This window comes from Somniosus microcephalus, chromosome 23 (genome assembly GCF_052327205.1).
Source record: "Somniosus microcephalus isolate GS21.2 chromosome 23, FLI_Smic_1.0, whole genome shotgun sequence".
Lineage (NCBI taxonomy): Eukaryota > Metazoa > Chordata > Chondrichthyes > Squaliformes > Somniosidae > Somniosus > Somniosus microcephalus.
Genome location: NC_141009.1, coordinates 64687973 through 64832151, shown reverse-complemented (window position 1 = coordinate 64832151; position 144179 = coordinate 64687973). Strand labels below are relative to the sequence as shown.

Below are 144179 nucleotides of genomic sequence, written 5' to 3'. Positions count from 1 at the left end.
AGGGCTCAGACGCCAAGAGAGTGCCAATATTGGCCGGACGGAGAAGGGCCAACAGGCGTCGGCAGAGGAGGCCTTACCCTCCCAGGGTAATCCGCCAACAGTTCTCATACCTCAACGTGTCTGAGGAGCAGTGCATTTGGTGGCTTCGATTCAGAAGGGAGGTGGTCACTGAGATCTGCCACCTGCTTCAGAGCGATCTGCAGCCTCAGCTGAGGAGCAGTAAGTCTGTCGGTGGCGGTGAAGGTGACAGTGGCTCTCAACTTTTATGCCACCGGCTCCTTCCAATCCGCTACTGGGGACATTGCCAATATCTCCCAGTTCGCGGTGCATTGCTGCATCCGCCAGGTTACGAATGCCCTCTTCAGAAGGAGACGTCAGTACATTTCCTTCCCCATGACAAGCAGCAAGAGCGCGCAATGGGATTTGCAAGAATAGCGGGCTTCCCCATGGTCCAGGGTGCCATTGACTGCACGCATGTGGCTTTGCGGGCACCTCTACAGAATGCAGAGGATTACCGCAACCGGAAGGGCTACCATTCGCTCAACGTCCAGTTGGTGTGTGACCACAGGCAGCTCATACTAGCTGTCAATGCCCGCTTTCCAGGCAGCAGCCACGACGCCTTCATCCTGCGCCAGACTTCTGTGGCAGACATTTTTGAAGCCCCGGCACACCCAGTAGGCTGGCTCCTCGGGGACAAGGGCTATCCTTTGTGCACCTGGCTGATGACCCCGCTGAATGCGCCCACCACCCCTGTTGAAGAACGACACAGACAGCCATCAAGCGACCAGGAACATCATTGAGCACACAATCGGTGTGCTGAAGCAACGGTTCCGCTGTCTGGACCATTCCGGGGGAGCCCGACAGTAGTACCCCATTTCATTGTAGTGTGCTGCATGCTGCACAACCTGGCTATCCTCAGGACTCAGCCACTGCCAGCAGACATTGGAGCACCAGCAGAGGAGGAGGAGGAGGAACACCAAGACGAGAGGGAGGCACAAAGTGCAAGGGCCGTCCGTCAGCAGCTTATTGCAACTCGGTTCTAGGCCCCCTCTCAGGGAATGGCTTGTGCCATTGAAAGAACATGAATGGAGCCGCTCCGCAAACCCTCAGCAGGTCAAGGCAACAAATAGTTCAAAGTGCAAACATGGACAATCTGAATAAAGAAAATTTTTTATTTTACAAACTCTGTGCCCTTCCCACAAGACAAAGAAATACAGAGAAACCCCCCCCCCCGCCGAAAAACAGTCAGACACATAACTGGCTCTCACATCATGGAGAAAATGACCATGATCCTCCGCCTCCATAAAAAACATTTTGCCAGACCTTTTTGGCCTGCGAGGGTGATCCGCCTCACTTGCGCGATTGGCCCCTTCCCGCCCTGCAGCTCCTCCTGGACCCCAGTGGCTGCAGCAAGGCTGGGGGAAGGCTGCTGAGGGTCAGATGGTGAGTCGGCAGATGCCCTTGGGGGACAGCCTGGACCAGCTCTGGGCCTGGAGGGCCCGGCTGCTGACTGCTCCAACTCTGCTTGGGCGGCAGCAGTCTGTCCTACGGGTGCTGCAGCTGCAGTGGAGGAGTGACAGTGTTGGCAGCAGGAATGCTGCCAACCTGACAGAGCACAGGCACTCCCTGGTCGGCTGATACACTGGCACTCGCACGGGCCAGCACGCGCAGCAATCTGAAGCACACTGCTGGGCTGCTGCGGCGCGGGCCCCGGCGATTCCTGGCCGATCCAGCGAGGATGGCAGCAGTTAGGGCCTGTGTGGCCCTGATCTGTGTCTGCATCAGACCAGCCAGTGAATGCATGGCACGACTAAGCACTTGACTGGAAGCCGCATGTGCTGCAGCGAAGTCCTGCAGACTCCTGGCCTGTGCTGCCCCGAATTTCTGCAGACTCCTGGCCTGTGCTGCCCCGAATTCCTGAACACTCCTTACCAGTGACTCTATGGAGTCAGGCATCCTTACCACTGCAGCCATGAGCTCATTGTGCCTGCGCTCAGCCTGGGTGCCCATTTCACCAAGGAGCCGCACCTCCTCTGCGCTCACCGTAGGACTGGAGGCCGCACTCACCCTCCGGGGAGAAGGCCGCCTAGCTTCCCACCCCTCCCGCGTTGCTACAGCCCGCTGGGCCCCAGAGCTTCACCCTCATCAGACCCTTACCCCCCTGCTCCCCTCCAGGGAAGACGTGTCCCCATCATGGCCATGGGCTTCCTCGGCTGAGGGTGGCACTGTTGGTCCGGCTTCCTCTTCGACTTCTGATTCACTCAGTGCCAGCTTGAGGGCCCACCTCCTCACCTGGCGAATCAGCATCTGAAAGCAGGGAGGCACAAGAGTTGCTTTAGTGCGAGGACAGGGCGGCAGCGAGGGAGGCATGAGTGCTGCTATGCACTGCATTGGTTTGAGAGTGGCAAAGGATGCTGGTGTGAGGCACAAGTGGAAAAAGAGGCCAAAAAGGTGATGACCTTACCATTGCTGTCCAGGACAGGGTCGGCATCTCCAGTGGCGACGGGGCCAATCAGCCAGTCCCCCATAATCCGCTCCAGTTCCAGGTCGCTGAGGTCTTTAAGGCCAGGACGGTCTGTAGCTGCTGCCTCCTATTGTGGGCCAGCTTGCCCTGCAAGAGAAAGGACGGGCTCTGAGTACAGTGTCAAGCCCTGGTCTTGCCTGCACTGCCTCCCATGGTGGAATAGCCCTGACTGTGTAAAGTTGTGAATGTGCATGTGATTTTCATGAGTCCCATAGGTGTTGCATGAGGGCTGGGCATTGGGGCTTTCAGGACTCTTTGGCCGTAAAGAGGTGCATATGCAGGGATGAAGAGGATACTGGAAAGGGTACTCACCCTGACAACCCTAGTGAGGTCGTTGAACTTTTTTCTGCATTGCGTGGGTGTCCTGGGGACCACGCTGCTGGAGGTCACTGTTTGCCACCTCCCTCCAGGCTTTTCTGTACGTGCTGGGCAGCGGCCTCCTGCCACTATCAGGGAACAGGATAGGTCGCCTGCGCTCCACTGCACCAACCAGAAGCTTCAGGGCACCCTCGCTGAAGCGCTGCGCTCCCTGGCCTTCTCCATAGTCGTGGGGGTTGCATTCTCGAGGCAGGTCTGCAGGCCTAGATTCATGGCTCCAGTGTCCAGGGCGTGGCAGCAAACCAATTCGACCCTCCCCCTTTAACAGCTGACCGGCACCAGCATGTCTGCCTGCAATTGATAACTTGCCACACCTGCGCTGCACCCGCCCTCTGTGGTAGCGCCCCGGCTCGCCGGCTTAGCGCCTTATGATAGTCGTGCGCCACCTGCTTTAGCGCAGCAGCAACCTCTTGGGGCGATGTAAGTCAATTTCGGCGACGGTGGCGCTAAGTTGCGCCGGGCACTAAATTTAGCGAACGCCCAGCTGTAGCGCCCCAAACGTGGTGATACTGAATTTCTAGGCCATAAACCTTTAGGGACTAGTGATAGATGTAAGTACTATGGTTACAGGTTAGGGTTCAGGATCAGGGTTACAGTTAGGATGTTAGGTTAGGGTTGGGGGCATACCGAGGCTAGAAGACATGGTGTGGAGATGCCGGTGTTGGACTAGGGTGGACAAATGCAAGAAGTCACACAACATTAGGTTATAGTCCAACAGTTTTATTTGCAATCACAAGCTTTCGGAGCGCTGCTCCTTCATCAGGTGAAGTGGAGAGATGCATAAAGACACAGCTTATATAGTCAGAGAATAATGCCAGATGATTACAGGTAATCTTTCTAACTGCCATTTATCACACCTCAGCAGAGAGATAATCACAGCGATCAAAGGTGTGAATGGTGTCCAAACAGGTTAGTCAGGAAAACATTACATCAAAGAACAATGAGGTGGGGTCACAAGGGGTAAAATGTTGCAGATGCTGGGGTCTGTATGAAAAACAGAAAAAATATTTTTTTTTGCTGGAAATCACAGCAGGTCCAGCCACATCTGTGTAGAGAGAACAAGCCAACGACGACTCGAGTCTGGGTGTCCCTACGTCAGGTGGGGTTACATGTAGCGTGGCATGAACCCAAGATCCTGGTTGAGGCCGTCCTCATGAGTGTGGAACTTGGCTATCAGTTTCTGCGCGACGATTTTGCGTTGTCGTGTGTCTCGAAGGCCGCCTTGGAGAATGCTTACCCGAAGATCGGAGGCTGAATGTCCTTGACTGCTGAAGTGTTCCCCGACTGGGAGGGAACACTCCTGCCTGGCGATTGTTGCGCGGTGTCTGTTCATCCGTTGTCGCAGTGTCTGCATGGTCTCGCCGATGTACCATGCTTCAGGGCATCCTTTCCTGCAACGTATGAGGTAGACAACGTTGGCCAAGTCACATGAGTATGTACCATGTACCTGGTGGGTGGTGTCCTCACGTGTGATGATGGTATCTGTGTTGATGATCTGGCATGTCTTGCAGAGGTTGCCATGGCAGGGTTGTGTGGTGTCGTGGTCGCTGTTCTCCTGAAAGCTGGGTAATTTGCTGCGAACGATGGTCTGTTTGAGGTTAGGCGGCTGTTTAAAGGCGAGTAGTGGAGGCGTGGGGATGGCCTTAGCGAGGTGTTCGTCATCATCGATGACATGTTGAAGGCTACGAAGAACATGGCGTAGTTTCTCCGCTCCGGGGAAGTACTGGACGACAAAGGGTACTCTGTTGGTTGTGTCCCGTGTTTGTCTTCTGAGGAGGTCTATGCGATTTTTCGCTGTGGCCCGTTGGAACTGTCGATCGACGAGTCGAACGTCATATCCCGTTCTTACTAGGGCGTCTTTCAGTGTCTGTAGGTGTCCATCGCGTTCCTCCTCGTCTGAGCAGACTCTGGAAGGTGTGGAGAAGCTGGGCCTGGCCAGTCACCGTTTCTCCTCACACAGAAACACACAGAAACCCCACAGTGCAGATAGAGGCCATTTCGGCCCATCGAGCCTGCACCGACACATATCCCACCCGATCCCCGTAACCCCTACTCCAACACATATCCCACCCTATCCCCGTAACCCCACGTATTTAATCCCCCTAACACTAAGGGTCAATTTATCATAGCCAATCAACCTATACCCGCACATCTTTGGACTGTGGGAGGAAACCGGAGCACCCGGAGGAAACCCAGGCAACAGTGCTAACCACTATGCCACCGTGCTGCCATTTACAGCCACTCCCTGACCAGTCACCGTTGCTCCATTTACAGACACTCCCTGACCAGTCACACTTGCTCCATTTACAGACACTCTCTGACCAGTCACACTTGCTCCATTTACAGACACTCTCTGACCAGTCACCCTTGCTCCATTTACAGACACTCTCTGACCAGTCACCCTTGCTCCATTTACAGACACTCTCTGACCAGTCACACTTGCTCCATTTACAGACACACTCTGACCAGTCACACTTGCTCCATTTACAGACACTCCGAGAGCTTCCGGAGTTTGGTGGGACGTTGTGTGGAACCTGGCGGTCCGGGGGGGCCGCCAAGCCCCGGCTGAGAAGCTCTGCTCCATCATTGTCCCGCCCCTCTGCTGCCGGCAGGGTGGAGATTTGCCACAACATCGAGACTCGACACATTTCGGCCAAACCTTGAGGCGGCTGCAGATTCCAAACATGCCGCGGGCTGGATAGAAAACTGGTCGGTGTTGCGACTCGGCCACCCAGTATACACAAGAGGGCCAGATTTTAACCACTGAAACCAGTGCAAATAAAAAGCGGTTTTTTTTTTAAAGAACGTCCGCGCCGCCGGGCTGAGGCTGGCTGTGGGGGGGCGGTGAACGGTCCGGGCGGGGGGCGGGCTGAGCCGCGGGCTGTGGGGGAGGGGGCGGCGGGCGGGGCCTCACTGGGCAGTGCGCGTGCGCCTCAGCGCGCAGTCAAAGCCCCGCCCCCCCAGACTCGCGCGTGCGCCCCCAGCCTTTGCCAGCGCGCGCTTTCCAACCGCCGCTCAGCCCAACTCTCCCGCCATTGGCTGGTCGGAAATTCAAGCGGCAAACCGCCCAGCCAGCGTCCACTCGGTAACGGTCCTCAGCCCAGACCTCGCCCCAGTGCCGCAAACCCACCGCCACACCGTCAAGGGAAGAACTTGGTGACATCGCGGTGAGCAGCGCTCTCCGCCTCGCGTAACGGCGGGGTCTTCGCCCTGGGAGAGCCTCCCGGCGCTCGGCCTATTGCGGACCCCGCTGGCCTCACTCCCTGCACGACGACAGCACAGACCTTGGCTCCAATCTGGTTACCACACTGGCCCGCCTGAAGGTGCACGATCTCTCTCATCTTATCAACTTGCGCTTATCTACCGTGACAATGGCAAACAACCAACGACGAAACTGAGCAGCGGGCGCTTGCGCCGCGCTTTATATACCCCTGTGTCATCGCCACGCTTTCCAGTGGGCGTTCCGCCTCATCTTCAGCCCATTGGTTAATCCCCATGTCAATCAAAGCCAACACCCGCCCATCACGCGGAAAGTGTGCTCCCATTGGCTCACTCCGATACTCGCCTTTGATTGGTTCGGTGCAGAGTCAGCGCGCGGAGTCCTAGCCGGCCCACGTGGTGAGGAAGGTGCGGCACGTGGCCGGTATGGGCGGTCACGTGGTTGTTAAAGGGGCACCGCCTTTATATAATGGCGTGTCACAAACCTTTATCCATATATATTCAAAACCAGACGAGATGGTACTTCACACCTAATCTGAGCCGTCTTTTGTCTCCACTGTCCTATTACCATCTCATCTGGTTTTGAATACCTCTTAATGTCTCTACTTCTTTTGTTCTATCGCAGCCCTGCCCTCGATCTATTTAATTTCATTTCCAGTTTTGAAAAAGGGTTCACCCGAAACGTCGACTCTAATTTCTCTCCACGGATTTTGCCTGGCCTGCTGAATTTTTCCAGCATTTTTTGTTGTTATTTAAAAATAGAACATGTTGGAAATACTCAGGGTCAGGCAGAATCTGGGCAGAGTTAACGGGCTGGATTTTAATGCACAAGACACGCTGGGAGCGGGAGGGCCTGATAGCACGCAGGAAACCTGGAGATATGTGCAGCGCGTCTGTCAGTGGCTTTTTAACACAGCCAATTCATTAACAGCCATTCCAAGCGCACTGTGCACCATTGCAGAGACAATGGAGGAGTCCTCCTCGAGCATGAGTGGCGTGCTGTCACAGGCCTTTGCAATGATGTCGTCTTCCATGGAAAGAGTGGATAACTGCATGGAGCATCAAATGCGGCAATCAAACGAGTACATGCAGACCTTCAACCATGGCTTGCACACTCTGGATGTCATTTTAAATCGGATGAATGATACCCTAGCCTTGGCCTTTCAGCGACCCACTGATCTGCAGCAAAGCGTTCACCAGCACAATGGTAGCAGGGAAGTGTGGCTGGGCCATGAGAGGGAGGTGGGGTAGCATTGCTGGTTAAAGAGGAGAGTAACACAATTGTAAGGAAGGATATTAGCTCTGATGATGTAGAATCTGTATGGGTAGAGCTGAGAAATACCAAGGGGCAGAAAACGTTAGTGGGAGCTGTATACATACCCCCAAACGGCAATGCTGAGGTTGGGGATGGCATTACATGGGAAATTAGAGACGCGTGCAATAAGGGCACAAGTTATCATGGGTGACTTTAATCTACATATAGATTGGGCTAACCAAATTAGTAACAATACTGTGGAGGAGGAATTCGTACAGTGTATGCGGGATGGTTTCCTGGACCAATATGTCGAGGAACCAACTCGAGATCAGGCCATCTTAGACTGGGTATTATGTAATAAGAAAGGATTAATTAGCAATCTTGTTGTGCGAGGTCCCTTGGGGAGGAGCGATCATAATATGATAGAATTCTTCATTAAGATGGAGAGAGAAGTAGTTGACTCAGGGACTAGGGTCCTGAATTTAAATAAAGGAAACTACGATGGTATGAGGCGCGAGTTGGCTAGGATGGATTGGGGAACGTTACTTAAAGGGTTGACAGTGGATAGGCAATGGCAAACATTTAAAGATCACATGGATGAACTACAGAATTTGTTCATCCCTGTTTGGCATAAAAATAAAACAAAAAAGGTGACTCAACTGTGGCTAACAAGGGAAATTAGGGATGACATAAGATCCAAGGAGAGGACATATAAATTGGCCATAAAAAGCAGCAAACCTGAGGATTGGGAGCAGTTTAGGATTCAGCAAAGAAGGACAAAGGGATTAATTAAGAGGGGGAAAATAGAATGAGAGTAAGCTTTCAGGGAACATAAAAGCTGACTGTAAAAGCTTCTATAGATATGTGAAGAGAAAAAGATTGGTGAAGTCAAGCGTAGATCCCGTGAAGTCAAGCATAGGTCCCTTGCCATCAGAATGAGGGGAATTTATAATGGGGAACAAAAGAAATGGCAGACCAATTAAATACATACTTTGGTTCTGTCTTCATAAAGGAGGACACAAATAACCTTCCAGAAATGTCGGGGAACATAGGGTCTAATGAGAGGGAGGAATTGAATGAAATCAGTATTTGTAGGGAAATGGTGTTAGGGAAATTGATGGGATTGAGGGCCGATAAATCCCCAGGGCCTGATAATCTACATCCTAGGGTACTTAAGGAAGTGGCCCTAGAAATAGTAGATGCATTGCTGGTCATCTTCCAAAATTCTATAGACTCTGGAATAGTTCCCATGGATTGGAGGGTAGCTAATGTTACCCCACTATTTAAAAAAGGTGGTAGAGAGAAATCGGGGAATTATAGACCGGTAAGTCTGACATCGGTAGTGGGGAAAATGCTAGAGTCCATTATAAAAGATGTAATAGCAGAGCACTTGGAAAACAGTGACAGGATCAGACAAAGTCAACATGGATTTACAAAAGGCAAATCATGCTTGACTAATCTACTGGAATTTTTTGAGGATGTAACTGGTAGAATAGATAAGGGAGAACCAGTGGATGTGGTGTATTTGGACTTTCAGAAGGCTTTCGATAAGGTCCCGCATAAGAGATTGGCGTGCAAAGTTAAAGCACATGGGATTGGGGGTAAGGTACTGACTTGGATAGAGAACTGGTTGGCAGACAGGAAGCAAAGAGTTGGAATAAATGGGTCTTTTTCCGAGTGGCAGGCAGTGACTAGTGGGATACCGCAGGAATCGGTGCTAGGACCCCAGCTGTTCACAATATATATTAATGATCTAGACGAGGGCACTAGATGTAATATCTCCAAGTTTGCAGACGACACAAAGCTGGGTGGGCGTGTGTGCTGTGAGGAGGATGCAGAGAAACTCCAGTGTGATTTGGACAGGTTGGGTGATTTGGCAGATGCATGGCAGATGCAGTATAATGTGGATAAATGCGAGGTTATCCACTTTGGTGGCAAAAACAGGAAGACAGATTATTATCTGAACGGCAATAGATTGGGAAAAGGGGAAGTGCAACGAAACCTGGGTGTTCTTGTGCACCAGTCGCTGAAGGTAAGCATGCAGGTGCAGCAGGTGGTTAAGAAGACAAATGGTATGCTGGCCTTCATAGCGAGAGAATTCGAGTACAGGAGCAAGGATGTCTTGCTGCAGTTGTACTGGGCCTTGGTGAGGCCACACCTTGAGTATTGTGTGCAGTTTTGGTCGCCTTATCTGAGGAAGGATGTTATTGCCATGGAGGGAGTGCAGCGAAGATACACCAGACTGATACCTGGGATGGCAGGAATGACGTATGAAGAGAGATTGGGTCGATTGGGCTTATATTCGCTAGAGTTTAGAAGAATGAGAGGGGATCTCATTGAAACTTATAAAATTCTAACAGGACTAGACAGACTAGATGCAGGAAGGATGTTCCCGATGGCGGGGGAGTCCATAACCAGGGGTCACAGTCTAAGGATAAGGGGTAAGCCATTTAGGACTGAGATGAGGAGGAATTTCTTCACCCAGAGAGTGGTGAACTTGTGGAATTCTCTAAGACAGAAGGCAGTTGAGGCCAACTCATTAAATATATTCAAGAAGGAGTTAGATATATTTCTTAAGGCTTAAGGGATCAAGGGATATGGGGAGCAAGCAGGGACAGGGTACTGAATTTGGACGATCAGCCATGATCTCATTAAATGGCGGAACAGGCTCGAGGGGCCGAATGGCCTACTCCTGCTCCTATCTTCTATGTTTTATGTAATATATTTGGATTTCCGCAAGACATTCGATAAGGTGCCACATAAAGCGCTACGCAGGATGGGGTTGGGGGTAATGTATTAGCATGGAAAGAGGATTGGTTAATGGACAGAACTGAGAGTAGGAATAAACGGGTCATTTTCCGGTTGGCGGACTGTAACTAGCGAGTTGCCGCAAGGATCAGTGCTGGGGCCTCAGCTATTTACAATCTATGTTAATAACTTAGATGAAGGTACCAAGTGTAATGTATGCAAGTTTGCTGACGATACACAGCTAGGTGGGAAAGTAAACTGTGAGGAGGACACAAAGAGCCTGCAAAGGGAGAGAGACAGGTTAAGTGAATGGGCAATAATGTGGCAGATGGAGTAAAATGTGGAGAAATGTGACTGATCCTTGCAGCACCCCACTAGTTACTGTCCGCTAAACGGAAAATGACCCGTCTATCCCTACTCTCTGTGTTCTGTCCATTAACGAATCCTCTTTCCATGCTAATACATTACCCCCACAAATGGCATGTTGGCCTTTATTGCAAGGGGGTTGGAGTAGAAGACTAAGGAAGCCTTGCTGCAATTGTACAGGACCTTTGCAAGACCACACCTGGAGTACTATGCACAGTTTTAGTCTCCTTATGTAAGGAAGGATTTACTTGCCTCATAGGCGGTGCAACGGAGGTTCACTTGATTGATTCCTGGGATAAGAGTGTTGTCCTATGAGGAGAGATTGAGTAGATTGGGCCTATACTCTCTGGAGTCTTATATTCAAGGCTGAGATAGATAGATTTTTGGACTCTAGAGGAATCAAGTGATATGGAGATCGGGCGGGAAAGTGGAATTGAGGTCGATGATCAGCCATGATCTTATTGAATGCTGGAGCAGGCTCGAGGGGCCGTATGGCCTACTCCTGCTCCTAATTCTTATGTTCTTATGATGGCAAAAGGGGACCTGAAAGTGGTTCCACTTCTCACCCATTGCCCCCACCTCCTCAGTCAGTACCCAATATGCTGCCTCGTGTCCCGAGTTTGCTGAGTCTGCCCCTACACAGGTGCAGGTGGAGAAGTCTTTGGCGGGGTCCTCACGGGCTCCAAAACCCAGAGGACATCGGCCAATAGCAACTCAACAGTCAGCACAGGGATGTGAGCAGCCTGCCTCTACCTCTGCTGAAGCCACAGGGCTTGCACCTCGTAGAAGTGCCCGGAAAAGGAAGAGTAAAGATTTGTGCTGCACAAGTGTATGCACATGGGTGTGTTAGACGTTGTTAGATTGTTAAGCTTCTGTTGTTTATTTGAAGCACATAAATATTATTGTTTTCCACCACTTTACCATCTTGCCCATTCTTGGTTGCTGGCTGGCAAGTGGCCTTTTCTGTTGTTTGATGATGAATGGGAAGACATGAATTGATGGCGACCAATGCGGTTTGTGAAAGGGACGTTTGGTTGTTTGACTGTTTTGTGTTAGTGGCATTGGGGGTGAGGGCAACAGTGGTTTTTGCATATGGTTGTTAGATAGGTGCATTGGTGGAACCTAAGTGGACCTCACAATAATGAGGGCATCCCGGGCAGCAAATTGCACCACCTTCATTACTTTCCGCCTCCTCATCTTCCTCCTCTTCCTCGGAGTCTTCTGAAGAGGCTCTGTGCTCTGCGCCTTGTCCCTCCTACAGGTCCGAACCTCGCTGCTGCACAACTTTGTGCCGAGCACAGCACACCACAACCACTCTGGAGACCCTGGCTAGTGCGTATTGAAGGGTGCTTCCAAATCTGTCCAGGCACCTGAAGCACATCTTCAGCATGTCAATGGCTTGTTCAAAGATACATCTGGTGGTCATATGGTATTCATTATATCGCTCCTGGGCCTCGTTCCTCGGGTTTCTGAAAGGTGTCATCAGCCACGTTATAAGTGGGTATCCCTTGTCTCTAAGCAACCAGCCAGTAACTCTGATTCCAGGGTGTGGTAAACCACTGTTGTTAGTATTGTTGTTCACCACTGTTGTTAGTACTGTTGTTCACTGTTAGTACTGTTGTTCACTCTTGCATATTGTTGTACTTGTCTGTGCATGCCTCAGCTGACTCCGCCCCTGGCTCCACCCTCATGGCTGGGTATAAAGGTCGCTGCTCGGCAGCCCCCGGCCCTTTTGGATACCAGGCAACCACAAGAGGCATGCTCTGTTCTTTGGTAATAAAAGCCTGTTTATTACTTCCAGTCTTTTGTTGCAATTGATAGTGCATCACAGGGGCAAAGACATTTGGGAGGGTGGACTGCCGCAGGGCGAAAGCATCGTGGCAGTTGTCCAGGAATCTTGTGCACACCCGCATAAAGATCATTTTGTAGTTGAACACCAGCTGCACATTGATGGAGTGGAAGTCCTTGCGGTTGATGAACACTCCTGGGTGATCTATGGGTGCCTTATTTACCACATGCGTGTAGTCGATGTCACCCTGCACCTGTGGGAAGCCAGCCAGAGCTGCAAACCTGAGCGCCCGCTCATTCTGACTGGTGCCATTGCAGGCAAAGTTGACATAATTGGCGGCCCTGGCAAACAAGCCAGTCAACTGTCTTATGCATTTGTGCGCCACTGACTGCGAGATCCTACAAATATCTCCGGCAGAGCCCTGAAAGGATCTAGAGGCAAAATAGTTGAGGACGGTGGTGACTTTGACATCCACTGGTAAAGCATGGCCAGCTGGCAGCAGGCCTTGTTTCAGCAGGCTGCAAATGTCTGCCACCACCTCATGCGACACCCTGAGCCTCCTGAGACACTGGTGTTCCGACATGTCCAGGAAGCTTATCCTTTGCCTGTAGACCCTATGTGCCGGATATGGCCTCCTGTGAGCTGCCCCTCTCTGCTGATCCTCTGTCTCCTGTGGAGCTACAGGTCTGTGACCAGCAGGCTGCTGCTGCTGCTGTTGCTGGTCCTGCTGTTGCTGCGGTTGCTGCTGCTGTTGCTGCTGGTCATCTTGGTCCTCATGTGATGTCCAATCTAAGGCAGCATAAGTGGCACCCATGCTGATATGACAGATCAGACCGCCAAACCTCCAAAGTGTAGATGACACCTCCAAAGGTCATTATTACATTGCTGTCTGTGGGAGCTTGCTATGTGCAAATTGACTGCCATGTTTTCTACATTACAACAGTGACTACACTCCAAAAGTACTTCATTGGCTGTAAAGTGCTTTAGGACGTCCTGAGATCCTGAAAGGCACTATATTAATGCAAGTCATTCTTTCTTTCAAAATGTAGATGACACCTGCTTTTCACCATGAATGTCCAATCCCTCTCCACCTCCACCTCCTCCAGGACGGCCTGAGGGCGCTCCGCATCTTCCTTGAACGGAGGCCCAACCAGTCCACGTCCATCACCACCCTCCGCCACCTGGCTGAACTTGTTCTTACATTGAACAACTTCTCCTTTGATTCCACTCACTTCCTCCAAATAACAGGGGTTACTATGGGAACCCGTATATTCTCTTCTTCTTAGGCAGTCTCTCGGAACTGAGGATGACTTGCTTCCACACTAAAAATGAGTTCTCAGGTGACTGATGAGTCCAGTGCGGGACCTACAGTCTCTGTCACAGGTGGGGCAGACAGTGGCTGAAGGGGCAGGTGGGTGGGGTGCTTGGGTTGACGTGCGCTCCTTCCGCTGTTTGCACTTGGCTTCTGCTTGCTCCCGGCGAAGAGACTCGCGATGTTCGGCGCCTTCCTGGATACTTCTCCTCCACTTTGTGCGGTCTTGGGCCAGGGATTCCCAGGTGTCGGTGGGGATGTTGCACTTTTTCAAGGAAGCTTCGAGGGTGTCCTTGAAGCGTTTCCTCTGCCCACCTCGGGCTCTCGCCATGTCGGAGCTCCGAGTAGAGCGCTTGTTTTGGGAGTCTCGTATCGGGCATGCGGACGATGTGGCCCGTCCATCAGAGCTGATTGAGCGTGGTCAAAGCTTTGATGCTGGGGATGTTGGCCTGAGCGAGAACATTGACTTGGTGCGCCTATCCTGCCAATGGATTTGCAGGCTCTTGCGAAGGCAGCGTTGGTGGTACCTCTCCAGTGCTTTGAGGTGCCTGCTGTACATGATCCATGTCTCTGAGGCATACAGCAGGGCGGGTATCACTGCTGCTCTGTAGACCATAAGCTTGGTGCTGGGTTTGAGGTCCTGGTCTTCAAACACTCTCTTCCTCAGGCGACCGAAGGCTGCACTGGCACACTGAAGGCAGGGTTGGACTTCTCCTTTGACGCCACTCACTTCCTCCAAATAACAGGTGTCACTGTGGGAACCCGTATGGGTCTTAGCTGTGCCTGCCTTTTCGTGAAATATGTGGAACATTCTTTATTCCAGTCCTACTCAGGTCCCCTCCCTCACCTCTTTTTCTGATACATTGATGACTGTATTGGTGCCACTTCCTGCTCTCACCCTGAACTGGAAGATTTCATCAACTTTGCAATTTCCACCCTTCCCTACCTTCACATGGTCCATCTCCGACTCTTCCCTTCCCTTCCTCGGATTCTCTATCTCTATTTCTGGGGATAGAGTGTAGACCAACATCGACTGTAAGCCCATTGACTCCCACAGCTACCTTGATTATACTTCCTCCAACCTCACTTCCTGTAAGGACTCTATTCCTTTCTCCCAGTTTCTCTATCTCCATTGCATCTGCTCTGACGATGCCACTTCCGCACCAGTGCTTCCGATATGTCTTCCTTTTTCTTAAATTGAGGATTCCCCTCCACTGTGGTTGACAGAACCCTTGACCGTGTCCATCCCATTTCCCGCACTTCTGCTCTCGCCCCTTTCTCTCCCTCCCAGAACGATAGTGTTCCCCTTGTCCTCACCTTCCACCCCACCAGCCTCCACATTCAACGCCACCATTTCCGCCACCTCCAGTGTGATCCCACCACCAAACACATCTTCCCCTCCCCTTTTCAGCATTCCGAAGGTGCCATTCCCTTCGCGACACCCTGCTATGCTCTTCAATCACTCCCAACAGCCCCTCCCCTTCCCAGGGCACCTTCCTGTACAAGCACAGGAAATGCAACACCTGCTCTTTCACCTCCTACCTTCCCACTGTCCAGGGCTCCAAACACTCCAGCGATTTACTTGTACTTCTTTCAATTTAGTATCCTGTATTCGCTGCTCACGCTGTGGCCTCCTCCTCACTGGGGAGACCAAACGCAGATTGGGTGATCGCTTTGCTGAACACCTCCGTTCAGTCCGCAAGCGTGACCCCAAGCTCCCGGTCACCTGTCACTTTAATTCTCTGTCCCACTCCCACTCTGACCTCTCTGTCCTCTGCCTCCTACACTGTTCTAATGAAGCTCAACGGAAGCTCGAGGAACCTCACCTCATCCTTCTATTCGGCACTTTACAGCCTTCCAGACTCAACACTGAGTTCCACCATTTCAGATCAGAACCACTGCTCCCAATTTTTCAGACAGCAGGTGCTGTTAATGATTCTACTTTTGGCATTTACACCTTCTAGACCCATCTTTTGTTTCTTTACTTCATATCATAGAATCATAGAATGGTTACAGCACAGAAGGAGGCCATTCGGCCCGTTGAGCCCGTGCCGGCTCTCTGCAAGAGCACTTCAGCTAGTCCCACTCCCCCGCCCTTTCCCCGTAGCCCAGCAAATTTCTTTCCTTCAGATACTTATCCAATTCCCTTTTGAAAGCCGTGATTGAATCTGCCGCCACCACCCTTTCAGACAGTGCATTCCAGATCCTAAACACTCGCTGAGTAAAAAAGATTTTTCTTACGTTGCCTTTGGTTCTTTTGCCAATCACCTTAAATCTGTGTCCTCTGGTTCTCGACCCCTCTGCCAATGGGAACAGTTTCTCTCTCTCTACTCTGTCCAGACCCCTCATGATTTTGAACACCTCTATCAAATCTCCTCTCAATCTTCTCTGCTGTAAGGAGAACAGCCCCAGCTTCTCCAGTCTATCCACGTAACTGAAGTCCCTCATCCCTGGAATCATTCTCGTAAATCTTTTCTGCACCCTCTTTAAGGCCTTCACATCCTTCCTAAAGTGTGGTGCCCAGAATTGGGCACAATACTCCAGTTGGGGCAGAACCAGTGTTTTATACAGGTTCATCATAATTTCCACACTTTTGTACTCTGCCTCTACTTATGAAGCTCAGGATCCCGTAAGCCTTTTTAACTGCTTTCTCAACCTGCCCTGCCACCTTCAATGATTTATGCACACATACCCCCCAGGTCTCTCTGTTCGTGCACCCCCTTCAGGATTGTACCCTTTAGTTTATATTGCCTCTCCTCATTCTTTCTACCAAAATGTATCACTTCGCACTTTTCTGCATTAAATTTCATTTGCCACGTGTCCGCCCATTTCACCAGCCTGTCTATGTCTTCCTGAAGTCTATCACTCACCTCCTCACTGTTTACTATACTTCCAAGTTTTGTGTCATCTGCAAATTTTGAAATTGTGCCCTGTACACCCACGTCCAAGTCATTAATATATATCAAGAAAAGCAGTGGTCCTAGAACTGACCCCTGGGGAACACCACTGTATACCTTCCTCCAGTCCGAAAAACAACCATTCACCACTACTCTCTGTTTCCTGTCACTTAGCCAATTCCGTATCCATGCTGACACTGTCCCTTTTATTCCATGGGCCTCAACTTTGCTGGCAAGCCTATTATGTGGCACTTTGTCGAACACCTTTTGGAAATCCATGTACACAACTGCATTACCCTCATCAACCCTCTCTGTTACCTCATCAAAGAACTCAATCAAGTTAGTTAAACACAATGTGCCTTTAACAAATCCATGCTGGCTTTCCTTAATTAATCCACACTTGTCCAAGTGACTGTTAATTCTATCCCTGATTACTGTTTCTACTGAGGTTAAGCTGACTGGCCTGTAGTTGCTGGGTTTATCTTTATACCCTTTTTTGAACAATGGTGTAACATTTGCAATTCTCCAGTCCTCTGGCACCACCCCAGTATCTATGGAGGATTGGAAGATTATGGCCAGTACCTCCTCGATTTCCTCCCTCAATTCCCTCAGCGTCCTAGGATGCATCCCATCTGCTCCCGGTGATTTATCTACTTTAAGTACAGCCAGCCTTTCCAATATCTCTTTATCAATTTTTATCCTATCAAGTATCTCCACTACCTCCTCCATTACTATGTCTCTGGCAGCATCCTCTTCCTTGGTGAAGACAGATGCAAAGTACTCAGTTAATGCCTCAGCCATACCCTCTGCCTCCATGCATAGATCTCCTTTTTGGTCCCTAATCAGCCCCACCCCTCCTCTTACTACCCTTTTACAATTTATATGCCTATAGAAGACTTTTGGATTACCTTTTATGTTGGCTGCCATTCTATTCTCATACCCTCTCTTTGCCCCTCTTATTTTCTTTTTCACTTCTCCTCTGATCTTTCTATATATAGCTTGATTCTCAGATGTATTTGCAACCTGACATCTGTCATACTCGCTCTTTTTCTGCTTCATCTTACTCTCTATCTCTTTCGTCATCCAGGGAGCCCTGACTTTTGTTGCCCTACCTTTCTCCCTCATGGGAATGTACCTCAACTGTACCCGAACTACTTCCTCTTTAAAGGCAGCCCATTACAGTTTTGCCTGCCAATCTTTGATTCCAGTTTACTCGGGCCAGATCCATTCTCATCCCACTGAAATTGACCTTCCCCCAGTTAAACATTTTTACTCTAGATTGCTCCCTGTCCTTTTCCATAGCTAATCTAAACCTTATGATACTATGATCACTCTTCCCTAAATGTTCACCTACTGACACTTGCTCTACTTCACCCACCTCATTCCCCAGAACCAGATCCAGCAATGCCTCCTCCCTCGTCGGGCCTGAAACATACTGATCAAGAAAGTTCTTCTGAACATACTTCAGAAATTCTTCCCCTTTTCTGCCCTTAACACTATTACAATCCCAGCCTATATTAGGATAGTTGAAGTCCCCCATTATTAGTACTCTATAGTTCTTGCGCCTCTCTGTAATTTCTCTGCAAATTTGCTCCTCCATATCTTTCCCACTATTTGGTGGTCTATAGAACACACCTAGTAGTGTAATGGCACCTCGATTATTTCTTAACTCTAGCCATATCGATTCTGTCCTCGACCCCTCCAGGATATCCTCCCTCTCCAGCACTGTAACATTCTCCTTGACCAATACTGCCACACCACCTCCTATCTTTCCTTCCCTATCTTTCCTGAACACACTATATCCAGGAATATTTAATAACCAATGCTGCCCTTTTTTGAGCCAGGTCTCAGTTACTGCCACATCATATTCCCATGTGGCTATTTGTGCCTGCAGCTCACTTACCCTGTTTATTACGTTCATGCGTTCACAAACATACACTGTAAACCCATCTTAGACCATCTTGTGTTCTCTCTTAGTTTGACCCCCCGCCCCCCCTGCCTAATACAGTACTTTACCATTTCTTACTTTAGTGCTATCCGTCTCTCCCAATCCTTTGAGCACTTTATTTCCCCTTTCTAATGTTACATCCTGGTGGCCATCCCCCTGCCAAATTAGTTTAAACCCCCCACCTAACAGCACCAGCAAACCTCCCTGCGAGGATATTGGTTCCGGCTCTGTTGAGGTGCAACCCATCTGGCCTGTACAGGTCCCACCTCCCCCAGAACCAGTCCCAATGCCTCAGGAATCTAAAGCCCTCCCTCCTGCACCATCTCTCCAGCCACATATTCATCTGCTCTTTCCTCCTATTTCTGTACTCACTAGCACGTGGCATCGGGAGTAATCCGGAGATTACTACCTTTGAGGTCCTGATTTTTAATCTCTTTCCTAGCTCCCTAAATCTGCCTGCAGAACCTCATCCCTCTTTCTACCTATGTCATTGGTACTGATGTGGACTCCAAACTCTGGCTGTTCACCCTCCCACCTCAGAATGTTCTGCAGCCGCTTGGTGACATCCTTGACCCTGGCACCAGGGAGGCAACATACCATCCTGGAGTCACGTCTGCAGCCACAGAAATGCCTGTCTGCTCCCCTAACTATCGAATCCCCTGCCATTATTGATTTCCCACTCTTCTTCCTACCCCCCGTACAGCTGAGCCACCCATGGTGCCGTGGACTTGGCTCTGGCTATACACCCCAGAGGAACCATCGCCCTCACCAGTACTCAGAACCGAATACTGGTTGGAGAGTGAGATGCACTCCGGGGACTCCTGCACTACCTGCCTGGTCCTCCTCTTCTGTCTGGTGGTCACCCATTCCCTCTCTGCCTGCACACTCTTTATCTGCGGGGTGACCACCTCCAGAAACGTGCTATCCACGAAGCTCTCAGCCAGCTGCTGCTCAAGCTCCAAAACCCGGAGCTCGAGCTCCTCCCGCTGACGACACCTCCTGCACACGTGGTTGTCCAGGACACGGGAAGCATCCTGGAGTTCCCACATGGCACAGGTTGTGCATTCCACGGGACTGAGCTGCACTGCCATGACTCTATTTAATAGACTATTAACTAGAAACACTTACCAGCTACTCACCAATCAGCTGCTTTCCTGGTTGTGACGTCACATCAGCTGTTTTGCAGTTGTTGGTTTCGCTGGAGGTTCCCCGCCTCCTCGCTGCTCCAGTCTGCGCTCTCTCTGGGCCTACCGCTCGATTTATACTCCACCTCCTCGCTGCCCTCGCTGCTCCAGTCTGCGCTCTCACTGGGCCTCCCACTCGATTTATACTCCGCCTCCTCACTGCCCCCGCTGCTCCAGTCTGCGCTCTCTCTGGGCCTCCCACTCGATTTACACTCTGCCTCCTCGCTGCCCCCGCTGCTCCAGTCTGTGCTCTCGCTGGGCCTCCCGCTCGATTTATACTCCGTCTCCTCGCTGCCCCCGCTGCTCCAGTCTGCGCTCTCTCTGGGCCCCCCGCTCGATTTATACTCCGCCTCCTCGCTGCCCCCGCTGCTCCAGTCTGCGCTCTCTCTGGGCCTCCCACTCGATTTATACTCCGCCTCCTCACTGCCCCCGCTGCTCCAGTCTGCGCTCCTTCTGGGCCTCCCACTCGATTTATACTCGGCCTCCTCACTGCCGCCACTGCTCCGGTCTGTGCTCTCTCTGGCCCTCTCGCTCAATTTATACTCCGCCTCCTCACTGCCGCCGCTGCTCCAGTCTGTGCTCTCGCTGGGCACCCCGCTCGATTTACACTCTGCCTCCTCGCTGCCCCCGCTGCTCCAGTCTGCGCTTTCTCTGGGCCTCCCGCTCGATTTATACGCTGCCTCCTCGCTGCTCCAGTCTGCGCTTTCTCTGGGCCTCCCGCTCGATTTATACTCCGCCTCCTGCTCCCTGTGACGACACTCCTTGTTTCTTTTTAAATCTCCTCTCAGCTCCCTTTATGCCGCCGCTGCCTCTCCCGCTCAGGTCCTTGTCCCATTACCATCTCCTTTGCCTCGCACCATCATCCCTTTTGTCATTTAATCGCTCCATCCACCCGATCACAGACCTTCTCTTTTTTTCTTTCCTCCCCTCCCACCCTTTCGCTACCTCTGTACTTGCTTAAAAACTGTTACATCTCTAACTTTTTCCGGTTCTGACTAAAGGTCATCGACCTGAAACGTTAACCTTGTTTGTCTCTCCACAGATGCTGTCTGACCTGACTATTTCCAGCATTTTCTCTTTTTATTAAGGAGATATTAGGGCAGATAACCAAAAGCTTGGTCAAAGCAGTAGGTTTTAAGGAGCGTCTTAAAGGAGGAGAGCGGTAGAGAGGTGGAAATGTTTAAGGATGGAATTCCAGAGCTTAGGCCGAGGCAGCTGAAGGCACGGCCACCGATGGTGGAGTGAAGAACAGCTCCCTGATTTGGACACTAAATTGCCAAGTAATGACAGTATTGAATTGAACCGCTGAAACCCACTCACAAGCAGCGTTGACAAAGAGCATAGAAATGTTCTTTTATTTCATTGAACGGCTGCAGGGCATTCTGAAGGGGGAGGGTGAACAGTCAGAGGTCGTGGTTCACATTGGGACCAATGACATGGGTAGGAAGAGGGATGAGGTCCTGCAGCAAGAATTTAGGGAGCTAGGTAGCAGATTAAAGAGCAGGACCTCAAAGGTTGTAATCTCTGGATTACTCCCGGTGCCACGTGCTAGTGAGTATAGGAATAGGAGGATAGAGCAGATGAAAGCGTGGCTAAAGAGTTGGTGCAGGAGGGAGGGCTTTAGTTTCCTGGATCACTGGGCCTGCTTCTGGAGAAGGTGCGACTTGTACAAGTCGGACGGGTTGCACCTGAACCAGAGCAGGACAAATATCCTTGCGGGGAGGTTTGCTAGTGCTGTTCGGGGGGGTTTAAACTAAAATGGCAGGGGGTTGGGAACCTGAGCAGGGAGACAGAGGAAAGGGAAACAGGGATAAAAGCAACAGATAGGAAGGAGAAAAACAAAAGTGGCAGTCAGAGAAATCAACGGTTTAAATCAAACGTGGCCACAGTAAATATTAATTCTAATAGGTCTAAGAGCGTTAAAAAAACAAGCCTGAAGGCTTTGTGTCTTAATGCAAGCAGCATTTGTAATAAGGTGGACGAATTGGCTGCGCAAATAGAGGTAAACGAGTATAATTTGGTTGGGATTACGGAAACGTGGCTCAAGGATGGCCAAGACTGGGAACTCAACATCCAGGGGTATTCGATATTCAGGAAAGATAGGCAAAAAGGAAAGGGAGGTGGGGTAGCGGTAGCATTACTGGTTAAAGAAGGGATTAATACAATTGTAATGAAGGATATTAGCTCTGATGATGTGGAATCTGTATGGGTAGAATTGAGAAATACCAAAGGGCAGAAAACATTAGTGGGAGTGGTATATAGACCTCCAAACAGTAAGGCGGAGGTTGGGGATGGCATTAAAAGGGAAATTAAAGAAGCATGCAATAAGGGCACAGCAGTCATCATGGGTGACTTTAATCTACATATAGATTGGGCCAACCAAATTAGTAACAATACTGTGGAGGAGGAATTCCTGGAGTGTTTACGGGATGGTTTCCTGGACTAATATGTCGAGGAACCAACCAGAGGTCAGGCCATCTTAGACTGGGTATTATGTAACGAGAAAGGATTAATTAGCAATCTTGTTGTACGAGGCCCCTTGGGTCGGAGCGATCATAATATGATCGAATTCTTCATTAAGATGGAGAATGAAGTAGTTGGCTCGGAGACAAGGGTCCTCAATTTAAATAAAGGAAACTACGATGGTCTGAGGAGCGAATTGGGTAGGATTGATTGGGGAATGGCACTCATAGGGTTGACGGTGGATAGGCAATGGCAAACATTCAAAGACCGAATGGATGAGCTGCAGAATTTGTTCATCCCAGTTTGGCATAAAAATAAAACAGAAAAGCTAACTCAACCGTGGCTAACAAGAGAAATTAGGGATAGCATAAGATCCAAGGAGAGGACATATAAATTGGCCAGAAAAAGCAATAATCCTGAGGATTGGGAGCAGTATAGGATTCAACAAAGGAGGACAAAGGGATTAATTAAGAAAGGGAAAATAGAATATGAGAGTAAGCTTGCAGGGAACATAAAAACTGACTGTAAAAGCTTTTATAGATATGTGAAGAGAAAAAGATTGGCGAAGTCAAGCATAGGTCCCTTGCAGTCAGAATCGGGAATTTATAATGGGAAACAAAGAAATGGCAGACCAACTAAATACATATTTTGGTTCTGTCTTCACAAAGGAGGACACAAATAACCTTCCAGAGATGCCGGGGAGCATAGGGTCTGATGAAAGGGTGGAACTGAAAGAAATCAGTATTTGTAGAGAAATGGCGTTAGGAAAATTGATGGGACTGAAGACCGATAAATCCCCAGGGCCTGATAATCTACATCCCAGGGTACTTAAGGAAGTGGCCCTAGAAATAGTAGATGCATTGCTGGTCATCTTCCAGAACTCGATAGACTCTGGAACAGTACCCATGGATTGGAGGGTAGCTAATGTTACCCCACTATTCAAAAAAGGTGGTAGAGAAAAAGCGGGGAATTATAGACCGGTAAGCCTGACATCGGTAGTGGGGAAAATGCTAGAGTCTATTATAAAAGATGTAATAGCAGAGCACTTGGAAAGCAGTGACAGGATCGGACAAAGTCAACATGGATTTACAAAAGGTAAATCATGCTTGACTAATCTACTGGAATTTTTTGAGGATGTAACTGGTAAAATAGATAAGGGAGAACCAGTGGATGTGGTGTATTTGGACTTTCAGAAGGCTTTTGATAAGGTCCCACATAAGAGATTAGCGTGCAAAATTAAGGCACATGGGATTGGGGGCAAGGTATTGACTTGGATAGAGAACTGGTTGGCGGACAGAAAGCAAAGAGTTGGAATAAACGGGTCATTTTCCAAGTGGCAGGCAGTGACTAGTGGGGTACCGTAAGGATTGGTCCTAGGACCCCAGCTGTTCACAATATATATTAATGATCTGGACGAGGGAATTGGATGTAATATCTCCAAATTTGCAGACGACACAAAGCTGGGTGGGAGGGTAAGCTGTGAGGAGGATGTCGTGAAACTCCAGTACGATTTGGACAGGTTGGGTGATTGGGCAGAAACATGGTAAATGCACTATAATGTGTATAAATGTGAGGTTATCCACTTCAGTGGCAAAAACAGGAAGACAGATTATTATTTGAATGGCAATAGATTGGGAGAAGGGGAAGTGCAAAGAGACCTGGGTGTTCTTGTGCACCAGTCGCTGAAGGTAAGCATGCAGGTGCAGCAGGCGGTTAAGAAGGCAAATGGTATGTTGGCCTTCGTAGCAAGAGTGTTCGAGTACAGGAACAAGGATGTCTTGCTACAGTTGTACAGGGCCTTGGTGAGACCACACCTTGAGTATTGTCTGCAGTTTTGGTCACCTTACCTGAGGAAGGACGTTCTTGCCATGGAAGGAGTGCAGCGAAGATTCACCACGCAATACAGGGCTGGCACATGCAGGGACAGCTTGGCATGAAACTTAGTTGCACCACCACGCAGGGATGCTGCAATGCTGACCTATGGGGATGGTACCTTGGAGTGGCACAGAGGGCAGCCCATCTCGCAAGCACCTTATTGACTTCAGCAGCCATCGCAGACAGGGGCTGGGGCTGGGTTGCTCCCTCACTTGTCTGAAGACACATGCCCGACATTCTCCTTCCCTGTCATATGCCTTCTGAGGCTTTCCAAAGGGAGTGTGAATTTTTGCCCTCCTATTGTGACACTCCCCCATAATTATCCGCATCCTTTTAAATTTGGCTTACATTCAGATTTTTCACTCCCACTGCTAGTCTTCTCCCAAGACCTGCCCGAGTGTGCACCTGTTACTGTGAATAATTATACAAGTGAGAGAATTGAGTGCTATTAGCAGTTGACTGTTGACACTTTCTGTTACTGGCAATTGCCTATTAAAAGTCAAGCAGGTGCCCCCTTTTTAAACCAATAAAAACTGTAACTTAACAAAGAAGTTTAAAGGAACCTTAACAAATTAAATTTAAATGCTATACCCAGGGGTGATTATGCACTCCAGTCGCTCCGGTGCCCACCGGTCACGGAAGGCCTTGAGCGTGCCGGCGGACACCTCATGCTCCATCTTCAGGACCACCCGGGCACGAACGTGTCCACGGAAGAGAGGCAGGCAGTCAGGCCGAACGACCCCCTCAACCGCTGCCTGGACCAGTTTATGGCCACCTTGGCCAGGCCCAGGAGCAGTCTTATGAGGAGGTCCCCCGACCTGCCCACATCCCCGCACCGGGTGACCAAAGATCAGGAGCGTGGGGCTGAAGTGCAGCCAGAATTTGAGGAGCAGCCCCTTCAAATAGTGGAAGAGGGGCTGCAACCTCTCACATTCTACATACATGTGGAACACGGACTCCTCCAGGCCGCAGATAATACAGGCAGCCTGGGAGCCCGTGAACCGAGTTAAAACCTTATTGCACGGGACTGCCCCGTGCAACACCATCCAAGCCAAGTCCCCAATAGATAAAGGGAGGACTCCCGCGTAGAGAGCCCTCCATTGGGGACCCCCAGTTGACTGTTGAGGCAGGATTCACGTCAGTTTGTAATAATTTGCAGCTGACTTATACCAGCAGACTACACGGAGCAGTCCCGTGCAATAAGGTTTTAAGTAGGCTCACGGACTCCCAGGCCGCCTGCCTTTTCTGCGGCCTGGAGGAATCTGTTTTTCATGTATATACGGAATGTGAGAGGTTGCAGACCCTCTTCCATTATTTGAAGGGCTGCTCCTCGATTTTTTGGCTGCACTTCAGTCTCACGCTCCTGATCTTTGGTCAGCCGGTGCGGAGGGGAGCGGGGCGGGCAGATCGGAAGACCTTCTCGTAGGACTGCTCCTGGTCAAAGTGGTCATCAACTGGTCCAGGCAGCGGGCAGTCGAGGGTCGTTCGGCCCGACTGGCTGCCGCTCTTCCGCGGCTATGTTCGCGCCCGGGTGACCCTGGAGATGGAGCACGCGGTGTCCGCTGGCATGCTCGAGGCCTTCCGTGACCAGTGGGCGCCACGGGGACTGGAGTGCATCATCACCCCGGCCAACAAAATTTTAATTTAATTTGTTAAGTTTTATTTAAAGTTTTATTAGTTACAGATTATTTGTTTTAGCACCCAAACCAAAAGAGTACACCAGCAGACTAAAATCAGGCCTGTTGAATTCAGACATTCCAGTATCTAGGCTTCCAGTAGTTGAGGCAATCTCTCCCAGATTGGGAGCTAGTTTGTGAGCAAGCCTGATATGTTGAAATGGTCAGTAGGTGGAGTAATGAAGGAACTGGGGACCATCATTAGGGGATGTCAGTGACCGTCAAGGCACTGTGGCATTTGAAGAAAATTTTAAAGCACGGTTGGCAGCAAAATATTACAATGAAGAAGTTGAGACTCAGGATCCAGAACTTGTAGCCTAATGGTGCAATTAGGTATTTTATAAAGTTCAAAAATTCTCAATGAAATTGAGTTCACAGTCCAGAGCACCAGAAAATGAATACATGCTTCTTTTTGCTATGAACTGGCAAGCTATGAGTTACCCATGGAGGAAAAGCTGGGGATCCAGCTAAAGTGAGACACTGAGTGAGCAGAGCTGGGAGAACGTAAATGGGATGTTGAAAATGGGGCTGAGGAGATTAGAGAGATGAAGGTCAGCTGACCACTACAAAGGGAAGAGGTGATTTCTTAAAGCAACAATGACCCAGGTGTAGGCATGTCTAGTTCCTATCCAAAGACTGAGGTCCACTCAGGCGCTTAAACAAAACGAAGTTTAATGGAAACTAACAGGTTTAAACAAGTAACTGCAGGAGAACATCGAGTGTAGGTCTATTCAGTTCGGAGGCTCCATGAGGACTGCCCCGGAGGTCCCGTGGTTGACGTCATGACGTCATCACATTCTTCCCGCCAGTGGGGGATCACGTGATGTACAGCGTGACATCATCGCGTTTACCCGCGCTGTTAAAGTAATCACGCTCTATACAAGTAAACAGTATAAATAAAGATACAGACTCAGGCTGTAGCTAACATGTTGTTAAAGGGAATTATATACAAACGGTCTGAGTCCTTTAGTGGCTCCGCCACATGCGCCCCCCCAGAATTGTCTTTAACAGCAAAAGTGAGACGGCGAGGAGGCCGGACAAGCCTGTCCGAGCGACTTCTGTAACCCTGAAGTGGAAGCTGATGGCCGGTGGTCGAGCTGGCGAGCGGTTGTGGTGGATCTGGCACGGCGACTGTGGGTGGTCAGGACCGTTTTGGCGGTTGAGCGATTTCGACTGGGCTGTCCAGGTCTAAGTGCGCCGGCTTCAGTCGGTCAACCGATATGTGGTCCGGTTTTCCTCCGATATCGACCGAAAAGGATTTGTCTCCCGGCTCTATGACGCGGAAGGGACCAGTGTAAGGAGGCTTGAGCGGGTCCCGGTGAGCGTCGTGGCGGATAAACACGTACTCGGCGCTTTTCAGCTCAGTTGGGACGTGGGAGCTCTGTAAGCCGTGATGCGACGCAGGCACTGGAGCGAAACATCTGGCCGCTTCCTGGTGGCCTACGAGTTGCTGGGATGCAGACCATGGCTCTGTTGGAGACGGGAGGAAATCCCCTGGTACTCGTAGTGGTTGGCCATATACGAGTTCCGCCGAGGAGGATTTAAATCTTTTTTGGGCGCCGTACGAAGACCCAAAAGGACCCAGGGAAGTCTGTCCACCCATCCCGCGCCTTGAAGACTGGCCCGCAGAGCGGCTTTGAGGGACCTGTGGAATCGCTCGCACAGGCCATTCGCCTGTGGATGATAGGCGGTGGTGCGATGTAGTTTGGTGCCGAGCCCCTGAGCCACAGCGTTCCAGAGCTCAGAGGAAAACTGCGGTCCACGATCGGAAGAGATGTCCGCCGGTACGCCGAAACGAGCAACCCAAGAGGAGATGAAAGCTCTGGCCACGTCTGCCGAAGTGGTGGAAACCAAAGGAACTGCCTCTGGCCATCTAGTGGTGCGGTCTACCATTGTGAGGATGTGTGTAAAACCTTGAGAAGGTGGAAGCGGCCCCACGAGATCCACATTCACGTGGTCGAATCGACGCTCCGGAACAGCGAAGGTGGCCAATGGAGCTTTTACATGACGCTGTACCTTGGCCTTTTGGCAGGCCACGCAGGTGTTGGCTCAGTCGCGGACATCCAGGTGCATACCTCTCCAGACGAATTTTGACGACATCGGCCTTTGCGAGGCCCTCATGCCAGGGTGTGACAAACTGTGTATGGCGTCGAACACTTTTCGGTGCCAGGCGACTGGAACGATAGGGCGGGGAACTCCCATGGAGACGTCGCAAAGTAACGTGGTGTCTGCGGCATGGAACTTGATGTCGGCCGCTTGGAAGCTAGAGGGGCTGGTCCTGTATGCTTGGACCTCCGGGTCCGAGGCTTGATCTGCAGCCATGAGGGCATAGTCGATTCCGAGTTGGACTGCGTGCACAGTCGCGCGGGAGAGGCAATCCGCCACCAGGTTGTCTTTGCCGGACAAATGCTGAATGTCTGTGGTGAATTCTGAAATGAACGTCAGGTGACGTTGTTGCTGAGCTGACCACGGTTCTGCGGTCTTGGCCATAGCGTACGTTAGAGCTTGTGGTCCACATAAGCCGTGAACGGACGTCCCTCTAGTAAGAACCGGAAATGGCGGATGGCTAGAAAAAGGGCCAGCAACTCACGGTCGAAAGTGCTGTACTTTCTTTCGTTTCGCTGTAGTTGACGGCTGAAAAACGCAAGAGGTTGCCACGTCCCATTCACCCACTGTTCCTGCACTGCGCCGATTGCGTAGTCTGACGCGTCGGTGGTAAGGGCAATGGTGGCACCTGGAAGCGGGTGCGCCAACATGGTTGCGTTGGCCAGGGCGCCTTTGGTGTCGACGAACACCCGGTCCATCTCGGCCGTCCAGCTGATCGGATCCTTACCTGACTTGGCCTTGAGGGCCTCGTACAGGGGCTGCATAAGCAGAGCCGCCTTAAGGACGAACCGGTGATAGAAATTTACCATCCCGAGGAACTCCTGTAGGGCCCTGACAGGCTGCGGGCGCGGGAAAGATGTAACCGCCTCGACCTTCGACTGTAAGGGAATTGCGCCGTCTGATGTAATGCGGTGGCCCAAGAAATCAATCCGCTGCAGGCCGAACTGGCACTTGGCCGGGTTGATAATCAAACCGTGTTGACTGAGGCGTGTGAAGAGGGTATGCAAATGGCGGAAGTGCTCCTCTTTGCTAGGGCTGGCGATGAGGATGTCGTCGAGGTAGACGAAGAGGAATTTTAGATCCCGCAGCATGGAGTCCATTAAGCGCTGGAAAGCCTGTGCAGCGTTCTTTAAGCCAAACGGCATTCGCAGAAATTCGAACAGGCCGAATGGGGTGATGACTGCGGTTTTCGGGACGTCTTGCGGGTGCAAGGGGACCTGGTGGTAACCGCGGACGAGGTCGACTTTCGAAAAAAAAGTGTTTCCCGCCAAATGGGCTGAGAAATCTTGGATATGCGGGATCGGGTACCGATCAGGAGTAGTGGCGTCGTTCAGGCGTCGGTAGTCGCCGCATGGCCGCCATCCGCCACCGGGTTTCGGAACAATGTGGAGAGGCGAAGACCAGGGACTATTCGACCGGCGAATAATCCCCAGCCGCTCCATCATGTCAAACTCCGCTTTCGCAGCCGCGAGCTTGCCGGGTTCGAGACGTCGGGCCCTTGCGTAAACCGGGGGGCCAGTAGTGGTGATGTGATGTTCTACACCATGTTTCGTGGCCGAGGAGGAGAAAGTGGGCCTGGTCAGATCTGGGAAATCTCCGAGGAGCCGAGTGAAGTCGTCTGGAGGTGGGACCGCACAGAAGACAGTGCGCGGCACGGCGTTACCGCAGTGGCATGGGATGGAGTGGAACGTGGCCGCATTGATCAACCGGCGGTGCCTGACATCGACCAGGAGGCCGTTGGCGCACACAAAATCCGCCCCAAGGATGGCCTGCGTGACTTTGGCCGTGATGAATTCCCAGTGGAAACGCTGACCGCCAAAACACACCTGGACCCGCCGCCTTCCGAAGGTCCGAACGGCCGCGCCATTAACCGCCACAAGGGTGGGGCTCTGGCCGCCAGCTAGTATATCGAGATTTGACGCAGGTAGGATGCTACACTGTGCCCCGGTGTCACAAAGGAAACGTCGACCAGATAGGGAGTCGGTGATGAAGAGAAGCTGCCCTGAGTCTCCGATGGCCACTGCAGCCGTGGGGCGCTCGTTAGACCCGTTCCTCTTTCGCCAGGGTGTCTGAAGATGTCTTATTTTGTGCAAAAAGCTGCAGGGAGGGTGGCAGCATTTTGCTTTCGCGCCAAAACGGGCGTGGTAAAAGCACAACCCAGCTGATTGAGGAGCTGGAGCAGCATCTGTGGGGGATGGGCGCCTCGTGGCTGCGCAGTGCTGTTGTGTCACCGCGAAGATCTTGTCCGCTTCGGCAGCAAGCTCCGCACAGTCTGTGACTTCGGACCTGGCTAGGGCAGCCTAAACTTGCTCCAGGAGTAGGCTGAGGAATAGCTCCCTGAAGAGGAAGCATTCCGGTTCGGAACTGAGGAGCGTGAGCATTTGGCTCATGAGCTCGGACGGCTTGGCGTCCCCGAGGCCGGGCATAGCGAGCAGCCGGCGGGCGCGCTCCGACTTCGTGAGCCCGAAGACCTGCAGCAACCGCGCCTTTAAGGTGTCATACTTGCGATCAGTAGGCGGACTACCGAGTAGGCCGACGATCCGCGAGGGTGTGGCGCTGTCGAGGGCGGAGACCACGTAATAATAACGAGTCTGATCCGCAACGATGTCCCTGATGGCGAACTGGGCTTCAGCCTGGATGAACCACGTGGCTGGTTGTTGCTCCCAGAACTGCGGTAGCTTCAAGGTAACGGCGTTCGTTTCCTTGTTGATTATCTTCTGCGAAAATCGTTCACAAAAGTCGGGGTCACCAATGTAGGAATGTCTAGTTCCTATCCAAAGACTGAGGTCCACTCAGGCGCTTAAACAAAACGAAGTTTAATGGAAACTAACAGGTTTAAACAAGTAACTGCAGGAGAGCATCGAGTGTAGGTCTATTCAGTTCGGAGGCTCCACGAGGACTGCTGGCTGGTCCCGTGGTTGACGTCATGACGTCATCACGTTCTTCCTGCCAGTGGGGGATCACGTGATATACGGCGTGACGTCATCGCGTTTACCCGCGCTGTTAAAGTAATCACGCCCTGTACAAGTAAACAGTATAAATAAAGATACAGACTCAGGCTGTAGCTAACATGTTGTTAAAGGGAATTATATACAAACAATCTGAGTCCTTTAGTGGCTCCGCCACACAGGTAATTTTCCCATTGCAAATGCAGCAGTGGAGTGGGAAGGAATGAGAATTATTTTCTTTTGGTATGTTTATTTAACAACAGACAGCATCAATGGTGGGAAATCTAGACAGAATATGAGCTGGTAGCGCAGGATAATGCAGATGGGAAGTGGGGCTCTGTTTGCCTTCCCTGCCACTCCCACATAGAGTTGAGATTGGTTTTGATCAGGTCCTGAGGAAAGGTATCGTACTGCCTCTTCTTCTTGTGATTCTCACTTTTCCACTTCCATTTCCTGACGCCATTCCTTGTAGGATCCAAACCTCCAACAAATGAGGCTTTTCTGTACAGCTGTTGCCTGCTGTCATATATTGTTGGACTGTACAGATTTTTTACAGCATATTGATGTCACCCAATCCAGACCCTCTCTCGCTTTGGATATTGGGTACTTCACTCAGGCACGTATCATGTTTTGGGGTTTTTGACCAATTTTCCATAGAAAGGATTTGGGAAAAAATAGTTACTTTTAAATGCTGTCTTTAAAGCAATGTGTATTCATACAAGTTAAGATAAAAGGCACTGAGATGGTTAAAATGCTAATAAGTGAAGTTTTGATGTAACTCAAGGTGACTCACTGATGTGGGGAAGTATAGTGTACTGATTATTTTGTTTTATTATGTGAAAATAGGCTGCACTGATTGAATTAAATGAATTTTTGTGGCAGAGCCACTAAGGGACTCCGATCAATTGTATATAATTCCCTTTAATAACATGTTAGCTACAGCCTGAGTCTGTATCTTTGTTTTCACTGTTTACATGTACAGAGCGCGATCACTTTAATAGCACGGGTAAACGCGATGACGTCACGCCGTTCATCACGTGATCCCCCACCGGCGGGAAAAATGTGATGACGTCATGACGTCAGCCACGGGACCGCCCAAGCAGTCCTCGTGGAGCCTCCGAACTGGCTAGACCTATATTCGATGTTCTCCTTTAATTATCCGTTAAACTCTGTGGGGGAAAAATTGGGTGAGTAGCGCCACCTGTTAGCGCCTAAAGAGGCAGTCAGTGGCTGTAGCGCCACTGGCTGCGCCTCCCGCGATATTCAGCGCCGTTCGCTACCCCCGCCCGGTTCACGGGGCCTTGCTGTGCCGGCAGCGGCGCAAGTTAAGGTGGAGGTGCGGAGGCGGCCGCCTGCCAGCACCTCCGTCCCCGGCCTCCTGAAGCCCCCCCCCCACGGCATTGCCGGCTGTTTCCCGAGAGCCCGGCACTTCTCCTTGGTGCCGGGCTCGTTTGCCGGCACTCGCGAGCGGGGTGCGTGCTGTTGCAGGCCCCTCCCCCTTAACAATGGGAGGAAGGCCTGCAGTACCGCAGCATGCCGTGCCGCAGCGTGCCGTGCCGCAGCGTGTGGCGCTGCGGCACGTTGCACTGCGATATTCAGTTTCAGCGCCCTAAGAGGGACGCGGAGCGCCTCGAGCCTCGCCCCGTCTCCCTCTAGGGGCAATGAAACTGAATATCTGACGATCGCTAAAGCCTCGAACACTGCGCTAAATCCTGCGCTCAGGCGACTTTGGCGCCACTTTGGCGCCCCAACCCAATTTCTAGGCCAGTTAGATTTCATTAAACCTCGTTTATTTGATCGCCTGAGTGGACCTCATTCTTTTGGATAGGAACTAGACATTCCTACATTGGTGACCCCGACTTTTGCGAATGGTTTTCGCAGAAGTTACTGAACATGGAAACGAACACCGTTGCTTTGAAGCTACCACAGTTCTGGGAGCAACAGCCAGCCGCGTGGTTCATCCAGGCTGAAGCCCAGTTCGCAATCAGGAACATCGTTGCGGATCAGACCCGTTACTATTACGTGGTCTCCGCCCTCGACAGCGCCACAGCCTCGCGGATCATCAGCCTGCTTGGTAATCCACCAGAAGATCGCAAGTATGAAACGATAAAGGCGCGGTTGTTACAGGTCTTCGGGCTCACGAAGTCGGAGCGTGCCCGCCGGCTGCTCGCTATGCCCGGCCTCGGGGACTCCAAGCCGTCCGAACTCATGAGCCAAATGCTCACGCTCCTGGGCTCCGAACCGGAATGCTTCCTCTTCAGGGAGCTATTCCTCAGCCAGCTACCGGAGCAAATTCAGGCTACCCTAGCCAGGTCGGAAGTCACAGACTGCGCAGAGCTGGCTGCCGAAGCGGACAAGATTTTCGCGGTGACACAGCAGTACTGCGCTGCCACGAGGCGCCCATCCCCCACAGACGCCGCTCCAGCCCCTCAGCCTGCGGGGTTGTGCTCCTACCATGCCCGTTTTGGCGCGAAAGCAAGATGCTGCCGCCCTCCCTGCAGCTTTTCGCTCAAAAAAAAATCAACAGCAACCCTGTCGAAAGAGGACTGGTTATAACGAGCGCCCCGTGGCTGCGATGGCAATCGGTAATTCAGGGAAACTCCTCTTCATCACCGACTCCCTATCTGGTCGACGTTTCCTCTGCGACACCGGGGCGCAGTGTAGCATCCTACCCGTGTCAAATCTTGATATACAAGCCGGGGGGCACGGCCTCTCCCTCGAGGCTGCTAATGACGGGGCCATTCGGACCTTCGGAAGACGGCGAGTCCAGGTGTGCTTCGGCGGCCAGCGGTTTTACTGGGATTTCATCACGGCCAAAGTCTCTCAAGCCATCCTCGGGGTGGATTTTTTGTGCGCCAACGGCCTCCTGTTGGATGTAAGGCACCGCCGGTTGATCAATGCGGCCACTTTTCACTCCATCCCGTGCCACCGCGGTAACGCCGTGTCGCGCACTGTCTCCTGTGCGTTCCCACCTCCGGATGACTTCACTCGCCTCCTCGGAGATTTCCCAGACCTCACCAGACCCACTTTCTCTTCCATGGCCACGAAACATGTTGTCGAACATCACATCACCACTACTGGCTCCCTGGTCTACGCACGGGCCCGGCGCCTCGAACCTGGCAAGCTCGCGGCTGCGAAAGCGGAGTTCGACACGATGGAGCGGCTAGGGATTATTCGCCGGTCGAATAGTCCCTGGTCTTCGCCTCTCCACATTGTTCCGAAACCTGGCAGCGGATGGCGGCCTTGCGGCGACTACTGACGCCTGAACGACGCCACTACTCCTGATCGGTACCCGATCCCTCATATTCAGGATTTCTCTGCCCATTTGGCAGGAAATACCATTTTTTCAAAAGTCAATCTTGTCCATGGCTACCACCAGGTCCCCGTGCACCCGCAAGACGTCCCGAAAACTGCAGTCATCACCCCATTCGGCCTGTTTGAATTTCTGCGGATGCCGTTTGGATTGAAGAATGCTGCACAGGCTTTCCAGCGCTTGATGGACTCCGTGCTTCGGGACCTCCAGTTTCTATTCGTCTACCTCGATGACATTCTCATCGCCAGCCCTAGTAAAGAGGAGCACATCTGCCATTTACGCACCCTCTTTAGACGCCTCAGTCAACACAGCTTGATCATCAACCCGGCCAAGTGCCAGTTCGGCCTGCAGCAGATTGATTTCTTAGGCCATCGCATCACATCGGACGGCGCAATTTCCCTGCAAACAAAGATGGAGGCAGTTACTTCTTTCCCGCGCCCGCAGACCGTCAGGGCCCTGCAGGAGTTCCTCGGGATGGTAAATTTTTATCACCGGTTCGTCCCTAATGCAGCTCTGCTCATGCAGCCCCTGTACGAGGCCCTCAAGGGCAAGTCCGGCAAGGATCCGATCAGCTGGATGGTCGACATGGACCGGGCGTTCGTCGACACAAAAGGCGCCTTAGCCAACGCAACCATGCTGGCGCACCCGCTGCCAAGTGCCACAATTGCCCTTACCATTGACGCGTCAGATTACGCCATCGGCGCAGTGCAGGAACAGTGGGTCAATGGGACGTGGCAACCACTGGCGTTTTTCAGCCGTCAACTACGGCGAAACGAACGGAAGTACAGCACGTTCGATCAGGAGTTGCTGGCCCTTTTTCTGGCCATCCGCCATTTCCGGAGGGCCGTCCGTTCACGGCTTTTGTGGACCATAAGCCACTAACGTTCGCTATGGCCAAGACCGCCGAACCGTGGTCAGCTCGGCAACAACGTCAGTTGGCGTTTATCTCAGAATTCACCACTGACATTCAGCATGTGTCCGGTAAAGACAACCTGGTGGCGGATTGCCTCTCCCGCGCGACCGTTCATGCAGTCCAGCTCGGCATCGACCATGCCCTCATGGCTGCGGATCAAGCCTCGGATCCGAAAGTACAATCTTACAGAACCAACCCCTCTAGCCGCCAAGCAGCCGACGTCAAATTCCATGCTGTGGGCACTACGCTATTCTGTGACGTCTCCGTAGGAGATCCTCGCCCTATCATGCCGGTCGCCTGGTGCCGAAAAGTTTTTGACGCTATACACGGGTTGTCACACCCTGGCATGAAGGCCTCGCAACGGCTGATGTCGTCCAAATTCGTGTGGCGGGGCATGCACATGGATGTCCGTGACTGGGCCAACGCCTGCGTGGTCTGCCAAAAGGCCAAGGTGCAGCGTCACGTCAAGGCTCCGTTGGCCACTTTCGCTGTTCCGGAACGTAGGTTTGATCATGTGCATGTGGACCTGGTGGGGTCACTTCCACCTTCGCACGGGTTTACTCATCTTCTTACAATGGTGGACCGCACCACTAGATGGCCTGAGGCATTTCCTTTGGCATCCACCACTTCCGCAGACGTTGCCAGGGCATTCATCTCCGCTTGGGTCGCCCGTTTCGGGGTACCGGCGGACATCTCGTCTGATCGGGGCCGCAGTTTTCTTCTGAGCTCTGGAGCGCTGTGGCTCAGGGGCTCGGCATCAAGCTACATCGCACCACTGCCTACCATCCACAGGCGAACGGCCTGTGCGAACGATTCCACAGGTCGCTCAAAGCCGCACTGCGAGCCAGCCTTCAAGGCGCGGGCTGGGTGGACAGGCTACTATGGGTCCTTTTGGGTCTTCGTACGGCACCTAAAGATCTTCAATCGTCCTCGGCGGAGCTCGTATATGGCCAGCCGCTACGCGTACCAGGGGATTTCCTTCTGACTCCAACAGAGCCATGGTCCGCATCCCAGCAGCTCATCAGCCATCATGAGGCGGCCAGAAGTTTCGCTCCAGTGCCTATGTCGCATCACGGCTTGCAGAGTTCCCACGTCCCAGTTGAGCTGAAGAACGCCGACTATGTGTTTATCCGCCACGACGCTCATCGGGACCCGTTCAAACCCCCTTACACTGGTCCTTTCCGCATGATAGAGCCGGGAGACAAAACATTTTCGGTTGATATCGGAGGTAAACCGGACCACATTTCGGTTGACCGGTTGAAGCCGGCACACTTGGACCTTGACCGCCCAGTCGAGATCGCACAACCGCCGAAACATGGCCGACCACCCGCAGTCGCCGTGCCAGATCAAACGCAACCGCCCGCCAGCTCGCCCGCCGTCCATCAGCTTCCACTTCAAGGCTACAGAAGTCGATCTGACAGGCTTGTCAGGCCTCCTCGCCGTTTTACTTTTGCTGTTAAAGACAATTCTGGGGGGGCGCATGTGGCGGAGCCACTAAGGGACTCCGATCAATTGTATATAATTCCCTTTAATAATATGTTAGCTACAGCCTGAGTCTGTATCTTTGTTTTCACTGTTTACATGTACAGAGCGCGATCAATTTAATAGCGCGGGCAAACGTGATGACGTCACGCCGTTCATCACGTGATACCCCACCGGAGGGAAAAACGTGATGGCGTCATGACATCAGCCACGGGACCGCCCAAGCAGTCCTCGTGGAGCCTCCGAACTGACTAGACCAATATTCGATGTTCTCCTGTAATTATCCGTTAAACTCTGTTAGTTTTCATTAAACCTCGTTTATTTGATCGCCTGAGTGGACCTCAGTCTTTTGGATAGGAACTAGACATTCCTACATTTTGATCATAACTATTGCTCCTATGCTAATTCGCTGTGAAATAAAACAGCATAACAATTCATAATTTAGTCTTATCTCACCATGTCTGCCTTCAGAGATTTGAGAAGCACGAATATGAAAGACATAAATATCCAGTTCAATCACAATCACTAGATGCAATGGGGAATGGGCCACATCTGGTAGGTGATATTTAAGGAACACTAAATGTTTTGTGATGCAGTTGGTGGGGATAATGCCAGGCATGTGTACACCATTCTGGACATTATATTAAAATCTGTTGAGAGTGAAAGAGATCTGGAGTCTCTAAAGGTCAATGACCAGTGCAGAGAGGCTATAGCAAAAGCAAGTAGGGTTTTAGGATGTATAGCTAGAGCGATCCAATATAATCAAAGAGCATTATAGTGCCCTTGGTTAGGCCCCATCTCGATTACTGTGTCGAGTTCTAGTTCCATCACATGGTGAGAACGATAGAGCCCCTGGAAAAGGTTCAGAGGAGAGCCACTAGATTAATACCTAGTTTAAAAGCCCTCAGCTATCACGATAGGCTCAGGGGCCAATGTATCTACGTTAGGTTAGATGTCGGGCAGTCTTCCATCTCCTAGAGGGTTACTGACCATTGGAATAAGTTGCTGGCTGGTGCAGTGGGAGCGGATTCACTGCAAATGTTCAAAAGGGAGCTGGGCAGGTTTGTGGAGGAAGCTGATATCACTGGGTGCAAAAGATAGGTGGGACATTGGGTAATGTACCTTGTGGGTATTGTTATCTCCTGGAACTTGCTTTCGATTACATTTGAGGATCGAAGGATTTTCCAGAATTCTTTTTTTCTGAATTGACCTCGAGGGTTTTTATTTTTTTTGTCTGTCCCAGGAGATTACATGGTTACTGGAGGCCGTGTTGTTCAGTTGCAGCATGGCTGAATGAGACAGACTGGATAGGCCAGCTGGTCTTTTTCGCATGTTCGTATACACGATTTTTGAAGCTCTGATGATGTGCAAACTTCACCAATTCGAGGTAAGTGTCTGGTATTTAGCAATACTTGGTGGGAGAATGGGGTTTAGCTGCACTTGGGGAGAGCTCTACACTTTGGTAGCACTGGGGTTTGGCAAAACTGAGATGTGGGGATCGTGGAATTTGAAAGTACCGCAATGGGACTGGTAGAGTTTGGCATCAGTATGGAGGGGAAGTTTGTTTGGCACAATTGGGTTTGAATGTGAGGGTCAGCTGACTGATGGATTCCTGGTGAGGGGAGGGGTAGGGAATGGATCTGGCAGCACTGGGTGGTAGGGGGTGGGGGAGATCCCCAAATCTGGCTGCATTAGTTTGTGACTTTCTAAGGGGTCTCTGCAAACACTGAATTTGGTGTTTAGTGATTGATTACTGGATTGGATGAATGTGTGTCTGCCTCTCTGTGTCTCTCAGCTATAAGAAAATGTAAACATTCTGGGGGAGAAATTCAGTTGGTTGCGCCACCTGTTAGCGCCTTAAGAGGGCGCTAAGTGGGTTGCAAGCCAACTGGCGCCCGGGCGTGGCACTGTCCACGCCTCCCGCTAAATTCCGCGGGACGTTAGTGGTGGCGTTAACCGTAGCGCTGCGCCGCTGCCGATGACGTCATCAGTGTGCGCAGTGCCCCGCTGACGCCCCAGCCGCGATATTTGGCAGCGCCCCCTGATTTACCGCCGGACGCTATGTCCGACCGGTTCAGGGGAGCCTACCTGCGGCCGGGGAGGCGCAAATTAAAAGGTGAGATGCGGGGCAGCCATTTTTGTTGTTGGCCGCCTGCCAGCACCTGCCTGCGCCCCCGTCCCCGGCCTCCTGAACCCCCCCCCTCCCCGCGGAGTGCCGGCTGCGCTCCAAGAGCCTGGCACTTCTCGGTGCCGGGCTCTTTTGCCTGCACTCCTGATCCTCGGGGGCCCAGCTGGGCCCCAGATCACGCTGCACAAGGCCCCTCCCCTTTAAGAAGGGGAGGAAGGCCTGCAATACCGCAGCGCGATGTGTCGCAGCATGTGGCGCTGCGGCATGTAGCGCCACGATATTCACTCGCAGCGCCCCAAGAGGGATGCGGGGCGCCTCCAGTAGCGCCGCGCTTCCCTTTGGGGTGCAACAACTCAATTTCCGGTGCGCGGGCGCGAATGTTTCCGGGGCGCTACTTTTAGCGCCTTGGCGAGGCTGGCGCCCCAAACGGAGCTATACTCAATTTCTCCCCCTCTAACTATTATATACCAACAAAACACAGATGGTAATTATAGCTTTCAAAATTCAACTCGTTTGCTTTTTAATTTGGAAAGCTCAAATTAAGATGAGGAAAGATACTCTGGGGTCGATTTTACCCCACTGGCCAAGTGGTAACAGTGCTGGCGTGTGGCGCGGGGTGGTAAAGCTGGCATGGGGGTCGTGTTGCATTCCTGACATGTTCCCGCCCATGGCTAACTTCCCTCAGAACAGGCACTGGAGGGCTGGCTCACCACAGGCAGGTGGGGGCCGACTTTAAAATCTGAAGTCACGGCCCGATGATGTAATTGACCCCACGACGCAATTTCAGCTGCCGAAATGGGGAGGCCTCCGCGGGACCAACCCCCACAGCTACACCATGGCAGAGGCCAAGGTAAGTACTTCAATTACCTTTTCTGAGGATTCCTTGTGGGCCAGGAGGAGCAGGAGACCTTGGGACTCCTCACCCCCAGCCTTGCCTTTCCTTCCCAGTGCCGGCAGCCCTGGAGAACTCCCCTCCTTCTGCCCCAGCATAGGCCATGCTGGGGTCCCTGGCGCCCTCGGGCTCCCGACATGATTTCTGCTCCCGTCTTGACCAATTCTGTTTTGGTGCATCAACTAAAAAACTGTAACTTAACCAAAAATACAACAACTGAGACTTAACAAATTTAATTAAAATTTGTTTTCTGGGGGTGATGATGCACTCCAGTCCCTGCGGTGCCCACCGGTCGCGGAAGGCCTCGAGCGTGCCGGCAGACACCGCGTGCTCCATCTCCAGGGCCACCCGGGCACGAACGTGGCCACGGAACAGAGGCAGGCTATTGGGCCGAACGACCCCCTCGATCGCCTGCTGCCTAGACCTGTTAATGGGCACTTTGGCCAGGCCCAGGAGCAGTCCTACGAGGAGGTCCCCGACCTGCCCGCACCCCCGTCCTGACCAATGTTCCCGCTCATTTTCTTTTGTGCATGGTCCCTTTAACTGGCTGCGCGGTCTGTGCTGGCCTTCCGGCCTGTGAGGCGCCTCCGGACCGTGGGGCCTGTGAGGGGCCTCCGGCCTGTGATGTGACTCTGGACCACGGGGCTTGTGAGTGGGACATCGGCCTGTGAGGGGCCTGTGCAGGGACTCCGGACCGCGGGGCTTGTGCGGTGACTCCGGCCTGTGAGGGACCTGTGCGGTGACTCCGGACCACGGGGCTTGTGCAGTGACTCCGGCCTGTGAGGTGCCTTCGGACCGCAGGGCCTGTGAGTGGGACACCGGACCGCGGGGTCTGTGAGGTGACTCCGGGCCGCGGGGCCTGTGCAGTGACTCCGGCCTGTGAGGGACCTGTGAGGTGACTCCGGACCGCAGGGCCTGTGAGTGGGACACCGGACCGCGGGGCCTGTGAGTGACTCCGGCCTGTGAGGGACCTGTGCGGTGACTCCGGACTGCGAGGGACCTGTGCGGTGAATCCGGAATGCGGAGCCTGTGCAGTGACTCCGGCCTGTGAGGGACCTGTGCAGTGACTCCGGACCACGAGGGCCTGTGCGGTGAATCCGGAACGCGGAGCCTGTGCAGTGACTCCGGCCTGTGAGGGACCTGTGCAGTGAATCCGGAACGCGGAGCCTGTGCAGTGACTCCGGCCTGTGAGGGGCCTGTGAGGTGACTCCGGACCGTGGGGCCTGTGAGGGGGATTCGGGCGTGTGAGGGGCATTCGTGCCTGTGAGGGGCCTGTGCAGTGACTCCGGACCGCGGGGCTTTTGAGGGGCCTGTGTGGTGATCCGGACCGCAGGGCCCATGAGGTGATCTGGACCGTGGGGCCTGTGAGGGGCCTGTGCGGTGATCCGGACCGCAGGGCCTGTGAGGGGACTTCGGCCTGTGAGTGGGATTCTGGACCACGGGGCCTCGCAGCTCAGCAGGAACGTTGGTCCTGGAGTCACTCCTGTTGGGCCAGTGACGGATTATTCAAATGAAGCTTGGGAGTTAAAATGGCCTCACATTGAGCTCTCCCTGGGGATCCTCCTCCCGCCCCAAGTTACAACCGACCCCTCACTTGTCTTTCTCTGGGTGTCTGACAGCAGCTCATAATTAGAATGGTTACATTTTCTAACTCGAACTCCTCCTTTGTGACAGAAGGAATTTGAATAGCGGAGAACTGTGGGGGGGTGGGGTGGTTGTGTCTTATCATCAGGCTTTGATATCCCTGATAACCGGCTCTGCTTGTGTTTCATTCGGGACTGAGTAAATCAAATTAACACCAGGTATGTTTCCTATCTCTGTAAATGTTTCTCAGTAAACTTGTCGAGGGCTTCCTCCTGCCCAGCTCCCGGTAAGTAATTGTCAGTGTGCCATAGTGTATGTTTTCCATTTGCAATACCTGCATTCTGGAGCTGAACAAGTCCTTTCCGTGCACTTAAAAAAAAAATCAGTGCCAACAGGGGCGGCATATAAACAAGCCAGAGTGCGAGACCATCCGTACACAACACTGGCCTCAGATGCACGGCATGTAATCGGTTATTGATCATACAGAGACCATCTTTTGTAATAACTATACAAGTAGAATGCCGTGCGACCTATAACTTTAATGGATTTGTGGATTTTAATGAATTGTCCTGAGGCCAATATTTATCCCTCAACCAACATCACTAAAACAGATTATCTGCTCATTATCACAATGCTGTTTGTGGGATCTTGCTCTGCGCAAATTGGCTGCTGCGTTTCCTACATTTCAACAGTGACAACACTTCAAAAGTACTTCATTGGCTGTGAAGCGCTTTGGGACGTCTTGCGGTTGTAAAAGGTGCTACAGAAATGCAAGTCTTTCTTTCTTTAACATAACACAGGTGATATTAGAGACTATTCTGTCAACACAACACAGGTGATAATCAGTGGTAATGAGAAGCCGTTTGCTTCAAAATCCAACGTACGTTTTTGAAAAATGAACTCAAATTACAGAGGAAAGACACAGTATCTCCCTCAGCTAAACACACCGTCGGAAGTTTATAGAACACAAAACAGAAGTGAGAACATGTGTGATATGTTCATTAATAACTAGTCATTTTTTATTAAGAACAGCTAGCTTTTGCTAGACACTTTATTGAGCACATGTGGACTAGGTACAGTATCTGTAGAGGCATCCATCTTGACTGCTGCCTTGTAGGTAGCCTGGTGCATCGTGGGTAGCCCACTCTTATATACATACAGCACCACCTAGTGTACCATTCCAGAATGACAGGTTACTGATCATTACATCCCCCTTTCTTTGAGGTTAAACAAAATCAGTATCAATCAATATCAATCAATAACAACATAAACATCTTCAACAGTCAATACATTTTCAATGTAGTTTTCTTTGTACTCAAAGATTAAGTCTATCAGGCTTTTTTACTTCACGTGTGCATCTTCTCAGCACAGGTAAGTCTGATGTGTTTTCATGAGAGCCTGTATGTGTATTTGTGTTAGATTGTTCTGGTGGTGAGTGACAAGATTCAGTTGCGGCATTGTCATCGATTTGCTATTCGATAGTCTCTTGTGTTTTTAGGCGGTTCCTCCTGAGAATCTGTCCTTCCTCAGTTCTAACAGTGTATGACCTTGGTCCTACTTCCTCAAGAACTGTAGCTTTCCTGTTCCATGCATCTGGATCCTCAATCCTGACAACATCATCCCTTGTCAATGGTTTCAGAGTTTTGGATGACTTGTCATAGTATGATTTCTGTTTCAGCTTTAACAGTTGAAGTCTCTGTCTCAGTTCCTTACTCTGCTTTTCTTTTGCACAGCAGGGTAGCGTGGTACGCAACTTGTGACCCATTAGGAGTTCAGCAGGTGAAGAACCAGAGTCTAAAGGTGAGGCTCGGTAGCTCAGCAGGGCGAGATAAGGATCAGACTTGCTTTCTGTCGCTTTCTTCAGTATCTGCTTGAGAACTTGAACACCTTTCTCTGCCTTACCATTCGACTGAGCATACAAAGGACTGGATGTGATGTGTTGAAAGTCATAATGTGCTGCAAACTGTTGCCACTCCTTACAGTTGAAGCACGGACCATTGTCGCTAACGGCAATCCTGGGAATTCCATGTCTGGCGAAGATGGATTTCACATGCATTATGACACTGCTTACTGTGGTGCTTGAGAGCAGCGCCATCTCAGGATAGTTAGAATAGTAGTCAATCACTATTAGATAGTCTTTACCATTTAAATGAAAAAGGTCCATACCAACCTTTTGCCATGGTGCTGTTGGTATGTCAGCTACTATCATTGGTTCCTTTGCTTGTTTGTTTTGGTGTTTCTGACATGTCTCACATTTGCCTATCATGTTCTCAATGTCCTTATTTATGCCAGGCCAATAAACAGTGTCTCTTGCTCTCCTTTTGCATTTTTCAATTCCGAGGTGTCCCTCATGAATCCTTTTGAGCATGTCTTGACGTAGAGCCTGTGGAATGACTATTCTGTTCTGTTTTAGTAATAGTCCACTTGCGACACTCAATTCTGACCTTATGTGAAAATATTTTGGACAGGAACCTTTTGGCCAACCATGATGAATGTTCTCTATTACTGTTTGTAATACTGTATCTTTTACTGTTTCTTCTGCTATTTGCTTTGATTTTGTGTCTGACACGGGCAGCACAGCAGTGACCATACTCACATGAACATCCATGTCTTCTTCAGTAGAGCTCACATGACTCATTGTGGGTGCTCAGGATAGTGCATCTGCTAACACTATGTATTTGCCTGGTGTGTAGATCAGTTCAAAGTCATATCTTTGCAGCTTCATCATGAGTTGTTGAATCCTTGGAGACATCTCATTCAGGTTCTTTTTTATGATGGCAACCAGTGGGCTGTGGTCTGTCTCAACTGTGAAGGTGGGAAGTCCATATATGTAGCCATGAAACTTTTCTAGTCCAACTACCAAGCCTAGACATTCCTTTTCAATCTGGGCGTATCGACACTCAGTATCAGTCATAGACCTGGAGGCATAGGCAACAGGCTTCCAATCTGTAGGCAACAGGCTTCCAATTACAAAGGGTAAATCGTGTTTGACTAATCTGCTGGAATTTTTTGAGGAAGTAACTGGTAAAATAGATGGGGGAGAGCCAGTGGATGTGGTGTACCTTGACTTCCAGAAAGCCTTCGATAAGGTTCCACACAAAAGATTATCATGCAAAATTAAGGCTCATGGGATTGGGGGCAAAGTATTAACGTGGATAGAGAACTGGCTGGCGGATAGAAAACAGAGAGTTGGAATAAACGGCTCGTTTTCGGAGTGGCAGGCAGTGACCAGCGGGGTGCCGCAAGGATCTGTCCTGGGACCCCAGCTGTTCACAATATATATAAATGATCTGGATCAGGGAATTGGATGCAATATTTCCAAATTCGCTGACGACACTAAACTAGGAGGAGGGGTGGGCTCTGATGAGGATGTCAGGAGGCTACAGTGCGATTTGGACAGGTTGGGGGAATGGGCGGATGCGTGGCAGATGCACTATAATGTGGATAAATGCGAGGTTATCCACTTTGGGGGTAAAAACAGGAGGGTAGATTATTATCTAAATGGCAATAGATTGGGAGATGGGGAAGTGCAGAGGGACCTGGGTGTTCTTGTGCACCAGTCACTGAAGGAGAGCATGCAGGTGCAACAGGCGATTAAGAAGGCAAATGGTATGTTGGCCTTCATATCAAGGGGGTTCGAGTATAGGAATAGGGATACCTTACTACAGCTGTACAAGGTGCTGGTGAGACCGCATCTGGAGTATTGTGTACAGTTTTGGTCGCCCCATCTGCGGAAGGATGTTCTTGCCATGGAAAGAGTGCAACGGCGATTCACCAGGCTGATACCTGGAATGGCGGGAATGACCTACGAAGAGAGATTAAATAGTTTGGGCTTGTACTCACTGGAGTTTAGAAGATTGAGAGGGGATCTCATCGAAACATATAAAATTATGGCAGGCCTGGACAGGCTGAATTCAGAGAGAATGTTTCCAATGGCCGGGGAGCACAGAACCAGGGGCCACAGTCTAAAAATAGCGGGCAAATCATTTAAAACAGAGATGAGGAAGAATTTCTTCACTCAAAGAGTGGTGAGCCTGTGGAATTCCCTGCCACAGAGGGCTGTGAAGGCTAATTCAATAAATATTTTCAAGAGAGAATTGGATATATTTCTGAAGGCTAAGGGGATTAAGGGTTACGGAGAAAAGGCGGGGACGGGGTACTGAACTGGTAAGATCAGCTATGATCTCAGACGAAGATCAGCCATGATCTCATTGAATGGCGGAGCAGGCTCGAAGGGCCGAATGGCCTACTCCTGTTCCTATCTCTATGTTTCTATGTAATCTTCACCCTCTGCTTGTAGCAAGACCGCACCTAGGCCATCTTTTGATGCATCAGTTGACACTTTGATTCTTTTTGTTGGGTCAAAGAAGATGAGTACAGGTGTGGTTGTCAGCACTGTTTTGAGGTTTATCCACTCTTGTTCATGTCTTTCTGTCCATGCGAACTCATTTGCTTTACGTAGCAGGTCTCGCAGACAGGCTGTCTTAGCTGACAAGTTAGGAATGAACTTTCCAATGAAGTTTATCATCCCCATGATGCGTAGCACTCCTTTTTTGTCAGTGGGTCGGGGCATTTTGAGTATGGCGTTTACTTTTTCCATGTCTGGCTCTATTTCTTTACCAGATAGATTATCTCCTAGGAAAGTGACTTCCTGGACGCCAAACTGACACTTGGCTTTGTTGAGCTTCAGTCCATTCCGGCGTATGCTCTGTAGCACTTTAGTCAGTCTCTCATTGTGTTCTTTCAGTGTGGAGCCCCAGATGATGATGTCATCAACATAGACCCGAACTCCTTCCAGACCTTCAATTATGTGTTCCATCGCTCTATGAAAGATTTCAGATGCAGATATTATCCCGAAAGGCATTCTGAGGAAACAATACCTGCCAAATGGTGTGTTGAAGGTACAGTATTTGGTGCTCTCTTCATACAGTTTTAGTTGCCAAAATCCTTGTGAGGCATCGAGCTTTGTAAAGTATCTGGCACCTGACATTTCACTGGTGATTTCTTCTTGCTTGGGAATCTGGTAGTGTTCGCGTTTTATGTTTGCATTTAAGTCCTTTGGATCCATGCATATTCTTAGATCATTGTTCTTTTTCTTTACACATACCATGGAGTTAACCCAGTCTGTTGGCTCTTCGACTTTCCTGATGACTCCTAGTGTGGTCATTCTGTCCAGTTCATTCTTGAGCCGGTCACGCAGGGGTCCTGGAACTCTTCGTGGAGCATGTACCACTGGCTGAGCATTCTCCTTTAGCTGGATCTTATAAGTGAATGGTAGAACTCCAAATCCTTTGAACACATCCTGGAAATTGTTCACTACAGAATCCACTGAGTCATCTGGTCTGTTTATGGCACAGTTTATACGGTAGACTCTCTTGACCAGTTCTAAGTCCTCACAAGCTTTGTCACCCAGTAGTGAATCAAGTCCTTCAGCCACAACAGAAAACATGAGATGATGCACTTTGTCTTTGACTGTCACTTTAAGTCTGCATACACCTAAGCTATCTATTTTCTGTCCATTATAGTCCTTCAGTAGTACTGACTTTTTCTGTATTTTGGGCTTTTCTTTCATATTGTTAATGTCACTCATACTGATTAAGTTTGCTTTTGCCCCAGTGTCTACTTTCAATGTAACTAATGCTCCATTTACCTGCAGTGGGATCATCCATTTGTCCTCTTTTACTGCATTAACTTTTTGTTCAGCATTGTTAATTCCTGAGGGCTGCACATTTTCTGTATCCTTTTTGATATTGTCACATGACACCATTCCTACAAAACACATCTCACTTAAATCAGTGTCCTCAATTACATTAACTCGTTGCCCTTTCTTAGTTTTTACTTTTGAAAAGCATTGTTTGGCAAAGTGATTCTTTCCATGACACTTTGTGCACATTTTTCCAAATGCTGGGCATTGTCTTAACTGGTGTTTGTAACCACAGCATTTACAATTAAAAATGTCATCCTCCGATTGCTTTTCATTTCTGTTCTGCCCACGTTTCTTCCCCTTGTAGGACACAGCACCGACAGCAGCATTATCACTCATTACAATCGCATCATTATTGATTTCACTGAAAGTCTTCGCGTGCTTTCGAGCTAGCTCGCTGGCTTGGCATATTTTCACAGCAATTTCCAATGTTAGTTCGGTTTCTCTCAACAGACGTTCCCTGACTTTTTTTATCATGAATACCAAACACAATCTGGTCACGAATCATGGATGCTTTCAGCGCAGAGAAATTACATGTCTGTGCTTTCAGTTTCAGATCAGTCATAAAGCTATCAAGAGTTTCATTTTGCTGCTGTGTCCGAGAACAGAAGATGTACCTTTCATAGGTCTCATTCTTTTTGGGAGAACAATGTGTATCAAATTTCTTTAGCACATCTTCTAATTTTTCTCTGTTCTCCTCTGGATTAAATACAAATGTATTAAATACCTCTATCGCCTGTGGGCCTGCAACCGTGAGCAGCAACGCTATTTTTCTTGCATCTGGCTTCGTACCGAATCCGATGGCAGCAATGTAGAGTTCGAATTGTTGTTTAAAAGTCTGCCAATTGTAGTCGATATTTCCTGTGAGTTTCAAACGCTCTGGTGGCTTCAAATTCTCCATTTCGCGTTGCACAATATTCAGCAGATCTTACCAATCCTGGTACCATGTTATGTTCATTAATAACTAGTTTTTTTATTAAGAACAGCTAGCTTTTGCTAGACGCTTTATTGAGCACATGTGGACTAGGTACAGTATCTGTAGAGGCATCCATCTTGACTGCTGCCTTGTGGGTAGCCTGGTGCATCGTGGGTAGCCCACTCTTATATACATACAGCACCACCTAGTGTACCATTCCAGAATGACAGGTTACTGATCATTACAATGTGTGTAATTAGTCCTTTTGCTCACTCGCTCACACACACCCCTGTTTAAAAACCATTGGCCTAGAAATTGGAGAATGCTGGAAGCCTGCTGGTCACATGGGCGGCCAAGGTGAACGGCCGCCGGCCGAGAGAGCACAGGCAGTACTGGCATTTTGGTACTGCCTGCTCGTTAACAGCGTGGCATTGATTACATCGGATATACGGCACAGAAACAGGCCAATCGGCCCAACCAGTCCATGTCGGTGTTTATGCTCCACTCGAGCCTCCTCTCGTCTTTCCTCATCTAAATCTATCAGCATAACCCTCTATTCCCTTCTCCCTCATATGCTTGTCCAGCCTCCCCTTAAATGCATCTATACTATTCGCTTCAACCACTCCCTGTGGTAGCGAGTTCCACATTCTCACCACTCTCTGGGTAAAGAAGTTTCTTCTGAATTCCCTATTGGATTTCTTGGTGACTATCTTATATTGATGGCCTCTAGTTTTGCTCTTCCCCACAAGTGGAAACATTCTCTCTGTATCCACTCTATCAAAACCTTTCATAATTTTAAAGACCTCTATTAGGTCACCCCTCAGCCTTCCTTTTTCAAGAGAAAAGAGACCCAGCCTGTTCATCCTTTCCTGATATGTATACCCGGATTTTCTAGTGTAACACGCTCTTTGCAGTGCTAATCTCAGAAGGAGGCCAAAGGTCGTCTTTGTCTCCCACTTGCAGTGTAGAGGATCGGGGAAGAAAGGAGCAACCTGAACAGTTGCCGTACTTGCTCCAAAAATATTAGCTGCCACCCAATGTTTGTGCATTTTTTAATAGTTTATGAAATAAAAGCATCTGCGTCCTCCGTAACACTAATCTTTCCGCAATGGTTACTCTTGAAAGTGTTTAAATGTGTAGTCATCATGGCAGCATTTAGTGGGTCTTGCATACTCAACACAAAATAAAATTAGTTATAGAATTTTGAATAAATTATTTCTAATTCCTTAAACTTTTAAGCAGTTGAGTCCAGATTTTCTAGGGCTGACGTTCTGGTGACACTATCATAAAGATAAAAGAGATCTTATCAGAGATCATCTTCAATTGTTGCAATGGAGTTCACCCATTGATTTACTGACTCACAAACACTGTAGGCCTCCTGGAAAGCTGCCTGAAAAAGCAATCCCCCCGTCACTGATGAGCAAAAAATGAAAGTATTAAAGAAGAACCTTGGCAAAGGAGACGTTTGAAGTTCCGGCATCCCTCTGAGGTGTTTTCCACTTGTCAGCGTCCATCCTCATAAGTCCTGCCAGACTCCTCATGGCCGGTAATGTTGCTGAAACACCTCTTAGTGGCGTGATTTAGAGTGGGCGGCAATGGGAGCAGGGAACTCCAAAATGGATGAGCTGGCTTCAACTCGGTGTTGCACGCTGATTGATGTCATGCTTCAACTCATTAAAATGCTTTTGCCGCTGGCAGGCAACAGCAGCGCTGCCAACCTGCCAAAAATGGCAGCTGCCACAGGACCCGCCCGAAGAGCGATGGCCACCGTTTCATGGCGGTAACGGGTGACGCAAACCACCCGAATTTCTAGGCCATTAACTGTTTAAAAAACTCAGCATAAACTTTACCTAACGTTTTGAAATTTGTCCTGCAGCTTTTATTCAAATAATTTTGAAGAACAGCTGACCATAAACTGCTAGAAACTAAAGAAAAATATTCCATCAGTACAGCTGATACAATGGCACTGGTACATCCAAGAAAATGATATACACTGCACATGCTCAGACTGCACAATCTAATTCAGCTCTCAGTTCTGGTCAAAAATATCAAGTCCAAGTCCTGGGTTTTGGGAGAGATTAAAGCTTTCAAGTGAAAACTTTAATGAAGGCAATAAAAGACAATTAAATGGATACATTTGATCATGTTATTGTGAAATATAATTTTTTGATTTTTTAAAAATTTTGTTTCAACCCTATTTTGGACATCAGAAATTTCAGTGTGGAAAAAAAAGCAGCCAAAGATTTTCATACGAAAAGTATTAAGAACAATTTGTGGGGCCACTCAGTGGCCAGTTTGTGCAATTATAGAATTTACAGAAGGCAGTTATTAATTATATAAATGAGGACACAGGAATTTATAATGGAAAGATTGAGAAATGTGACAACAGGAAGTAGGGTTTTGTAGGCAGGAATTGCATGAAGACATAACATTTTTATTACGATACCAGTTGAACTCCCATAGCGATGCACATGGGAAGTCAAGACCAAGTGTAGTCTTTAGGTGATGCAAGGTTAGCGGGTGGGGATAATTGGACATGGTAGATAGATGTAATTCAGTTCTCAGTTTAGTCATACATTCTATCCTTATTTTTATATTTGTATTATAAACTCCTATGTCTAGACTTACAATGGAAACCACCTCTGCAAGCTTGTCCTGCTGTAACTCCACCCTCTGCTACCGTAAGGATGTAATTTAAAGAACTTGCATTTATATACCTTTTACGACCTTAAGGTGTCCTAAAGTGCTTTACAGCCAATGAGGTGCCTTTGAAGTGTTGTCACTGTAGAAATGTAGGGAATTAATTAACTGATGCATTATAAATGTAGATATTAGAATGTATAATGGTAAAAGTTGACGGAAATATAGGCATAAGATTTGTAATGTATTACTAGTCCTGTGGCATTGCACAAGGTTTAAGTCAGAGAATATGGTTTCTCTTACCTGTCTGTTGTCTTCGTGTTGCTATTTCTGTCTCTCCTCTTCTACTTCTCTTTTTCTCGTCTAACTTCTCTAACACTTTCTTCCTTTCCCCTTCCTTTTCTATTTCTTTTGCTTGTTTGCTTTCAGGTGGGAGGTTGAATGGTGTGGTCGTGAAAAGGGCCACCAACCGCTGAATTTGGAATGGGGCTGGGGGAAAATGTGGCCCCAAGTGATTCCATTCCCACCCTCACTCTCATTGCATCCTTTACCTCATTACCTTCCCTTCCAACCACCTTCATTTATTGCCATCACTACTCCTACATCTTCCCTTTTGAATTACCCACTCAGGCCCTGTATCCTCCCCTCTACCCTGCTGCCACTCACCTCACCCCTCCATCCACTCCCCCACATGGGCAACTGGAGAGGCCAGAGGCCCCCTCGCACGGTTTCCCTACTTTCTTCCTTTATCTGTTTCCCTCAGAGACTTAACTTAAATTGCAAAATTCAACTTTAAAAAAAATTCCAATTACAATGAGCTAAGACACTGTGCTTGTAACTATGTCTCTCCCTTCCTGTCGCATTGTGTTAGCAATGACCTTTTCTAAGTGTCTGCAAAACAGGTGAGATCATTAAATGGCTTCAAAATTCAACTGTTTTTGAAGATTGAACAGTAGCTTGAGAAAGACACTCACTCTCTGATTTCAGTGTTTCTCGGTTTAATACATTTTCTGAAGTTTAGCTGTGTGTAACCAGTACAGACATATTTTCCTCACTCTCACATTCTCTGTTTAAAAAACACTCAATATAAACTTTACTTCAATTAAGTTTTTGAAATTTGTCTTTCAACTTTTCTTCAAATAATTTGAAAAGCAGACTGTAAAGTGCTAGAAGCTAAAACATATTCCATCAGCGTGTATGACTAACGCGTCCTGTAAAATTAGGTACGTTGCATATGCTCAGACTGCACAACCCAAATTCAGCTCACAGCTCGGGGTAAAAATATGAAATTCAAACATAAGCTTCTGGGAGAGGGTGAGGGCTCCAAGTAAAAACTTTTATGAAGGCACTAAAAGACACAAAAGACAATTCAATGGATACATTTTAATCACAAATTATGTCATTAAAAAAAATATATATTTTGTATAAACTGTTATTTTGGACATAGAAATTTCAGCTATTGAGGAAAAAAAGTGGATCACACATGTTCATGACAAATGTTTAGAAAGTATTTTGAATGGCTTGTGGGGAAAGTCACCCAGTGGCCAGATTATGCAATTGCAGGTGATGAGTTTACATCCGCAATTTCCATTATAAATGTGGTTATGGGAATTTATAATGGAAACGTGTGACAACAGGGAGTAAGGTTTTGTAGACTGGAGAAACGCTTGCCGCTAATTTTTCTAATTATTCTGTATCTGTATATATCTCATTAAAATTTTTGGATTAATTTCAAGGTTCATCTATCTTGTTTCTCTATGCCTGTACCGATTGTTATATAACTAAAATATCTTCACTTAGCTACCGTACATTTTTTAGATGTTCAATTTGGCCACGGATCACTATCTGTCTGGGGGTTGAGGATCCCTCATTAGATAATATACTTTGGGTTCAAACTTTGAAAACAACACTCCAAACAAAACTGCATTGCAATTATTTTAATTTATTCCCTTAAAAAGTAGCATTTGATATCAAAACAAGAAAGTGCAGAATGGCAATAGAGGAAATGCACATCTGAAGCTTTGTAGATAATACATAATATATAGCTTAATTTTCTTCTCCGCCTAATTCTTCTTCCTCAGCCTCCTCTCCAGATGTGGCATCCTGGTATTGCTGGTACTCCGATACCAGGTCATTCATGTTACTCTCAGCCTCAGTAAATTCAGTCTCTTCCATACCCTCACCAGTGTACCAATGCAAGAAGGCTTTCCTCCGGAACATGGCAGTAAACTGCTCAGAGATGCGCTTAAACAGCTCCTGAATGGCTGTTGTATTGCCAATGAAGGTGGCAGACATTTTGAGGCCTCGAGGTGGGATGTCACAGACAGCTGTCTTAACATTGTTGGGAATCCATTCAACAAAATAGGTACTGTTTTTATTCTGTACATTCAGCATCTGCTCATCCACCTCTTTCATGGACATACGGCCTCTGAAAACAGCAGCAACGGTCAGGTAGCGGCCGTGCCGAGGGTCACAGGCAGCCATCATGTTCTTGGCGTCAAACATCTGTTGGGTGAGCTCGGGTACTGTGAGAGCGCGGTACTGCTGGCTACCACGGCTGGTCAGAGGAGTAAAACCTGGCACAAAAAAGTGCAGACGGGGGAAGGGGACCATGTTCACTGCCAATTTACGGAGGTCAGCATTCAGTTGACCAGGGAAACGCAGACAGGTTGTTACACCACTCATGGTGGCTGACACAAGGTGGTTCAGGTCACCATAAGTAGGAGTGGTCAGCTTGAGGGTACGGAAACAGATGTCATAAAGAGCCTCATTATCAATACAGTAGGTCTCATCAGTGTTCTCCACAAGCTGGTGGACAGACAGAGTGGCATTATAAGGCTCTACTACAGTGTCTGATACTTTTGGTGAGGGCACAATACTAAAAGTATTCATGATTCTGTCAGGGTATTCTTCACGGATCTTGCTGATGAGGAGTGTTCCCATGCCAGCACCAGTACCACCACCCAGTGAGTGGGTGAGCTGAAAGCCCTGGAGACAATCACAGCTCTCAGCCTCCTTCCTCACCACATCCAGAACAGAGTCAACCAGTTCAGCACCTTCAGTGTAGTGACCTTTGGCCCAGTTGTTACCAGCACCGCTCTGACCTGCAACAAACGAGAACAAATTAAATTCTTACAACTCTTGGGCAATACATCAATAGCCTGGATTTTGTTCTTTGGAATCCATAGCAGCATTACTACTATACTATTTTAAAGCTTGTACTTATCTTCATGAACTGCCTGAACAGCATTTACAAGAGCATCAATGACCAAGACTTTTGAATTACATAAGTGCAGAGGAGTAAAGTCCCCGACTATGAACAGCATTGTTGCTACCTCAGCAATGACCTCAAACATACCTCACAACAATCCACCATATGCCTATATCTCTGCATTGTATGATTTGTTTTGAGACTAATGGTGAGAGATTTTAGTACTGGAGCAAGGTACCCAGTGTCAGCATTAACTGATCCTCGGTCAGGTATATGATGGTCATATGCAGAGTAAAGCTCCCTCTCCCCGTGTTTGCGTGGGTTTCCTCCGGGTGCTCCGGTTTCCTCCCACAGTCCAAAGATGTGCGGGTTAGGTTGATTGGCTATGATAAATTGACCCTTAGTGTTAGGGGGATTAAATACATGGGGTTACAGAGATAGGGTGGGATATGTGTTGGTGTAGGGGTTACGGGGATCGGGTGGGATATGTGTCGGTGCAGGCTCGATGGGCCGAAATGGCCTCTATCTGCACTGTGGGGTTTCTGTGATTCTGTGATTCTGTGATACTCTGGCCCAACAACGTTCCTTACCTCTAATCACAGAAGTTACTATACCTGTGTATCACTAACATTTCCCAAACCCATCATCCTGTGCCTCCCTAAATGAGATTGCCAATTGTTGCTGAGTTTAAGGGGAGATTTTGTGCTGTAGGGCAATGCTCACTGGGAACTGGACTGAGGCTGCCAACACTTTCATGCAGAAAGCCATCATCAGTGGAGTTTCATCCAATAGACTGGGCTGAATCTAACCCCAAATCCTAGAAAAGCCAATGTCTAACCCACTGCACCACCCAGTCCCCACAACAAGTCTATCTCTACATTAATAAAAACGAATGGGACTTTTGAGTCAGCTTCGTCACGTGACCATTCTGATTGCTCTGTTTGATTGACAGCTATGGACAAATGCTAGTAAAGATAGCGCCTCGGCGGGGATTCCATCTGCTCCTGAGGCCTTGTTGTTCTTCAGTTGTCGGATGGCCTTTTCAATCTCATGCCAGGCTGGGGTTGTGCCGAGGTGGTGGCGGGTAGCATGCTGCGGGATGGAGCTGAGGACACTTGCGTCGAAGACAGAGTCTCGGTTAAGGAGATCTTTGGAGTGCTCCTTCCAGCGGGCACTGACTGCCTCTCTGTCCTTGATGAGTACCTCTCCATTCTTGGCCCGCAGTGGGGTAGGACCTTGGGTGCTTGGGCCGTAGGTGGTCTTGACTGCGCTAAAGAATCTATGCACGTCGTGGTTGTTGGCTAGCTGCTGGATCTCCTGTGCGTTCTCCACCCACCATCTGTTCTTTAGGTCGCGAGTTTTTTGTTGGACCTCGGCCTTCAGGCGTCTGTAGAGCTGCTTTCTTGCTCTCGAGTTCTGTTGCCGTTTCCAGATCAGGAATGCCTTGCGCTTGCGGCTTATTAGCTCCTGGATCTCCTGGTTGTTCTCATCGAACCAGTCTTGGTGTTTCCTGGTCTAGTGACCAAGCATCTCTTCACAGGTGCTGATTATGGAGGCCTTGAGTGCAGACCAGGCGCTGTGGACACTCTGTGTCTCTGACTCACTGGCGGCGTTCTTCTTCAGGTTGGAGAAGCATGGCGGAGAAGCACTATTGGCGCGAATACATGAACTCATTTCTCTTATTTGGAAGGAGGAGAGCATGCCAGGGGATCTCAGAGATGCCGTAATCGTGACCATCTTCAAGAAAGGTGACAAGTCTGAATGCGGTAATTACAGAGGAGTCTCCCTGCTGTCTGCCACAGGGAAAGTCATCGCAAGAATCCTCCTCGATCGCCTTCTCCCAGTGGCTGAAGAGCTCCTCCCTGAGTTGCAATGCAGATTCCACCCACTAAGGGACACAGTGGACATGATCTTCACCACGTGTCAACTGCAAGAAAATACAGGGAACAGCACCAGCCGCTGTACATGGCTTTCTTTGACCTCACAAAGGCCTTCGACACTGTCAACCATGAGGGATTATGGAATATCCTCCTCAAATTCGGCTGCCCTCAAAAGTTTGTTACCATCCTCCGCCTGCTTTACAACGACATGCAAGCCGTGATCCTGACCAACGGATCCACCACAGACCCAATTCACGTACAGACCGGGGTCAAGCAAGGCTGTGTCATCACACCAACGCTCTTCTCGATCTTCTTGACTGCAATGCTCCATCTCACCCTCAGTAAGCTCCCCGCTGGAGTGGAGCTAACCTACCGAACAAACGGGAAATTGTTCAACCTCTGTCACCTCCAATCCAGATCCAAGCTGATAAATCCCCAGGGTCTGATAATCTGCATCCCAGAGTACTAAAAGAGGTAGCCATGGAAATAGTGGATACATTGGTTGTCATCTTCCAAAATTCTATGAATTATGGAACAGTTCCTGCAGATTGGAGGGTGGCAAATGTAACCCCACTATCTAAAAAAGGAGGGGGAGAGAAAACAGGGAACTAACATCAGTAGTAGGGAAAATGCTAGAGTCTATTATAAACGATGTGATAACAGGACACTTAGAAAATATCAACGGGATTAGACAAAGTCAACATGGATTTATGAAAGGGAAATTGTGTTTGACAAACCTATTGGAGTTTTTTTGAGGATGTAACTGGTAGAATAGATAAGGGAGAACCAGTGGATGTGGTGTATTTGGATTTTCAGAAGGCCTTTGATAAAGTTCCACATAAGAGGTTAGTGTGCAAAATTAAAGCACATGGGATTGGGGGTAATATACTGGCATGGATTGAAAATTGGTTAACAGACAGAAAACAGAGAGTAGGAATAAATGGGTCTTTTTCGGGGTGGCAGGCGGTGACTAGTGGGGTACCGCAGGGATCAGTGCTTGGGCCCCAGCTATTCACAATATACATCAATGATTTGGATGAGGGAACCAAATGTAATATTTCCAAGTTTGCTGACGACACAAAACTAGGTGGGATTGTGAGTTGTGAGGAGGATGCAAAGAGGCTTCAAGGCGATTTAGACAAGTTGAGTGAGTGGGCAAATACATGGCAGATGCAGTATAACATGGATAAATGTGAAGTTATCCACTTCGGTAGGAAAAACAGAGTATTATTTAAATGGTGATAGATTGGGAAATGTTGATGTACAGAGGGACCTGGATGTCCTTGTACACCAGTCACTGAAAGCAAACATGCAGGTGCAGCAAGCAGTTAGGAAGGCAAATGGTATGTTGGCCTTCATTGCAAGAGGATTTGAGTACAGGAGCAAGGATGTCTTACAACAGTTATACAGGGCCTTGGTCAGACTACACCTGGAGTACTGTGTGCAGTTTTGGTCTCCTTACCTAAGAAAGGATATACTTGCCATGGAGGGAGTGCAGCGGAGGTTCACCAGACTGATTCCTGGGATGGCAGGACTGTTGTATGAGGAGAGATTGGGTCGACTAGGCCTGTATTCACTAGAGTTTAGAAGAATGAGAGGGGATCTCATTGAAACGTATAAAATTCTGACAGGACTAGACAGACTGGATGCAGGGAGGATGTTTCCCCTGGCTGGAGGGGTCGAAAACGAAGGGTCACAGTCTCAGGATACGGGGTAGGACGTTTAGGACTGAGATGAGGAGAAATTTCTTCAAAAAATCACTCAGAGGGTGGTGAATCTTTGGAATTCTCTACCACAGAAGGCTGTGGAGGCCAAGTCACTGAATATATTTAAGAAGGAGATAGATAGATTTCTAAACGCAAAAGGCATCAAGGGATATGGGGAGGGAGCGGGAATATGGTATTGAGATAGAGGATCAGCCATAATCAAATTGAATGGCGGAGCAGGCTTGAAGGACCGAATGGCCTACTCCTGCTCCTATTTTTCTATGTTCTATGTCACATCCTCTGTCATCGAATTACAGTATGCAGACGACGCTTGCGTCTGCGCACACTCTGAGGTTGAACTCAAAACCATTGTCAACACCTTCACTGAAGCATACGAGAGCATGGGCCTTACACTAAACATCCATAAGACAAAGGTCCTCTACCAACCTGCCCCCGCCACACAGTACTGCTCCCCGATGATCAAAATCCACGACAAGGCCTTGGACAACGTGGACCACTTTCCATACCTCGGGCGCCTACTGTCGACAAGGGCAGACGTTAATGACGAAGTCCAACACCGCCTTCAGTGTGCCAGTGCAGCCTTCGGTCGCCTGAGGAAGAGAGTGTTTGAAGACCAGGACCTCAAACCCAGCACCAAGCTCATGGTCTACAGAGCAGTAGTGATACCCGCCCTCGTGTATGCTTCAGAGACATGGACCATGTACAGCAGGCACCTCAAAGCACTGGAGAGGTACCACCAACACTGCCTCCGCAAGATCCTGCAAATCCATTGGCAGGATAGGCGCACCAAGTCAGTGTTCTTGTTCAGGCCAGCATCGAAGCTTTGACCACGCTCGATCAGCTCTGATGGGCGGCCCACATTGTCCACATGCCCGATACGAGACTCCCAAAGCAAGCGCTCTACTCGGAGCTCCGACACGGCAAGAGAGCCCCAGGTGGGCAGAGGAAACGCTTCAAGGACACTCTCAAAGCCTCCTTGAAAAAGTGCAACATCCCCACTGACACCTGGGAATCCCTGGCCCAAGACCGCACAAAGTGGAGGAGAAGCATCCAGGAAGGCACTGAATACCTCGAGTCTCTTTGCCGGGAAGCCAAGCGCAAGCAGCGGAAGGAGCGCACATCAACCCAAGCACCCCACCCACCTGCTCCTTCAACCACCGTCTGCCCCACCTGAGACTGTAAGTCCCGCATTGGTCTCATCAGTCACCTGAGAACTCATTTTAAGTGTGGAAGCAAGTCATCCTCGGTTCCGAGGGACTGCCTAAGAAGAAGTAAAGATAGGCAAGGTGGGAAATCAGCAGGCTTCAGTTTATATAAGAACCTGCACAAATACTAAGAAGTCCACAACTCAGTAGTGAGATTGGAGTCTATAATGATAATGACCATGTGTTAATGTTGTATGCCCCCCCCTTCCCTTTGCCAGAAACATCATCATTTGGCACTCGCCCGCCTGCGCCAGGGGTTTCTGGAGAACCAACTGCTCCTCCTGAATCATTATACTCTTACTGTGGCATCGCCGACTCTCTTGATAGTGTTGTAGTGAACACGTGCTGGCCGGGGACTTATAAAAGGTTTGTTTTGTTACACACGAAAAACAAGAAAGACAAAGCAACAGTAGCAGGGACTGTAGGAGAGCTGAGAGGAACACAGAAACAGCCTGGACAAAGAGGGTGTGTGGTATAGAACAGAGAAAACAGCAATCTCAAGAGCATAGTCGAGCTGAAACAGACACAGCAACATTGCAGACAGAGAGGGGGTGGGATATAGCAGAGAAAGCACATAACCTGCCTCACCCTGGGAACTGCAGTCATGCAGCAGAAGATGCACTAGCAGATTGCAGAAGCTTAAACCTACCCTCCCATACTGCTTGGACATACTGACCTGGAATTTCCTCGGGGGTTCTCCAGCAGGAGATTGGGAGAACCCCGCAGAAGTCCAGGGCCAATTTAGCCAGCTCGCTCTCCACATTTGTCTAAAGAAATGTAGTGCACTGTCAGGAGCACACAAACATTTAAATATTCACATGTGGGAGTTACTGTGAGAAGAGTAAAATAATAAAGAATCTGCAGCAATGGATTTACCACAAGCAATACTTTGCTACCTGTGTTCAGAGTAAAGTCCACCCTAAATCTCTGGGAGCCATACGTCACAGTAACCAGCAGCATTATAGAGGTCCCTGACAATGAATGTTGTTCGAGTATTGGCTGCACTTGCTTTCTCTCTCACGTTGCGTTGTGCACACAAATCAATTCTCTAACATCTCACTATGAATTGAGACTCTACAGATTTGCAGTTTAGTTAGCTTACCAACATGCACTTTAAAAAACATGCTTCTCAAATTCAGGTTTGGTACCTTACTCTCCTTGCAACCCCGTTACTAATTACTCCCCTCCTCATTCATGAAGGTCTTGACTCCTTCCTGGGATATGGTTCCACAAGTACCAGCTGCTCTTACAGTCAACCAAGCGGCCACTACTCATGTACAAATGTTGCCATAGTGTTGGCGAGCTATTCAACACCTGGGGCATCACAACAGAGCCTGATCTGATCCTCAGTTGCTGTTCATACATGCACATTTCCAGCAGGGACCACTGAATAGCAAACGCTCGTGGAAACCTATAGTGATTTCCCTCCCCCTCTACTGCCACTCTAGCACAGATCAGCACACACCGGGAAACCTTCTGGGATTTTTCTGGTGCGTCCTGTTCTGTTATACATTGGATGAACTCACTGAGACACTTTATTTTTAAATACACAGGTAGTCTTCCCTGTTTACTTTGAAAGAATTTCAATCTTCACATATAGATTGCTATTAGTCCAAGGTGGGGAAATAACCAGGGAAATTGCTCCTGAAGACAATTTACACCCTCACTATCAGGAGATCTTTTGCTTATTCTGCCGTATCACAGGAGGTTACTTTAACCCTGAAGGACAGGTGAGAAGATAAAATGTGAAAAATTTCAAACACAACCCCAACCCGCCCATTTCCGGTTTTAACGGAGGTGGGACAGGCAACCAATCCACTCTCAGTAGGAGGGTTTCCCAGGCCTCGGGAATCCCGGCAGGTAAAAGGAGGCGAACAGGGTTGGATCCATAAGGTAACTGCCTTTACAGTAATGCTTGTGGGCCAGGAGGAGCAGGAGTGATCCCCCCCGGACCAACAAGCTTACCTGCTTCCAGCTCCACGATCGTCGATGTCCTGCGATCTCCCCCCACCCCCCACGCTCTCTCCACCAGCACCCCCCACCCCACGATCCCTCCTTCCACTGACCCCGGTCTCTGCCCTTCCCCACCGTGATCTCTCCCTCCCTCCCTACCTGCTCTCTGCTGCTTGGCTGTGACCTTGTGCCATAGGCTTTCCCGCCTGGGAATACCAGTAAAAAAAAATTAAAAGATGTCCTGCAGTTAACATCCGTAGGACATCCAGGAAAACCCGTTCTTCTGGATTTCCTGTCCAGAACTCCTCCCCCCACCGCTCCCTCTCCGCCTCCCCTTAAATATTGGGGCCACATTCTCACTTTCAGGCAGGCTTCTTCGCCTGCAGAAGGTCATAGCAAGAACACTGAATTATAAAACTAATGCAATTTTATGATTAGCAATATAAAAACTATTTACTGTAAAACAGCTTCAACACACACCAGCCGAACGATAACAAGGTTGGGGAGCTTTATATGTGCAGGATAAACGTTTTTTCAGAGTACGACATACTAGACTTATTCAGAAAATAGATACACATGCGTTTAAAGGGATGGTGGTAACTTGGGTGCATAACTGACTAATGGGCAGGAGCAAAGAGCAGTGGTGAATGGATGTTTTTCTGACTAGTAGAGAAGTATGTAGTGGGGTCCCTCAAGGGTTGGTATTAGAACCATTGTTTTTCTTGTTCATAGACTCCTAGAACAGTACAGCACAGAAGGAGGCCATTCGACCCATCGAGTCTGCGCTGGCTCTGTCGAAGAGCAATCCAGTCAGTCCCACTCCCCCGCTCTTTCCCCATGTCCCTGCAATTTGTTCTCCTTCAAGTATTTATCCAATTCCCTTTTGAAGGATACTATTGAATCTGTATTCACCACCCTATCAAGTAGTGCATTCCAAAACATAAGAAATAAGAGCAGTAGTAGGCCATACGGCCCCTCGAGCCTGCTCCGCCATTCAATAAGATCATGGCTGATCATCGACCTCAACTCCACTTTCCCGCCTGATCTCCAAATTCCTTGATTCCCCATGAGTCCAAAAATCTATCGATCTCAGCCTTGAATATACTCAAAGACTCAGCATCCACAGCCCTCTGGGGCAGAGAATTCCAAAGATTCACAACCCTCTGAGTGAAGAAATTCCTCCTCATCTCAGTCTGAAATGGCCAACCCCTTCTCCTGAGACTATGACCCCTAGTTCTAGACACTCCAGCCAAGGGAAACAACCTCTCAGCATGCTGTACCTGCATGCTAGCTTTCTGTGTTTCTTGCACGAGGACACCCAAATCTATTTGAACACCAACATTTGAAAGTTTCTCACCATTTAAAAAATATTCTGTTTTTCTATTCTTCCTACCAAAGTGAATAACCTCACATTTCCCTACATTATACTCCATCTGCCACCTTACTGCCCACTCACTTAGTCTATCTATATCCCTTTGTGTCCTCCTCACAGCTTATTGCCCCACTTAGCTTTGTATCATCAGCAAACTTGGATACATTACACTCGGTCCCTTCATCATTAATATAGTTTGTAAATAACTGAGGCCCCAACACTGATCTTTGCGGCACCCCACTAGTTACAGCCTGCCAACCTGAAAAAGATCTGTTTATCCCTACTCTGTTTTCTGTCCATTAACCAATCCTTTGTCCATGCTACTGTATTACCCCCAACCCCATGAGCCCCAATCTTGTGTAATAACCTTTTATGTGGCACCTTATCGAATGCTTTTTGGAAATCCAAATATACTACATCCACTGGTTCCCCTTTATCTACCCTGCTAGTTCCATCCTCAAAAAACTCTAATAAATTTGTCAAACACGATGTCCCTTTCATAAAACCATGTTGACTCTGCCTAATCATGTTATGATTTTCTAAGTGCCTTGTTATCACTTTCTTAATATTGTATTCCAGCATTTTCCCGACGACTGATGTCAGGCTAACTGGCCTGTAGTTCCCTGTTTTTTCTCTCCCTCCTTTCTTGAATAGCGGCGTTGCATTTGCGACCTTCCAATCCACTGGGACCATTCTAGAATCTAGGGAATTTTGGCAGATCAAAACCAATGCATCCACTATCTCTTCAGCCACCTCTTTTAGAACCCTAGGATATAAGCCATCAGGTCATGGGAATTTGTCGGCTTTTAGTCCCATTAGTTTCTCTAGTACTTTTTCTCTACTTATCTTAATTACGTTAAGTTCCTCACCCTCATTAGACCCTTGGTTCCCCACCATTTTTGGTATGCTTTTTGTGTCTTCTACTGTGAAGACAGATACAAAATATTTGTTTAGCGTTTCTGCCATTTCCTTATTCCCCATAATAATTTCTCCTGTCTCAGCCTCTAAGGGACCAATGTTTACTTTTGCTATTCTCTTCCTTTTTACATACTTGTAGGAGCTCTTACAATCTGCTTTTATATTTCTTGCTAGTTTTCTCTCATATTCTATTTTTTCCCTTTTTATCAATTTTTTGGTCATCCTTTGCTGGATTCCGAAACTCTCCCAATCCTCAGGCTTACTATTATTCTTTGCAACATTATAAGCTTCTTTCAATCTAATGCTATCCTTAACTTCTTTAGTTAGCCACGGTTAATCACTTTTCCCATGGAGTTTTTGTTTCTCAATGGAATGTATTTTTGTTGAGAATTATGAAATATTTCTTTAAATGCTAGCCACTGCTTATCTACCGCCATACCTTTTAATCTATAGAAACATAGAAGATAGGAGCAGGAATAGGCCATTCGGCCCCTCGAGCCTGCTCCGCCATTCAATGAGATCATGGTTGATCATCCAAGTTCAGTACCCGGTCCCTGCTTTCTCCCCATACCCCTTGATCCCTTTAGCCTTAAGAAATATAGCCAACTCCTTCTTGAATATATTTAATGTATTGGCCTCTACTGCCTTCTGTGGTAGAGAATTCCACAGGTTCACCACTCTCTGGGTGAAGAAATTCCTCCTCATGTCTGTCCTAAAAGGCTTACCCCTTATCCTTAGACTGTGACCTCTGGTTCTGGACTCCCCGACCATCGGGAACATCCTCCCTGCATCTAGTCTGTCCAGTCCTGCCAGAATTTTATAAGTTTCAATGAGATCCCCTCTCATTTTTCTAAACTCCAGCGAGTACAAGCCCAATCGTCCCAATCTCTCCTCATACGTCATTCCTGCCATCCCAGGTATCAGCCTGGTGAATCTTCGCTGAATTCCTTCCATGGCAAGAATATCCTTCCTCAGATAAGGCGACCAAAACTGCAGACAATACTCAAGATGTGGTCTCACCAAGGCCCTGTACAACTGCAGCAAGACATCCTTGTTCCTGTACTCAAACCCTCTCGCTATGAAGGTCAACATACCATTTGCCTTCTTAACCGCCTGCTGCACCTGCATGCTTACCTTCAGCGACTGGTGCACAAGGACACCCAGGTCTCATTGCACTTCCCCTTCTCCCAATCTATTGCCATTCAGATAATAATCTGCCTTCCTGTTTTTGCCACCAAAGTGGATAACCTCACATTTATCCACGTTATATTGCATCTGCCATGCTTCTACCCAATCACCCAACCTGTCCAAATCATCCTGTAGTTTCTCGGCATCCTCCTCACAGCACACACGCCCACCCAGCTTTGTGTCGTCTGCAAATTTGGAGATATTACAACTAGTTCCCTTGTCTAGATCATTAATATATATTGTGAATAGCTGGGGTCCAAGGACCGATCCCTGCGGTACCCCACTAGTCACTGCCTGCCACTCGGAAAAAGACCTGTTTATTCCAACTCTTTGCTTTCTATCTGCCAACCAGTTCTCTATCCAAGTCAATACCTTGCCCCCAATCCCATGTGCCTTAACTTTACACACTAATCTCTTATGTGGGACCTTATCGAAAGCCTTCTGAAAGTCCAAATACACCACATCCACTGGCTCTCCCTTATCTATTTTACTAGTTACACCCTCAAAAAATTCCAGTAGGTTAGTCAAGCACGATTTACCTTTTGTAAATCCATGTTGACTTTGTCCGACCCTGTCACATCTTTTATAATGGACTCTAGCATTTTCCCCACTGCTGATGTCAGGCTTACCGGTCTATAATTCCCCGTTTTCTCTCTACCACCTTTTTTGAATAGTGGGGTAACACTAGCTACCCTCCAATCCATGGGTACTGTTCCAGATTCCATCGAATGTTGGAAGATGATCAGCAATGCATCTACTATTTCTAGGGCCACTTCCTTAAGTACCCTAGGATGTAGATTATCAGGCCCTGGGGATTTATCAGCCTTCAATCTCATCAATTTCCTTAACACCATTTCCCTACAAATACTGATTTCTTTCAGTTCCTCCCTTTCATCAGACCCTATGTTCCCCGACATCTCTGGGAGGTTATTGGTATCCTCCTTTGTGAAGACAGAACCAAAATATGTATGCCATTTGGTCTGCCATTTCTTTGTTCCCCATTATAAATTCCCCTGATTCTGACTGCAAGGGACCTACGCTTGACTTCACCAATCTTTTTCTCTTCACATATCTATAAAAGCTTTTACAGTCAGTTTTTATGTTCCCTGCAAGCTTACTCTCATATTCTATTTTCCCTTTCTTAATTAATCCCTTTGTCCTCCTTTGTTGAATCCTAAACTGCTCCCAATCCTCTGGATTACTGCTTTTTCTGGCCAATTTATATGTCCTCTCCTTGGATCTTATGCTATCCCTAATTTCCCTCGTTAGCCACGGGTGAGTCACTTTTGTTTTATTTTTATGCCAAACTATTTTTCCAATCTACCTTAGCCAACTCACCCCTCATACCTATGTAATTGGCTTTATTTAAGTTTAAGACTCTAGTTTCGGACTTAGGCAAGTCACTCTCAAAATTAACGTGAAATTCTATCATATTATGCCCCAGAGGATCCTTTACTATGAGATTGCTAATTAACCCTGTCTCATTACACAGTACAAGATCTAAAATAGCCTGTTCCCTGCTTAGTTCCATGACATATTGTTCTAGGAAACTGTCCCGAATGCATTCCATGAACTCGTCCTCCAGATTACCTTTGTCAATTTGATTTGTCCAGTTTATATGAAGATTAAAGTCCCCCAAGATTATTGCATTACCTTTGTTGAAAGCTCCTACTATTTCTTGATTAATATTCTGTCCAACGGTACAGCTACTGTTAGGGGGCCTATATACCAATCCTACCAGTGTTTTCTGCCCCTTGTTATTCCTCATCTCCACCTATACTGATTCTACTTCCTGATCTTCCGAGCCGAGATCCTTTCTTGCTACTGTCCTTATGTCATCCTTTATTATCAGGGCTACTCCTCCTCCTTTTCCAATCTGCCTGTCTTTTCGAAACGTCAAATACCTTGGAACATTTAGTTCCCAACCTTGGCCACCTTGCAACCATGTCTCTGTAATGGCTATTAGATCAAACCCATTTATCTCTATTTGTGCCACTGGTTCGTCTATCTTGTTACGAATGCTTCGTGCATTCAGATAAAGTGCCTTTAATTTAAAAATGTTTACCATTATTCCCTGCTTTGACCTTATTATCTTCTGCACTGCTACCGTTAAACTCTCTGGCCCTTCCTGTCACACTCTGCTTATTATTACCCAAATCGCTACACTGCTCTATTGCCTTGACATTTCTCTTTAGATTTCTAACTTTCCCCTCACCTGACCCCTCCCCCCCCCCTTTTTTAGTTTGAAGCCCTATCTACAGCCCTAGTTATTCGATTCGCCAGGACACTGGTCCCAGCCCAGTTTAAGTGGAGCCCGTCCTGACGGAACAGCTCCCTCTTTCCCCAGTACTGGTGTCAGTGCCCCATGAATTGAAACCCCTTTTTCCCACACCCCTCTGAGCCATGCATTTAACTCTCTAACGCTTGACCCTATGCCAATTTGCACGTAGCTCAGGTAGTAATCCAGAGATTATTACCCTTGTGGTTCTGCTTATTAATTTTGACCCTAGCTCCTCAAACTCCCTCAGCAGAACCTCATTGTTAGTTCTACCTATGTCGTTGGTTCCTACATGGACCACAACAACTGGATCCTCCCCCTCCCACTGCAAGTTCTTCTCCAGCCACGAGCAGATATCCTTAACCCTGGCACTGCAAGATTCCTTCCTTCTCCCGCCACTTGGATGGCCCCCTGTACCACAGTGCCATGGTCAGTTTGCCCATTCTCCCTGCAGTCCTTTTCCTCATCCATACAGGTAGAAAGTACCTCGTACCTGTTGGACAAGGTCCAGGGCTGAGGCTCCTCCATCACTACATCCTGGGTCCCCATACCTTCCTGACTTGCAGTCACACCCTCCTGTCCCTGACCACTGACGAATTCTAAAGTACTGCTTAACCTAAAGGGTGTGACTGCCTCCTGGAACAAAGTGTTCAGGTAACTCTCCCCCTCCCTGATGCATCACAATGTCTGCAGCTCGTACACCAGCTCAACAATTCTGAGCCAAAGTTCCTCGAGTTGCAGACACTTACTGCAGATGTGGTTGCTCGGGATCGCGATGCTCTCCACCTAGCCACTCGTTGCGTAAAAGTTTTTTCCCATGTCGCCTCTGGTTCTTTTTCCAATCACCTTAAATCTGTGCCATTCAGCCATTGCAAACAGTTTCTCTTTATTTACACTATCTAAACCCTTCATGATTTTAAACACCTCTATCAAATCTCCTCTTAGCCTTCTCTGCTCCAAGGAGAACAACCCCAGCTCCATCCACATAACTTTAATCCCTCATCCCTGGACCAATTCTAGTAAATCTTTTCTGCACCCTCTCCAAAGCCTTCACATCCTTCCTAAAGTGCGGTGCCCAGAATTGGACACAATATGCCAGCTGGGGCCGAACTAGTGTTCTATATCTTTTCTTCTTAGGCAGTCCCTCGGAACCGAGGATGACTTGCTTACACACTAAAAATGAGTTCTCAGGTGACTGATGAGTCCAGTGCGGGACCTACAGTCTCTGTCACAGGTGGGGCAGATGGTGGTTGAAGGGGTGGGGTGGGTGGGTGGGGTACTTGGGTTGACGTGTGCTCCTTCCACTGTTTGCGCTTGCTCCCGCTGAAGAGACTCGAGGTGTTCAGCGCCTTCCCGGATGCTTCTCCTCCACTATGTGTGGTCTTGGGCCAGGGATTCCCATGTGTCGGTGGGAATGTTGCACTTTTTCAAGGAGGCTTTGAGGGTGTCCTTGAAGCGTTTCCTCTGTCCACCTGGGGCTCTCTTGCCATGTCGGAGCTCCGAGTAGAGCGCTTGCTTTGGGAGACTCATATCGGGCATGTGGACGATGTGGCCCGTCCATCGGAGCTGATCGAGCATGGTCAAAGCTTCGATGCTGGGGATGTTGGCCTGAGCGAGAACACTGACATTGGTGTGCCTATCCTGTCAATGGATTTGCAGGATCTTGCGGAGGCAGTGTTGGTGGTACCTCTCCAGTGCTTTGAGGTGCCTGCTGTACATGGTCCATGTCTCTGAAGCATACAGGAGGGTGGGTATCACTACTGTTCTGTAGACCATAAGCTTGGTGCTGGGTTTGAGGTCCTGGTCTTCAAACACTCTCTTCCTCAGGCGACCGAAGGCTGCACTGGCACACTGAAGGCGGTGTTGGACTTCGTCATTGACGTCTGCCTTTGTTCTATATAGCTTTAGCATAACTTTCTGGCTTTGGTACTCTATGTCTCTATTTATAAAGCCCAGGATCCCATATGCTTTATAAACTGCTTTGTTAACCTGCCCTGCCACCTTCAAATATTTGTGCACAAGCGACCCCAGGTCTCTCTGTTCTTGCACCCCCTTTAAAATTGTACCATTTAGTGTGTCTGATCTCTCCTCATTCTTCCTACCAAAATGTATCACCTCACACTTCTCTGCATTGAATTTCATCTGCCGTGTGTCCGCCCATTCCATCAGCCTGTCTATAAATGACCTGTATTTGAGTATAGGAAGTCTAATTTTGAAGTTTGAGGATGATACAAAACTTGGCAACATAGTAAATAGTAAGGAGGATCATAGCAGACTTCAGGAGGACAGACAGACTGGTGAAATGGACAGACACACAGCAGATGCAATTTAATGCGGGTAAGTGGGAGCCACTCAGCTCCCGACCTCATTACAGCCTTGGTCCAAACACGGACAAAGGAGCTGAATTCCAGAGGTGAGGTGAGAGTGACTGCCCTTGACATCAAGGCATCATTTGACCGAGTGTGGCATCAAGGAGCCCCAGTAAAACTGAAGTCAATGGGAATCGGGGGAAAACTCTCCACTGGCTGGAGTCATACCTAGCACAAAGGAAGATGGTTGTGGTGGTTGGAGGTCAATCATCACAGCCCCAGGACGACGCTGCAGGAGTTCCTCAGGGCAGTGTCCTAGACCCAACCATCTTCAGCTGCTTCATCAATGACCTTCCCTCCAACATAAGGTCAGAAATGGGGATGTTTGCTGATGACTGCACAGTGCTCAGCGTCATTCACAACTCCTCAGATAATGAAGCAGTCCATCCCCGCATGCAACAAGACCTGGACGACGTTCCGGCTAGCGGCAGGTAACATTCGCGCCACAGAAGTGCCAGGGAATGACCATCTCCAACAAGCGAGAGTCTAACCACCACCCCTTGACATTCAATGGCATTACCATCACCGAATCCCCCACCATCAACATCCTGGGGGTCACTATTGACCAGAAACTTACCTGGACCAGCCACATAAATACTATGGCAACAAGAGCAGGTCAGAGGCTGGGAATTCTGCGGCGAGTGTCTCACCTCCTGACTCCCCAAAGCCTTTCCACCATCTACAAGGCACAAGTAAGGAGTGTGATGGAATACTCTCCACTTGCCTGGATGAGTGCAGCTCCAACAACACTTAAGAAGCTTGACACCATCCAGGACAAAGCAGCCTGCTTGATTGGCACCCCATCCACCACCAAGTGTGCACCATCTACAAGATGCACTGCAGCAACTCGCCAAGGCTGCTTTGACAGCACCTCCCAAACCCGCGACCTTTTCCACCTAGAAGGACAAGGGCTGCAGGCGCATGGGAGCACCACCACCTCCAAGTCACACACCATCCTGACTTAGAAGTAATGTAAAATATGTACACATGTATTGAAAATAGCACAAAAGGAACCCAGGAGAGCACACTAAACTCAAATTTCTCATCAGGTTCTGACATGATGGCAAGATACTCTTCATTACCAATTTGTCAATTGTTTGACATTTGGTTTTCCTAAAGTCTCGGTTCCAATGAAAACAAATAATTGTCTTGACTGAAGAGGCCCTCTGTCCCAACAGGCTACTGCCCTGAGCGCATCACCTTTCGACGGAACAAACTGAAGGCGGACATTCTAGTCACTCACTTGTAACCAGTATGGTCTGGCACTAAACTCACTGGAGAAGCAAGATTTAGCAGGTTTGTGACTTTGCTGGATGAGCTGCTCGGAGGTCCAACTTGCTGCAGAATGCTGCACAGTTGCTGCATCTTTCTCAAAGTGCTCATCACCCAATAGCCAAACATGGGCAACAAGCATTTCAATAATATTCCATTCAGCAAGGAATTCCCCTCTAGGTTGATGCTAAGGCCGAGATTTTCTGCTCAGTATTATTCTAACAGCGAGACCGTAACGCCATACTGCTATCATTGCCCGGGAGCTCAGACGTTTCGACATAGACATCGCCGCCCTAAGCGAGGCCCGGCATGCAGGGGAAGGCCAGCTCAAGGAGCAAGGCGGTGGTTACATCTTCTTCTGGAAAGGCAAACCTGAAGAAGAACGCCGCCTCCATGGGGTCGGCTTCGCCATAAAAAATGAGCCAGTTGAACGTCTCAGAGACTCCCCTTGTGGAATAAACGAACGCCTCGTGACGCTACGGCTCACCCTAGCCCGGAACCAGTGCGCTACGGTCATCAGTGCGTACGCCCCAACACTGGAAGCCACAGGGGAGACCAAAGGGGAATTCTACTCCAGCCTCGAACAATCCCCGTCCCGAGTCCCAACGGGCAACAAGCTGATCCTGCTTGCCAACTTTAACGCCAGAGTTGGAAAGGACACAGACCTCCAGGGAGGTGTGATCGGCAGAGAGGGGGTAGGGAAAGCCAACTCCAACGGTACCCTTCTCCTGTCGAAATGCTTAGAACATGGTCTTGTCAGAACCAACACCTTGTTCCGTCAGAGAGACAACTGCAAGGCTTCATGGCAACACACTCGCTCCAAGCACTGGCATCTGCTGGACTACATCATTGTCCAAGCGAGGGACCGCAAGGATGTCCGCATTACCCGCGCCATGACAGGAACTGACGATTGCTGGACACACCACCACCTAATTCGCTCTGTCATCTCCATCAACATAGCCCCAAAGCAGCGTCGGCAACAGAAGCAATGCCGCAGGAAAATCAATGCCGGGGGGGCTTCTTTTAGCGCCCCCGTGCCAGAAATTGAGTGGTTGCGCCCCAAGAGGGAAATGGGGCGCTACTGGAAGTGCCCCACATCCCACTTGGGGCGCTGCGAGTCAATATCGCGGCGCTACATGCCGCAGCGCGCCACGGTATTGCAGGCCTTCCTCCCCTTCTTAAAGAGGAGGGGCCCCTGGGGATCGGGAGTGCCAGCAAGAGAGCCCAGCACTCAAGAGAAGTGCTGGGCTCTGAGTGCAGCCGGCACTCTGCGGGGGGGCGGGGCGTTTCAGGAGTCCGGGGACGTGAGCGCAGGCAGGTGCTGGCAGGCGGCCAGCAACAAAAATGGCCACCCCGCACCTCGCCTTTAAATTGAGCCACCCCGGCCGCAGGTAGGCCTCCCTGACCCCGTCAGACATAGCGTCCGGCGGTAAGTCAGGGGGCGCTCCCGAGATCGTGGCCAGGACGTGAGCGGGGCGCTGCACACAGCGATGACATCATGGCCGGTGGTGCAGCACCGCGGGGTGTTACTGGTTATCGCCGCCGCTAACCTCACACTAAATTTCGTGGGAGGCGTGGGCGGCACCGCGCCAGGGTACTAGTTGTTTTACGCCCCGTTAGCGCCCTCTTGGCTAATAAGCCGCAAGCGCAAGGCATTCCTGATCTGGAAACAGCAACAGAACTTGAGAGCAAGAAAGCAGCTCTACAGACGCCTGAAGGCCGAGGTCCAATAAAAAACTCGCGACCTAAGGAACAGATGGTGGGTGGAGAAAGCGCAGGAGATCCAGCAGCTAGCCGACAACCACGACATGCGTGGATTCTTTAGCGCAGTCAAGACCACCTACAGCCCAAGCACCCAAGGTCCTATCCCACTGCGGGCCAAGAACGGAGAGGTACTCATCAAGGATAGAGAGGCAGTCAGTGCCCGCTGGAAGGAGCTCTTCAAAGAGCTCCTTAACCGAGACTCTGTCTTCGACACAAGTGTCCTCAACTCCATCCCGCAGCATTCTACCCGCCACCATTTCAGCACAACCCCAGCCCGGCGTGAGGTTGAAACGGCCATCCAACAACTGAAGAACAACAAGGCCTCAGGAGCAGATGGAATCCCCGCCGAGGCGTTAAAACATGGCGGAGAAGCACTACTGGCGCGAATACATGAACTCATGCCAGAGGAGAGCATGCCAGGGGATCTCACGACACACCGTAATCATGACCATCTTCAAGAAAGGTGACAAGTCCGATTGCGGACAAGTCATCGCAAGAATCCTCCTCAATCGCCTTCTCCCAGTGGCTGAAGAACTCCTCCCAGAGTCACAATGCGGATTCCGCCCACTAAGGGGCGCAATGGACATGATCTGCACCGCGCGTCAATTACAAGAGAAATGCAGGGAACAGCACCAACCGCTGTACATGGCCTTCTTTGACCTCACAAAGGCCTTCGACACCATCAACCGTGAGGGATTATGGAGTGTCCTCCTCAAATTCGGCTGCCCTCAAAAGTTTGTGACCATCCTCCGCCTGCTTCACGACGACATGCAAGCCGTGATCCTGACCAACAGATCCACCACAGGCCCAATTCACGTACGGACCGGGGTCAAGCAAGGCTGTGTCATCGCACCAACGCTCTTCTCAATCTTCCTTGCTGCAATGCTCCATCTCACCGTCAGTAAGCTCCCCGCTGGAGTGGAGCTAATCTACAGAACAAACGGGAAACTGTTCAACCTCCGTTGCCTCCAGTCCAGATCCAAGGTCGTCCCATCCTCTGTCATCGAATTACAGTATGTAGATGACGCTTGCGTCTGCGCACACTCTGAGGTCAAACTCCAAACCATCGTCAACACCTTCGCCAAAGCGTACAAGAGCATGGGCCTTACACTAAACATCTGTAAGACAAAGGTGCTCTACCAACCTACCCCCACCAAACAGTACTGCTCCCCGATTATCAAAATCCATGACGAGGCCTCGGGCAACGTGGACCACTTTCCATACCTCGGGAGCCTACTATCAACAAGGGCAGACGTCGATGACGAAGTCCAACACCGCCTTCAGTGTGCCAGTGCAGCCTTCGGTCGCCTGAGGAAGTGAGTGTTTGAAGACCAGGACCTCAAACCCAGCACCAAGCTCCTGGTCTACAGAACAGTAGTGATACCCACCCTCCTGTATGCTTCAGAGGCATGGACCATGTACAGCAGGCACCTCAAAGCACTGGAGAGGTACCACCAACGCTGACTCCACAAGATCCTGCCAATCCATTGGCAGGATAGGCGCACCAACGTCAGTGTTCTCGCTCAGGCCAACATCCCCAACATCGAAGCTTTGACCACGCTCGATCAGCTCCGATGGACGGGCCACATCATCCACATGCCCGATACGAGACTCCAAAACAAGTGCTCTACTCAGAGCTCTGACATGGCAAGAGAGCCCCATTTGGGCAGAGGAAACACTTCAAGGACACCCTCAAAGCCTCCTTGAAAAAGTGCAACATCCCCGCCGACACCTGGGAATCCTTGGCCCAAGACCGCACAAAGTAGAGGAGAAGCATCCGGGAAGGTGCAGAACACCTCGAGTCTCTTCGCCGGGAGCAAGCGGAAGCCAAGCGCAAACAGCGGAAGGAGCGCACGTCAACCCAAGCACCCCACCCACCCGCCCCTTCAACCACCGTCTGCCCCACCTGTGACAGAAACTGTAGGTCCCGCAGGTCCCGCACTGGACTCATCAGTCATCTGAATACTCATTTTTAGTGTGGAAGCAAGTCATCCTCGGTTCCGAGGGACCGCCTAAGAAGAAGAATGGTGTTAAAATAATGCTAACAGAAAATCAAGGGCCTAACACTGCAGAAGAGAAATCAGCCAGTGCCACGCAGCAAGTTACATGTGTCAGCTCTCGCCCCTGAGTCAGAAGGCAGAGGGTTCAAGCCCCACTCCAGAGACTTCAGCACATAATCTAGGCTGTACTGAGAGAGTGCTGCATTGTTGGAGGTGCCATCTCTCAAACGAGATGTTAAACCAAAGCCATGTCTCCTGTTCAGGTGGATGTAAAAGATTCCATGACAGTATTTGAAGAAGTGCAGGGGAGTTCTCTCCGATGTCCTGGCCAACATTTAGTGATGTTGGTTGAGGGATAAAATTGATTAACCTGTGGCGGAGCCACTAAGGGACTCCAATCAATTGTATATAATTCCCTTTAATAATATGTTGGCTACAGCCTGAGTCTGTACCTTTGTTTTCACTGTTTACATGTACAGAGCGCGATCACTTTAATAGCGCGGGCAAACACGATGACATCATGCCGTTCATCACGTGATCCCCCACCGGCGGGAAAAACATGATGACGTCAGCCACGGGACCGCCCTAGCAGTCCTCGTGGAGCCTCCAAACTGACTAGACGTATATTCGATGTTCTCCTGTACTTATCTGTTAAACTCTGTTACTTTTCATTAAATCTCGTTTATTTGATCGCCTGAGTAGACCTCAGTCTTTTGGATAGGAACTAGACATTCCTACATTGGTGACCCTGACTTTTGCGAACAGTTTTCGCAGAAGTTACTGAACATGGAATCGAACGCCGTTGCTTTGAAGCTACCACAGTTCTGGGAGCAACAGCCAGCACGTGGTTCATCCAAGCTGAAGCCCAGTTCGCCATCAGGAACATCATTGTGGATCAGACCCGTTACTATCACGTGGTCTCCGCCCTTGACAGCGCCACAGCCTCGCGGATCATCAGCCTGCTTGGTAATCCACCAGAAGATCGCAAGTATGATACGATAAAGGCGCGGTTGTTACAGGTCTTCGGGCTCACGAAGTCGGAGCGCGCGCGCCGGCTGCTCAATATGCCCGGCCTCGGGGACTCCAAGCTGTCCGAGCTCATGAGCCAAATGCTCCTGGGCTCCGAACCGGAATGCTTCCTCTTCAGGGGGCTATTCCTCAGCCAGCTACCGGAGCAAGTGCAGGCTGCCCTAGCCAGGTCGGAAGTCACCGACTGCGCAGAGCTGGCCGCCGATGTGGACAAGATCTTCGCGGTGACACAGCAGTACTGCGCTGCCACGAGGCGCCCATCCCCCACAGACGCCACTCCAGCCCCTCAACCTGCGGGGTTGTGCTTCTACCACGCCCGTTATGGCGCGAAAGCAAGATGCTGCCGCCTTCCCTGCAGCTTTTCGCTCAAAAAAAAACAGCAGCCACCCTGTCGAAAGAGGACCGAGTATAAGGAGTGCCCCGTGGCTGCGATGGCAATCGGTAATTCGGGAAAACTCCTCTTCATCAACGACTCCCTATCTGGTCGACGTTTCCTTTGCGACACCAGGGCGCAGTGTAGCATCCTACCCAGGTCAAATCTTGATCTACAAGTTGGGGGGCACGGCCCCTCCCTCCAGGCGGCTAATGGTGGGGCCATTCGGACCTTCGGAAGCCGGCGGGTCCAGGTGTGCTTCGGCGGCCAGTGGTTTTACTGGGATTTCATCACGGCCAAAGTCTCTCGAGCCATCCTCGGGGCGGATTTTTTGTGCGCCAACAGCCTCCTGGTGGATGTACGGCACCGCCGGTTGATCAATGCGGCCACTTTTCACTCCATCCCGTGCTACCGTGGTAACACCGTGGCGCGCACTGTCTCCTGCGCGTCCCCACCTCCGGATGACTTCACTCGCCTCCTCGGAGATTTCCCAGACCTGACCAGACCCACTTTTTCTTCCACGGCCACGAAGCATAGTGTCGAACACCACATCACTACTACTGGCTCCCCGGTCTACGCACGGGCCCGGCGCCTCGAACCGGGCAAGCTCGTGGCTGCAAGAGCGGAGTTCAACACGATGGAGCGGCTAGGGGTTATTCGCCGGTCGAACAGTCCCTGGTCTTCGCCTCTCCACATTGTTCCGAAACCTGGCGGCGGATGGTGGCGACTACCGACGCCTGAACAACGCTACTACTCCTGATCGGTACCCGATCCCTCATATTCAGGATTTCTCTGCACATTTGGCGGGAAATACCATTTTTTCCAAAGTCGACCTTGTCCGTCGCTACCACCAGGTCCCCGTACACCCGCAAGACGTCCCGAAAACTGCAGTCATCACCCCATTCGGCCTGTTTGAATTTCTGCGGATGCCGTTTGGATTGAAGAACGCTGCACAGGCTTTCCAGCGCTTGATGGACTCCGTGCTTCGGGACCTCAAGTTTCTATTCGTCTACATCGACGACATCCTCATCGCCAGCCCTAATAAAGAGGAGCACATCTGCCATTTGCGCACCCTCTTTAGTCGCCTCAGTCAGCACGGCTTGATCATCAACCCGGCCAAGTGCCAGTTCGGCCTGCAGCAGATTGATTTTTTAGGCCATCGCATCACATCAGACGGCGCAATTCCCCTGCAAACGAAGGCGGAGGCAGTTACTTCGTTCCCGCGCCCGCAGACCGTCAAGGCCCTGCAGGAGTTCCTCGGGATGGTCAATTTTTATCACCGGTTCGTCCCTAATGCAGCTCTGCTCATGCAGCCCCTGTACAAGGCCCTCAAGGGCAAGTCCGGCAAGGGTCCGATCAGCTGGACGGTCGACATGGACCGGGCATTCGTCGACACAAAAGGCGCTTTAGCCAACGCAACCATGCTGCCACACCCGCTGCCAGGCGCCACCATTGCCCCTACCACCGACGCGTCAGACTACGCCATCGGCGCAGTGCAGGAACAGTGGGTGCCGGGGACGTGGCAACCGCTGGCGTTTTTCAGCCGTCAACTACGGCGAAACGAACGAAAGTACAACACGTTCGACCGGGAGTTGCTGGCCCTTTTTCTAGCCATCCGCCATTTCCGGTTCTTGCTAGAGGGACGTCCGTTCACGGCTTTTGTGGACCATAAGCCACTAACATTAGCTATGGCCAAGACCGCCGAACCGTGGTCAGCTCGGCAACAACGTCAGTTGACGAATATCTCAGAATTCACCACTGACATTCAGCATGTGTCCGGTAAAGACAACCTGGTGACGGATTGCCTCTCTCGCTCGACCGTGCATGCAGTCCAGCTCGGCATCGACTATACCCTCATGGCTGCGGATCAAGCCTCGGATCCGGAGGTCCAATCTTACAGAACCAACCCCTCTAGCCTCCAAGCGGCCGACGTCAAATTCCATGCCGCAGGCACTACGCTACTCTGCGACGTCTCCGTAGGAGATCCTCGCCCTATTGTCCCGGACGCCTGGCGCCGAAAAGTTTTTGACGCCATCCACGGGTTGTCGCACCCTGGCATGAAGGCCTCGCAACGGTTGATGTCGTCCAAATTCGTGTGGCGGGGCATGCACATGGATGTTCGCAACTGGGCCAACACCTGCGTGGTCTGCCAAAAGGCCAAGGTGCAGCGTCACGTCAAGGCTCCATTAGCTACTTTCGCCGTTCCGGAACGTAGGTTTGATCATGTGCATGTGGACCTGGTGGGGCCACTTCCGCCTTCGCACGGGTTTACTCATCTTCTTACAATGGTGGATCGCACCACTCGATGGCCGGAGGCGGTTCCTCTGTCTTCCACCACTTCTGCAGATGTCGCCAGGGCATTAATCTCCTCTTGGGTCGCCCGCTTCGGGGTACCGGCAGACATCTCGTCCAATCGTGGGCCGCAGTTTTCTTCGGAGCTCTGGAACGCTGTGGCTCAGGGGCTCGGCGTCAAGCTACATCGCACCACTGCCTACCATCCACAGGCGAACGGCCTGTGCGAACGATTCCACAGGTTGCTCAAGGCCGCACTGCGAGCCAGCCTTCAAGGCGCGGGCTGGGAGGACCGGCTTCCATGGGTCCTTTTGGGTCTTCGTACGGCACCTAAAGAAGATCTTCAATCGTCCTCGGTGGAGCTCATATATGGCCAGCCGCTACGCGCACCAGGGGATTTCCTTCCGTCTCCCAGCAGCTCATCAGCCACCAGGAGGCAGCCAGAAGTTTCGCTCCAGTGCCTACATCGCATCACGGCTTGCAGAGTTCCCACGTCCCAGCTGAGCTGGAGAACGCCGACTATGTGTTTATCCTCCACGACGCTCATCGGGACCCGCTCAAACCCCCTTTCACTGGTCCTTTCCATGTGATAGAGCCGGGAGACAAATCTTTTTCGGTCGATGTCGGTGGTAAACCGGACCACATTTCGGTTGACCGGTTGAAACCGGCTCACTTGGACCTTGACCGCCCAGTCGAGATCGCACAACCGCCGAAACGTGGCCAACCGCCCACAGTCGCCATGCCAGATCAAACGCAACCACCCGCCAGCTCGCCCGCCGTCCATCAGCTTCCACTTCAAGGCTACAGAAGTCGATCTGACAGGCTTGTCAGGCCTCCTCGCCGTTTTACTTTTGCTATTAAAGACAATTCTGGGGGGGCGCATGTGGCGGAGCCACTAAGGGACTCCAATCAATTGTATATAATTCCCTTTAATAATATGTTGGCTACAGCCTGAGTCTGTATCTTTGTTTTCACTGTTTACATGTACAGAGCGCGATCACTTTAATAGCGCGGGCAAACGCGATGACGTCATGCCGTTCATCACGTGATCCCCCACCGGCGGGAAAAACGTGATGATGTCATGATGTCAGCCACGGGACCGCCCTAGCAGTCCTTGTGGAGCCTCCGAACTGACTAGACCTATATTCGATGTTCTCCTGTAGTTATCTGTTAAACTGTTAGTTTTCATTAAACCTCGTTTATTTGATCGCCTGAGTGGACCTCAGTCTTTTGGATAGGAACTAGACATTCCTACAAACCGTCATTATCACATTGCTGTTTGCGAGATCTTGTGGTGCGTGAATTGGTTGCTGCGTTTGCCTGCACAACAGTGACAACACTTCAGAAGTACTTCATGCCTGAGAGGTGTTTTGGGGTGTCCTTTTTTTCTAATCGTTCATGGGATGTGGGCGCCGCTGGCAAGGCCAGCATTTATTGCCCATCCCTAATTGCCCTTGAGAAGGTGGTGGTGAGCTGCCTTCTTGAACCGCTGCAGTCCGTGTGGTGAAGGTACTCCCACAGTGCTGTTAGGGAGGGAGTTCCAGGGTTTTGACCCAGCGACGATGAAGGAACGGCCGATATATTTCCAAGTCAGATGGAGTGTGACTTGGAGGTGGCGGTGTTCCCATGTGCCTGCTGCCCTTGTCCTTCTAGGTGGAAGAGGTCGCGGGTTTGGGAGGTGCTGCAGTGCATCTTGTAGATGGTGCACACTTGCAGTCACGGTACGCCGGTGGTGGAGGGAGTGAATGTTTAAGGTGGTGGATGGGGTGCCAATCAAGTGGGCTGCTTTGTCCTGGATGGTGTCGAGCTTCTTGAGTGTTGTTGGAGCTGCAGTCATCCAGGCAAGTGGAGAGTATTCCATCACACTCCTGACTTGTGCCTTGTAGATGGTGGAGAGGCTTTGGGGAGTCAGGAGGTGAGACACTCGCCGCAGAATACCCAGCCTCTGACCTGCTCTTGTAGCCACAGTATCTATGGCTGGTCCAGCTAAATTTCTGTGAGCCACAGGATGTTGATGTTGGGGGATTCGGCGATGATTTGCCGTTGAATGTGAAGGGGCGGTGGTTAGACTCTCTCTTGTTGGAGATGGTCATTGCCGGGCATTTGTGTGGCGCGAATGTTACCTGCCACTTATCAGCCCAAGCCTGAACGTCGTCCAGGTCTTGTTGCATGTGGGCATGGACTGCTTCATTATCTGAGGAGTTGTGAATGGAAATTAACACTGTGCAATCATCAGTGAACATCCCAGTTAGATCCGTGTGTTAATGGAGACACGGAATGCAGGAGTTGATTTAACAAGTGTTTACTGAACAAAGTCTGGAGGTGAACTAACAACACAAGACGCTACACAGGCTTATATACCCGAGTAGTCACTACTGGTACTACAGTATACAGGGGCTTCAAAAACATAGTTCCTCTTAAAGGTACATACACTACAGTTCCTCCCCTTTTAGATAAATAGTACATAACATTTTAAGTAATCATTAAATAAAATTTTTACAAGAACAATAATATACACATTTGCTGAAGTTAACTAATTACAAATTCAGTCTCTCTGGAGGCTTCCTGACTCGGTCCGGATAATGCCTCGCTGGTGTAGTAGGTTCTTTTGGCAAGGTCGATTCGGCTTCAATGCTAGTGTCGGGTTCATCTGGTTCCAGTATCACCGGATCGGAGGTAGATACTATGGGTATCTCTGCTTCATCATTAGGCGTATAGAGTTGTGGTGTAGGTTGTCCTTTTTCGGATGACTCTATGATCTGGTCAGCATGGCGCCTTATTATGCTTTCTCCAATGTCCACGGTATACATCAGCGGTCCTAGTCGTGTGCAAATAGTTCCAGGCTGCCATTTCTCGGTACGGTAGTCCCGGGCCAAAACTGGTTTACCTATCTGGAAGGTTCTAGTTGGCCTTTCATTCATGCTTTGAAATTGCCGGTTCTCTACGTCCCTTCTGACGTTTCGCTTGACCAAATCCAGCCGGCATCTTAGTCTTCTATTGAAAAACATCATGGCGGGGGTTTGGTTTGTAACCACGTGTTGCATTCCTGTACGCAAACAAGAAGTTATCTACCTTATGTTGTAGATTTATGTCTTCATTACCCATGGCCTTTATGGCCTTCTTGAAGGTCTGGACAAACCTTTCAGCCAATCCATTGGTGGCGGGATGGTATGGGGCGGACGTGTAGTGCTTAACTCCATTGTTTTTTAAGAACTTCCTGAATTCTTCGGATACAAATTGCGGTCCATTATCAGAACAGATCTGTTCAGGCAGCCCATTCCTGGCGAATATGGTCCTTAATACTGTGATGGTTTTTTCCGTGGTGGTGGAGGACATCTTTATTACCTCCGGCCACTTGGAGTGTGCATCCACCGCGATTAAGAACATTGAGTCCATAAATGGACCAGCAAAGTCGATATGTACCCTTTGCCATGGAGATGAGGGCCACTCCCATGGATGTAGAGGGGCTTGTGGTGGGGCGTTTTGAACCTTCTGGCATCCTAGACAGCTCTTGGTCATTTCTTCGATACCTGGCCACCACACAAACGCTCTGGCTAAGTTCTTCATTTTCACTCCACCCAGATGCCCCTCGTGAAGCTCCTTTAGCACTCTATCCTTGAGTTTGGGTGGAATCACCACTCTGGATCCACACATCAAGGTTCCTCGGCACACTGACAGCTGTTCTCTTCTTTGCGAGAATGCTGGCAACAGTGGTTCGCCATGTGCTGGCCATCCCTTCACCGTTAAATCGTAGACTCGTGAGAGAGTCGGGTCATTTCGCGTTTCCTTTTCAATGGTAGAATTTGTCACCGGTAGACATTCCACTATGGTCGAGTGGAATATCTCCACTGGGTCCACTGTAGGCGCCTCTTCCACCGTTGGCAACGGTAGGCGCGATAACCCGTCAGCATTCCCATGCTGTTTTGTTCCTTTGTACTCTATGTCATATTGGTGTGCCCCTAGGAAAAGGGACCACCTCTGTAGCCTTTGCACTGTCATAATGGGAACGCCCTTTTTAGGGTTGAATATGGAGACGAGGGGTTGATGGTCAGTCAACAAGGTAAACTTTTGTCTGTGTAGGTAATGGTTGAATTTCTTCACCCCCCACACCAGGCTGAGTGCCTCCCTGTCGATCTGGGCATAGTTACGCTCAGCTGAGTTCAATGAGTGTGACGCAAAAGCTATCGGCCGCTCCGAGCCATCAGGGAATCTATGCGATAATACCGCTCCCACGCCGTAAGGGGATGCATCGCACGCCAGTCTGATTGGCAGTGATGGGTTGTAATGAGCCAACACTTCCCTGGACGTGATCAAGCCTTTGCATTTATGGAAGGCACGTTTACAGTCTTCGCTCCATTTCCAAACTACTCCCGTTTGTAGCAGTGCGTTAAGCGGGTGCAGAACCATCGACAAGTTTGGTAAAAATTTATGATAGTAATTTACTAATCCCAGGAACGACCTTAATTGTGAGACATTTTCAGGTGCTGGGGCCTTTACGACCGCTTCAATTTTTTCAGGTGACTTATGCAACCCTTCTTCGTTAATGACATGGCCACAATATGATATTTGTTTCTGGAAAAATTCGCATTTGGGGCGATTTGCTCGTAGGCCCCGTTCTCTCAGCCTCGTGAGCAGCTGCTCCAAGTTGGCAAGGTGCTCGTTGTCGTTTTCTCCTGTTACAAGGATGTCGTCTAGGTAGCATTGAGTTCCCGGAATCCCTTGCAGGACTTGCTCCATAGCTCTTTGCCAGATAGCCGGAGCTGATGCCACTCCGAAAACCAGTCGATTGTACTGGTACAGACCTTTGTGTGTGTTTATCGTGAGATACTTTTTAGAGGCCTCCTCAACCTCCATCTGTAGATATGCCTGTGCTAAGTCAATTTTGGTGAAACGTTTCCCTCCGGATAGTGAGGCGAAAATATCTTCTATCCTCGGAAGAGGATACTGTACTGTGTGAAGAGCCGGGTTTACAGTCACCTTGAAGTCCCCACAGATGCGAACTTTTCTCTGTTCTTCAGATTTATCATTATTCAATGTTTTCTTCATGACCGGGATGATGGGTGTTGCCCACTCGCTCCAATCTACCTTGGATAACACGCCTGCTTATTCCAAATTCTCCAGCTCTGCCTCGACGGCTGGATGAATTGCGTATGGCACCGGCCTTGCCTTAAAAAACTTGGGAATTGCTGCATCTTCCACTTTTATTGAGGCGGTGGCGCCTTTCAGGGTTCCTAGTTCCTGGTGAAACACTTCTTTGGCGTTAGCCAAGATTTCTTTTAATCGTCCAGGTATGATGTCATCATCGGTTTTTTTCTTACTGGTCACCGTCAGTGCCTGAATGGAGTGCCAGTCTAAACGTATCTTTCTGATCCATTCACATCCCAACAACGGTGGACCACCATCTTGCAGAACGTATAAATACAACTTCTGTATTTCCTTGCCGTTGTATACAACAGGCACCCTTATTTTCCCTCTGGGGTATACTTTCTGCCCCGTATATGTCTTCAAGACAATGGATGTGTCTTTCAAAGGTATATGCGGAAATAGCCGCTCGTAATCCCGTCGACTCATGACGGTCAGAGCTGATCCTGTATCTAGCTCCATTTTGACTGGGGACCCCGCTATCGTGAGGGTAACCCAAATGGTCTGGTAATCTTCTTTGGCAATTACATTATGTAATTTGAGACAGCTTAGTCTCTTGTTTCCGGAGTCGCTATCGCTCTTCTGGTCTTCGGAGCTACTGTCCGTCATCATTTGTACCTTTCTGTACTTTTCCTTATTGACCTTTTTACTGTCAGCGGATTTCTTTCCAGATCTGCATACACGTGCAATGTGTCCCATCTTTCTGCATTGCCTGCATGCTTTGTCCTTGAACCAGCAGTCCTTCTGGTCATGGGTGGATCTGCCGCAGCGATAACATCTCTCGAAACCCCGTGTCATTTCATGGGTGCCGAAGTCCTGTGGCTTTTGCTGTATCTCTGCAGCTCCTCTTGCTGCTGCTTCGTATGATACAGCCACACTGAAAGCCTTGTCCAGTGTCAAATCTTTCTCAGAAAGTAGTCTTTTCTGTGTTCCTTCGCTTAGGAGACCGCAGACGAATTTGTCTCGTAGAGAATCTGCCAGTCCTGCCCCGAATTGGCAGTGCTTTGACAGCTTTCGTAATTCAGTGAGGTAATCAGCGTTACTTTAATTCTTGTGCTGATTCCTCCTGAAGAATTTGAATCGTTCCGCTATCAGCAGCGGTGTTGGGTTTAAGTGCTCCTGTAAGGTATCAACAATCTCCTTAAAATTCTTGTCCATCGGTTTGGCTGGAGTGATCAAGTTTCGTAACAGCCCGTATGTCCTTGCGCCCATCAGATTTAGAAGTACCGATGCCTTTTTATCATCCGCTACTTCATTCGCCTTGCAATATACCTCCACTCTTTCCACATATGTGGTCCAATCTTCTATATCACTATCGAAAGCAGTAATATTGCCAGTCTTCGGCATCTTGAAAATCTAAAATGGCGCTTCCCACGCTTTCCTTTCTTCCCCGCCGAGTTAAGATGGCGCCTCCCGCGCTTTCCCGCCGCTGCCGCTGCTGCCAACGCTGTTGCTGCCGATTAATTTTTTTTTTTTTAATGGCGACGCACTATGGTCTTTGCGCCTCCCCAATCGCTGCCGCCAACGCTGTTCTCCGTGGTTCCCGTTGCGACCTGCAGCTTTTCGCGGTATTTCTATTTTTATTTATATATCGCTTCAATAGTTTCTCCGTTACTTGGAGAACCGTTCCCGTCGTGGAGCGGACCCTCTGGGACTTTCCCCTCCCTCTGCTCGGTCCGAACGCCGACCTGCTTTGCAGCACCGGCTGCGCCCTGAGTGCTCCACCCTCTCTCTCTCTTTGCTTCTGCTTCCCGACTCGCTGCCCGGCCCCGTTGCAGAGCCACTCGATCGAGCTCTAGCCCGCCGCAGCCCAGGAAGGATCAGTGCACTACCTGCCACCAGCCCATTTAGCTGGGGAAACCACAGACTGGAGACCAAGCGTTTGAGTTTCTTCGAGTTATTTTTTTTTCTTGCTTCTGGCTTCAACCTTCGTCTGAGGAATCGATCCCCTTGAGGTGCTGCTGAATTGCAGGTAAGTTCGTTTCTAACTCGTCGCCACTGTTAGATCCGTGTGTTAATGGAGACACGGAATGCAGGAGTTGATTTAACAAGTGTTTACTGAACAAAGTCTGGAGGTGAACTAACAACACAAGACGCTACACAGGCTTATATACTCGAGTGGTCACTACTGGTACTACAGTATACAGGGGCTTCAAAAACATAGTTCCTCTTAAAGGTACATACACTACAATCCCCATGACTGACCTTATGATGGAGGGAAGGTCATTGATGAAGCAGCTGAAGATGGTTGGGCATAGGACACTGCCCTGAGGAACTCCTGCAGCAATGTCCTGGGGCTGTGATGATTGACCTCCAACCACCACAACCATCTTACTTTGTTCTAGGTATGACTCCAGCCAGTGGACAGTTTTCCCCCCCCGATTCTCATTGACTTCAGTTTTACTAGGGCTCCTTGATGCCACACTCGGTCACTCTCACATCACCTTTGGAATTCAGCTCTTTTGTCCATGTTTGGACCAAGGCTGAAATGAGGCCTGGAGCCGAGTGGTCCTAGCAGAACCCAAACTGGGCATCAGTGAGTAGGTTATTGGTGAGTAAGTGCTGCTTGATAGATAGACTGATGGGGCGGTAATTGGCCGGATTGGATTCGTCCTGCTTTTTGTGGACAGGACATACCTGGGCAGTTTTCCACATTGTGGGATGGATTCCAGTGTTGTAGCTGTACTGGAACAGCTTGGCTAGAGGCGCGGCTAGTTCTGGAGCACAAGTCTTCAGCATAACAGCTGGGATATTGTCGGGGTCCACAGCCTTTACTGTATCCAGTGTGCTCAGCCGTTTCTTGATATCACGTGGAGTGAATCAAATTGGCTGAAGACTGACTTCTGTGATGGTGGGGATCTCAGGAGGAGGCTGATATGGATAATCCACTCGGCACTTCTAGCTGAAGATGGTTGCAAATGCTTCAGCCTTGTCTTTTGCACTCACGTGCTGGGCTCCACCATCATTGAGGATGGGGATATTCACGGAGCCTCCTCCTCCCGTTAGTTGTTTAATGGTCCACCACCATTCGCGACTGGATGTGGCAGGACTGCAGAGCTTTGATCTGATCCGTTGATTGTGGGATTGCTTAGCCCTGTCTGTAGCACGCTGCTTCCGCTTTTTAGCATGCATGTAGTCCTGTGTTGCAGCTTCCCCAGGTTGGCACTGCATTTTTAGGTACGCCTGGTGCTGCTCCCGGCATGCTCTTCTACACTCCTTATTGAACCAGGGTTGGTCCCCTGGCTTGATGGTAATGGTAGAGTGAGGGATATGCCGGGCCATGAGGTTACAGATTATGGCGGAATACAATTCTGCTGCTGCTGAAGGCCCACAGCGCCTCATGGATGCCCAGTTTTGAGCTGCTAGATCTGTTCGGAATCTATCCCATTTAGCACGGTGGTAGTGCCACACAACACGATGGAGGGTGTTCTCAGTGTGAAGATGGGATTTCGTCTCCACAATGACTGTGCGGTGGTCACTGCTACCAATGCTGTCCTGGACAGATGCATCTGCGACAGGTAGATAGGTGAGGATGAGGTCAGGTAGGTTTTTCCCTCGTGCTGGTTCTCTCACCAGCTGTCGCAGGCCCAGACTGGCAGCTATGTCCTTCAGGACTCGGCCAGCTCGGTCTGTAGTGGTGCTATTGAACCACTCTTTGTGATGGACAGTTAAGTCCCCCACCCAGAGTATATTCTGTGCCCTTGCTACTCTCAATGCTTTTTCCAAGTGGTGTTCAGCATGGAGGAGTACTGATTCATCAGCTGAGGGTGGGCGGTAGGTGGGAATCAGCAGGAGGTTTCCTTGCCCATGTTTGACCTGAAGCCATGAGACTTCATGGGGTCCGGAGTCAATGTTGAGGACTCCCAGGGCCACTCCTTCCCGACTGTATACCACTGTGCCGCCGCTCCTGGTGGGTCTGTCCTGTCGGTGGGACAGGACATACCTAGGGATGGTGATGGAGGAGTTTGGGACATTGGCTGAGGATGTGAAAGGCGCTATATAAATGCAAGTTCTTTCTTACCTTATAAACTTTACTTACCAAACACGAAGTTATCTGGTCTGAAAATCTGCCCAAAGGGTCCAGAGCGAACAGAGTCCATAGTACCAGGCTCCAAATCCATGAGAACAGCACGAGGCACATACTTGCCACCTAGATCAAAAGACTAAATGTAAGTAACTTGTCAGTCAGATCATCGTACCGTGTCAGTCGGAGCATCGTACCGTGTCAGTCTGAACATCGTACTGCGTCAGCTAGATCTAGAACCTAGCATGCAGATCGTGCTATAGACCAGTTAGCCTAACATTTGTCATTGGGAAAATGCTGGAGTCCATTATTAAGGAAGTACAGGAAACTTCGCGATATCCGGCACTGACAGGACTGAGCTGCTGCCGATCTATCAAAACTTCCGGATAGACCAGCGCTAATGTTGAAGGATATGGAGGTTTTCATCTCCGTATCTGACAACAAACACTGTTGCTTAGCAACAGCTTGTAAACACTCGGCCCGTACCTTGGAAGCATCTCAGAGCCTGGCTGTTAAAAAAATGCTAGGGGAAGAAAAAAAACCTAACTAAAACGGCTGCTGATTTCTGCCGTTAGATCGAGGTTTCCGGACATACAACCTCCGGATAAACCAAAATTTCCTGTAGTAGCAGGACATTTAGAAAATCATAATACAGTCAAGCAGAGTCAGCATGGTTTTATGAAAGGGAAATCATGTTTAACAAATTTGCTAGAGTTCTTTGAGGATGTAATGAGCAGGGTTAATAAAGGGGAACCAGTAGATGTAGTGTATTTGGATTTCCAGAAGGCATTCGATAAGGTGCCACATAAAAGGTTACTGCACAAGATAAGAGCTCAAGGGGGTGGGGGTAATATATTAGCATGGATAGAGAATTGTCTAACAAACAGAAAACAGAGAGTCGGGATAAATGGGTCATTTTCAGGTTGGCAAACTGTAACTAGTGGGGTGCCGCAGGAATCGGTGCTGGGGCCTCAGATGTTTACAATCTACATTAATGACTTCGATGAAGGGACCAAGTGTACTGTAGCCAAATTTGCTGATGATACAAAGATAGGTGGGAAAGCAAGTTGTGAAGAGGACACAAAGAATCTGCAAAGGGATATAGATAGGTTAAGTGAGTGGGCAAAAATTTGGCAGATGGAGTATAATGTGGGAAAATGTGAGGTTATCCACTTTGGTAGGAAAAATAAAAAAGCAAATTATTATTTAAATAGAGGGAGACTACAAAATGCTGTGGTACAGAGGGCTCTGGGGGTCCTTGTACATAAAACACAAAGAGTTAGCATGCAGGTACAGCAAGTAATTAGGAAGGCAAATGGAATGTTGGCCTTTATTGCAAAGGGAATGGAGTATAAAAGTAGGCAAGTCCTGTTACAACTGTACAGGGTTTTGGTGAGACCACACCTGGAGTACTGCGTACAGTTGTGGTCTCCTTATTTAAGGAAGGATGTACTTGCATTGGAGGCAGTTCAGAGAAGGTTCACGAGGTTGATTCCGGAGATGAAGGGGTTGTCTTATGAAGAAAGGTTGAGCAGGTTGGGCCTATACTCATTGGAGTTTAGAAGAATGAGAGGTGATCTTATTGAAACGTATAAGATTCTGAGGGGGCTTGACAGAGTAGATGCAGAGAGGATGTTTGCCCTCATGGGGGAATCTAGAACTAGGGGCATAGTTTCAGAATAAAGGGTCGCCCATTTAAAACGGAGATGAGGAGGAATTTCTTCTCTCAGAGGGTCGTGAATCTTTGGAATTCTCTGCCCCAGAGAGCTGTGGAGGCGGAGTCATTGAATATATTTAAGGTGGAGATAGACAGATTTTTGAATGATAAGGGAGTCGAGGGTTATGGGGAGCGGGCGGGGAAGTGGAGTTGAGGCCAAGATCAGATCAGCCATGATGTTATTGAATGGCGGAGCAGGCTCGAGGGGCCGAATGACCTACTCCTACTTCTGTTTCTTATTTCTTATACAGCTGAATGCAAGTTTAAGATTCCTTTTTAAAAGACAGAAATGTATTTGTTTATCGCAACAGATGTTTTAAAAATCCTTTTAAGGTAGAGGTTTTGAAACTAGGATTTGTGAGGAAAGCCCAGGAGTCTGCAAGGGCATCCTGGAAATTGTCCCTTTCACTATGCTGGCTGCACATATGGCATGGAGCAGTAAAAATCCAGTTCTTACCAGTGCCACTAGATTCTACAAGATAAGCAGGAGCAGCTACTATGGTCACCCTACCTAAAAGCAACTGGTGCACCCTGTAGCCTGGGGCAGGATCTCACCTACCTTTGTCCCCACCCCATTGTCCACTACCATTATCAGCACCCACAGGATGCACGTGGCCTTTTTAGGTAGGCCTATGCAAACAGTACTAAAGTGACATCATGATCCCCATTTTCTACAATTTCTGCCTTATTTGCACTCTTTCCTCTCCCAACCTGTATGGAACAGGCACCCAAGGGTTGCTAGACACTATGAAGAATACAGAGGAGTATTTTGTGAGTCTGGCATTAATGTTAATAGCACCAGTTTAAAGCTTATTTTTAACTCCTCTTTGGCAGAGGGCTTGTTTCTTTGCGGTCATCGGTTACGTTGATATCTGCCTTTATGCCATTAGCTGTGGGCCTGTTAGTTATTCCCTCTCCCCACTATTTCAGATAGGGCACGTGGGTTTCCCACTGGGGTTCCTCTGTGTCTTTGCTTGTTGGAAGAGGAGGAGGAGAAGCAAAGGACCAGATTGGTCAGACAGTCCCAGAGGCGCACAGTACCCCACATCCAAACACAAACCTCAAGTTGTGCCAGGAACATTATCTTCAAAAGGCTTCATTTTACTAACAAAGCCATAAGCACCACTACAGCTCACCTCCACCACAAGTACCTCACTGCTAGGTCACAACCACCCGTATTTTTTTATGCTATGGAGTCATTCTAGGCTGTCATTGAGAATATAATTAACATTAGCCAATCAGCTGTGCACAGATGCATTAAACAAGCCATCAATGCCCATTGTTTGTTACAGCCAGCAATCTCACCTCCTTCCCCCCATTTACAATCAGCAGCAAGGTAACAGGGCATTGCAATTTTAGAGTTACAGGATACTAGATGGTCCAAGCAGCCACAGATTGCACCCACGTAGACCAATGTGGCCCCTTGTCAATGGCCCTACCTACCAGAACAGGAAAGGATTCCACTGTTATGCAAGTGAATCCTTACTCTTTCCTGGAGCAGCAACAATGCCTTCATTTTAAGGGAGTGCACTGGGCCAGCACTTTATGACCCAGAAGCTAATCCTCAGTGTGGCTCCTGAGAGACCAGGGTTATCTTTGCGTCCATGGCTCCTGACACTTGCCTAAGTATCCCAGGACATGAGCTGACCACCGATGTAATGAGTCCATTTGTGCACCAGAGTATTAATCGAGCACACTACCGGCATGATGAGGACATGCTTCAGATGCCTGGTTCAATCTTGGGTCATCCTGCAATACAGCTGGAGAGGGTGTAAAGGATGGTGATTAGAGGCTGCATGCTGCACAACTCTTCCTTATAAATAGGCCTCATCATTGAGGCCCTGGAGGAAGAAGGCTCTAACAGGATTAACAAGAACAGAGCAAACTGAGAGGATGTGGAAGACACGGGCCATTCATTCCAGTCCAATACAGAAGACCTTCTCTTGACTTCCAAATCTGGTCACTGCATTAACGGTTCTGTTTACATCTTCCCTGACTATCACAAAGATGCCATCAAATGCAGACCCTTCTCTGCGTGCAACAACTCATGCAGCTCCCATTTATGCCAGCAGATGAAAGCAACTTCCAAATCTTTTCAAGAACAGCATATTTATACACAACTAGTTTAGTGCGACCATAATTTTAATTAGAAATCAGATTGTGCATGTGCTGAGTGTTTCTTACCACCGTGCTTCCTCTTGATATTAATGTGTCAAGTATGGGCTCTTATCCCTAGCCTTATACTTCTCCTAGGCGCTATCTGAGTGGCAGAAGTGTGTGAAGTGACTGGCTGCTGTGTTCCAGTAGGAGCCTCCTGGCACTGAAGTGGCCTTAGTCTCATGATAGCAGAGATGGACCTCTTGTGCTGCCTGGGAAGCTTAACCCTGCATCCTCCTCTGTCAGGTATACAGCCATCAGAGAGGGCTGGCGGTGGGTCATATTCGCTTCCATCCCAAGAGGAAACATCATCCTCTGTGCCCATTCCTGCCATGCCAGTAGTAGTGGGCATTGGCTCCTTGTGGCCACCGATCCGTGGAAGGCAGACATAAATCTAGATTTGAGTGTAGGGAGCAGCATTATAAAGTTTGCAGATAATACAAAACTTGGCAAAGTAGTAAACAGTGATGAGGATAGTTATAGACTTCAGGATGACAGACAGGATGGTGAAATGGGCAGAAGGATGGCAGATGGAGTTCAATGTGGAGAAGTGTGAGGTGATGCACGTTGGGAGGACTAATATGGAAAGACAGCATGCTAGAAATGGCACGATTCTGAAAAGTGTCTATGAGCAGAGAGCCCTTGGTGTCCATATACACAAATCCTTAAAGGTGGTACAGCGAGCTGACCAGGTGGTATAGCGAGCTGACAAGGTGGTACAGCAAGCTGACAAGGTGGTACAGCGTGCTGACCAGGTGGTACAGCGTGCTGACAAGGTGGTACAGCGTGCTGACAAGGTGGTACAGCGAGCTGACCAGGTGGTACAGCGAGCTGACCAGGTGGTACAGCGTGCTGACAAGGTGGTACAGCGAGCTGACAAGGTGGTACAGCGAGCTGACCAGGTGGTACAGCGTGCTGACAAGGTGGTACAGCGAGCTGACAAGGTGGTACAGCGAGTTGACAAGGTGGTACAGCGAGTTGACAAGGTGGTACAGCGAGCTGACAAGGTGGTACAGCGAGCTGACAAGGTGGTACAGCGAGCTGACACGGTGGTACAGCGAGTTGACAAGGTGGTACAGCGAGTTGACAAGGTGGTACAGCGAGTTGACAAGGTGGTACAGCGAGCTGACAAGGTGGTACAGCGAGCTGACAAGGTGGTACAGCGAGCTGACAAGGTGGTACAGCGTGCTGACACGGTGGTACAGCGAGCTGACAACTAGTACGGCGAGTTGACAAGGTGGTACAGCGAGCTGACCAGGTGGTACAGCGAGCTGACAAGGTGGTACAGCGAGTTGACAAGGTGGTACAGCGAGTTGACAAGGTGGTACAGCGAGTTGACAAGGTGGTACAGTGAGCTGACAAGGTGGTACAGCGAGTTGACAAGGTGGTACAGCGAGTTGACAAGGTGGTACAGTGAGCTGACAAGGTGGTACAGCGAGTTGACAAGGTGGTACAGTGAGCTGACAAGGTGGTACAGCGAGCTGACAAGGTGGTACAGCGAGTTGACAAGGTGGTACAGCGAGCTGACAAGGTGGTACAGCGAGCTGACACGGTGGTACAGCGAGCTGACAAGGTGGTACAGCGAGCTGACAACTGGTACAGCGAGTTGACAAGGTGGTACAGCGAGTTGACAAGGTGGTACAGCGAGCTGACAAGGTGGTACAGCGTGCTGACAAGGTGGTACAGCGAGCTGACAACTGGTACAGCGAGTTGACAAGGTGGTACAGCGAGTTGACAAGGTGGTACAGCGAGCTGACAAGGTGGTACAGCGTGCTGACAAGGTGGTACAGCGAGCTGACAACTGGTACAGCGAGCTGACAAGGTGGTACAGCGAGCTGACAAGGTGGTACAGCGAGCTGACCAGGTGGTACAGCGAGCTGACAACTGGTACAGCGTGCTGACAAGGTGGTACAGCGAGCTGACAAGGTGGTACAGCGAGTTGACAAGGTGGTACAGCGAGCTGACAAGGTGGTACAGCGTGCTGACAAGGTGGTACAGCGAGCTGACAACTGGTACAGCGAGTTGACAAGGTGGTACAGCGAGTTGACAAGGTGGTACAGCGAGCTGACAAGGTGGTACAGCGTGCTGACAAGGTGGTACAGCGAGCTGACAACTGGTACAGTGAGCTGACAAGGTGGTACAGCGAGCTGACAAGGTGGTACAGCGAGCTGACACGGTGGTACAGCAAGCTGACAACTGGTACAGCGAGCTGACAACTGGTACAGCGAGCTGACAAGGTGGTACAGCGAGCTGACAAGGTGGTACAGCGAGCTGACCAGGTGGTACAGCGAGCTTACATGGTGGTACAGCGAGCTGACAAGGTGGTACAGCGAGCTGACCAGGTGGTACAGCGAGCTGACCAAGTGGTACAGCGAGCTGACAAGGTGGTACAGCGAGCTGACCAGGTGGTACAGCGAGCTGACCAGGTGGTACAGCGTGCTGACAAGGTGGTACAGCGAGCTGACAAGGTGGTACAGCGAGTTGACCAGGTGGTACAGCGTGCTGACAAGGTGGTACAGCGAGCTGACAAGGTGGTACAGCGAGTTGACAAGGTGGTACAGCGAGCTGACAAGGTGGTACAGCGAGCTGACCAGGTGGTACAGCGAGCTGACCAGGTGGTACAGCGTGCTGACAAGGTGGTACAGCGAGCTGACAAGGTGGTACAGCGAGCTGACAAGGTGGTACAGCGAGTTGACCAGGTGGTACAGCGTGCTGACAAGGTGGTACAGCGAGCTGACAAGGTGGTACAGCGAGCTGACAAGGTGGTACAGCGAGCTGACAAGGTGGTACAGCGAGTTGACAAGGTGGTACAGCGAGCTGACAAGGTGGTACAGCGAGCTGACAAGGTGGTACAGCGAGCTGACAAGGTGGTTCAAAACCATAAGAGTTACTTGGGTTTATAAACCGAGGGATAGAATATAAAGCAAAGAGGTCAGGCTCGAACTTTATAAATCACTAGTTAGGCTTCAGCTGGATTATTGTGGACAGTTCTGGGCCCCACACTTCAGGAAAGATGTAAAGGCAGATGAGGTTTACCAGGATGTTACTAGGGATGAGGGACTTCAGTTATGAGGAGAGGTTGGAAAAGTTCGGACTGTTCTCCTTGGAACAGAGAAGGTTAAGAGTTGACCTAATAAAGGTTTTCAAGATGACGAGAGGTTTTGATGGAGTAAAACTATTCCCTCTGGCGAGTGGGTCAATAACCAGAGGTCATAAATTTTAAATCATTGGCAAAATATCTAGAGGGGAGATGAGGAGAAATGTTTTAACTCAGAGTTGTGGGGATCTGGAACGCTCGACCTGAAAAGGCGGTGGAAGCGGATTCCATAAATAATGTTATAAGGGAGTTGGACAGGTACTGGAGGATGAAGAACTTACAAGGTTACGGACAAAAAGCGGGGATGTGGGACTAAGCCCGGCTGCTCTTTCAAAGAGCCGGCACAGGCACGACGGGCCGACTGGCCTCCTTCTGTGCTGTAAGTTTCTATGATGCTCAATGAGATCAGTGAAGCCCTGTGTGATGTTTGTCTGAAATCCAAGCTGCAAGAGACAGCCTCCTCCATTCTGGCACTCCAGGCCGCTAAGGCAGCCATCTGAGCATTCATTGAAGAGACACAGCCCACTCTGAGCCATTGTCGGGAACCCTTCACTACAGATGTCCCTGGAGCAGCCACATGGTGGACTGCAGAGTTGGGAATCTGTACTCCAATGCCTGCTGTACTGGACTCCTCTACCCAAGCCACCATCTGCAGTGCACTGTCCTCAATATCTGCACCAACACCTGATGCTCTGCAAGCATTGTTCTTTTAAAAGCAGGTCTGTAAGATTCAGATGCCGAGGCTCTTCATCCAAGGGATACACAATCTGATTTTCTGATCAGCAGCACTTTCCTCCTCACAAGCCACAGGAGCTCCCTCCTGCTCATTCACGAGTGTCACTAGTGTTCTCCCTTCTGGTTCACTGACAGCAGCTCCACCCCACTCCGCGCAAGATGGACGTCTCTGATGCGGTGCTTGGCGAGGAAAAACTGTTGGCAAGGCTATATGTACTGGGTTCTTCCTCAGGGAGATAGAGAGGGAGACAGAATGGTTGCACAGACTAGGCTTGTATTCTCGAGTATAGAAGATTAAGGGTGATCCAATCGAGGTGTTTAAGATGATTAAAGGAGTTGATCGGGTCGATAGAGAGAAACTATTTCCTCTGGTGGGGGGAGTCCAGAACAAGGGGGCAGAACCTTAAAATTAGAGCCAGGCCGTTCAGGGGTGATGTCAGGAAGCACTTCTTCACACAAAGTGTAGTAGAAATCTGGAACTCTCCCCCCCCAAAAGCTGTTGAGGTTGGGGGTCAATTGAAAATTTCAAAACGGAGATTGATAAATTTTTTGTTAGGCAAGAGTATTAAGGGTTACGGAACCAAGGAATTAAGATTCAGATCAGCTATGATCTAACTGAATGGTGGATCAGGCTCAGGGGCTGAATAGCCTGTTCCTGGTCCTAATGGATTCTTGGCCTTTATCTCAAAGGGAAGGAAGTTATGCTCCAGCTGTACAGAGTCTTGGTCAGACCCCACCTGGAGTACTGCATTCAGTTTTCATGGTGTGAAATTATATAAGGATGTAGGCACTGTCTCATAGGCATTGGTAAGCAATCATCTGTGTTTGCAACCATCTTCAGCCAGAAGTGTCGAGCGATAACCCTGAAATCCCACCATGACAGGTGCTAGTCTTCAGCCCATTCAATTCAGTCCACGTGAGATCAAGAAGTGCACTGGATACAGCAAAGGCTACGGGCCGCGACAACATCCCGGCTGTAGTACTGAAGTCCTGTGCTCCAGAACTAGCCGCATCTTTTGCTAATCTGTTCCTGTACAGCTATAGCACTGGCAAGCCACCTGACAAATGTGGAAAATTGCCCAGATATGTCCTGTGCACAAAAAGCAGGACAAATACAACCCGGCCAATTACCACCCCCATCAGCCTACTCCCAATCATTAACAAAGTGATGGAAGGGGTCGTCAAAACTTCTATCAAACCGCACTCACTCACCAACAACCTGCTCACCGATGCTCAGTTTGAATTCAATCAGAACCTCTCAGTTCCAGACCTCATTACAGCCTTGGTCCAAACATGGGCACAAGAGCTGAATTCCAAAGGTGAGGGGAGAGTGACTGCCCTTAGCATCAAGGCAGAATTTGACCAAGTGTGGCATCAAGGAGCCCTAGTAAAATTGAAGTCAATGGGGATCAGGGGGAAAACTCTCCACTGGCTGGAGTCATACCTAGCACAAAGGAAGATGGTTGTTGTCATTGGAGGCCAATCATCTCAGCCCAGGACATCGCTGCACGAGTTCCTCAGGGCATCATCCTAGGTCCAACTATCTTCAGCTGCTTCATCAATGACCTTCCCTCCATAAGGTCAGACATGGGGCTTCTCGCTGATGATTGCAGTGTTCAGCTCCATTCGCAATTCCTCTGATAATGAAGTGACATGCAGCAAGACCTGGACAACATTAAAGCTTGGGTTGATAAGTGGCAAGTAACATTCCTGCCACACAAGTGTCAGGCAATGACCATTTCCAACAAGATGGACTGCAGCAACTTGCCAAGGCTTCCTCGACAGCACCTTCCAAACCCATGACCCTCCACCACCTAGAACGACATGGTCAGCACGAGCATGGAAACTCCATCACCTCCAGGTTCCCCTCCAAGTCACCTACCATCCTGACGTGGGCATATATCACATTTCCTTCATAGGTGCTGGGTCAAAGTCCTGGCTCTCCTTACCTAACAGCATTGTGGAAGCTTGATATCCACCCCTCCGTCGGCACACTGTGGCTACAGTTTACCTACAGGGATGCACAGCAACTCGTCAATATTACCTTGACAGCACCTCCCTCCTCTGTGATATCTTCCACTAAGACGGAAAATAAAAGCAATATTGTGGGATCGCCATCACCTCCAAGTCACACACCATCCTGACTTGGAAATATATCGCCGTTCCTTCATTGTCACTGGCTCAAAATCCTGGAACTCTACCTAAGAACACTGTGGGAGCACCTTCACCACACGGACTGCAGCGGTTCAAGAAGGCCCACCACCACCTTCTCAAGGGCGACCAGGAATGGGCAATAAATGCCAGCCTCGCCAGCGATGTCCACGTCCCAAGAATGAATTTTAAAAATTACAGATTCGTAGAATGTTGCTGCACAGTACGTTTTGTGCTGTTGTTTTTCTCTACATGAGTACTAACATATGTGAGGGGAAGGTCAGTGTAAGTGGTTTAACATGTTAATACTGTGCATTCTGCACGGTGTGGCTGGCTCCTATTACCTTGCTTGACCTGGAAAGGTCATTGAACTTGTTTCTGCACTGCCTGGTTATGCACAAGGTGGTTGAGTTGCCACTCACTGCCCTGGCTAGCTCCTCTTGGGCAGCTCTTCTAGCGCTGCTCTGTGCCAAAACTCTGCTTCACTTCCTGCAACTGCACTTCCACCGCTACTTCTGCAAGCCTGGGGATTCTCTGTCCTCCTGACAGACATCTTCTCAGAACCTTAGTTTAGCAAAAGTATTAATGACGCTGCAAGCCTTTAAATCCGAAAGGACAGATTCCCAATCGGAGGTGTTTCTGACACCTGGTACTTTGTAAAGTATTATAATGATGCTAACCCCATACATTTCCCCAGTGTTCCCCGCACAAATTGTGATCATAGGAACATAGGAATTGCTAGACGATTAAAGACCAAGGCCCATTTAGTTCACTTCCCACCTTCCTGGTAGTCACATGATACATCCCACTTCCGGCCAAGTTTGTGGCCAATCGGAATATCCAGGCTTTTGTGTCAGCCCCCAAAGCAATAGGTTCATTAAAGATGTCCTTGAATATCTGTCAGACTGATCAAGCTCAGCCAAGGATGATATTAGTAGATCAGTACAAGTATAATCATTATTTGTTAGAGGGTAATGATGATCCATTGAGACCAAAGGAATGTTTCAAATTGTATGGCTAAGCTAAGGAATATACTGCCTGGTTTTCATGGAAATGTCGTTTTTGAGGAAGGTCCTCTTGTGATTTTTGTGGTTGTCTGTCTGAGTGGCTTCGATAGGGCCACAATTAGAAAAGGGCAGAAATACCTGGAGCTCTAGAGTAGGAATGGAAGGATTGAAAGGAAGGGTAAATACCAGGATATCTATAACTTTCAAATCTCTGGTTAGCAAACATGAAACAGACCGATAGTCAGTATTGTGGAATAGATGTGCCTGAAGGGGTTTGGAGCTTAAACGTATCTTGAGAGGCTCTTCTGAGACAATCCATGTCTGAAATAGAAGCTGAGCTATTTGTCAAACAGGCAGTCACATTTCTGGCTATCTTTATAGAGCCTTGGGGTAGAAATTTGGGCGTGCCCATTGTTGGACATGCAGGGGGAGGGGTGGAGGGTGTGCAAGGTGAAATCCCTGCACGTGAATGGCGAGGCCCAAGGTGCCCAATATTGGGCCTCATTAACATCAAGCCAGCGTGGCGCAAACAGCCAGGCAGCGAAGAGTAAACAAAGGTCGGGCTGCTGCTAGTGTCACAGTGGCCCTCAGTGGGGGTCAGGAGGTCTGGGACCAGGGAGGGGAAACGGCAGTCGGGATGGGGAATTGGAGGCCAGGTCGGGGGGAGCGGCGGCTCAGGTTCTTTACATGTGGGGTTGGGATGAACACTCCTGCTCCCCCTGGCTCCACATTTAAGTAAGTAAATTTCAAAAACATACCTTTTTGATAGATGGCGGTCCCAAGGTCTGGTTTTACTGAGTATAGCGGGCACCGGCTGCCTCAGGGCAAACCAATCTTGCAGTGGAGGCCTCAAACAGACATTAGGCCCTTTATTTGCATATGCAAACTGCCTAACGCCTGTTTCAGAAGTGGGTTCTATCAATGTTCCCTCTCGGCTGCGTGCGTGCGCGGCCGCACAGTAATCTGCAAGGTACCGCACAGACTGCTCACAAGCTTTCCCATTTGAATTACCGCGCATACGCAGAAATTTAATGGGACCGCACATTGAAATAAACAGGCCGCACACAACAAAGACAATTTAGGAGGGAACATTGGGCACTGTCCGTCATTTTAATTCCCTGCCCCTCATATCGGGGACTTAGTAGGCTGTTTATTGCCCAAAAAAACAGCGCTGTGCGTCTGAATTCTTCATCTTCTGAGGATGACCATCTGCACTTGTTTAGACTTAGATAGATTTTAAACTGGTTAGCAGACAAAGGAATGTTATACAAACCTATTAAGCGAATACCGAAACCAGTATTTTCCTGGTTTACACTTGTTATAAAAAGTCCTTTGATTTGGGGCTGTTATGATGAGGGAAGAGGTTTTAACAGCTGGCACCTCCTTTCAAAGCATGCCACCCAAGTTTTAAAAAATCCTTTGTGAGCTTGGAGGCTGTTTGATTTAATCCACAAACCAGTGATTGTTACTAGAAACCTCCCTCCCTGTGCTGACAGAAAGCTAGCATGATGCTATGGTTTTTAATTCCACTGCTATCAACAAATTTGTTTGTGAAATTCTACTTTTTAAGATAGTAGACACAGTGCACCAGGAATACTGTATTACATCACCTGTGTGCCAAACTCCAGCTGATACACTACAGTACTGCAGAGCTCTCCAGTTGATACCAATGGCCAGAGTTTAAATACTAAATTTGCTAGTGGCAGCAGAATTTAAAAAGACTTCCTAAAAAGCTGAAATTTTAAAAAGTGGGATTGATCACAGGATGCCATGTTAGGAGAAATCACTACTCTTATCCATATTATACAACCTAAAATATGTAAAATATGCCAATTAATACCTGTAGCCTCATTATAATAGACATTAATTCTCTCCAGCTGGAGATCACTGTCTCCATGGTAGGTTCCGGTGGGATCGATGCCATGCTCATCACTGATAACTTCCCAGAACTAAAAAAAGTATAAAGTCAACATTAACATAAGTAAATTAGTTAAGCATGTTTAAGAGGACTAGGTCTAGTATGCATGGATACTATCATTAATCGGACATACACTCATCCCAGATCCCTGGAGGATTTTGCTCCTTTAATGTAGTTTACTTTTACCACCACCCCACTTGAACTAATGAAACAACAGAAGTATTCTTCGCTCTGCAAATGAAAAGGAATGGACCACAGGTTCAGGGTGGCAAGAGGCACGTTACACACAGATACCATTAAGTATTTCTGTATGCAGCTGGAATAGGTTTCCCATAGGGAGGTTGAGGCCAGAACACTGGGCTCCTTCAAGAAACAGCTAGATGGGAAGAGAGTAGGGATGGTATTCTGAAAGTGATCAAAAGGACTGAAAGGCTTTCTTCATCCAAACCGACCTCGTAATATGATGAAACAAAAGCCCAACAAGTAACGGTATAGAACAATTTTCTCAACTTTACAGTAACAAAGACGATGGCAACAAGGAAGAAACTCTCTCCCCTAGGTGAAATTATCAAATTCCACTTGTGTGAAACACACATGGGATGCTCACTTACTCACCAATAACCTGCTCACTGATGTTCAGTTTCCGGTCCATCAGGACCACTCGGCCCCAGACCTCACTATAGCCAGAGACAAAAGAGCGAAATTCAATGGGGATCGGGGGGAAAACTCTCCAGTGGCTGGAGTCATACCTAGCACAAAGGAAGATGGTTGTGGTTGTTGGAGGCCAATCATCTCAGCCCCAGGACATCACTGCAGGAGTTCCTCAGGGCAGTGTCCTAGGCCCAACTATCTTCAGCTGCTTCATCAATGACCTTCCCTCCATCATAAGGTCAGAGGTGGGGCTGGTCGCTGATGATTGCAGTGTTCAGTTCAAATCGCAATTCCTCGCAGTCAATGGCCACATGTAGCAAGACCTGGACAACATCCAGGCTTGGCTGATAAGTGGCAAGTAACATTCCTGCCACACAAGTGCCAGGCAATGACCATCTTCAACAAGAGAGTCTAATCGCCTTTCCATGAGATTCAATGGCATTACCATCACCCGATTCCCCACCAGCAACATCCTGGGGGTGGGGGGAGGGCGTTACCATTGACCAGAAACTCAACTGGACCAGCCAAGTAAATGCCATGGCTACAAGAGCAGGTCAGAGGTTGGGTATTCTGTGGCGAGTGACTCACCTCCTGACTCCCCAAAGCCTTTACACACCAAGTCAGGAGTGTGATGGAATACTCTCCTTTTGTCTGGATGGGTGCAGCTGCAACAACACCTCAAGAAGCTCGACACCATCCAGGACAAAAGCGGTCCGCTTGATCAGCAGCCCACCCACATCCTTAAACATCCACTCCCTCTACCACAGGTGCACCATGGCTGCAGCATGCACTATCTACAGATGCACTGCAGCAACTCACCAAGGCTTCTTCGACAGCACCTCCCAAACTCTCAACCTCCACCAGCTAGAAGGACAAGGGCAGCAGGTGCATGGGAACACCATCACCTACAAGTTCCCCTCAAACTCACATACCATCCTGACTTGGGACATACATCGGTGTGCCTTCATCGTCGCTGGGTCAAAATCCTGGAACCCCCTAACTAACAGCACTGTGAGAGTACCATCACCACAGATTGCAGCGATTCAAGAAGGCAGCTCATCACCACTTTCTCAAGGGTAACTAGGGATGGACAACATATGCCTTGCCAGTGACTCCCACATCACAAGAGTATTGTTTTTAATTCCTGTTATCACTGGAATGGAACCTCATGGGATAGTACATTAAGGATGGCAGTCTAAAAAACAACCACCAAAGTTCCATTTGCACTATGGGCCAAAATCCTAAAAGCCATCCGGATTTGCACCAGGTGTGAAAGGACCTCCCACAGTCCAAAGATGTGCGGGTTAGGATGATTGGCTATGATAAATTGACCCTTAGCGTTAGGGGGATTAAATACGTGGGGTTACGGGGATAGGGTGGGATATGTGTTGGTGTAGGGGTTACAGGGATCGGGTGGGATATGTGTCGGTGCAGGCTCGATGGGCCGAAATGGCCTCTATCTGCACTGTGGGGTTTCTGTGATTCTGTGAATAGGCAGATCCATCACAGAAAATACTGCTGAAAATCAAAGTAGTTTCCATCCCTCCGGGTAGAACAGAAGTCACATTCTGTCCTACCATTGAGATTTACTGACATTCAGGAAAGATGTCAGACAAAATAATTTGCAACGCTGTTACGGGATTGTTAGAACCATTTCTCCTTCCACTGTCTTCACCAAAGCACGCACTTCTCAGCAGGAGACAGATCCAAACACTATACCTTGGAAAAACCATGGAGGCTGTTCCAAGTACTTTCCTGAAGGATGGAGTCTAGCGATTGCGAGTGTTGGCTATGAAGCAGCTATTATTTGGTTAGAATAATCTTTTACGTTGCCTGACGATTTGTGACTAGGTTACTCATCGCTAGAATTCATGCCCCATCTCACAATACACAACTTGTAGATGGTGTAATCTAAAATTATGCTTCCAAAAGAAATGATGAACCGGAAACATATGAAAATGATGGTCAGGAAAAGACCCACTGGCCCACATAACTTGGTCCATATTGTTGTGGTGCCCTGTGCATCATAGTACAGACACTCCCCACCTAACTGACAGCCATGTAATCTCCTGGGAGATTAGGGGAAAATCTAGAAAATCCCTCTCTGACCCCCTTTAGGCGATCGAAACTAGTTCAAATCACCACATAGACCCTGATTTATATTATGGGACATGTACCTCTTTGCAGTGGGGAAAGAGTTAAACTGACATCACTGGCAGTTTCACTGAATGGTGTAATAAAGACAATAATCTAATAGGTCTTTGCAGTAGTAAGCTTTTTCTAAATTGCTGAACTGGCAGTTGAGATAACCTAAGCAGTAGTGTTAGAATGATTAACGACTGCGTACTGTGTCACTTAGAGACAATTGCAAATAGTCGGATGTTGAACCATAAGAGGCCTAGAGGATGTAAGTTCTGTTCTGACAGGAAAGTAAAACAATGAGTTGGAAGTAAAGAGGCCTAGCGAGGCAGGAAAGCAGGACAATGAGTCAGAAGTACAATGTTGGCGAGACCCCATCTGGCATAAACAAAGGTCATAGGTGCAACAACAGCTTGTGGGATAACGGACATATACTTTTCCGATAATAAAGGCGGTACTTTAATGTAACACGGCATAGGCAACCAATCACTGAAGATGCATGCGGGCCAAGGTCCAATCAGGTGGCAGGAATGAATTTTGCATGAGCTGGACATATGTATTGTAATGTATAAAAATGTAGTGTTTGCTGTAACAATTTGGAGAAGTCTGGCTAAGACAGAGTAGGCTGTCTCCCCACCGGTGTAATAAAGACGACTTGATTATCAATCCGAAAACCTTGTGTCGAGTGTTGGTTTAAAATACTCCACAACACTCTTGTACAAGGTAATCTCCACCCCAGAAAGAAATAGGTCCAGCTTTTTCTTGAAGGGCTACATTGAATCAGCGTCCACTACACTAACCGGCAGCCTGTTGCATAGGTTCACTATTCTCTGGGAAAAGAAGAACCGCCTCACATCCAACCTAGTTCTGCCATTTCATAACTTGTAAGCGTGACCCCTGGTCCTATACTAGTCCCTTCATTATTTTATAAACCTCAATCAAATCTCCTGAGCCTATGGTTCTCTAAAGTATACAGACCAGCTATTTGAGCCTATCTGTGCAACTAAGATGCTTTAAACTGAGAATTAATCTTGTGGCCCTCCTCTGCACTCTTAATATCCCCCACCATGTGAGAAGACCAAAACTCAACACAGTATTCTAACTGAGGACTAACCAAGGTCCTGAACAAGGACAAAATGATATGCTTTGTTTTATAGTGAATTGTCCCGTGAATACAACCTAGAACCCTGTTTGCTTTAGTTATAGCTTCACGGCATTGGTCATAAACCATTAGAGAGTGATGCACTAAAACACCGAGATATCTTTCGCCACTGGCTTCAATTGTTTCCTGTAGGGTGCAAGTATATTCAGCATTTAACTGGCCCACATGCATAACACTACACTTTTCTAAGCTAAACATAATTTGTCAAACACGGACCCATTCTTCCAACACATCAAGATCTGCTTGGAGTAGTAGAGCATCCTCTACAGTCCTAACATGCGCACGTATCTTGGTATTGTCCACAAACTTGTGTATCATTCTCCCAACACCAATCATTAATGAAAACAGTAAATAGCAAAGGTCCTCCTAACAGCGATCGCTGCTGGGCACCACTGGTAACCAAGCAGATCCAAATCTATTGACTACAACTTTCTGCCAACAGGTAATCAGCCAGTTCTCCATCCACCGCAACAGGTTATCACTAATTCCACAAGAGAAGCTTCTTGTGAGGTACCTTAGTCATGTTGATATACTTACCTTACAGCCTTAAAAAACATCAAAGTAATAAAACCTGTGTTGAACTTGAGAAACAGCTTGCATAGGATAAAGTTTAGGCATTACTTTCTGAGATAACTAAAACTTAGAAACACTTTAGGGAAAGGTTTAGTGAGATCCAAGAACTATTTCATTCTGACCATTAAAAGGACTATGATAGATCCTTGACCACAGCAGAAAGTTCAAATATTCAGCATTTGGAAACAAGAGCTAGAAAGTGACAAAGAAAGCTAATGCCACATAAATAAGCTCAAAGCAAGAACAGATTGGTTTGAGATAAAGTAAGGTGGGAAGCTCATGTGGAGCATAAACACTGGCATAGACCTGTTGGGCCGAATGGCCTGCTTTTGTGCTGTAAAATTCTATGAACAATGTTTTGATCTCAATTGGGGATAAAAAGAATTGAAAGAAAAAGAACTTGCATTTCTAGAGCGCTTTTTACAACCTCAGGACTCCCAAAGTGCTTTACAGTCAATTAAGTACTTTTGAAATGTAGTTACTATTGCACTGTCGGGAAATTGTAATGTGTTCTGAGGATGTGGGTGATGCCTACAAGGCCACATTTAGTTGCCCTGAGGTGGTGGTGAGTCTTCTCCGTGAACCACTGCAGTCCTTGTGAAAAGGGTGCTCCCCGAATACCAGGACATTGACCTAATGACGATGAAGGAACAACGGTCATATCTGTCCAAGTCAGGGTGGTGATGGTGTTTCCACAGTATTGCTTTTCGTGCCCTTCTCAGTGGTAGAGGTCACAGAGGAGGGAGGTGCTGTCACGGTAACGTTAGTGATTTGCTGCTGTGCAACCCTGTAAACAGTGTGCCAGTGGAGGGGCAGATATCAAATTCACTGGCAGAGGCACTGATCAAGCAAACTGCTCAGTCCTGGAGACATGAAGAACAAACAGTGCTATTTTCCAATTATGTTTAATGAATTGCAGTGCATCGAATACAAAAGCAAAGAACCAATGCTAACTGGTTGGGCCAGTAATAACATCGCATACAGTTTTGGGCACTCTACTTTAAGAAGGATGTCAAGGCCATGGAGAAGGTGATCTACCAAGATGCTTTTAGGAAATGCAATATCCTTTCTATACTGTGGCGACCAAAACTGGACACAGTATTCTAAGAGCGGTCGGCAACAATGATTTATAGTGGTAGGATTACCTCACTATTTCGGCTCACTATTGACCTTTTAATACATCCCAAGATCCGATTTGCTTTACTCACTGCCAGCCGAGGAATGTTGTGATAGCTTCAATTTATTGTCAATCAGGGCCCCCAGATCTCTTGCATTTTCCATGCACAGCATTTTCTTTCCATTTAAGTAATAGTCCCTTCCTCGATTTTTTTGTCCCTATGTGAAGCACTTTAACATTTCTCTACATTGAATTTCATCTGCCACCTGTCTGCCCAATTCACAAATATTTTCAAATCCTCCTGTGGCTTATTCTTTTCAGCTTTGCAGTTTACCACCTTCATTAGCTTTGTATCATTTGCAAATTTAGCCACTGCTTGTGACTCCTAGCTCCAGACATTTATAAAGATATTAAACAAGAGCTCCCAAAACAGAGCCCCCTGTGGGACTCCACTGGTAACATTCTCTCTCCCAGGCTGGTGACAACAATCTCTGTACCACCACCCTCTGGGTTCCATCGGTCAACCAATTACATATCCATTATAAAATATTCTCACTGATTTCCACTTTCTTTATTCTCAGTACCAGCCTTTCCAGAGGAACTGTATTAAAGGCCTTACAGAAATCCAAGTACACCACATCTACTGCCTTACCTCTATTCAACTCCATCACAACCTCAAAAGAAAACAGAAAGTTAGATTGCAAGACCTCCCCTTCGTGAACCCATAACTGGTCATCTTTTATGATTTTATTTCTCTCCAGATGCTCCACGACCTTATCTTTAATAAGGGTTTCCATAACTTTACCCACAATGGACATCAAACTCACTGGTCTGTAGTTTCCTGGGTCACTCAGCTACCTTTCTCCAGTGCCCAGGAACCTCTGCGGTATTCAGTAATTTCTGGAAGATTTGTACCAGAGTTCCTGCAATTTCCTTAAGGATCAGAGAACGCATCTAATCCAGCTCAAAAGATTTATTCACCTTAAGCTGTTCAAAAGCCATACTGGTAGTAATGTGAATAGTGTCACAACTTACCTCTGCAACACCCTCTAGTTCCTTTTCCAGATCAAATAAGTTACCTGTCTCCTCCTTGGTAAAAACTGAGGCAAAAGAATTATTTAGCACTTCTGCAGCTTGTGTAGCATTAATTGCCCTGCTCTCACTTGATTCCACTCTCAGTGGCCCCACTCCATCCTTCATTTTTCTTAATATACCTAAAAAACGTCCTTTACTTTTCTTGCTATATTCAATTCAAAATTTTCTTTGGCATTTTGATGCTCTCTTTACCCTCCAGGCATGCCTTTCGGTATTGAATCAGTCTTAATTCTGTGCCATTTCCCTCATGGCCTTAAATGCTTTTTCCCCCCTTTATGATTTGTTTGGAAGTCCCATTCAACCAAGCAGGGGAGCTTTAAGCTTGGTACCTTTGTTTTGCATGGGTACACACTGGTCCATTGCATTCCGAATCACCTCTTTGAAGAAACTCCACAGTCCCTCTACTCTCCTAGCCACATTCAAACTTCCCAGGCCCATTCTGACAAGACTTCTCAAGCACTTAAAATTGGTCCTCTTAAAATTTGTCAGTTTTGTTTGGGTTTTAGTAACCCCTCCAATTCTTGTTATGTCAAATGTGACATTTTATGATCACTGATACTTAAAGCCTCACTCACCTTTGTGTTGGAGATTTGATCGTCCCCATTACTCACTCAAAACCAGGATATTTTCTTCCCTTGTTGGCTCTTTTACAAAATGAGTCATATAAACAGTCTTACATTAACTCTCAGTCACGGAAGGAGCGTTAATCGCGGCCAGAAATCCTTCCACCACTTCATACAGTTCCCCAAAGGGAACAGTGTGAAGACACGTACGACGACGACATTAACTCTGGAAATCCATTCCTGTCTTACCAGTAGAGGCAGTATTGACCCAGTCAATTTCTGGTAAATTGAAATCTCCAACTACTATAGTTGGTCCCTTATCCTATCCTTATTTCATCCCACATTTCCACATCAAGGCTTTCACCCTGGCCTGGGGGGTCTATAGCATACCCCCAGTAATAGTTTACCTCTGTTACCATCTATTAATTCTATTCAGTGTGTCTGTCCTTTCCTTCTTTATATGCTCTCTCTCGTGTGCCTCAACACTGGAGTTTATATATACTGCCACACCACCTCCTTTTCTCCCAATACAGTCTCTTCTAAACAATTTATATCCATCCAGGTAGGTTTCCCATTTATTGGAACCATTCCACCATGTCACCGTGACACTAATGATATCCAATCTATCAACCCTTGCAAGACCTGCCAGATCCAATATCTTATTTGTCAGACTTCTTGCATTAATGCAAGCACAGCTCCAATGCGGTTTATCTTTGCCATTTACTTTAACATGTATATCCCACTACTGTAATTAGACTTATTAAACTTGGATGTGTTTTCATTGGTACACCTTAAGGCTTACACCTACTGCAACCACCCGTGACCATTCTATCTATCCTGCCTGCCAACACCTCTAGCGGCCCTTTTGTTTAGGTGGAGCCTATCCAGTCTGTATAGACTCCCCCTATTCTAAAAGGTGTCCCACTGTTTGAGGAACCGAAATCCCGATTCCCTACAACAAAGCCGTATCCACACGTTGGTGTCTATTTACCCTCTGTCTCTCTTCACTAGCACGGGGCATAGCTAGTATTTCAGAAAATATACACTTGAGGTCCTTCCCTCAAGTTTCCTTCCTAATGCCCTAAATTTAGCATGAAGGACCTCTGGTCTCGTTCTACCTGTGTTACTTGTTCCAACACGGACGACAACAATTAGTTCCTCACCTGCTGCCTCTCACATTCTGTCAACCCGGGACATCAGATACTTGATCTATGTACCCGGAAGGCAACACACCATTTGTTTTTCTGGGTCTGGTTTGCAAAGAATTCTCTCTGTAAACCAAATGATTGAATCCCCTAATACCACATCTTGTCTGCTCCTCTTTCTCTGTTTCCTTCCTTCCCTGACAGGCTGCTGGATTGCCCCAGTGCACGCCACATCCTCAGCCACCTCCTGAGTCTCCACATCATCTCTCTCCAGAGGAGGGAACCTGTTGAAGAACACCCGGGATGACTGCTCCTGCCCCATTACCCGATATGACATCTCGCTCCCTTTCTAACAGAGATCCACTCTCTTCGTCTAGGTACCTGGGTCTCCTCTCCTACCCCAAACCTCAGGGTGGTCTTCTCGAACACCTCATCTATAAAAACTTCTCTCTCCCTAATCTTTTGATGCATGCATAGTCACTCACTAAGGCTGACCACTTCAGCCCTGAGTGCATCGACCAGCTTGTAGTTGTTGCAGGTGAAACCCTCCAGAAACTTGGGCTGGAAGGCAAACATCTCACAACTTCTGCGACACACAAGATATTTCATCCTCGTACAACTTTAAAGTTTGAAGGTTATAAAAAAAAGACCTTAAGAGAAAGAAATGACAAAGCTAAAATTCTTTCAATTTCAATTCTTGAATTCCCCCTCGCTTTTGTCCCTCAGTTAAATTACTCTCTGCACCCAATTCCCACTCACTCATTTTTGTTTTAAAGTCCTCACTCTGTTGCCAGCTCACTCAGTTAGCAGCTCACTTTGCTGAGCCCTGTGCTCTTGCAGATATGCCCTCTATTAAATAACTTTCGCGAGGCTTCCCCTCCAGTCTGAGACATATCCATGTCTTCTGTCAAGAGTACACAAAAGGGTCGATAAGAAGGCTGGACTCTGAGATCAGGCGGTTGGAGAGCAGTGCTTTTTTTTTTATTCGTTCCTGGGATGTGGGCGTCGGTGGCAAGGCCAGCATTTATTGCCCATCCCTAATTGCCCTTGAGAAGGTGGTGGTGAGCCGCCTTCTTCAACCGCTGCAGTCCGTGTGGTAGGGGGTTCCAGGATTTTGACCCAGCGACGATGAAGGAACAGCGATATATTTCTAAGTCAGGGTGGTGTGTGACTTGGAGGGGAACTTAGAGGTGGTGGTGTTCCCATGCGCCTTCTGCCCTTGTTCTTCTAGGTGGTAGAGGTCGTGGGTTTGGGAGTTGCTGCAGTGCATCTTGTAGATGGTACACACGGTACGCTGGTGGTGGAAGGAGTGAATGTTTAAGGTGGTAGATGGGGTGCCAATCAAGCGGGCTGCTTTGTCTTGGATGGTGTTGAGCTTCTCGAGTGTTGTTGGAGCTGCACTCATCCAGGCAAGGGGAGGGTATTCCATCACACTCCTGACTTGTGCCTTGTAGATGGTGGAAAGGCTTTGGGGAGTCAGGAGGTGAGACACTCACCGCAGAATACCCAGCCTCTAACCTGCTCTTGTTGCCACAGTATTTATGTGGCTGGTCCAGTTAAGTTTCTGGTCAATGGTGACCCCCAGGATATTGATGGTGGGGTATTCGGCAATGGTAATGCCGTTGAATGTCAAGGGCGGTGGTTAGATGCTTGCATTTTGGAGATAGTCATTGCCTGGCGCGAATGTTACCTGCCACTTATCAGCCCAAGCCTGAATGCCAACCAGGTCTTGCTGCATGCGGGCATGGACTGCTTCATTATCTGAGGAGTTGCGAATGGCACTGAACAGTCATCAGTGAACATCCCCATTTCTGACCTTATGATGGAGGGAAGGTCATTGATGAAGCAGCTGAAGATGGTTGGGCCTCGGACACTGCCCTGAGGAACTCCTGCAGCGATGTCCTGGGGCTGTGATGATTGACCTCCAACCACCACAACCATCATCCTTTGTGCTAGGTATGACTCCAGCCAGTGGAGAGTTCCCCCCCCCCCCCCCCCACCAATTCCCACTGACTTCAGTGTTACTCGGGCTCCTTGATGCCACACTCGGTCAAATGCTTCCTTGATGTCAAGGGCAGTCACTCTCACCTCACCTCTGGAATTCAGCTCTTTTGTCCATGTTTGGACCAAGGCTATAATGAGGTCTGGAGCCGAGTAGTCTTGGCAGAACCCAAAATAGGCATCAGTGAGCAGGTTATTGGTGAGTAAGTGCTGCTTGATAGCACTGTCAACGACACCTTCCATCACTTTGCTGATGATTGAGAGTCAATGTTGAGGACTCCCAGGGCCACTCCTTCCCGACTGTATACCACTGTGCCGCCACCCCTGGTGGGTCTGTCCTGCCGGTGGGACAGGACATACCCAGGGATGGTGATGGAGGAGTTTGGGACATTGGCTGAAAGGTATGATTCTGTGAGTATGACTCTGTCAGGCTGTTGATTGATTAGTCTGTTGGACAGCTTTCCCAATTTTGGCACAAGTTGTTGGTGAGGAGAAGTTTGCAGGGTGGACTGGGCTGGGTGTGCCGTTGTCGTGTCCATAGCCGGTGCCGAGTGGTCTGTCTGGTTTTATTCTTATTGTTTTTTGTAGCGGTTTTTACATGAGTGGCTTGCTCGGCCATTTCAGAGGGCAGTTAAGAGGGTAGTTAAGAGTCAACCACATTGCTGTGGGTCTGGAGTCGCATATAGACCACATCAGGTAAGGACGGCAGATTTCCTTCCCTAAAGGACATTAGTGAACCAGATGGGTTTTTACGACAATCCGATAGTTTCATGGTCACCATTACTGACACTAGCTTTTCAGTCCAGATTTATTTAATTAACTGAATTTAAATTCCCCAGCTGCCGTGGTGGGATTTGAACTCACGTCTCCGGATCATTAGTCCAGGCCTCGGGATTACTAGCCCAGTAACATAACCACTATGCTTGAACTGGAGTCTCATCTCAATCTCACCACTGAAGATTTGACCCTGCAGTAGGCATACGAAGAGAAGAAAGGCGAGCTGCACTGAAGGATCTGCGACTCATCGGGTGCTGAGACACGTTCTCAGGTCACAACTCCAGGTCCTGAGGGACCTGGAGATGTGGTTCTCTCTCCTACTCGCTGAAGAAAAGGCAGGGAGTCCACTAGGCTGTTGCCTGACAATGAATCCCTTGTCACGGATCCAGAGGTAATCAACAGCAGGGTATGTGGTTGTTATGATGCCCCTTTCTCACAGGATCTGGCCAGCGAGGACACCCTCAGGGTTTTGTGGGAGGTCCTACCAAAATTCATGCTGAGCAATTCAAGGTTTCACTAGCCCTTGCGGTGCTGTCTGGCACTCTCCACCAACTATCCTGGAATAAAGCTCCAGGACTGACCATGGACGACTACGCACAGGTGTTGGGGGAGACACTAGCAACTGGGGAGGTGATCCTCTCTTGGCACAGGGCAGTCATCACCCTGCTGCCCAAGAAGGGGAATTCCCATCTCTTGAAATACTGGCCCAGTCTCCCTGGCGAGCCATTTCTTTCCCGAGATTAGGAGATGTTTGACAGGGTGGATCACGGATATTTGTTTGGAACTCTGCGGGGTTTGGGGTTTGGAAGGCATTTTGCTGCTTGGATCCAACTTCTGTATGCCTTTGTGGATTTTCTGATTAAAGTTAACCGATCTTTGACGGCCCCCCTTTGCTTTGGGAGAGAATTACGTCAGGGATGTCTCATGTCTGGCCAATTATATTCTATCTACATAGAGCCTTTCCTGCACCTCCTATTCAAGAGTTTGTCGGGTCTGGTTCTGTGTAAGCCGGGCGTGGAGATCATCCTTTCAGATTATGGTGATGACGTGCTCTTTGTGGTGAAACATCCCATTGACTTGCGGAGGATGTGAGAGTGCCAGGTATACTCTGCTGCATCCTCCACAAAGATCAACTGGTATAAGCGTTCTGGGCTCTTATTAGGTGGAGCACCACTTGCCTGTGTTATCTGGGAGTCTCCCCGAGCCCCGGGGAAGCTTGACTAGCAACCTAACTGAGCTGGAGACAAAAGTCACCACTCATCTTGGACGCTGAGCAGGACTGCTCGGAGTGCTTTCCTACAGGGGTAGAGCGCTAATCAGGATCCAGAGGAAAGTCATTGATTCCTTCTGGGATAAAGGGAGACATTGGGTCTCTGTCAGAGTTCGGAGTCTCTCACTTGGGCAGGATGGTCAAGCACCTAGGTTTAGACTTTCTGCCTTCAGACCCTGCAGAGATAACTGTACGTTAAGGATCTTTTTAAGTGGCGTGTGCTGGCGACACTTTTCTTCAGTCAGATGCACGGCCTGAATTATAACAGGCAGCTCCTTTCATCAAACTGCGGGGAATATGTCCATCTTTGTCAGAGCTGTTTTTTTAACCGGGATATACTAAAGGGTCTGGAACCTGGTTGCTTCCAACAGGGGCGCTCTCCTGACTGAGGTGGAAGCTATTTTAGCAGAAGCACTCCTCGCACACCCGCTGGCTGCATATGCCTGGCCTGAATGAAATGTGGCTGCTGCAGAGAACAGCCCTTCCTCCAAAAGTAACCTGAGTCAGGAACGTGCTGAATGGTGGTGGAGTCAGGTGAATGTCACCAGAAGCATTCGCCACCTGCATGCCCTGGCACTATGCCCAGCTTGTGGCCAAAGCCAGCCAGGCACTGATATTCACATTTGGCCCTGACTCTGTTAGGTGCACTGAGGAAGCTCAAGTGTGTGGAGCCAGCCGTCTGATCTCAGCCCCATTCAGATGGAACTGCTCATTAGCGCGAGGCCCCGCAGCCGCTCTTGGTTGAGTCAATTGAAATTTTTAAAACTGAGATCGCTAGATTTTTGTTAGGTAAGGGTATCAAGGGATAAGGAACAAAAGTGGGTAAATGGAGTTGAAGTACAGATCAGCCATGATCTAACAGAATGTCAGGGGCTCGAAGGGCTGAATGGTCTATTGCTGTTACTACGTTGGCAACCTTCGCCTCAGAACTTGAGCCATCTCTTGGAAATTCCCTCTGTGCCATTCCATTCTGTAGAGGGACTTTCTGTATAGGCTGCTGATGCACACTCCACTTCTTTGCACTGGTCTTCTGTTGATACATGCCCTGGTGTAACAACGTGCCGGCCAGCAGAGGTAAACACCCAGTTTAAAGCCCTGTATCTGGGGATCCATTCCAGGACCACTGGGGAGGAGTGTTGGCTGCGTGGTTAGTTACCTCAAAAATACTTTTTAGGGACATTTCACAAATACCCAGACCCCATGTCTATTCTACAGCTCTCTCATTTATGTGCATTGCCAGAGGTTGCAGCCCCTTTTCCAATATTTGAAGGGCTGTTCCTGAACATCTGGCTGCACTTAAGCCCAACCCTATTCATCTTGTCATCCATGTGCAGAGGGGTAAGCAGGACATCCTAGTGGGTCTGCCTAAAACCACCATTCACAGGTTCAGGATGCGTACTATCTGCAGGGGGGGTCGCTCTGACTGCTTGCCCCTCTTTCAAGGCTTTGTGCACGGTAGTGACCTTAGAAAGAGATCACGTGCTGTCCACCAGTACGCTTGATGCCTTCCATGGGCACCACATGGTAATCTGTTTTATCAATCCAGAAAATTAGATCACTATGTAATGATACTTATTTCAATTTAAATAGACCAAATGTATTAGTGATACCCTCCTCCAGAGAAAGCACTTGGAGCGTGCGTGCAAGTATTATATTGCGTGTTTAGTGGTACCCTTATCTTGTAGAGTGCGCTCCTTTGTCTTGGTTTCAGTGGATGTACCCTTGGTCTATTTCAAAAAAGAGGAGTGTTAAATTGTCCACTGCAGCAGTCCAATATGATCATAACTTTGATTGACATTGACAATCAGTTATAAACTCTCCAGACAGCTGACTGTCTGAGGTTTAAACTTGTCCGATGAGGTCATTTAAATGTGGAGTTTAAAGGAGCGGCTTCAGTTGAGTGCGTTCTTTACTGAGAAGGTCGGTTTTCCTTTCAAGGGGAAAGCTACTATATCCTTCCTTAGAGGTGGATTTTTGTTCCAACCTTTCAAAAACGATCAAATAGAAGTTCTGGGAGGAAAGTGGAACAATCTGGTTTTCTAGCTGCAAGTTACAGAAGTGGAAGTTGGTGGACACTTCCAAGAGATCAGAAAGCACATCTCCTCAGATAACATGGGATTGTCAGGAATTGTCATTCTTTTCTATTCTAATAAGGTCTTGTGAAGGACCTTCAAAATAAAAGGAAGCTGGAGGAATGCACATCGGAATAATCATGTAAGAAGTCCCAGAGCATTAATAAATAACACCCAACTGCCGCAAGTCCAGTATTAGTTTGATAACTTTTTTAATGAACGTTGCCATCAGATAAATACACTGATCATCCCATCTGTCAGACACATCAACCACATCCAAATGGTGACGCGCCATTAAAGACAGTGAACCCACTCCCTACTAAGAAAATCTGCAGTAACATAGACACTTGATTAACTGATTCTGGCAATACCAGGATCACATCCACAACATGCCTCCACTATACGTGGACAGTGTGTCACCCTATTTGTGGGTAGTATTGTCTAACCAGAGCTTCACTGTGCCTCTACATATTCAGAGGGCCAGCCACAAAGCTGTGGGTTCATGCCTATTGATGTGCCAGCTGGCAGGTGCCCGTCTCAATACAAAGGTCCAGGCTTTCACCAACTTTCATTAAAAGTTTGTGTATTTGCAGTTTGGTCTTAAATGCCTTTGGCCAATTCATTGCCATCTTCCTCCTCAGAGGATTTGGGTTGCCAATCACATTCAGGTCTCCATTACCCCCGAGGGCTGAGTCTGCCCCTTTACAGATGGGAACATGGCTCTCGATAGGGAATCAAATCGTTCATGCAGTGTTTTGTCCCAGCATATTATCTGGGGCAGTGTGTCAAAGTTAACTCTACTGCCTTGAATCATCCTTCCCCCCCCCAACCCACCCAAAAAAGGATAATACTAATGAAGGTAGAAGATTATCAATTCTCATAGCGTAAATCTTGGGATTACAAAGCTAGGCTCGTCTGGATATATTTTCTTTGTTTATGGTTTAAGAGTCCTCCCAGTATCCCAGAGTCAGGGGCATTATTTGTGCTTAGCGTGGATTATCCACGAGGGATTCTAATCTGAAGGGTACCCATTGCTGACCAGCAGTACTTTTCCACGCACGCCCAGGGTCTCTGGGCAGAGAGTTGCCCATTTAAAGGGAGTACTGTGTTACTAGAGGTAATGAAAGCAATTTGCCCTTCATTTATACAGAATTTGGTGACAAGACAGTCGATGCTGACATTGTGCCAGTGCCATCAATAAACACTCCACACCAAGGGGCATTAAAGAGTCCTTAGCTTAATTCAACACCAATAAATGCCTCACATTGACTGAACCGGTCAGCAGCCTTCAGTGCTGAGGTTTTCTCTGCAGTCAATGCCAAGGTGAGTTCAGCAACATCCAAATGGACATGGCTAGATTTGGTTTAGGTAATGGCCCAGAACCTCGGGTCTCCACGGGTGAGTACGCACGGGGTCCTCACCCGTAGGCCCAATGGAAGTGCCGGTTTCCTGCATGTACTGCGCATGCGCGGGAAACCAGCACTTCCGTTCCCCCGAAAGGGGTTCAGAGGGCGAACGCGTGCGTGGGAGAAGGTGCGCATGCACATCGAACTTTGTTTTTTTTTATTACAGGTTTTCCCGGGAAGGTAAGCCTGCAGAATTTAGAAATGTAAAAAGCAGGCGCAAGGCCTGCTTTTTACAAGGTAAGTGGTGAATTAATTAAAATTAAAACATTTTTTCCACAGGTTTATTATTTTTAAATACTTTAAAGCGAGGTAAGTTTATTTTTAGCCCCGTTAGAAAATAAAATTATTTTTCAAAAATTTAAATTATTGTTTAAAAGTTATTTCATTTAATTTATAGTTTATTTTAAAAGTGTGATTTTTTACAAAAATCACTAAATCTTCAAATAAATTTTAAGAAAAAAGGGCCCGTAGTATTTCTAAGTTTGACAGCACTTCCCGTCAGACTTATGAATGAAGCATTCCTTGCTCCGATTGGCTCTCCATGGCCCACGTGATCCCAGGGGACACTTCGAACTAACTGTGCCCCTGGGATACACAAGCACAGCGCGCCGACAGCTGGAGCAGGCCCCGGATCGGAATCCCATGCGGGCCCACAGCTCAACGGCCGGTGCGCTAGGTAAGTGCAGATCGGGGGCTTGCACCCACGGGAAGCCCCTGACCCGAATTTCTGGGCCATTAGTTGGGCTCAGTTGACAGCACTCTTGCATCAGGCAGTAGGTTCAAGCCCCACACCAGGACTTGAGCATCTAATCTAGACCAAGATCCACCGGAGTATTGAGGGAGTACAGCAGAGTCACAGGTGCTGCCTTTTACCTGACACAGTAAACACAGGCCCCATCAATCCCTTCAGAGACATTAAAGATCTTCTAGCACAGTTTGAAGAGCAGGGAGTTCTCCTGATGTCTTGGACAACATTCCACCCTCAATCAGCACCAAAACAAGATTAACTGATCATTCAACTCGCTGCTATTTATGCAATATTGGGTGTGTGCAAAATGATTGCTGCATTTACCTGCATTAGTAATTAATTGTATATGAACCACTTTGGAATGTTTCTCAGCACCATATAAATGTAACTCATCAATCTGGTTCTAAATAATGTAAAACAAGTCACATGTTTAGGCATTGATAGTGAATGGACTACAGGAAACTTTCGTTTAAACGGCAACTAAATATCCGGAATGCTCTATACACCAGCAAAATTCTCGCTCCGAAAACAACACCTCAATAACCGGCAATGTTGCCGAGTCCGAGTCTCCAACGGTTGCCGAGTTAGTCAGTGGGGGCAGTTCTCCAAACTGCCACTATTCGGCCTCTTGGCGCCATCGGAAGTCGAACACCTCAGAAACCCTGCATCAGGAGTCTGACTCTCCCACGCTGCCGGTAGCCTCTTCTGATCCACCATTTTCCGGGGTTCCAGTACTGTGTGTCTCCAACGCTGTTGGAACTCATTGGATTGCATTATGGAAATCCCAAAAGTTGATCCAACCAAAGAGAGTGGTGTTAACTTTAAAACAGAAAATCGATATATGTCAACGACTAGAAAGGGGAGAGAAGCGTATGAACATTATGAATGAATTCAAAATCGGTTAGTCAACAATCTACGACATCAAAGCACAGAAGGATAAGCTGCTCAAGTTTTATGCAAGCTCGGAGACATCCAAGAGTGTAGAGAAACGGCATACGCTTCGTAAGCCTAAGCTTGAAGAGCTGGATACCGTGCTTTATGAGTGGGTGTTCTGATTTCCGGACCCATGCTAATCGAAAAAGCGAAGGATTTCTACGCAAAGATGGAGTTCACTGACAAGTGTGCTTTCTCTGATGGATGACTAACGTGCTTCAAGGTACGGCACGGGATACGACGACTCGATATTTCCGGGGAGAAGAAATCAGCTGATCACGACGCCGCAGAAGAATACTGCGATTATTTCAATCGGATTGTGCAGCAACATGATTTGTCGCCAGCACAGCTATGCAATGCTGATAAAACTGGCTTATTTTGGAGGTTTTTGCCAGAATCAACGCTTGCTGGGGCTAGTGAGGCTAATGCTTCAGGTTACAAGAAAAATAAAGATCGTGTAACCGTGCTAACATGTGCGAACGCTGCTGGATCACACCGGGCTAAACTTCTCGTCATTGGGAAGTATAAAAATCCCCGTGCATTTAAGAATGTGAAGCACTTACCTGTTGAGTACAAAGCTCAAACAAATGCTTGGATGGATAAGGAAATCTTTTCGAATTGGTTCCATCATATTTTTGTTCCATCTGTGAGGGAACATTTCCATAGAATAAGGAAACCTGAAGATAGCAAATGCATTTTATTGCTGGATAATTGTAGAGCCCATCCGCATGAATCAGAGTTGGTTTCTGGAAATATTTTCACCATTTATTTGCCACCAAATGTAACTTCTCTCATACAACCCATGGACCAGGGCATTATCCAAAATCTCAAGTGTCATTACAAGACTTCCTACGTAGACTGATAAGCCAAGATGACAATACAGGTATTCAGGCATTTCAGAAGGAATACAATCTTAAAGATGCCATCTTTAATGTTGCATGTTCCTGGAAATTGGTGAAAGGTTGCACTTTGAGACAAGCCTGGTGCAAATTGTGGCCTTCTGTCATGTTTGCTGAAGGTTCTTCTTCAGAGGAGGAATTTCATGGGTTCAATGTTCGTCCGAGGAGGACTTCAGTAATGGAAATGGCTGGCATGGTGAAAGATGTAGGCCCAGCAAACCCTCTACATCACCTCAGTGAACGTGATATTGAGCAGTGGGTTGATGCCGATAGCAAATGCACAACAGCAACTTCTCTAAGTGATGATGAAATAATGGAGAATGTTTTGAATCCAAAGAAAGAAAAGTGTGATGGAAAATGAGGAGGATGAGATTTCTGAAGAGAACAAGATTTCTTGGGCTAAAGCTGCAGAAGATTTTGTTTCATTACTTAAATTTGCTGAAAGCCATTCTTGCTATTCTGCCCAAGATGTTATGCACCTCCATATTCTGCATTCCACCTTTCTACAAAGAAGGCAAGAGTCCACTAAGCAAGCAGACATCCGGGACATGTTTAAGAAAGCTTCCAAAAGAGCTGGAGCAGTGGAAGTGCCTGAAGAATCTGTTGAAGTGCATGATCCCGATGACCCAGCTGGCATGGATATTCCTGATGAACTAGTTGGCTTGGAATAAGTGTATAGTCAACCACCGTACAGTACTTTTTACTGTACAGTCATTTATAAGTTTTGGTGTACTGTTAACAGTAAAACAAAACTTATAAACGACTTAAGTAATTAAAGAGTTATGGATTACCATCAACTGGCAGTACTGTACTTAATCAAGCATCTTTCACCATCCATTTAACACAACATTCTGTAGGTGAGTACCCAATTACTGTATATTGCACATTTCTTGATTTTTACATTTTTCTTTGTTAAAAATAGCCTGGGTAGATAAACCGCTCAGTCATCCGGAACTTTTGATAGATCGGCAACACGCCGGTCCCGTATACCACAAAGTTCCTGTATTGTATTTTGCACAGTACAGGTTAGTGCAGGTACAGTGACCCAACTACAAAGGTATAGTGTTAGTTTGACACAGGACATGTATTAGATACAGGAACATCAGGAATAAGAGTAGACTGTTCAGCCCCTCGGGCCTGCTCTGCTACTTAAATAGATCATGGCTGATCTGAGCCTCAACTTTATTTTCTCATCTTTTGGAGCAGATAGTTCCAAATTTCTACCATCCTTTGTGTGAAAAAGTGCTTTGATTCCAGAGAAAATAGTTTCTCCGTATCTACCCTATCAAATCCTTTAAACATTTTATAGAAACATAGAAGATAAGAGGAGGCGGCCATTCGGCCCCTCGAGCCTGCTCCGCCATTCAATGAGATCATGGCTGATCATCCAAATTCAGTACCCGGTCCCTGCCTTCTCCCCATATCCCTTTAGCCTTAAGAAATATATCTAACTCCTTCTTGAATATATTTAATGAATTGTCCTCTACTGCCTTCTTTGGCAAAGAATTCCACAGGTTCACCACTCTCTGGGTGAAGAAATTCCTCCTCATCTCTGTCCTAAAAGGCTTACCCCTTATCCTTAGACTGTGACCCCTGGTTCTGGACTCCCCCACCATCAGGAACATCCTTCCTGCATCTAGTCTGTCTAGTCCTGTTAGAATTATATAAATTTCAATGAGATCTCCTCATTCTTCTAAACTCCAGCAAATATAAGCCCAATCGACCCAATCTCTCCTCATATGTCATTCCTGCCATCCCAGGTATCAGTCTGGTGAATCTTCGCTGCACTCCCTCCATGGCAAGAACATCCTTCCTCAGATAAGGCGACCAAAACTGCACACAATACTCAAGGTGTGGTCTCACCAAGTCCCTGTACAACTGCAGCAAAACATCCTAGTTCCTGTACTCGAACCCTCTCGCTATGAAGGCCAACATACCATTTGCCTTCTTAACCACCTGCTGCACCTGCATACTTACTTTCAGTGACTGGTGCACAAGGACACCCAGGTCTCGTTGCACTTCCCCTTCTCCCAATCTATTGCCGTTCAGATAATAATCTGCCTTCCTGTTTTTGCCACCAAAGTGGATAACCTTGCATTTATCCACATTATACTGCATCTGCCATACATCTGCCCAATCACCCAACCTGTCCAAATCATACTGGAGTTTCTCGGCATCTTCCTCACAGCACACACGCCCACCCAGCTTTGTGTCGTCTGCAAACTTGGAGATATTACATCTAGTTCCCTCGTCTAGATCATTAATATATATTGTGAACAGCTGGGGTCCAAGGACCGATCCCTGCGGTACCCCACTAGTCACTGCCTGCCACTTGGAAGAGCCGTTTATTCCAACTCTTTGCTTCCTGTCTGCCAGCCAGTTCTCTATCCAAGTCAGTACCTTGCCCCCAATCTCATGTGCTTTAACTTTACACACTAATCTCTTATGCTCAGAGGAGGAAGGTGCGAATTCAGACGCCTCGTTTCTCTGTGTACTGAGCAGCTTGCGGCAGTCTTCTGTGGCTGGCCCTTGTAGGGCATCTTCCTTTTGTTTGGATACAGCTTCACCTAAACTACACGACGCTTCAGTGGCACTCGTGGCAGCTCGGGCTCGCCTGAAAATGTCAGCTGCAAATTCCTTTGCCTTGCCTGCGGCAGAGGATCAGTCACAGTGGGCCGGGTTACACTCAGCCAATACCACGTGCTTAGAGCTTTTAAGTTCCCAGCTCAGCGTTTCCTCAGAGCAGCTTTCAGTGCGCGAGCAGCTGTTAGTGTCGGCTTTGTGGAAGATGCAGTCCGATGTTCCGTCGCTGGCTAAAGGGCGATTCATGCCTTCGCACTGCTGATAACCGGACACGACACTGTCCATTACTGGTGAAATAAGACTAGGGTCCACCTCACGGGATCCTGGCGGTTCGCTGTTTTCACTGCTCTTACTGTACAGAATCTGTCCTTTCTCACCCGTTGTGTTTACCGATATTGCACATGCTACCAGTCAGTAGCTGGTATTGAGTAACACCACTCCGTCTTTCTTGAGCTGGAAGGCAGGCTGAAATGTGGGGAAGGGATACACCACCTGGTACTTTGTGTGAAGCATGAAGCCATGCTGTAGACAGTGGGCGTTCTGCTCCTCTGTGCTAAGCAAAGCCATGTCCTTGCAGTCGGGGCAGAATGCAAAGGGCGGTGTAGCAACAGTTGTAATATAAATATGTCATTTTCATCACTCATCACCATGTTTATCAGCAGATCGTTCACTGAGTGAATGTTCAACCCAAACAATAAGTTTTGAGGGATCGCTTGGCCATTCACACTGTTAGATACAAATCGCTGTACACTTTTAAACATCTCGAACAGATCAACCCTCAATCTCCAATACTCAAGGGACTACAAGCCAGGATTATGCAACCTGCCCTCAATTTAACCCTCTAAGCCCCGGTATCATTCTGGTGACTCTGTGCTGCACCCACTCCAAGGCCAATACTGTATATCCTTCCGGAGGTGCCATGCCCAAAGTTGAGCGCAGTGTCCAGATAGGGTCTGACCAAGGCTCTGTACAACTGAAACATAACTTCCTACCCTTTGTATTCCAGCCCTCGAGATACAGGCTAACCATCGCCTTTTTGATTGCTTTTAGCGCCTATATACTGGCTTTTAATGATATGGGTACTGGGGGTAGAAATGCTGTTGGTTAGCACCTCCAGGGGGGGTGATAACGGGGCGCTAACGACTTATCGCCCAGGCACAGCGAAAGAGACAACTCCTACTAAATTCACCTGGAGGTTTGCGGTGGCGGTAACCCCATGATCTCCTGCGCCCAGAGATCACGATGTCATCGTCCTGCGCATCACCCCGGACCTGAAATTCAGTTCCGCCCCCTGCAGCATCGCCGGGCGACCACACCGACAGCTGCAGGAGCCATTGTTCGGGAGGCCGGGCGCTTCAGGGGCACTGTTTAAAGGGGTTAATGGTTGCGGGGGAAAAAAAAAGTCATGAAGCTTAACATTCATTTTTCATTATTTTCTTGGGCCACGATCGATCAGCTCTGCACTCTGCTAGAGTGCTTGGGGCTGATCGTGGCGGTTCGCAGATGCTGTCGGCGACGAGGGACCTCGTTTCATTTCAGAGCCTGCAACAATGGCCCTTCCTTTAAAGGAGGGAAGGAGCCTCAGTTCCCAGCAGCACCGCCCTCGACATTGGGTAGTGCTGCACCCCTACCGCCCCTCCAGCCAGCTTTAGCGCTCCAAGGGAAGTGGTAGCCCTTGATTTAGAGCTCCACTTCCTTCCTGGAGCACTAACAGACAATCTACTGGAAGCTCACCATCATTAGCACCTGGTGCTAATTTTTCAGAATTTCAAAAACGGGGCGATACTGAATTTCTCCCCAAGGACTCCCAAATCTCTTTTCTCCTCAACAGTCCCTAGTTTTTCAGCATTTAGAAGATAATTTGATCTATCTTTCTTGGGTCCAAAGTGGATGGCCTCACGCTTGCCCACACTGAACTCCATGTGTCAGTTTTGCCCACTCATTTAATCTGTCTAAGTCCCTTTGCAACATCTTGCTCCCATCTGCACTACTTACTGTGCCTCCTAACTTGGTGTCATCTGCAAACTTGGATATGCAACTCTATTCCTTCATCCAAGTCATTGATAAATAGTGAAAAGATGAGGCCCCAGTACAGATCCCTGGGGAACACCATTCATCATATCCCACCAATCAGAGTTGCTACCCTTTATCCCCACTCTGTCTCCTACCTCCGAACCAATTTCCAACCTAAGTCAAAAGGCTACCTCCAATTCCGTGCTCTCTCATTGTTGCCAATAGCCTCGTGTGGAACCTTATCGAATGCCGACTGGAAGTCCATAGTGATCACATCCATAGACACTCCCATATCTACCTCATTAGTGACCCCCTCGAAAAACTCAACTAGATTACTCAGACATGACTTAGCCTTAAAGCTATGTTGGCTCTCTGATCAGACCTAATTTGTTCAAGTGCCCAGTCACTCTATCCCCAATGACAGATTCTAGTAGCTTCCCCACAACTATCGCTAATCTGACATGTATGTAGTTACCTAGTTTCTTTCTCCCACCATTCTTAAATAATACAGGACATTGTGGACAGTCATGCCGTACCACAGGCTAGCTGGGGCATTGTAATCTCAGTCGAGAGTGCTGAATTCTAATTAGTACCTTGGTTCATGCTATGCTAATGCTTGTGGGACAGGCCTGTTTTATTGGTTCTCTTTAAAGCAGTAGAGGGAAATAGGATTGGTTCCTGGTGTTGCCATGCCATCTAAACAGCATAGCTTTTCTTGCCTTTTAAATTTGGATTCTGAAAGGCTTGTCTAATATATCTTCTGGATATTTATCACATTAGTCTTCTACTTTGGGCAAAAGAGAACAGAATGTTTGCACTCAACACCTGACCAATCGAAGTTACTTGTACTGAGAGCTTGGAGACTTGCTCCTTAGTTTAGAAATATTGAGGAGCAAAGAACATTTAAGACAAGGAAAATTGAACTGGCACAGACCCTCGACAACCACACACAGCACTTCCTGTCCACTATGTCACAATAACATTTACTACAAACTGAATAGGTGGTTCCTGCAGAGCCTAGGCTATAATCATATTCACTCAGAAAATACAGAGTCCATCTTTATATTAAATATCTTGTGCCTTAACCACTGCCCAACAGGTCAGCAGGTTCCCAGCTCCCTAGAGATGAACACATTGCCCATTGCTGCAGCCACATATGAAACCAGGATCCTCTGGCAATTATCAAAGAATTGGGCGCCCCTTTTGAGGAATCTCACTGGCAAAGTGTGATCATGTGAGTTTTGTTCATGTCACTGTCCAGTAATCACTGGTATGCACACAACCGCCTTCTCAAGTATCTCAACATCCTCACCAAGACAGCCTTTTAGTTTCTCGAACCAGTGACTCATCCTCAATGATTTCAATCTAGACCTAAACTCCCCTAGCTCCATCTCCAAATTCTGTCCCCCTATTCTTACTCAACTCATCCTTCACAAACTGCCCCCCACCCCACCCTTCCCGAGTACTCAATCACCGAGAGAGACAGTAAAGGGGATCAGAGATCACCTTACCAGCCACAACCCTCGCCTTCCCCAAACCCCACCTAGAGAACCCCCCACCCACCCCACCAATTCAGCCTCCCAAATACTTCCACCCCCTGACCCATCACAATACCTCTGCCACTGTTGACCCACTCAAGTGCTCTCACTCATTCTGCTGCTTCCTGATAAAGAATCTCCATTTTCAATCCCAAGGGCTGCAAACCGAAGTGCACCCGTCACATTACTGGTCGAGCCATTCACCAGCTTGACTGCTCGTCACTTTACTCAGCCAAGTCCTACTACTGAAGAGCAAGGACAACCCGAGGCTCCTGTTCTCCATTGCAAGCTGCTTCCACAAACCCCTTTTCCCCACACCGTGCAAGATCACAACTTTCTTAAACAGGAGACCATCTGTGCAGTTGTTTCTACCACTACCTCCCCACCAACCTTGTCTCCAATCCCATCATGCTGCAGCTTCTCCCCCATGTCCCCTTCTCTCTCCAAGCTCAACTGTTCTATGACACCCACCTCTTGTTCCCTCAATCCACTCCCAAGCCTCAGCACTCAACTACCTCCTCCCCCAAGCCCCCATGTTTACAGGCATTGCTAATGACTCCCTTTGCTCAGATATCATCCTCCAGCCTTGCAAAGCCACCATTGCCACTCTCTCCTCAAAAGCTATCTAGCCTCTCTAAATACAGGCCCATCTCTAACCTCTGATCATGTCATCACCTCCCAGCTCCATGCAAACCTTTCCCAAAACTTCCTGCTCAAATCCCTTTATTCTGGTTTCTACCCTGCATGGTACTGAGACCAGCCCTATCAAAGTCATCAACAGCAACCTCTAGCCACAGTGAGTCATCCTTACATATTCACAACTTCTCTGCAGGATATGATCAGCCACACCATTCTCTTCTGTCACCCGTTCTGTTATACAGCTTCATGGGATTGTTCCACTATTACATTGCCTAACACATCTCCAGCAACAGCTCATCTTCCCATCCTGTACACAACTTGGTTCCCCCTCTTCTTCCCATCTACATGTTGCCCTTCAGTGACATCTTCCACAGGAACAGGGTCAGCTTCCAGAAGTATGCTGGCAGCCTCTGGTTCTACCCATCTACCATTTCCCTTGAGCCCAGACATCAAATCATTAAGGTGACCAAAACCAGAGTTTTCAGCCACTACCATAAACTTAATTTGCTTGCCACACAAACCCTTGCCTCTCTGGGTCACGAGTTGTGCAAAACCTTGCTGTCTTGTTCATCATTAAGCTAAACTACAAACATCTCAACCATATCCATCACCAAGATCTCTTACTTATAAGTTCCGTATCATTTGCCTCCACCCCATTGTCAGTAAAACCCATATCCATGTGTTTCCACAATGTCATCCTTGCTAGCCTCCCATTTTTCAGAAATCATGATTGTTCAAATCCTAGTTTCCTATATCCTGTCCTGCACACCCATTCTTCCCAATTTAAACTGTGGTTTACTGTCTCCTAGCAACTCCGCTCACATTTTCAAATCTCTCCGTGGTCAGCAACCTTCTACAGCCTTACACTCACTCTCATGCCCTCCAAACCTGGCCTTCTTTGCATTCCCTCCCCCAACACCTCCCCCCACAGCCCAGAATCCAGTGGTAGACTCTTCAGGCATCTCGGCCCCAAGGGCTTGAACTCCATTCCCAAACTCATCCACTTCTTCACCTTTAAATCAATCTAAAAACAGTGTTTCAGCCAAACTTGCAGTTACCTCTACATCCATTCCTTTAATCTATATTTCCTTCTCCTTCAAAAAAGTGTTGAGTGGTTTCTAAATTAAAGGCGTTACATAAATACCAGTGGTTGTGACCTTATTACGATAGCAAAATACTGCAGATGTTGGAAATCCGAAATAACAACAGAAAATGCTGGAAAAACTCAGCAGGTCAGGCAACATCCGTGGAGAGAAATTTGAGTTGACGTTTCGGGTCGAACCCTTCTTCAAAACTGGAAAGAAACTAGATCGAAGGCAGGGCTGCGATTGGACAAAAGAATAAAAGAAACAAAAGAAGTAAAAGAGATTAGAAGCTAGACGAGATGGTAATAGGCTGGGATTAGGTGTAAAGCGTACTGGCAGGGCAAGAGATAGCTGCCAGGTGTGAGAGAGAAACAAAAGGAAAGGGGGGGGGGGGGGGGGGAGAGAAAGGAGTGGAAAAATTACAAGAAAAAATGAAATAGGGGCCGAGCTTATGATCTGAAATTGTTGAACTCGATATTGAGTCCGGAAGGCTGCAGACTGCCTAATCAGAAGATGAGGTGCTGTTCCTCGAGTTTACGTTGAGCTTCCGTGGAACAATACAAGAGGCCAAGGACGGTGAGGTCCGAGTGGGAATGGAGCAGTGAATTAAAATGACAGGCGACCGGAAGCCCGGGGTCACCCTTACGGTGACAGGAGGGTCAGTAACCAGCGGACACAGATTTAAGATAACTGGCAAAAAAAAACACCAAGGGGAGAGGAGAATTTTTTATTTTTTTTAATGCAGCAAGTTGTGGTGATTTGGAATTCACTGCCTAAAGGGTGTGGAAGCAGATTCAATAGTAACTTCCAAAAGGGAAGTGTGTGTATATGCACTTGAAAAGAAAAAAAATGCAGCATTATGGAGAGGGGGGGGGGGGGGGGGGGTGACTATTTGGATAACTCCTTCAAAGAGCTGGCACACTGGCCCCCTTCTGTGCTGTATGATTCTAGATGCTGCACTGTGATTTCATGCATCTCTGGACCAATGACAGTAATAAACCAGGTAGAGGCACAGCACAATCGGACTATGCTGATGACCAACTCCACCAACCCAGCTCCACTTTAAAGCCTTGGTTCCCACAGCAACTCTCAGATTCCTTCCCTGCTTATTACCATCTGCCCCCCCCCCCCCCCCCCGCAAGTGCCTGTTTTCCATAATTCCAGCCTCATCTCAGATTGTTAGGAAGAACAAGAGGAGACCATTTGGCTATCATAGTTCATCCCTCCAGCACTCAGGCTCATGTTGCCTAACATACAACAGCATACTTGACCACCCAGCCTTTGATTCCATCACCTTACGTAGTAGATTAATCCAACATTTAATCATCCTTTCCTGAGCAGAACAATTCTCCCCCCACCCCCCCTTCCCTTTTACAGGACTTGCTGAATTTACTTTTCAATAGTTTAAATTTAGATCACCTTGAAATGGTCTGGTGCATCCTGTGTACAATTGATAATTTTGGTTGTAATCTACCAAGATTCCCTGGATTCGAGAGAGGTCCTAGCGGATTGGAAAACCGCAAATGTAACGCCCCTATTCAAGAAAGGAGGGAGGCAAAAAGCAGGAAACTATAGGCCAGTTAGCCTAACATCTGTCAGTCATTGGGAAAATGCTGGAATCCATTAAGGAATTAATAGCAGGACATTTAGAAAATCATAATAAAACCATGTTGACTCTGCTTGATTGTATGAAAGGGAAACGTGTTTGACAAATTTACTAAAGTTCTTTGAGGATGTAACGAGCAGGGTGGATAAAGGGGAACCAGTAGATGTAGTGTATTTGGATTTCCAGAAGGCATTCGATAAGGTGCCACATAAAAGGTTACTGCACAAGATAAGAGCTCACAGGTTTGTGGGTAATATATTAGCATGGATAGAGGATTGGCTAACTAACAGAGTCAGGATAAATGGGTAAATTTCCGGTTGCAAACTGTAACTAGTGGGGTGCCACAGCGATCAGTGCTGGGGCCTCAACTATTTACAATCTATATTAATGACTTGGATGAAAGGACCGTGCGTACTGTAGCCAAATTTACTGATAATACAAAGATAGGTAGGAAAGCAAGTTGTGAGGAGGGCAGAGTCTGAAAGGGATATAGAGAGGTTAAGTGAGTGGGCAAAAATTTGGCAGATGGAGTATAATGTGGGAAAATGTGAGGATATCCACTTTGGTAGGAAAATAAAAAAGCAAATTATTTAAATGGAGACTACAAAATGCTGCAGTACAGAGGGATCTGGGGGTCCTTATACATGAATCACAAAGTTAGCATGCAGGTACAGCAAGTCATTAGGAAGGCAAATGGAATGTTAGCCTTTATTGCAAGGGGGATGGAATATAAAAGTAGGGAAGTCTTGCTACAACTGTACAGGGCGTTGGTGAGACCACACCTGGAGTACAGTGTACAGTTTTGGTCTTCTTATTTAAGGAGGGATATACTTGCATTGGAGGCAGTTCAGAGAAGGTTCACAAGGTTAATTCCTGAGATGAAGGGGTTGTCTTAAGCAAGGTTGAGCAGGTTGGGCCTATACTCATCGGAGTTTAGAAGAATGAGAGGTGATCTTATTAAAACATAAGATTTTGAGGGGGCTTGACAGGGTAGATGCAGGATGGATGTTTCCCCTCGTGGGGGAATCTAGAACTAGGGGGCACAGTTTCAGGATAAGGGGTCGCCCATTTAAAAATGGAGATGTGGAGGAATTTCTTCTCAGGGTTGTGAATCTTTGGAATTCTCTACCCCAGAGAGCTGTGGAGGCGGAGTCATTGAATATATTCACGGCGGAGATAGACAGATATTTGAGCTACAGGGGGAGTCAAGGGTTATGGGGAGCAGGCAGGAAAGTGGCAGAGGCCAAGATCAGATCAGCCACGATCTTACTGAATGGCGGGGCAGGCTCGAGGGGCCGAATGGCCTACTCCCTCTCCTATTTCTTAGGTTCTTAATACTTTCACCAGGAAATTCCTTGGGGTTCTCCCAATCGGCCACAGTAACTGTGGCAGAAGATTGGAGGACACCCCGAATACATGCATAAACGGGGTTTCCACCAAAGCAATAGCTGTCGATCAGGAGAACCCCTAAAGGAAATACCTGGTGTTAATATCTAACTGACTGATATACCTTCTTCAACAGTACTTGCCACCCCCACCCACCCCTCGTCATCCCAGTGCACTGCAAAGCTTCAACACAAATTCAAGAGATGCTACATAGCATATTAGAGGTATATGCTCAGACTCCTACCTGCATCCAGGTCATTTAGAGAGATAATAAACAGGGGTCCAAAGCACTGTCCCCTGCAGTACTGCACGAAGCACCTCACCCAGTCCAACAATACCATCCACAAGCACCCTTACACTTCCCATTTAAAAAAGATAGTGCTTATCCAATCCCACATTTGGCACTGACTCACGCCTGAAATGTAACGGCTCTGCTCCCTCCACAGGTGCTGGCTGAGCCTGGCCAGGATTTGGTTTGTCTCAGGTTCCCAGCATTAGCAGTTATGTTTCGCTCACTGAGGTGAGTTTGATTCGTCTCATGGGGGATGTTTAAAGCTCAACAGGGGAAATAAAATACAAAATATTCCCAAGTATCAAAATGAAAGACTCAAAAGGAGCTGATAAAGAAAGAACTTGTAATTATATAAACACCTTTCAGGACCACAGGAGATCCCACAGCCAATTAAATACTTTTTCACTGTTGTAATGTAGGAAACACAGCAGCCAATTTGCACACAGCAATCTCCCATAAACAGGAATGTGAAAATGACCAGATAATCTGGTTCAGTGATATTAGTTAATATTGGCCAGGACACCGGGGATAACTCCCCTGCTCTTCTTCCAATAGTGCCATGGGATCTTCTCCATCCACCCGAGCGCGCAGTTTAACGTCTCATCCGAAAGACAGCACCTCCTCAGTACTGCCCCTCCGACAGTGCGGCACTCCCTCAGTACCGCCCCTCCGACACTCCCTCAGTACCGCCCCTCCGACAGTGCGGCACTCCCTCAGTACCGCCCCTCCGACAGTGCGGCGCTCCCTCAGTACCGCCCCTCCGACAGTGCGGCACTCCCTCAGTACCGCCCCTCCGACAGTGCAGCGCTCCCTCAGTACCGCCCCTCCGACAGTGCGGCGCTCCCTCAGTGCTGCCCCTCCGACAGTGCGGCGCTCCCTCAGTACTGCCCCTCCGACAGTGCGGCGCTCCCTCAGTGCTGCCCCTCCGACAGTGCAGCGCTCCCTCAGTACTGCCCCTCCGACAGTGCGGCACTCCCTCAGTACTGCCCCTCCGACAGTGCGGCGCTCCCTCAATACTGACCCTCCGACAGTGCAGCGCTCACTCAGTACTGACCCTCCGACAGTGCAGCGCTCCCTCAGTACTGCCCCTCCAACAGTGCAGCACTCCCTCAGTATGCCTCTCCGACAGTGCGGCGCTCCCTCAGTACTGCCCCTCCGACAGTGCAGCACTCCCTCAGTATGCCTCTCCGACAGTGTGGCGCTCCCTCAGCACTGCAGCGGAGTGTCAGCCTAGATTATTAGAGTTCAAGTCTCTGGAGGGGGGCTTGAACCCACAACCTTCTGGCTCAGAGGCGAGAATGCCTCAGCTGAGACCAGCAAAACCAAAGCACATCAAGCCGATAAAGGACAAAACTCTCGAGGTAGGAATGTGAAGCATAAAAAAAGGAGGAAACCGAATGTGAAGTACATTTTTTTTTTTTTAAAACAAGCTTCAGCCCCGCACGGTGACAGTGCGCAGCAGGCCGTCCCAGGGCCACTTTCTCAAATAACAACAGAAAATGCTGGAAAAACTCAGCAGGCCAGACAACATCCGTGGAGAGAGAAACAGAGTCAACGATTCGGGTCGAAACCCTTCGTCAGAACTGAGAGAAAAGGCAGGAAATGAAACAAAAGGCAGTTTGGGGGGCTGGGAAATGGGGGAGGGGGATGAAAGAAGAGACATTGAGAGATATTCAAGGTGAGACGAGATGGTAATAGGACAGGTAAAGAAACAGACAATGGCTCGAGATGAAGTGTGAAATGCGCTGGCAGTGTGAGAGACAGCTGCCGTGTGGGAGAGAGAAAAAAAAGGAAAAAAGTCACAAACCAAAGGTGTGGATAAAAAATATTCAAATTCTCATAGCCGGGGCCGACACCGCGCATGCGTGCTGCCGGAGAGCGAGCGCGCGCGGATTTAAACGGCCCGCGCGCCGCCGGCCGCCATTGACTGTGACGATGGAGAGGCGGTGAGTAACGGTCGGCCCGGGGCCCGGCCACCCACAGCCCAAGCGGCCTCCACAAACTGGGCTTCATCAATCCGACCCGGCTCTCCAGCCACAGCGCAACACGGGACCGCCCGGCCTGACCGGGCCCAGCGCCCCATTCCCAGCCCGCCGCCCACACCTCACCTCACCGCCTTCCAAAATGTCCTACTTTCCCCTAATCCTAATCGGGCTAACAGTACAGACCTTGGCCCCGATCTGGTTGCCACACTGGCCAGCCTGAAGATGCACGATCTCTCGCATACCGAAAGCTCTGCCTAAACTACTCTGGCCGGGATAACTGGGTGCTCAAATGAGCGGCCAACGCCCGCATCATTCTTTATATAATGCTGCGTCATCGCCGCCCCCTTCCTATTGGACAGCCGCTGCCGTCAATCAAGCAGATCGCCTTCCCATTGGTTTAATTCAACGGGGGCGTCGTCAATCACGCCCTTGATTAGTTTTGAGTGGCTGTTGCCTGGTAACAGATGTACCCCACTCTGTCACAATAACTGCTGTGACTTCACAATGTCCTTTTTCATGGTGTCATAAAGCACCTTAACTGCCTCAGTGTTCAAATTATCAAAACAAAATAATACTTTAAAAATGACCATTAGTTTGCATTGTTTACACTGGTTAGGATGTGCTGTGTAATGGTGTAGTGTGAAAGTCCTACTGATATTTGTCCGGTGCTGATCACATAACACAAGTCCAGGAGTTAGGAGGCTATCTTCACTGATGAAACATAGAATGGGAATATATTGAGCAACAAGATATATGATCTCAGAGCTACTAATTACTATGTGAATATTGAGGCAGGCATCAGGGCTAAACTTAACTGCATCAAGCATTTTATCCTCCTAGTGTTTATTCATTTTTCTGCTTTACAGAACTAGCTGAAATACAACCCTATTGCACCACACACAACACATAATGGCTGGTGTACTTAGCACTTCTCCATTGACAGTTCCATTTCTGGGTTGCACAGGTTTGGTACATAACTAGTCAAGACAACTGAGTGGCTGCTTGATACAGTACTAGGAATATGAGTTGCTGGTCTTCCAGCCCCACTCCCTGGCAGACCTCCTTACATTTGAATTACTACCTGGCCTACCTAGCAATACATGACCACTTTATAATAAACAACATTCTGCAGCTATAAGATAGCTGCCAGGTGTTTGGCAATCATGCAACTCTTTCTTAAATGTCATGTTTCTGACTTACCTGGACTTAATGAACAGGTTACAAGAGGCAGAGCAAGTCGTTTGTTGTCGACCAGGGAATGCCAGGTTTGGTGGCAACAAAGAGAACTGTACTGTGTGTACCAAAAGGTACTGCTAGATACAGGGTAACGTTATTTGTTGCATGTCAATCACTCCTGATAATTAGACCAAGCAACTCTGACTAGGCTTTAACCAACCCTCAGACCTAATGGGACTTTTGTTTTCCTTCCATAGATTAATTTTTAGTGCAAAAAATGGTACTTACCAAAAGTAGAGTCTTAGTCACTCTTTGAGCGAAAATCAACCTCCATTTTCAGTTAGGAACTGCTGTAATTCCATGTGAGAAATTTACAGTCCTGTCAACAAAATCATACTCTGGGTGTCAAGTGACCCTCCTTTATTGTATCTTCCAGCTGAGCAGGGTCAGCTTGGCTCAGTTGGTAGCACTTTCATGCCTTAGAACGTTATGGATTCAAGTCCCATTCTAGGCTATAAGCACATACCCTAGCCTGACATTCCCGTGCAGTACTGTGGAAGTGCTGCAGTGTTGAAGGTGCCATCTTTTGGAATGAGGTGCTAAATGGGCCTACTTATGTGATTCAGGTGATGTTTAATATCATGAAACCATTTCAGGAGCAGGGAGCTCTCCCAGTGTCCTGGCCAACATTTCTCCCTCCACCTCCAAAAAATTGCTGTGATAGTCAGTTTGATGTATTCAGAATTACGTAGAATGTACAGCACAGAAACAGGGCATTCAGCCCAACTGGTCCATGCCAGTTCCTCACAAGCCTCCTCTCACCCTACGTCATCTAATCCTATCAAAGCTATTTATCTAGCTTCCCCTTAAATGCATCTATGTTATTCGCCTCAACTACTCCTTGAGGTAGCAAGATCCACATTCTAACAACTCTGGGTAAAGTTTCTCCTGAATTACCTATTGGATTATTAGTGACTATCTTATATTTATGGCCCTTGTTTTGGTCTCCCCCACAAGTGGAAAGATCTTCTCTATGTCTCCTCTATCAAACCCTTTCATAATATAGACCTCTATCAGGTCACCCGTCAAGCCTTCTCTTTTCTAGAGAAAAGAGCCTCAGCTGATTTAATCTCTCCTAATAGGTATAGCCTCTCAGTTCTGGTATCATCCTTGTAAATCTTTGTTGCACCTTCTCCAGTGCCTCTATATCATTTTTATAATATGGAGACCAGAACTACGCACAATACTCTAAGTGTGGTTTAACCAAGGTTAACATAACTTCTCTGCTTTTCAATTCTATCCCTCTAGAAATGAACACCAGTGCTTTGTTTGCTTTATTATGGCCTTATTAGTGTGTGTCACTACTTTTAGTCATATGTGCATCTGTACCCCCAGATCCGTTTTCTCCTCTACCCCAGTTAGACTCTTATTTTCCAAGGAGTATGTGGCCTCCTTTTTCTTGCTACCAAAATGTAATACCTCACACTTATCTATGCTGAAATTCATTTGCCAATTACATGCCCATTCTGCAATTTTATTAATGTTTTCATGTATTTTGTCGCAGTCTTCCTCAGTATTAACTATAACCCCCAGTTTGGTGTCATCTGCAGATTTTGAAATTGTACTTCCGATTCCCGAGTCCAAATCATTTAGCAGTCAACAACAGTGGTCCCAGCACCGTTCCCTGTGGAACACCACTTCCCACCTTTTGCCAGTCTGAGTGACTGCCCTTTACCCCTACTCTCTGTTTTGTAGCCAGCTTGCTGGCCATTCTGCTACTTGTCCCCTGACCTTATCATGAGTCTACTATGCGGTACTTTATCGAAGGCCTTTTGAAAATCCAAATATATTACATCTACTACCTTACCCTGTCTATTTTTTCTGTTACTTCGAAGGATTCAGGAAGGTTGGTCAAGCATGACCTTCCTTTTTGAAATCCGTGCTGACTACTCTTTATTATATTTCGGTTTTTAGATGTTTTTCTATTACGTCTTTGAGTAAAGATTCCATTATTTTCCCTACCACCAACGTTAAGCTAACTGGTCTATAGTTGCCTGCACTTGTTCTATCTCCCTTTTTAAATATAGGAATCACATTAGCTGTCTACCAGTCCTCTGGCACTATTCCCTTTTCTATTGAATTTTTATATATGTGTAATAATGCCTCTGCTATCTCTTCCCTATCTTCTTTTAATATGCGTGGATGCAATCCATCTGGACCAGGGGTTTTATCCTCCCTAGTTTATCAATTATCTTCTCCCCTTTCTATCTTAAATGTTGTTATATCTTTTTTGATGTCTTCTTCTAATGTCATGTCCACCCTGTTAATCTCCCTGGTAAATACTGAGGCAAAGTAACTATTCAATACTTTTGGAAATACTCAGCAATTCAGGCAGCATCTGTGGAGAGAGAAACAGAGTTAACATTTCAGGTCGATGACTTTCCCTCAGAACTGGAAAAAGTTAGTGATGTAACAGGTGTTAAGCAAGTACAGAGGCAGGTAAAGGGGGGAGTAAAGAACAAAAGGGAAGGTCTGGGATAGGGTGGATGACAGGAGTGATTAAATGACAAAAGGGATGATGATGTAAGGCAAAAGGGGATGGTAATGGGACAAGAAAAGAAACAAAAGATAGGTCTAGAGCAGCTAAAAGTGACAAAAGCAGAATCATTACCAGCAACTGCTCTCTGAAAAGATGGGAGTGGAAGTTATGATCTGAAATTATTGAACTCGCTGTTGAGCCCAGAAGGCTGTAAAGTGCCGTATCGAAAGATGAGGTGCCGTTCCTCGAGCTTCCGTTGAACTTCATTAGAACAGTGTAGGAAGTCGAGGTCAGAGTGCGAGTGGGGCGGAGAATTAAAATGACAGGCGACCAGAAGCTCAGGGTCACGCTTGCGGACTGAACGGAGATGTTCCGCAAAGCGATCATCCAATCTGCATTTGGTCTCTCCAATCTGGAGGAGGCCGCATTGTGAGCAGTGAATACAGTATATTAAATTGCAAGAAGCACAAGTAAATCGCTGTTTCACCTGGAAGGAGTGTTTGGAGTCCTGGATGGTGGGAAGGGAGGAGGTAAAAGGGCAAGTGTTGCATCTCCTGCGCTTGTACGGGTAAGTGCCGTGGGATGGGGAGGGGTTGTTGAGGGTGATTGAAGAGTGGACCATGGTGTTGTGGAGGGAACGGTCCCTTCGGAATGCGGAAAGGGGAGGGAGGGGAAGATGTGTTTGGTGGTGGCTGGTGGGGTGGATGGTGAGGACAAGGAGGACCCTATCATGGTACCCTCCTAGAAGTCATTGTTAATTGTATTAAAATGGTGTACTCTTTTTGAGCAACCCATAAACAAATAGACTGTAACTAAACTTAAAACATTAAATGAAACTTATCAAATTAAATTAAAATTTGGTTTCTGGGGGTGATGGTGCACTCCAGTCCCTGTGGTGCCCACCGGTCAGGGAAGGCCTCGAGCGTGCCGACGGAAACCGCGTGCTCCATCTCCAGGGTCACCCGGGCGTGAACGTGGCCGCGGAAGAGAGGCAGGCAGTCGAGCCGAACAACCCCATTAAAATGGTGTATAGCAAATGGGCGTTAATTGTATCCAGGTAGTGGGAATTCATTGGGGACGCTCTTGCTCCCAGATATATATGGGAGTAGGCTGGGGAGCTTTGGGGTGCACAGTGTGTGTCTCTGTGAATAAAGGCTTGTAAGAAACTGAAGACTAGACTCTCGTCTTCCCACTTCACCAACTGGCTATCTGACTTTTACAGTCATGATCGATCCCTTCTTATCCTTTATGTCAATCCAAATGGATTCTGTTTCTATCTTCATGTTAGTTATGTCCCTTTTTTCTGCTGCCATTATGTTATCTCTAATTAGTACAGCTACCCTCCTCCCTACTTCTTTTGCTATCCTTTCTAAATACATTATACCCTGCAATATTGAACTGCCAGTCCTGTTCTTTATTAAACCATGTTTCAGTTATTCCTACTACATCTGGCTTCTCACTATGAATTATTGTCTCCAGTTCCCCCATTTTGTTTCGGATGCTGTGTGCATTGCTGTACAGGAAATGAAAGCTGTGTCATCTTTGTGCCTTTAGTACACACTCTGCTGGAAGCGTGCGTCATTAGTTAAGGAGGCAATTAATCACAGAAATCACAGAAACCCCACAGTGCAGATAGAGGCCATTTCGGCCCATCGAGCCTGCACCGACACATATCCCACCCGATCCCCGTAACCCCTACACCAACACATATCCCACCCTATCCCCGTAACCCCACGTATTTAATCCCCCTAACACTAAGGGTCAATTTATCATAGCCAATCAACCTAACCCGCACATCTTTGGACTGTGGGAGGAAACCGGAGCACCCGGAGAAAACTATTATTACATTATGTTAAACATGGGAACGAATGGCACTGATCAACTGGATGGCACACATGTTGCATGTGTTTAACTACAGCAGTGGCTGTTTTGCCACAACACCTGTTGCAGGGACATCTAAGGCCCCTGCATCCAGAGGATCAGGGCCACAACCAACCCAAACTCTACCCACCAGCGCAGCAGCACTGCCTTCTCGAGGAGCACTTTGGCACCGTTAGAAGCAGATTGAGTACAGCTTACACAATCACCAAGCGGTGTAGGTAATATAGGAGGAGGTTTACCACTAGGAGCATAGCGGTAGTGTACCCCGAAGTGTGCTGGTATATATCAGACCATGGGCCTGGAGAGGCAACCTCTCAGGGGCTGCTGCTCCCCTCATTTAAATATTTACAAAGCACTCCCTGTCCTGATTGGGAAATCTGTTAAAAGAGCAGCTGCTGTGCCTTAAAGGGGCCACCTGCTCTTTCTATTGTGGTTTAGTGTTTGCTGTTTGGCAATTCTTTTTAGCTAGCTCTTTGGATAGCAAGGAGCCTGCAAGGGTGCAGGAAGGGGGAGGGCTGTTCCCTTTTCTAACAAAACCTTGGAGATAATGCTCAGGGAGATGAGCCAAAAGGAGGTTTGGAATCATAGGCTCCAAGGGGCACTCTCCTCAGAAGGCAGCTGTAGAGATCGCTTGGGCAAAGTAGGTGTCGCAGCTCAATGTGATGTCTGCACCTAGGAGGTGGGCAGCCGCGGAGGAATAACATGTTACCACCTTGAATAATTTTGCCAACGTAAGATTTATCTGCACTGCGCACCATGTCTGCAGTGTGTACCATCTGCAAGATGCACTGCAGCAACTCGCCAAGCCATCTTCAACAGCACCTCCCAAACCCACGACCTCTACCTCCTTAAAGGACAAGGGCAGCAGGTGCATGGGAACACCACCACCCCCAACTTCCCCTCCAAGTCACACACCATCCTGACTTGGAAATATATCGGCCGTTCCTTCATCGTCGCTGGGTCAAAATCCTGGAACTCCCTCCCATCAGCACTGTGGGAGTACCTTCACCTCACAGACTGCAGCGGTTCAAGAAGGCGGCTCACCACCACCTTCTTGAGGGCAATTAGGGATGGGCAATAAATGCTGGCCTTGCCAGTGACGCCCACATCTCCGATAAAAGAGGTCTCTCTGTCATCGTTACTTTTTGTTGCAGTGTCCAAAGTCGCGGCCTTTCCTGTTCTACGTCTGTTTTCTGTTGTTTCCCTTAGCAGTAGTCAAAAGTCTGTGGTTTGTTCTGTTGCAGTGTTTAGTTGCAATGTCCAAAGTCACGACCCTTTTCTGGTCTACATCTGTTTTCTGTTGTTTTTCTTACCAGTAGACAAAAGTCTGTAGTTTGTGGTTAACTTACAGCCTGGGTTTTCCATTACACTTAAATGACCCAAAGCAATCCTGTACCCTATACTCATCTACATGCTGCCCCTTGGTGACGTGGCTCATGACCTTTTTTGCAAAGCACATTTCGCAGATGCAGTCATGGATCCGCTCATTGATGATGTGTCCACTAAAAGAACTGATCTTTTCAGCACAGCAGAGGTCTCCCCATCCTCTCCTAGCCCATTGTTTGAGAACACTAGCATTATTCACCTGAAAGGAGTACAGAAGTTTCACAAACTCAAGAAAAGCATCATGGTAAGGAAGTAGAAGCACACTGAGGAAGTCTTCTCGGACAAGTCGACATGATGGCCAGCTAATAGTAATATCTGTATTCTGTTAGGAAGTTTTATTGGTCAGATGTTGCAGCGGACATTCCAAATGCTGATGGTGCCCTATACACGTGTCAGTGTTACACCCCAAAATAATCCATTGACTATCTTAGGGAAACATATGAGGAGGTGCGAGTAGCTGTCCTCAACACCAAGGCAACATTTGACCAAGCATGGCGCCAAGGAGCCCTAACATAACAGAAGTCATGTCCTTGGAAAGGAGATTTACTAGAATGGTACCAGGGTGAGGGACTTCAGTTATGAGGAGAGACTAGAGAAGCTCGGATTGTTCTCCTAATAGCAGAGAAGGTTAAGGGTAGATTTGATAGAGGTGTTCAAAATTGTGAGGGGATTTGATATAGATGGGGATTGGGGAGAAACAGTTTCCACCGGCAGAAGAGTTAGTAACCAGAGGACACAGATTTAAGATAATTGGCAAAAAAAAATCCAGAAGGGAAATGAGACACGTTTCTTTACGCAGTGAGTTGTGATCTGGAATGCACTGCCTGAAAGGGCAGTGGAAGCAGATTCAATTGTAACTTTCAAAAGGGAATTCGATGTATACTCGAAAAGGAGAAATTTACAGGGCTTTGGGGAAAAAGCAGGGGAGTGGGACTAATTGGACAGCTCTTTCATAGAGTCAGCACAGGCTCGATGGGCCGAATGTGCTGTATGATTCTATGATAAGTTAATGGTGGTCAAAGAGAAAACTGTCCAGTGGCTGGAATCAAACCTGATACAAAGGAAGATAGTTGTGGTTGTTGGAAGCCAGTCATCACAACCCCTGGACATCACTGCAGGAGTTCCTCAGGGAAGCATGCTCGACCCATCCATCTTCAGCTGTTTCATCAATGACCTTCCCTCCATCATAACGTCAGAGTGGGACTGTACTCTAACAATTCCACATTGTTCAGCTCCATTCACAACTCCTCCGATAATGAAGCGATCAATGTAAGCCTGCAGCAGGATCAAGATAACATCCAGGCCTTGCTGATGTAGGTAACATTTGCACTGTGGCGGAGCCACCAAAGGACTCAGATCGTTTGTGTATAATTCCTTTAACAACATGTTAGCTACAGTCTGAGTCTGTATCTTTATTTATGCTGTTTAACCGTACAGAGTGTGGTTACTTTAACAGCGCGGCTAAAACGTGATGACGTCACGCCGTTCATCACGTGATTCCCCACTGGCGGGAAAACGTCATGACGTCAGCCACGGGACTGCAGGAGCAGTCCTCGTGGAGCCTCCAGAGAGAGCAGACCTACATTCGATGTTATCCTGCAGTTTCTTGTTAAAACCTGTTTGTTTCATTAAAGTTCGTTTTGTTTGATCGCCTGAGTAGAACTCAGTCTTTTAGTTAGGAACCCACGTTCCTACATTGGTGACCCCGACTTTCGTGAACGGTTTTCGCGAAAGATCTTCAGCATGGAAATGAACGCCGTGACTCTGAAACTGCCACAGTTCTGGGAGCAAGAACCAGCCGCGTGGTTCATCCAGGCTGAAGCCCAGTTCGCCATCAGGAACATCGTCGCGGATCAGACCCGTTATTACTACGTGGTCTCTGCCCTCGATAGCGCCACTGCCTCGCGGATCATCAGCCTCCTCGGTAGTCCTCCTACTGACCGCAAGTATGATACGTTAAAGGCGTGGTTGCTACAAGTCTTCGGGCTCTCGAAGTCAGAACGCGCTCACCGGCTCCTCGCTATGCCCGGCCTCGGGGACTCCAAACCGTCCGAGCTCATGAGCCAAATGCTCACACTCTTAGGTACCGAACCGGAATGCTTCCTCTTCCGGGAGCTATTCCTCTGCCAACTGCCGGAGCAGGTGCAGGCTGCCCTAGCCAGGTCCGAGATCACAGACTGCGCCGAGCTTGCTGCCGAAGCAGATAAGATTTTCACAGTTACCCAGCAGTGCTGCGCAGCCATGAGGCGCCCAGCCCCCACAGACGCGGCTCCAGCTCCTCTTGCAGCGGGCTGGTGCTCCTACCACGCCCATTTTGGCGCGAAAGCACGATGCTGCCACTCTCCCTGCAGCTTTTCGCCCCCAAAAAAACAAAGCTCCTGCAGCGTTCCTGGCGAAGGAGGACCGGGTCTAATGGGCGCTCTGCGGCTGCGATGGCCATCGGATCTATGGGGAAACTCCTTTACATCATCGATTCCCTTTCGGGTCGACGTTTCCTTTGTGACACCGGGGTGCAGTGTAGCATCCTACCTGCGTCGAATCTCGATATGCAAGCTGGGGACCACAGCTTTTCCCTCGTGGCGGCTGATGGCGCAGCCATTCGAACTTTCCGAAAGCGGCGGGTCCAAGTCTGTTTCGGCGGTCAGCGCTTCCATTAGGAATTCGTCACGGCCACAGTCTCGCAGGCCATCCTAGGGGCGGATTTTCTGTGTGCCAACGGCCTCCTCGTCGATGTCCGGCACCGCCGCTTGATCAACGCGGCCACCTTCCACTCGATTCCGTGCCACCACGGTACCACCGTGGCGCGCTCTATCGCCTGCGCGTTCCCTTCTCCAGATGACTTCACTCGGCTCCTCGGAGAGTTCCCGGAGCTGACCAGGCCCACTTTCTCCTCCTCGGCCACGAAGCATGGTGTTGAACATCATATCACCACTACTGGCTTCCTGGTTTATGCACGGGCTAGAAGGCTTGAACCCGGCAAGCTCATGGCTGCGAAAGCGGAGTTCGACACGATGGAGCGGCTGGGGATTATTCGCCGGTCGAATAGTCCCTGGTCTTCGCCTCTCCACATTGTTCCAAAACCGGGCGGTGGCTGGCGGCCGGCGGCCATGCGGTGACTACCGACGCCTGAACGACGCCACTACTCCTGATCGGTACCCAATCCCGCATATTCAGGATTTCTCGGCCCATTTGGCGGGAAATTCTATCTTTTCTAAAGTCGACCTCGTCCGGGGTTATCACCAGGTTCCCGTGCACCCGCAAGACGTCCCGAAAACCGCAGTCATCACCCCTTTCGGCCTTTTTGAGTTCCTGCGGATGCCGTTTGGCTTGAAGAACGCGGCACAGGCTTTCCAGCGCTTGATGGACTCCGTGCTCCGAGACCTAAACTTCATCTTCGTCTACCTTGACGACATTCTCATCACCAGCGCTAGCAAGGAAGAGCACATCTGCCATTTGCGTACCCTCTTTACACGCCTCAGCCAGCACGGTTTGATCATCAACCCGGCCAAGCGCCAGTTCGGCCTGCAGCGGATCGATTTCTTGGGACACCGCATAACATCAGACGGCGCCGTCCCCTTACTGACGAAGGTGGAAGCTGTTACCTCTTTCCCGCGCCCGCCAACCATCAAGGCCCTGCAAGAGTTCCTGGGGATGGTCAATTTCTATCACCGATTCGTCCCTAAGGCGGCTCAGCTAATGCAGCCTTTGTACGGGGCCCTCAAGGGCAAGTCCGGTAAGGATCCAATCAGCTGGATGGCCGAGATGGACCAGGCGTTCGTCAACACCAAGAACGCTTTGGCCAATGCAACCATGCTGGCGCACCCACTTCCAGGTGCCACCATCGCCCTTACCACAGATGCGTCAGACTACGCCATCGGCGCAGTGCAGGAGTAGTGGGTGAACAGCACGTGGCAACCGCTGGCGTTTTTCAGCCGTCAACTACGGAAAAATGAAAGAAAGTACAGCACCTTCGATCGAGAGTTGCTGGCCCTTTTTCTAGCCATTCGCCATTTCCGGTTCTTATTAGAAGACGTCCCTTCACGGCTTTTGTCGACCACAAGCCTCTAACGTTCGCCATGGCCAAGACCGCCGAACCGTGGTCAGCTTGTCAACAACGTCACCTGACGTTTATTTCTGAATTTACCACGGACATTCAACACGTGTCTGGTAAAGACAACCTGGTAGCAGATTGCCTCTCCCGTGCGACGGTCCATGCGGTTCACCTGGGGATTGACTACGCCCTCATGGCTGCAGATCAGGCCTCGGACCCAGAGGTCCAATCATACAGAGCCGTTCCCTCTAGTTTCCAAGCGACCGACGTCAGTTTCCAGGCCGTAGGCACCACGCTCCTTTGCGACATCTCCATGGGCGTTCCCCGACCTATCGTGCCAGTCGCATGGCGCCGGAAGGTGTTTGACGCCATACACGGGTTGTCGCACCCTGGTATGAAGGCTTCACAACGGCTAATGTCGGTGAAGTTCGTCTGGAAAGGTATGCACCTCGATGTCTGTGACTGGGCCAACACCTGCGTGGTCTGCCAGAAGGCCAAGGTCCAGCGTCATGTAAAAGCTCCAGTGGCTACGTTCGCTGTTCCGGAGCGTCGTTTCGACCACGTACATGTGGACCTTGTGGGGCCACTTCCGCCTTCTCATGGTTATACGCATCTCCTCACCATGGTGGACCGCACCACTAGGTGGCCAGAGGCAATTCCTTTGGTTTCCTCCACTTCTGCAGACGTCGCTAGAGCTTTCATCTCTTGTTGGGTTGCTCATTTCGGGGTACCGGCGGACATCTCTTCCGATCGTGGGCCACAATTTTCCTCGGAGCTCTGGAACGCCGTAGCTCAGGTGCTCGGCACCAAACTTCATCACACCACCGCCTATCATCCACAGGCAAATGGCCTTTGCGAGCGATTCCACAGGTCGCTTAAAGCCGCCCTACGGGCCAGTCTTCAAGGTGCGGGATGGGTGGACAGACTCCCATGGGTCCTTTTGAGTCTTCGTACGGCGCCCAAAGAAGACCTGCAATCGTCCTCGGCCGAACTCGTTTATGGCCAGCCGCTCCGAGTACCAGGGGATTTCCTCCCTTCTCCCACAGAGCCATGGTCCGCCTCCCAGCAACTCGTCAGCCACCAGGAAGCGGCCAGATGCTTCGCTCCAGTGCCTACATCAAATCACAGCCTACAGAGCTCCCACGTGCCAGCGGAGCCGAAGAACGCCGAGTACGTATTTATCCGCCACGATGCTCACCGGGATCCGCTCAAGCCCCCTTACACTGGTCCTTTCCGCGTCATCGAATCAGGAGACAAATCCTTTTCGGTCGACATCGGAGGAAAGCCGGACCACATTTCGGTGGACCGGTTGAAGCCGGCTCACCTGGACCTGGACCGCCCAGTAGTCGTCGCTCAACCACCGAAACATGGCCGACCGCCCGCAGCCGCCATGCCAGATCAACCACAGCCGCCCACCAGCTCGACCACACTCGCCGCGTCAGCTCAACCACAACCGCCCACCAGCTCGACCACCGTCCATCAGCTTCCTCTGCAGGGTTACCGAAGTCGCTCAGACAGACTTGTCAGGCCTCCTCGACGTCTCACTTTTGCTGTTAAAGACAATTCTGGGGGGGGCACATGTGGCAGAGCCACCAAAGTGTTATGTTCATTAATAACTAGACATTCTTATTATGAACAGCTAGCTTTTAGCTCGACATTTATTCAGTACACGTTCTCTAGGTACAGCATCTGTAGAGACTCAGCATGTGTACTTCTGTGTGCAGGCTTCCATCTTGACTACTGCCTTCTGGGTAGCCTAGTGCATCATGGGTAGTGTAGTCTTAAACACATACAACTAAATATACAGCTCGATACAGCTCTACGGCTCCATCTAGTGTACCACTCCAGAATGACATGTTATTGATCATTACATCCCCCTTTCTTTGAGGTTAACAAAATCAATATCATTCAACTTTCAAGAAAAACGATAAAGATGATATCAGTAACACTTTTGTTAGTGCTCTATAAACATAAACATTTTCACAACAGTCAATACATTTTCAATATAGTTTTTCTTTGTACTCAAAGATTAAGTCTATCAGGCTTTTTTACTACACGTGTGGATCTTCTCAGCACGGGTAAGTCTGATGTGTTTTCATGAGATTGTTCTGGTGGTGAATGACAAGATTCAGTTGCGGCATTGTCATCAATCTGCTCTTGGATAGTTTCTTGTGTTTTCAGGAGGGAACGGCGGTTCCTCCTGAGAATCTGTCCTTCCTCAGTTCTAACAGTGTATGACCTTGATCGTACTTCCTCAAGAACTGTAGCTTTCCTGTTCCATGCATCTGGATCCTCAATCCTGACAACATCATCCCTTGTCAATGGTTTTAGAGTTTTGGATGACTTGTCATAGTATGATTTCTGTTTCAGCTTTAACAGTTGAAGTCTCTGTCTCAGTTCCTTACTTTGCTGTTCTTTTGCACAGCAGG

The 144179-nt window shown here is 48.5% G+C and overlaps 2 protein-coding genes across 3 annotated transcripts in view; both read right to left on the bottom strand.

Annotated features, from left to right (window-relative positions):
* Window positions 1-6295, bottom strand: part of LOC147101919 (tubulin beta-4B chain-like) — a 10256-nt gene extending 3961 nt beyond the window's left edge. The window contains exon 1 of the mRNA XM_085965949.1: window positions 6187-6295. Within this exon, the coding sequence (XP_085822075.1) occupies window positions 6187-6243 (57 nt within the window). The 5' untranslated portion in view covers window positions 6244-6295. The remainder of the gene's footprint in view (window positions 1-6186) is intronic.
* Window positions 6296-52182: 45887 nt separating this feature from the next.
* Window positions 52183-131009, bottom strand: LOC147101918 (tubulin beta-4B chain-like). 2 transcript variants are annotated; one of them, XM_085965947.1, is made up of 4 exons: window positions 130901-131009; window positions 98962-99070; window positions 86273-86383; window positions 52183-53364 (listed from the first exon to the last, which is right to left on the bottom strand). In XM_085965947.1, exons 1-4 carry the CDS (start codon window positions 130955-130957, stop codon window positions 52307-52309), a joined length of 1335 nt encoding a protein of 444 aa, XP_085822073.1. In that variant the 5' UTR covers window positions 130958-131009; the 3' UTR covers window positions 52183-52306. The 2 variants fall into 2 exon arrangements, with proteins under 2 accessions (XP_085822073.1, XP_085822074.1); XM_085965948.1 differs by lacking the exon at window positions 98962-99070 and having other exon boundaries at window positions 130901-130969.
* Between the last annotated feature and the right edge of the window lie 13170 nt (window positions 131010-144179).

Excerpts from the sequence above, each read along its gene's own strand:
- LOC147101918 (XM_085965947.1), bottom strand. The coding sequence starts at position 130,957 with ATGCGAGAGATCGTGCATCTTCAGGCTGGCCAGTGTGGCAACCAGATC. Across the intron at positions 99,071-130,900 it reads GCAACCAGATCGGGGCCAAG|TTCTGGGAAGTTATCAGTGA; the intron begins GTCTGTACTGTT and ends TACTTTTTTTAG. Across the intron at positions 53,365-86,272 it reads ACCAGATAACTTCGTGTTTG|GTCAGAGCGGTGCTGGTAAC; the intron begins GTAAGTAAAGTT and ends CGTTTGTTGCAG.